Below are 144,179 nucleotides of genomic sequence, written 5' to 3'. Positions count from 1 at the left end.
GCTGTGTCTGGGTTGTCGAGGTTGAAAGGGATGTTGAAATCCCCAAGAATGATGGTGGGTAGCTCAGAGGAGAGGAAGAAGGGTAGCCAGGAGGAAAAGTCATCCAGGAAGCGGGGTATGGATCCAGGAGGCCGGTATATCACAGCAATCTTCAGGGGGGTTGGGGAGAATAGTCGGACGCAGTGGGCCTCGAAGGAGGAGAAGGATAGGGAGGGGGGGTTTGGGAGGACTCGGAAGGTGCTCTGCGGTGACAGGAGCAGACCAACCCCACCACCTTTACGACCATTAGGTTTGGGTGAGTGGGTCCAGGTGAGACCTCCATAGGAGAGTGCAGCAGAGGAGGTAGAGTCAGTGGGCTGGATCCAGGTTTCCGTGATCGCTAGGAGGTTGAGGGAGCGGGAAACAAAGAGGTCGTGGATGGCAGTAAGCTTGTTGCACACCGATCGGGCGCTCAGGAGTGCACATGAAAACGGGGGGGGAGATTTTAGGGAGCAGGGGGACAGATACTAGGTTGCGGGGGTAGCGGTAGGACGTGGAGGCGGGAGGGTGTTGTGCGGGTGAGGGAGGTGGTGGAGGGCCAGGATTTGGGGAGATGTCCCCCGCGGCTAGGAGGAGGAGAAGGGTGGTGGCATGGGAGCGGGATGTGCAAGAGCGTGAGAAACTCCTAGTGGAGGTGTTCGGGTCAGAGGGAGAGTGGAGTAATAGGAGGAGGTGGTGGGTGCCATAGAGGGGCGAAGGAAGCAGTGAAGACACAATATACAAATGTTTAGGAGGAGCAGAGGGATATAGTGAATGGATTTTGGGAATGGAGGAGAGGAAAATGAGAAGGAGGAGTAGAAGAGGGATTTTGGGGGGGTGATGAGAGCAGTAGTAGGGAGATGATAGCAATGAGGGGGGAGATGTACAAGTTTTGGGGTGAAGCAGAGGGGTAAAGAAATGAGATTTGGGAACAGAGGATAGTAATATGAAGAGGAGAAGAGGGGCGTATTATATAAAAGGTACACCGAGTGGGACTCAGGTATGTAAGAGAGGTTTCCCAGGGTGTTTGCTTGCAGTCTGTCCAGCGTGCAGTAGAGTTTCTTGTCGTTGTGTCTTCCTGCTGCTTAAGTTCAACTGCTGTGTTTAACTGCATCGCACTCTTTCGAAGCCGCACTCAATCTGAAGCAGCACCCCCATCAGAGATCTCCCCCCATGAGCTGATCTAAATTTATAGGGAGATGCTCAAATGAGCATTCAACTCCACCCCAATTAGAAGTTGATAAGGCTCACATGAATAGTGGGGGATATTTCTTAGGAACCAGGCTACAGTCATAAACTGGGTGCAGCTAAAGGTGAGGACTGGTCAACATACATACAAATATAAATACACCATTTGTTCTGAATATAACAGGAGTGAGTGCGATTTTGAGTTAGGAGTGGAGGTAGGAGAGATGCATTTACCCAGGAGGAAAACAGCAGGAGTCAATGCGTTTGAGTTAGGAATGGAGGTAGGAGAGATGCGTTTACACAGGAGGAAAACAGCAGGAGTCAATGCGTTTGAGTTAGGAATGGAGGTAGGAGAGATGCATTTACCCAGGAGGAAAACAGCAGGAGTCAATTCGTTTGAGTTAGGAATGGAGGTAGGAGAGATGCATTTACCTGTGAAAGTAGAGAAGGCATAATTAGATTGCTGTGTTTAACTGCATCGCACTCTTTCGAAGCCGTAATAGCCATACACTAGATCAGTGGTTCCCACGACTGTGGCCCATGGGCTGGCTGCAGCCCTTTTCTTGCCTTTATCCAGGCCTTGGGGCACTATTCCTTCCACTGATATGAGGTACTATTCTTGTACTCTTTTGTTGAATTTAAGAATGTATCAGAACTGAATTTGTCCTGAAATAACAAATATGTAAACCTGCAGTCAAATTTGAGAAAACCCCATTATATATATTTTTTTATTTATTCCTGTTCACACAGCATGTCTTTTTTTTTTTTTAAATATTTCTTACCTTTCAGATGTTTCTCAGGAGGAGGTGTCATGGCTGGCTGCAAGTTTTTTTAACAATTTAAGAGTGAGTCTGTCCCAGGTTTGTCCTCTCTAAGGCTAGGTTCACACCTATGCAGGTTGCTTTTGATCTGTTTCTGGATTGCATTTTTGCACCTGCATTTTTACCATGTTTTTGATGCTTTTCATGTGGGGACGGGGGTTCATTTTTTTTCTTGTTGCTAGGCAGATTTAAAATGCAAAATGATTAAAAAACACAGCAAAAACACACTACATGCTTTTCTGCAGCATTTCCATTGAAGTCTATAGAACAAAATACACAACTTTTTGCATTCAAAAAAGTCCCTGATCCTTTCTAAAAAACGCGCCGGGTGAAAACACAGAGGTGTGAACATGTCCCATAGGAAATCATGTTAAATGGACTGTACTGCGTTTCTGCAAAACACTGAGGAAAATGCTTAACTGTGAACCTGGGGAAACATGCAGTTCAACAAGCCCAGTCACTACACCTTTAACCCATAGACAGTGTTCAAATCTAGTTACAATTGATCATGAAGATCTGCCTGCACAGTACAGACAGGGTTAATTAAAGCAAACACATCTACCCAGCCTCCACATAAAGAAAAATGGATTTGTTCCTTGCTGGAGGGTCCAGAATACAGCATTTAAAAAATGTAAGTTGTAATTTAAAATTTTTAATAATGCTATGCAAATGGGGACATGTGACAAAAATAAAGTAGGTTTTAAACCAAGTTGGCTGCAAAAAATGGAAAAACACCTTAAGGGCTTTTTCACACGGCCAGCAGAGGGGCAGTAAAAACAGCTGACTGAACTGCGGTTTTACTGCTCTCCATCCTCCCACCTAAATTCTTACATGACAAGTACAGCCAGACACTGATGTAGCATCTTGGCCCGCAGAGTTTGAAAGGTGGTACGTTCTATCAAATTCATCCATTGAGGTCAAAATTAAAAAGTCAATCAGGAGTTGGAAAGATGGCCTTCTGAGTGCTTGTCGGGTTCGTAAAAGAGAAGCAACTTACACACTGAAAACATTTAATTCCATTCTGCATGTAGTGAAGCCAGGGAACCATCTAAATAAATGATACTTCAAAAATGAAAGAGGCATTCGGGTATTAAACACCTTAAAGCAACGTAAAGCACAAAATTAATCCATCTAAATGAATCCATCCTGAGCCCCATGTCTGCACATGATTATTGCACGTTTATCCAGTTACAGCTAACTGCTCTGACATGCTGAGCTAATTCTGAAATAGCTGTAATTATGTGATCACCCAAATGTATTTGTTTGCAAGGAAAGTATCCAAGCAACAACTCATCACTTATTTGGAGAGAAAGCCAGCTTAGTGAAGAAGATTATCTTGGGACATTTCTGCCTCTTTCAGCCAGGGTCAGTGGCATATCTCCAAAGAGCAAAGATTGAGGATTCAGGTCAGCAGAGGCCACCTATGGTCTCCACTTCTCCACAGGGGCCCTGATGTAAGGGGAAATGTGATGAGACCCTGATATAAGGGGGAACTCTGATATTAAGGGGATTCTAATGGGGACCCTGGTGTAATGGGGACTCTGATGTAAAGGAGACTCTAATGGGGACCCTGATGTAAGGAGTGACTCTGATCTAAGGAAGAGAATTAGGGTGGAATATGGGTAGCCATTATATATATATATATATATATATATACATTGCTCAAGAAAATTAAAGGAACACTATGAAAACACATCAGATCTCAATGGAGAAAAAATCTCATGCTGGATATCTATACTGATATGGACAGGGTAATGTGTTAGGAACGTAAGGATGCCCCATCGTTTGATGGAAATGAAAACTATCAACTTCCAAGGACTGAATTCAAAGACACCCAAAAAATCAAAGTTAAAAAATGATGCAGCAGGCTAGTCCATGTTGCTGAAATTTCATTGCAGCAACTCAGAATGGTACTCTGTTTCCTCTTGTACCAAATTGTATTATAACTGTAATGTCTGCCTTCATTGTGTAAAGCGCTGCGCAAACTGTTGGCGCTATATAAATCCTGTATTATAATAATAATAGTAATACTCAGTAGTTTGTATGGCCCCCATGTGCTTGTATGCATGCCTGACAATGTCAGGGCATGCTACTAATGAGACAATGGATGGTGTCCTGGGGGATTTCCTCCGAGATCTGGACCAGGGCATCACTGAGCTCCTGGACAGCCTGAGGTGCAACCTGGGGACGTCAGATGGACCGAAACATGATATCCCAGAGCTATTCTATTAGATTTAGGTCAGGTGAGCATCGGGGCCATTCAATGGTATCAATTCCTTCATCCTTCAGGAACTGCCTGCATACTCTTGCCACATGAGGCCGGACATTGTCATGCATCAGGAGGAACCCAGGACCCCCTGCATCAGTGTAGGGTCTGACAATGGGTCCAAGGATTTCATCCCGATACATAATGCCAGTCAGGGTGCCATTTTCTAGCCTGTAGAGGTCTGTGCGTCCCTCCATGGATATGCCTCCCCAGACCATCACTGACCCACCACCAAAACAGTCATGCTGAATGATGTTACAGGCAGCATAACGTTCTCCGCGGCTTCTCCAGACCCTTTCATGTCTGTCACATGTGCTCAGGGTGAACCTGCTCTCATCTGTGAAAAGCACAGGGTGCCAGTAGCGGACCTGCCAATTCTGGAGTTCAATGGGCAATGCCAATCGAGCTCTATGGTGCCGGGCAGTGAGCACAGGGCCCACTAGAGAATGTCGGGCCCTCAGGCCACCCTCATGAAGTCTGTTTCTGATCATTGTCAGACATTCACACCAGTGGCCTGCTGGAGGTCATTTTGTAGGGCTCTGGCAATGCTCATCCTGTCCCTCCTTGCACAAAGGAGCAGATACCGGTCCTGCTGATGGGTTAAGGACCTTCTACAGCCCTGTCCAGCTCTCTTAGAGTAACTGCCTGTCTCCTGGAATCTCCTCCATGCTCTTGAGACTATGCAGGGAGACACAGCAACCCTTCTGGCAATGGCATGTATTGATGTGCCATCCTGGAGGAGGTGGACTGCCTGTGCAGCCTCTGTAGGGTTCAGGTATCTCCTCATGCTACCAGTAGTGACATCAACCCTAGCCAAATGCAAAACTAGTGAAAAACAGTCAGAAAAGATGTGTAGGGAAAAAAATGTCAGTGGCCTCCACCTGTAAAACCATTCCTGTTTTGGGGGTCATCTCATTGTTGCCCATCTAGTGCACCTGTTGTTAATTTCATTAACACCAAAGCAGCTGAAACTGATTAGCAACCCCCTCTGCTACTTAACTGACCAGATCAATATCCCAGGAGTTTAATTGACTTGATGCTATACTGTGATTAAAAAGTGTTCCTTTAATTTTTTTGAGCAGTATCTATAAACAAGAATGGGACTCTTTTAAGTCTACATCAACAACCAAAAAATTAAACAAATTTTTATTGGTACAAAAGTTTTAAAAAAGTTAAAACTCGCAATGGTACATTGTGGCTACAAAATAGATGTGCACATACATCTCTCCCCTTTTTGATGGTAACACTGATGTAGGAGGGACTGTGATGGAGACTCTGATGTAAGAGGAACTTTGATGAGGATCCAGATGTAAGGGAGATGCTGATGTAAGATGGACTCTGATGGGGATCCTGATGTAAGGAGGACTACAATGGAAACTCTGGTATTAGGAATGATGCTGATATAAGAGTGACTTTAATGGGGACCCTGATGTCAATGGGGACTCTAATGTAAGGAGATTCTGATGGAGACCCTGATGTAAGCGGGGACTGTGATGGGGGCCCTGATGTTAGGGGGGGACTGTGATGGGGGTCCTGATGCAAGGGGGGACTCTGATGCTACAGTTTTACTAAACCCAGGACCCTGCATTCACTATATCTTGTCTCCCACAGTACACAGAACATGGAAATGCAATTATTTTAGTAAATATAACCTGCTAAATACATTTTCTCATCAGCAGTTAGAGCAGTCTTGTGACTTCTATCAGTGTCCAGCTGAACACATGTTAAAGCTTGTAGGAGTTTTCATTTTACTCTAGGAAGATGCAGGACCTCTGACCTCTGTCTGGATAGTGCTGATTGGCCCTATGCTGATCAAATGCACCCTCCCAAGAAAACAAAAACCTCTCTAGCAATACACACCAAACTGAGCATGTGCAGAGTGACTCCACTCAATATGTCTTATCAGGAGATAAGGGGGGACTCTGATGTAAGGGTCTCTGCTCTGATGGGGACCTGATGTAAAGGGGACTATGATGGGGATTCTGATGTAAGGGGGACTATAATGAGGGCCCTGATGTAAGGGGGAACCATGATGTAAAGGGGTTCTGATGGGGACCCTGATGTAAGGGGGCTCTGATGTAAAGGAGACTCTAATGGTGACCTTGATGTAAGGGGGCTCTGATGGGGACTCTGATATAAGGGGGACCCTAATATAAGTAAAGGGGGCTCTGATGTGTTGGGGACTGTGATGGAGACCCTGATGTAAGAGGAACTTTGATAGGGATCCAGATGTAAGCTAGATGCTGATGTAAGATGGACTCTGATGGGGATCCTGATGTAAGGAGGACAACGATGGAGACCCTGGTATTAGGAATGATGCTGATGTTAAGAGGGACTTTAATGGGGACCCTGATGTCTATGGGGACTCTAATGTAAGGATATTCTCATGGAGACCCTGATGTAAAGGGGAACATTGATGTAAAGGAGACTGTCATGGGGACCCTGATGTAAAGAGAAACTCTGATGTAAGGAGACTTTGATGGGGACACTGATGTAAAGGGGATTCAAATGGGGACTGTGATGTAAGTAAGGGGGGGCTCTGATGTGTTGGGGACCATGTTGTAAGGAGGACTCTGATTGAGACACTAATGTTAAGGGGAAATTGTCTACTCTTTTAATCTTGTAATTATCAAGAAGCACCAGCAGTCAGGAAAAAATACAAATAATTATCAAGAGGTTGAGAAGGGTACTGGATATATTTACAGCTAAACTCAAAAACCCATTTAGCTGTTTTGTCTGTGATAGAAATACCAATCGGCATTATTATTTCCTTTTGTCCTTCTATCTGGCCCGAAATAATACAGCGTACATTTTGGACAATTTGTGTGGTGCCGGCTGGATACAATGGAGAAATTGTTAGATAACACATTATTCCCACAGCAATAAAAGGCGAGTTACAGCACAGATTGTACCCGAAAATGACCTTTTCAGTAATAATTGGCGTAAAGATCTGTTCAGATAAAGGGAAACCATTCCTCCAACACTTGTCTGTATGTACTCTTTCAGATCGTACTTGATGTTTTTGATCTGAAACCTAAAGTGGCACTGTCACGGGTAATCTGAATCTCCCATGAATACAGCCATGTTACAGCTACAGACTAGGTAAAAGCAGAACTGCAAGGTGTAATTACTGTCACAGTGACACAGCTGATGACATGCATAGCAAAGGATTTTAGAACACCTTTTACCTGCTTTGGTTTTATTAGAGATTAGCCCTGCTAGTGTACTTGCTTCAAGTGAGTGCCAAGTGACAGGTTCTGCCATGACTACATCCTGTGATCAGTCCCAGTCAGGGGCGGACTGACTATTTGGAAACTCGGGCACTGACCGAGGGCCCGGGGTCAGTAGGGGACCCCATGAGATACCCCTGGTACCTTTTTCATAGGCTTTTTTGAGTTTGGGCAAGGACACATGGGCCCCATGATCCCCTATTGCTTGGGGGCCCCATGAGTTGTCAGTCCGCCTCAGTGTTGTAAAAATAAAGACTTGACCTCCGTAAGATTTACCCTCTTCATTTTTTGCAATACGGCACTGAGTTATTTTAACTGACAATTGCGCGGTCATGCAACGCTGTACATAAATGAAACTTACTGTATGTTATTCTTTCCCTCAATTAGAGCTTTTTTTTGCTGGTATTTGATCACCCCTGGGTTGTTAATTTTTTGCACTATAAATGAAAAAGCACTGACTTAAAAAAAACAATATTTTTTTCATTCTGCTATAAAACATATCCAATGAAAAAATAAAAAACATAAAACAAATTTCTTCATATATTTAGGCCAAAATGTATTTTGCTACATATTTTTGGTTAAACAAAATCCCAGTAAGCGTATATAGATTGGTTTGAGCAAAGGTTATACCATCTACAAATAGTGGTGTATATACTGGATTTTTTTTTTTCAATATACTAGTAATGTCAGCAATCAGCGACTTATAGTGGGATTGCGATATTGCAGCGGACAGTCTGACACTAACTGACACTTTGTGGGAACCAGTGACACTAATACAGTGATCAGTGCTAAAAAATATACACTGTCACTGTATTAATGACACTGGCAGGGAAGGGGTTAAACTTCCAGGGTGATCAAAGGGTTAATTGTGTGCCTAGCCAGTGTTTTTGTATGTACAGTGTGCTGTTTTTACTAGGCAATCTGCTAGATTTTATTCCCTGAATAAAATGTAGCAGATCGCCGCAGTCAGAACACTTGTTTACATAGGCAGAGCTGTGTTCTGTCAGTCTCCTCCGTGATCAATGGGTGCCGGCACTCATCCATTGGCTGGCACCTGTTGATTGGCTTCTGCTCATGCACCCCCCACCCCCCCCCTCCGTGGTGGAAGTGCAAAATCATGTTTATACACGTGATTTTGCACAGAACATCCGCCCTACAGCAGTGAATCTGCTATAGGGTGGATGGAAAAAGGATAAACATTGCACCCTTGTGGTCGGAACCTACTTTGTCTGTGCACATGGGGCCACCGTTCGCAGGAGCACATTCATCAATGCCTGGGACCAGGCGAAGACTGCGGTCATGTGAACAACCTAACATTAAGGCAGTTCCTCGACTTAGAGATGAGCCTTCACTGTAAGCAGTAAAGTTACATACAGAGTTTCTCTGTGAAGTGTCTTCTCCCATGTCACTACACACTGTATGTTAGTAGATATTGCATTAAGAGGGACGTGCTGATCCTGTGCCCACTCCACCAGTCCAGCGTCCCTCTGTTATCTCACTCCCAGTAACAAAATCAGGTCTGGCCATGCTCATAGCCTCATGCCTGCACTTCCTTCCCTCTTGTACACATGTGAGCAGGCCATGAATCCGTAACGCATATTCAATTCCGGTTGCTATTGGAAACCGACCACTAGGGAGGCAGCCAGACGTCGACCCCCTCGCAAACAGAGGACCTGTCACCTATACCAAGTACTACACTTAACGATTGGCTTCTTTGTGTCTTCAATTGTGCTTGGTTACTCTTAACAACTATGCTCCTCCTTGTCTTGCCGAGTTGACCCTTGTAGTGGTGTTACCTCATACCGCTTTGTGCTTTACAGACCCAGGTTCTTTTAGATATGCCAGAACCAACATGCACTTCTTTGAATAACGTCAGACCATGCTCAGAACAGTTAATGTAACTTTACTGAGAGACATCAACATTACAGTCCAATACGAACCAGTCCAGTGCTTAATCATGAGTTCAGTGTTGTGGCTGCCCAGGCATACCTCTATGAGGTGGTAGTCCATGCTGGTATTCTCCATAGCCTGGATGTCCTCCAGATACCTGGTGCCTTCGTCAGACTGCAAGGCGCAGGAGTCCCAACACACAAGTTGAGCCATGAGCGGGAACCCTCCCGGATTTCAGCCTTCACCCATCTTATATCACATATTCTTATATATGGACTGGATGGGACTAAAAAGCCAGCAAACTGAGCACAGATAGCCTAACCCTTTCCCCAGCCTGGGCCAACTGCTAATTTACGAAATTAGCGTTTAAACGACTTGCCTACACCCTGGCATCCCTGTGGTTGTGCAGAATCCTCAATAAAGATAACCATTCATGGATCGAATTTATAATGTTCCATGGGTGGCCCTATCGGTACCACCTGGCTCAACACAAGTTGGATTTTTCAATAAACTCTCAGCCAAACACGTCTGCATCCAATCATATGCAGGCACTGTTCATGTATTCTGGCAGACACAGTGGCCGTTATTTCTCCAATTCAGCACAAACCTGTACATGTATGGCCACATCTATGCATTTTTAGTGCATTTGCTGAACTGCAGAAATGCCTGACTATCCATTTAACATTGTGTCCTATGGGTCCAGTTCACATCTATGCAGTTTACCTGCAGTGCGTTTTACACAAAGGCAGCTAACCAACTCCTACCTAACCATTAGGATCTAGCTCCCCCTAACTAAACTAGGAGGGTGCCAATTTAGATATGGGAGGCCGATTTATTTTTGTAGTATTTGTATATTTTTTTTGTACACTATAATGTTAATCTTTGCCATGCTGATTCATTAACTTGATCTGTTATAGAGATTGTCATTGTACATAGTGGTTTCCTTTACCAGGACTGCTCATGATGGCAAGGGTGGTGTAAGAAGGATATAAGGCAGCCCCAGTATTGTGAGAGCTAGAGAGATATTCTTTCAAATGCAAGTTTTGTAGAACAGTCCATAGTAGTCCATGTGATTATCACATTGTAGGCAGGGCGACTCACTTCCAGTACATGTGACCAGCATGTGCAGCTGTGTCCCCTCCTATGGACAGAGTTTCTAGGGCACCATTGGTTCCAATGCCAAGCTCACTCCTCCATGTGTACAAATGCAGGCCAATAGCCACGTGTCCATGGACTTATTAACCCACTATTACCAAGAGCACCTCTGTACACAAGCCTCCGTTTTCTGTGGTCCAGCTTAAGGCTCAGGGGATCCATCTGAATACCCAAGGCCAGTCAGAGCCTGACACCAACCAATCCCCTTCAGAATACAGGAAAATCCACAGGAGTTCAGCGAAATAGATTCTCAGTCTCCGGATAGTCTGTGCTTGTTCAGAGCTGTGAACCACTCCACACTACCTATAGAAACCTGCTGATTCTTTCCTGCTGCTTTTCAAGACTCCCTTGCAGGTGGGTTAACCCTTTTGTGACCAAAGTCCCTGTAATTAGGATGTGAAGGCTCTTTCACGCCTAAATGTTTCTCAGAGCCTCCAAATTCCAGGACCTAAATGAGGGCTACCAATCCAGAGAGTACTAAAATCAGTCATCTCCTATTCAGCTAAATCACCCCCTGAAACTCCTCATACTGCATAGGTGAGAACCACAAGTACTAAAAATGTCTACTGAACTCTCCCTTAAAGGGGCCACAACCCAAATAGTGGGGAAATATACCTTCCATCCAGGACCCATCCCTGACGTCCTGTACACCACATACACATTAGTCCAAAATACTGTCAATAAGGTGCAATAACAATGCTTCCCAAATCCTGGTTTACTGGTCAACTGTCCCACTATCAGCAGGAGAGGTGCTGTGGTGCTACTTACAATGCAGGCTTGCTGTTTTATCTATTCAGGTCTTAGGCCTCCACTGGTCTCTATAGCTTCCCCCAGGCTCCTGACAGAGCTCTCCTGCTAAGAGACTTGACCTTCTCCTCACGTTGACGGCATCCCGAGAACCAGATTGGCTACTCCCTTCACAATATAAAGTCCTGAGCCAATTCTAAAAGCACACCTCCAAAGGGGAGTGGCCACTGTTAAGGGGGACACCCTTACTCAGGGTTGCTGATAAGGGGGTACCACCAGTCCTCCCCTTGTCCCCCCCCCCCCGTCCCCAACAGCTGCTGCAAGGCAAGGGTATCATTTCAGAATGGTGAGTGGGGCGGGCAGGTAAATATTTGTATTTACCGGACCCTTCCTTTTTTCAATGAACACAGTGAGTGATCGATACCAATCACTGACTATGTTCATGCATAACGGAAGCACAGTAAACTGTGTTTACTATGCCTCAGTTTGTGAATGAACAGGAAGCTCTGTACAAAGCTATTCCTGTTCATTCATTTTGTGCAGCTGAGGCTGCAGAGATAGAGATTCATATAACAAGCATTTTTTTCTGTCTCAAAAGTGAGACATCAGGAGTCTGTTCAGATCCCTAATATTTTACTAAAGCCTCCAACAGGGTTGTTAAAAAAAAAAGTAAAACATAATTAAAAAATACAATTGTAAAAAAAAATCAAAAACGAAAAATTAAAAAAAAATAATACAAATAAAAAATGAACAATTAAGGGCTTATTCATATGGGTTGTTGTGAATGTTTGGACAGGTGTGCAGGTGCGGTTGAGTGGCCCGAATTCATATTGTCTGTGTTTGGGGCAGTGCACCCACACGCCTGTCAATATAGGATCTGTAAGCGGCTGTGCTCATACAGCTGCTGTATCCTCGTAGTGCACGCAGCTCCAGCCATGTAAAAAAAAATGCTGATTCACACTATACAGGCCATAGGGCCCATGTGAATGAGCCTTAAGACCTCATCTACACACAGAGCTTTTTTAACACAGTAGAATTTTATCTATTAGATTTAGCAGGAATTTTGCAAGTTAAGTTGTGTTTGTGTCCGCTAATAATGATTTTAGAGTATTTTTTTTTTACGAAAATATAGTTTTGACATTTTCAGGGGGGGCCCTGTCGGTTAGTCTGTGATCTCTAATAGCGGCCCAGCCCAAGCTTAACCTCTTCCTACAATATGGAATAATAATTTATAGGTTTGCTTATCTGCATTTGGATGCATGTACTATGTGGGATTCCATTTGAGCAAAAGTATAGTTATGTATGACGCCTCTTTTCTCAATCAGTTACATGACTGATTTAGATCATGCAGGTACCAGACATTTCCCAAAATAGCTACCTAGCTGCTCTCCTGACTCCTATCCTAATTTTTGTTTGATTTGAATTATTGGCATACTTGACATTGGATTGGTTTACTAAAGACAAATAGACTGTGCACTTTGCTCCAGAGCTGTACTGACTTTCATCATTCAATCATTTTTTTTAAATTGTTCTTGCATGTAATTGGGTATTCATTGTAAACTGAAGCTTCATCTCATTTACTAAACACTGGAGCAGTGCCATGTGAAAAATGCACAGTTTATTTGCCTTTAGTAAATCCAATTCAATTTATCTGTTTTTAATTAACTTTGATTGCATATACAGGTGAAACTCGAAAAATTAGAATATTGTGCAAAAGTACATTTATTTCAGTAATGCAACTTAAAAGGTGAAACTAATATATGAGATAGACTCATTACATGCAAAGCAAGATAGTTCAAGCCGTGATTTGTCATAATTGTGATGATTATGGCTTACAGCTCATGAAAACCCCAAATCCACAATCTCAGAAAATTAGAATATTACATGCAATCAATAAAACAAGGATCGTACATAGAACAATATCGGACCTCTGAAAAGTATAATCATGCATATGTACTCAGTACTTGGTTTGGGCCCCTTTTGCAGCAATTACTGCCTCAATGTGGCGTGGCATGGAAGCTATCAGCCTGTGGCACTGCTGAGGTGTTATGGAAGACCAGGATGCTTCAATAGCGGCCTTCAGCTCTTCTGCATTGTTCGGTCTCATGTCTCTCATCTTTCTCTTGGCAATGCCCCATAGATTCTCTATGGGGTTGAGGTCAGGCGAGTTTGCTGGCCAATCAAGCACAGTAATCCCACGGTCATTGAACCAGGTTTTGGTGCTTTTGGCAGTGTGGGCAGGTGCCAAGTCATGCTGGAAAATGAAGTCAGCATCCCCATAAAGCTCATCTGTGGAAGGCAGCATGAAGTGCTCCAAAATCTCCTGATAGACAGCTGCGTTGACCCTGGACTTAATGAAGCACAGTGGACCAACACCAGCAGATGACATGACACAGACTGTGGAAACTTCACACTGGACTTCAAGCATCTTGCAGTGTGTGCCTCTCCATTCTTCCTCCATACTCTGGGTCCTTGGTTTCCAAATGAGATGCAAAAGTTGCTCTCATCAGCAAAGAGGACTTTGGACCACTGAGCAACAGACCAGGTCTGTTTTTCTTTAGCCTAGGTAAGACACTTCTGACGTTGTTTGTTGTTCAGCTTGACAAGAGGAATATGACATTTGAAGCCCATGTCCAGGATCCATCTGTGTGTGGTGGCTCTTGATGCACTGACTCCAGCCTCAGTCCACTCCTTGTGAAAGTCCCCAACAATTTTGAATGGCCTTTTCCTGACAATCCTCTCCAGGCTGCAGTCATCCCTGCTGCTTGTGCACCTTTTTCTTCCACACTTTTCCCTTCCACATAACCTTCTATTAATGTGCTTTGATACAGCACTTTGGTGTCAGGAATGGACTGGCCAGCAATAGTGGGACTCACCTGCCTTATGAGCTGCAGTACCAGGGCTGGCCAGCGGGTGCTCCCAGCAATCAGAGACTCAACCTTGCAGCCAGTCAAACACCTGGAACTGATTATACTGGTGTATTTAAGGGATGGCCAGACCTGCAGACTCTGCCTTGGTGTGTGTTTTTCCTGGGCCCTGTATCCTGTTCCTGCATCCTGCATCCTGTTCCTGTTCCTGTCTTGTCGCTGACCCTGCCTGATCTGATCTCTGCTGACTTCTCCTGCTCTGACCCCGGCTCGTTCCTGACCATCCCTCTGCCTGACCCTCTGTACCACTCTGCCCGCTACCTGCTGAACCTGGCTTGTGACCCTGACCATTCTCCGCTTGCTCCCCCTGTACCTACCTGCCCGATTGATATTGACCCGGCCTGCCTGACGACGCTTGCATTGTATGTACTGTTATCTGTGGGTGGTTGGTTTGGTTCGTTTGCACTGTGTTATGTTTTAGTATTGCACTGCGTTTATGTTTGTATTGTTAGTGTTAATAAATTATATTGTTTATAACATATCTGAAGTCTGCGTTTCCCTGCGTCAGTCACACACCTCTGGTCATACCCGGGAGCCCTGACATTTGGGAACATCCAACTTCTTTTGCAATTACCTTTTGAGGCTTTCCCTCCTTATGGAGAGTGTCAATGATGGTTTTCTGCACAACTGTCAGGTCAGCAGTCTTTCCCATGATTGTGATTCCTACTGAACCAGACTGAGAGACCATTTAAAGGCTCAGGAACCCTTTGCAGGTGTTATGGCTTAATTAGCTGATTAGAGTGGGACACTTTGAGCCGAGAATATTGCACCTTTTCACAATATTCTAATTTTCTGAGATTGTGGATTTGGGGTTATCATGAGCTGTAAGCCATAATCATCACAATTATGACCAATCACGGCTTGAACTATCTTGCTTTGCATGTAATGAGTCTATCTCATATATTAGTTTCACCTTTTAAGTTGCATTACTGAAATAAATGAACTTTTGCACAATATTCTAATTTTTCGAGTTTCACCTGTATACTGAATGCAGAAGTACTCAAGACTGAGCACTTCCAGGTTCATTAATGTAATACAGGATATACACTTTATTTATATATACATACATACACATAATTAGAAAGTGTATTAAGAAACTAAATGTTGATCTTTTGTTAAACAAAATAGATATTGTGTAATGAATGTGTTATTGTCTTGTTCTGCTTGCATAATTCTCCACATTAGCATTTTTAAGGTGTGTCAGCCAACTTTGACCTATTGATGACGCTTCTCTTGCGTCTTCTTTGTGGCCTTATCTATGGAATACACAAGTGTTATGATATTTTACAGCCTGGAGAATATCACCTGAAAATCTCACCTGAACACTAATGGTGTGTGTTTTTTAACTCCTCTTTCAAGCAATGAGTTGAATATTTGCTGAGGACACAGATCTCATTGAACAATCTGTACTCTTCTTGCAATTTAACCACTTGCCTACTGGGCACTTTTACCCCCTTCCTGCCCAGGCCAATTTTCAGCTTTCAGTGCTGTTGCACTTTGAATGACAATTGCACGGTCATGCAACACTGTACCCAAACAAAATTTTTATATTTTTTTGAGACAGTTAAAGCTTTCTTTTGGTGGTATTTAATCACCACTGGGATTTTTATTTTTTGCTAAACAAACTAAAAAAAACTGAAAATTTTTTGGGAAAAAAAGTTTTTTCTTAGTTTCTGTTATAAAATTTTGTAAATTAAGTATTTTTTCTCCTTTACTGATGTACGCTAATGAGGCTGCAGTGATGGGCATGGATAGGCTGCACTTTTTGGCACTGATAGGTGGCACTGATGGGCATTGACAGGCATCACTTGTGGGCATTGACAGGCATCACTGATAGGCACTGATAGGTGGCACTGATTGGAACTGTGAGGGGGCACTGATTGGAACTGTTAGGGGGCACTGATAGGCCGCACTAATGGGCACTGATAGGCGGCACTGACTGGCACTGATAGGCAACACTGAAAGGCACTGATAGGCGGCACTGACTAGCACTGATAGTTGGCACTGAAAGGCAGCTCTGATGAGCACTGATATGTGGCATTGATGTGCACTGGTAGGCACTGATGTGGTGTGGCATTGATGTGCACTGGTATGTGGCATTGATGGGCAATTACAGTTGGCATTGATGGGCACTGACAGGTGGCATTGATGGGGCTACACTGGTCATCAGGGCACTGATCATTAGTGCCCTGATGATCAGTGTAGATGTCCCCTCTGAGCAATGCCAATTACCGGCTCTCCTCTTCTCATGCGCTGTCAGCGTGAGGAGAGGACTGCTGATAACCGGCTTTTCCTATTTAGATGTGATCAGCTGTGATTGGACACAGCTGATCACATGACAGAGCTGATGTCATCAGCTCTTTACTCTGATTGGTGATCCACTGTGTCCCAGGGACACGGCGCACCACCAATCGCCAAGGCGCGCGTCCCCGGGGTCACACATGCGCAGTTAGAATGGGAGGACATCATATGACAACCTCCCAGAACGAGAGAACCACCGCCCACCCGTCATCTCCTTATATGGTGGGTGGGAGGAGGTTAAAGTATAACTAAAAGCAAAACTTTTTTTTTAGTTTTGGATGGAGTGCAGAGGGATTAGAATACCTGTCAGTTTTTATTGCTGTCTGTGCCCCTGTTAAAGTGTTGCTAAAGGCAATTTGTTAAATTGAATTAAAATAACAAACATGTTATGCTCACCTGCTCTGTGCACTGGTATTGCATAGAGTGGCACCGATCCTCCTCTTTTCGGGTCCCTCACCTACAATCCTGGTTCCTCCTTTTCTTTATGTGTGCCCATAGCAAGCCATCTGCTATGGGGACAAACGCTGTGTGCTCGCTCCCAATCTGTGTGTCTACGGAGTCGTGCTCCTTAGACACACAGCAGGACTTAGCCCCACCCCCCTACTTCCTCTTCACTGCACTTGATTGACAGCAGCAAGAGTCAATGGCTCCTGCTGCTGTTCGAATCCCTGTGTGAAGAGGAAGCAAGGGGAGAAGAGATGCAGCCGTGCACAGCGCTGATCTCTTCTCCCCTCTCTTCCCCTTCACACAGGGAAGAGGGAGCACAGGGAACTCAAAAACATTTTTATCGTAACGCAAGCAATGCACTAAGGTAAAAAAACATTTTTAGGTTTAGTATCACTTTAGGGAGACTCACCCTCTCTATTTGTCCTATTTGCCATTATCATTGAAAGTGAAGGTAAAAGAAAATCCCAAATTTTGGGTTGTCCCCAGAAAAGTAATAGGGGGAAAATTTTCCAATGGGGACACTAGTTCTGGTGACCTGGGGGTCCCAAAGGAAATCCCTTAATTTGCAGGGATTTCCTCCCACTTCCTGTTTGGCTATGGGACAGGAAGTGAAGGGTAATCACAATGGGACACAGATGGAGAAAACAAATCCGACAGGGGTTATAACCTTCCCTTACGTTATCCAAAAAGAAAGAAAAAGTTTTGCCTATAGTTCTACAGTTGAAATGTGAGCCCAAACAAAAATGACATTCAGTATAGGATGCAGTCTGGGGCTAGCATTAACACAAAAGTCTTTGTTTTCAAGGGTTCCCATTGTAACATAGTAGGATTACCTGTTAATCCTGCCAGTAGACCTTTACACTTTACAAGGTGACAACACTGTTCATTCTGCAGTGATTTTCCCACAGTAGCAATGTCACCCTGTGAATATGGTAGTCTTAGATGGATGTGTAGTTTAAAACAGGTTTTATATTTCAAACTGTCTGATTAGTTAATCGCCTGATGTTTGATTAATATGTATCTGGGAATCAGGCCACCCAAGAGTTAACATCAAAATGTTCTTTCCGGGATGGGCAACTCTTTAGGCATTGCCACCAGGCCTCTGTGTTTACTAGAATAGGGGACTGGTTTCACCACCACTCTTTCAAGTTCTATGTTAAAATTGAGCATTCTGTTCTCCTCTCAAGCTACAATCCTTACCATGGATTGCACCTCATCAGAGAAGAGCCATACTAGCTGTTCCTGCTCTAATGAAACATCTTCTCTCCATATAAGATACAGCCACTCCCTCTCTTAATGTATTAACCTATCTATGTACTATGACCCTGCTGTATAATAACTCGGCTTTTCCCCAGCTCTGCACATGTCCACGTTTGGCACAAAGTCTAGCAGTAGCCATGCAACAAGTTCACCAAACTACTTCATCTGCCTAGCAATATCATTCTTTTCATAGACCACAATCTCAATAGCTAGTACATCAGCAATGCACATTCTTTGATAATTCTATCCCAGATAAGCATAACCTGATATCCTCCCCCACCCCTTTTGAGAATTTGCTTCTTCAGAAGTTCCCCCCAACCCATTTCATGTATCAAATTTATACTATTTGGTCACATCTCTTATCAAACCCTACCCAATAAACTTAGGTTGAAGAGTTGGTAACAGCACTTACTGAGAAAGGACTTTACGCTCTTCCATAAATTATCAATTGCCAGTAAAGCCAAGGAAAAACATTTCCCAGTTTTAACCTGCTGTTACAGATGCCAAGATATAATCCACTGCTTGTACCCATTTCCATCCAACTGTTGCTGTAGATGCCAGGTCTCCATTGGTATCAGCACTTACACCCAATTACTGGGAAAGGCCTTTATCCTCTTCCATAAATTATCAATTGCCAGTAAAGCCAAGGAGAAAAATTTCACAAGTTTAACCTACTGGTACAGATGGCAAGATATAATCCACTGCTTGTAGCCATCTCTACCCAACTGTTGCTGTAGATGCCAGGTCTCCTTTGGTATCAGCACTTGCACCCAGTTACTGGGAAAGGCCTTTATCCTCTCCCATAAATTATCAATTGCCAGTAAAGCCAAGGAGAAAATTTTCACAATTTTTACCCACTTTTATAGATGCCAAGATGTAATCCACTGCTTGTACCTGTCTCCACCCAACCTTTGCTGTAGATGCCAGGTCTCCCTTGGTATGGAGCCCACATATGGTGGGAATGTCCTGCTATTGACAACTTCTAGAAAAGTATTTTGTCAATCTATACAAGAGTGCGGGCACTAAATGCTGAAAACTCCCAATATAACAATACTCTTTATAATCCCAGGCTCAGTCAAGTCCAGTAAGAGGGATATCCTAATCCACTTCCTTACTGCAGCCAGAGCCATCATCTCCTGATATTGATGTTCCCCATGAATGTGCACTATTGCAAAATGTGCAGCAGAATTTATTGTGAACTTTGAATACTTAACTGCAGTAGGACATAATAAGATTGATCATGGCTGCCTGGATAGTATATTCTCAGGAGTTTTGGGATATTGTATGAAAAAAAGGAAATAATTTTCCTTAATCAGGACATGAAAGAGCTGAGGAAGGACTACCCTCTTACATTTCCTTAACCCTCTCTTCTCCCCAACCCCCATCTTTTTTTGCTGTCTTTATTCATTTCACCCTAATACCCCAAACACCTTAATCTAAGAATCAGTACATTCTGTATTGAGCTTCATTCTATTTATGATCATATTGTAATGGGACCAGGGGTGGACTGACAACTCATGGGGCCCCCGGGCAATAGGGGATCATGGGGCCCCTGTGTCCTTGCCCAAACTCAAAAAAGCCTAGGAAAAAGGTACCAGGGGCATCTCATGGGGCCCCCTACTGACCATGGGCCCGAGTTTCCAAATGGTCAGTCCGCCCCTGAATGGGACTCTGCCCATTATACTGGTTCTAAACAGGCAAATATACCCTCATCCATATCATATTTGGTGTACTGCTGAATCAATATTATTATATGAATTGTGACTGTATGCCTCAATGTACTTTAAACACTACAAACTTGAGTTTGTTCAAAACTTATAATTACTATGCTTTGTTTACAAAGATAAAATTCAAGAAAATCAGATAGAACTGAAATGAACTTGAAACAAGTTACAAACAATTTTTTAAAAGTTTAAGTATAGTTATAATTAAAAATAGCAACATCAGCACAAGGGACATAACTTAGTCTTCGGTCACACCAATCTGACTTTGAAATCGTGCGACTTCCAGTGAAGTTGCACGATTTCAAAGTCAGATGTCAGTGCGACTTCAGGTGCAACTTGCAAGACATCTGCGACTCGTGTCACAGATGTCTATGCAAGTCACACCTGAACTTGCAAAAAGTAGTGCATTCACTACTTTCAAAATTGGTGCGACTCCGCCGAAGTTGGAATCGCACTGATATGACCGCTACAATTGCGGATAGGGTGTGATTTGTCATGTGATTTGAAACTATCAAATCGCATGGCAAGTCGCACCGGTATGACTTGGCACTTACACTCAGTAGGATGTGTACCTTGAGCTGATTCCTTTTCTTTCATTTGAAATTCTCCTCCATCCCTTCCCCCCACCCCTGTCACTGTAGCCTTTCAGTGGAGTGGGGGTTAATACAACTACAGTGCTGTCACAGACTCCCATCAAGAGACCCCGACTAAGCTTGCCCTATCTGTCTAGCTACTCCATTCATAGAAGCCCTTCTACAGCTTCTATGAATAAAACAGGATCTATGAATGGAGGGGGAGGATCTTCCAATCATGTGCCCATCCTCCATTCTTAGACTGTGTTTCACTGATAGATGTTGTAGTATGGCTTCTATGAATGGAGCAGCTAGGTGGAAAGGAAGCATAGCTGGCTTCTCTTGATGAAAGCCGGGGACAACCCTTTAGTTATTTTAACCTCCACTGCACTACAGCAGAAGGGGGTGCGGGTCAGAGCAGAGGAGGATTCAACTAAAAGAGGAGAAAAGAAGTACAAGGGACACATGCTACTGACTGTAGGTTATGTCCCTTGTGCTGATTTTTCTTTTTTTAATTTTAGTGTTATATTGTCTTTCGCAAGCCCTATAGCTATCATTTTTCACAACAGCTTGACCTACATGTAAATGTTGACAAAAATATGTTCAGACTGTCCACGGTAACATTCACATGTGATGTTGAGCATTCATGATTAAAAGAACTACAATCCAATGAATGAAAGGGGTTGGCAAGTTACAGTAAGCCTGGGGAGGAAGCTGGAAGTCCTGCAGCAAGGAAATAAGGCAGGCTCTGTCTGACATGCTACAATAGGTAATATATGGGCCTGGAGAGATGGGGTTTAATATTACAGTCCCATAGGTAGTAGGGAGGTATTCAGTTATTTGGCTAGCACAGTCATGAGGCAGCACCCTATAGAGTTAAGCTGGACTCTGTAGTGGAAGATGAAAGGAGAGAGAGGGGCAACAAACTAAGTGCAGTATTTGACAATCATTGATTGCACACAATGGTATGTAACTCACAAGAGGTAAGTAGTTAGCAGGATACATAGGGACGTCATCCAGATGGGGTTCCAGAGGCAGAGAAGAGAGGGAGGATGGACATCTGGGGGCCACAGCTGTGGTGGAAGCCAGGTCTCCTGACTCACATCGAGTCCTCTGCAGCGTGTACAGGATGTGAGTACATATGTACAAAAAATGTTTTTTTTTTTGCCTTGACATACGCTTTAAGAACACGGAAGTTTTTCCCAGCCACTAATCAGGGTTAATTCGGAATTTGTTTCAGGAAGAACACTCTCAGGGACCGTACAAATTATGTGCGCTATGGCTGCACTGAATTACAGAGAGATTAGGTGAACTGAGGGAACTTCAGAATAGTAGCGGTATCTCCAGGATGGCAATATTAGCTCGCTGATTGCTCTCACCTGTAGTCTGAAATTGCTTTTTAAAGAGAATGAAGATGTTGCTTAGAAACAAAAGCACTGTCTACATAACCCCATGTGGAGGACCTATCTTTGTAATACAATGCTTGGCTTCTAAACACACAAGAAGTGAAAAAATGCCGTTACTATAAGATACTCATCAGCCTGTGTTGGGATCATCCAAATAAAAGAGATGATCTTAAAGCTGAACTCTGGGATTTTTGTAAAAAAACAGACCCTTGCTGTAAGGGGAACTGTCAAGCCGTTACTCAAAGAAGGAAAGCAATCCCCACTGGTGTTTATTTTGTAACTGCTGTCAAATGGCAGGCTGGCAGAGGGGAAGATGTATCCTGGTACCAGGTTACGACCCAGAAGTTGAGAGACACTCAACTCTAGGAGTAGAGGAGTAATCTGTAAAACTTACCTTATTCCTTGCTCTGGCAGGCTTTCAGCCCTCACTTCTTCTCTCTGACATGCCAGGTTGAGTTGTGGGCCCTCGCTGTCCTCACATACAATGCATGTAGGCAGGTTTCCTATATAAGTTATGTAGAATGTGGCTGGCCAAGGCATGGGAAGGGGTTACCATTTTGCACTTTTTCACAGGTTTTCAGACTCTACCTTCCCACCTTGTGGTGCATATATAGGAGGGGAAGGCTAGGTACTGAGGTTTCCGATCCTCTTGGCCAAAATGTTGTGATGCTGTGAGCTGTGAAGGGGAAATGCTGTGTCCTGCAGTCTGCCCGAGGACACCGGTTGCCAGAGAATCACCATGTGCTGGATTGTCGCCAGTCATGGACCTTCTTAAGGTATGCCTGGACAGTCACAAGAGTAGTTAGTTAGGGATGAATACACTGAACTTATGCTTGTATCATTTGAAATGTTCTCAGTAAAGCTCATTCAACTGTTTTCTAAGCCTGGTCTGAAGTTACTTTAAAGGGGTACTTGAAGGTTCCTGGCGTATAAAAGAACATGGACTGGTAAAGCACACATGGGATATGAAGCAGTGCACTACCTAAGGGGTTAACTTGGCAAGACAAGAATTAGAGGAATGCAGTTGCCATGTGTAACCATGTAATGGTGTCAAGTGTACAGCAGCCTGTCATGAGGTGTGGTACCTGGTAGGGCGTAGGGTCCTCCAGTAGCAAAAGGGTCAGTGATCTGGCTTCCTCCCCGGCAGTCAGTTTCCCAGAGCAACCCGGACTAAACCCTCGTTATGGAGACCTGCAGCTTAACCATAGGGTACGGGAAAGCTGAAGGAGTTAAAGTGGAACATGGACTATTTTTAATCCCCATGCTGCTAACATTAGTAAATAGATAGTAAAGTATATAATATTTACTTGTTTTAAACTTTTTTTTACGCTTCTCCAGTTAATTCCTGGTTTCCATACCTAGGCAAATGGTGTCAAACATCCAAGGGGTCTTCAGAAGGGGAGGGTTCTCAGCTCAACCAATGCCTGAGCTATGGGCAGATGGACTCCAGGAAGTAAATGCTACATGAATCATCTGCACTTACTCAAGATGACCACTGCCAGCAATACCAGGGGGTGTTTTTCAAAATTAATTCTCAGCAAAATAAAGCAAGGAGACATGGATAGGTAAGTTGGCTTTGAAAATGAACAATTAATTAAACAGCATTTTTGGTCTGTGGTGCTTCGATGCAGTGTGGTTCCACTTTAAGTGAGAGCATGCATGGGGTCTGTGATAGTGCTCTGCGGGGCCCCATTCTATCAGTGGGAGTGAGGTGGCAGAGGTTCGCTTGACAGGTGGAAAGGGCATGGGTTCAGCAGTGTCCCTCCTGCAGCATGTTACAGAAAGGTGTGCAGTGACATGGGATGGAAGACTTTACACAATGCACGACTCATCTCTAAGTCAGGGTGCCGCCTTAAAGTTGTTTTCACCTGAACGCACCTCTGTCTGGTCCCAGGTATTGGTGCGCATGTGCAAGGCGAAAGGTACCCCCACATGTGCAGGGCAGGCACCACTGCACACATTCAAGGCTACCAGTCCTGCATTGCAAAGCACAACGTCAGAGCAGAGAAAAGGAAAGGGCTGGTAAATAGCATATTTACCAGCCCCTTGTCCTGCTCTCCATCCCAAGTAGATCCCCCCAGCAGTTGGCGAGAGAGGAGAGGTGGGAAACCAGCAGCGCTGTGGGGGGAAGGAGGGCCAGGGGAGCACACAGGGGGCCCAGGCGGCACAAAGAAGAGGAATAGGAGGGGCAAGTGGGGTGGAATTTACTGCTACTGATCCCCTGCATATTCCTCCTGCAGCAGTTGAATGACGGCAGAAGGGAGAGGAGAAGAAGTCGACTTTCAGCTGGTGCAGTAGGCAAATACAGGGGGTCGGAAATGACACCCTGGCTGTCTCTCCTATCCAGGTTCAAGGTCAGTAAGGAAAGATCGCTGTCTACCCGTCACCTGGCCACTATCGACAGATTGCCAAACCCAGCTGTAACTGATAGCTTACTAGGCAGTCAACCACAAAGCTAGCCTGCTCCTCTGGGTCCACAGTCTATCCACCTCCATGATGTTTCATAGAGGTCCACCAGACATTCAGGGCTCACTTACTCTACCTCCTCCGCTCCTATTCCTTTTTCCTTTCGGATACCCCAAGGTTCTGTCCTTGGACCTCTTTTATTCTAAAAATGCAACTCCTCCCTCCCATTTCTATTCTGATCACACCCAAATCTACCTTTCAACCCCTCAGCTAACACCATCAGTTTCCTCGTGTATTACTGTTTTTCTAACAGACATATCAATATGGATGTCACACCACTCCCTCAAACGCAATCTATTCAAAACAGAGCTCTTAATATTTCCTCCACCACATACCCCTTCCCCTCACTCCTCTGTCATGATTGATGGCACAACTATCAGTCCGTCCTCGCATGCAAAAGTGCTAGGGGTTACCCTGGACTCTGAACTCTCCTTTCAGCCCCACATCCAATAGCTGTCCAAATCATGCTGTCTCAACCTTTCCAATATCTCCAAAATACGCCTCTTTTTAACCAACGACACCACAAAGCTTCTATCACGTACCTAATGATGGAGGCCAATGGAGAGAGGGCTTCCCTTGCGGCTAAGTTCCAGACTCCCCTGAGAGTAGGACAGCAGGAGTCAGGCCCAAAGTGGCACAGGTCGCCTATAGGAGTGCTGGTTGGTGGTCCACCCAGAAGCACAGTTGATGTACGGAGATAGGTCTGCAGACAGGTGGCGCCTGTGTGAGGTATGCAAGCCCTTCTGGGATTTAGAAATTTACTGGAGAGCTGGTTCAAGCTGAGGTCAGGTACCAGGTGGGAATCAGAGCAGACGTGGTAAGATGGGATAGCCGAGGTCATACGCAGAGGAGAGAGAGAGAGTATCCGTAAGCCAAGTCGAGATCAGATCAGGGGTTAAGCAGAGTAGACAGGTCCAAGAGCAAGCCGAGTCGGTATCAGGAAATCACAATAACACAGGAAACAGGAACAAGGCACGGGGAGCTAGAGATCATCTAGCAACTTGAAGAAGTGATGAGCCTCCTTATAAAGGCCATCTGGCACCAAACTGAGGCTAATGTGTGCTTCTGCGGCCATGCAGGGTACTGGCAGAAATGCCAAATCTTCCAGAACTACTGCTGTGGACAGGACCCTGATACTGTAGCTTCTAATTCACTCCCTAGTTATCTTTCACCTTGACTACTGCAATTCCCTCCTTATTGGTTTACCTTTACATTGGCTATCCTCCATTCAGTCAATCATGAATGCTTCTGCCATACTCATCCACCTTGCCAACCATTCAGTGTCTGCCACCCCTCTCTGCCAATCCCTCCACTGGCTTTCGCTCACCCAACTAATAAAATTCAAAATTCTCACAATAACTTAGAAAGCCATCCACAACCAGCTACATCACTAACCTGGTCTCAAAATACCAACCATATTGTTCTCTTTGGGTTCTCTCAAGACCTCCTGGTCTCTAGCTCCTTCGTCACCTCCTCCCATACTTGCCTCCAGGACTTCTTTAGGGCCTCTCCCATTCTCTGGAACTCCTTACCCCAATCTGTCCAACTATCTCCTAATCTACCCATCTTTAGGCGATCCCTGAAACCCCATCTCTTTAACCATTAGCTGCCCTGGCCAATGGCCGTTTGGCGGCTTCAAATGTGTCTCTGCACTCCGGGTGCACGCCATTTGGCGTGCTCCCGCACATGCGCAGTTTGCGCTAATGCAGAGCGGCGCAGCAGTGCGATCTGTCACCGCCGTGCACCTCGGACACGGCCGATGACAGATCCGAGTACCGGCTCCCGTTGCTGGTACCATGTGACCTGCTGTGACCAATCACATCAGGTCACATGACAGTTGTATACAATGGATGGCTTCATTCATGATGCCATCCATTGTATACTAGTGCCTAGCTGTGAATGGTCACAGCTAATCACATGCACATGTCATGTGATTAGCTGTGACCAAATCACAGCTAAGCACAAAAAAAAAAAAGCTGAATGAATTGATTTCATTCAGGTAAATGCTTGCTTATAGCAAAGTAATTCTTTGCTATAAGCAAATTGTGTAAAAAAAAAAAAATACTGATCACTTCCCCAAAGTAGTACAATGTTACTATGATAACATTGTACTACTTTGGTCATAGTAAAATATGAAAAATAAATCTTTAAAAAAATAAAAAAAAATGTAATAAAAAATTAAATATAATAAAAAAATAAAAAAAATTTAAAAAATATATATATTTTTTTTTTTCATACTGTCACCAGTCAGTGTCCCTGTTCACCGCCATGCCAGTTATATGATGATGCTGTACTGCACTGGTGACAGTATGTAAAAAAAAAAATAGTGAAAATAATTTTTTTAATTTTTTAATTTTCCGAAAAATTATGACAAAAAAAATACAACTTCAAAAAACTCGCCATGCCTCTTATGAAGTACGTCGGACTGTCTACTCTGCAAAAAGGGGTCATTTGGGGGATATCTGTACTGTTCTGACATTCTTAGACCTCAAGAAACTAGATTGGCTGTCAGTACTTCAGGATTGATCAATATTCAGATCTATACCATAGTTTGTGAACTCTATAACTTTCCTACAAACTAAAAAATACATCCTAATTTGGGTTATTTTCACCAAAGACATGTAGCAGAATACATCTCGGCCTAAATTTATGAAGAACAATTATTTATTTGTAAACTTTTATAACAGAAACAAAGAAAAATTTGTTTTTTTTTCAAAATTTTGGGTCTTTTTTTGTTAATTTAGCAAAAAATAAAAACCCCAGCGGTGATTAAATACCACCAAAAGAAAGCTCTAGTTGTGTGAAAAAAATGATAAAATTTTAGTTTGGGTACAGTGTTGTATGACCGCGCAATTGTCATTCAAAGTGTGAGAGCGCTGAAACCTGAAAAATGGCCTGGGCAGGAAGGTGTAAAATTGCACGGTATTGAAACGGTTAAAGAAGCATATCCTGCTTCTAACTAATACAGTGTTTTTACTTTCTCCATCAGCTCATCCCCCACAGTTATTATCTTTTGTATCACGTGACCCTCCTTGATTGAAATCTCTAACGAGCAGGGCCCTCTGATTCCTGTTTCAAATTGTATTGTAACTGTAATGTCTGCCTTCATTTGTAAAGTGCTGCGCAGACTGTTTTTACTGTATAAATCCTGCACAATATCAATAATAGGGTTTAGATATGCTTTAAGAACAGTTTTCAGGAGAGAAGCCAGAGACAACAAAGTTTAGCTGCAGAACCAAGGTGGCTATGATATTTCATTTCCATGTGTTTCTATAAACATGGAGCTGGTGCTACAACTCTGACTCACCCTTGGGCCATATATAGCCTGCCCTGGACTAAAGAGTCAAACAAACTGTCGTTATTGATGGCAATGCTGCAATTATGGTTCAAAAGGTGACTGAAAGATATATGATACAATGCAAATCTTCCTGAGCAGCAGCATTATACGAATAACCTGATATCCTAGACCTTCAAATAGAGCCTGTGTATACACAGGACACTGCGGGACATGGACAGGGGAAATGCATTTGCTGGGGATTTTCCAAAAAAATGGAATGGCTTCTTAATTTGAAGCCTTGGAGATTAGAAGTTATAATATGATTCAGCCAACCAGTTCTAGCAAAAACATCACTTTTGGTGGAGTGGCCATTTAATTATTGTTTCATTGTGCTCAGACACTGACCCCTCTGACAGCAGGAAAAATTTTGTTAGAGTACTGAGAGGTCAAACAGGACATCTCCCAATGTAATTTTACCTCCACATGGCAATGCTGCAAATTAAACAGTTTCAACAGCATTAGTTGTATACATTTCTAAATGTACATAAAGCCACACCAGTACCAGGACAGGCTCATCCATTGCCCAGGGTGAAGGTGTAGAACTGTGCTCCCCTTCCCCGCTAATAATGCATTACATAGAATGGGCTACCGCCCCACACTAACTCTCTGAATACATGATCCAGCTGCCCATGGTTCGCACTGAATATGTACTGTGCATGTGCAGCCATTTGTGTGCTTTATAACAGCTAGGAGCTGGTTGCACATGTGCAGTGTGCTTTTTTCTGTCAGCAAGGGGCAGCTAGGGTGTGAGTGATGGAGCATGGTGTAATAACAGTAGCTGTTACTGCAGACCTAAAGCTGCAGTCCATTGACTGCCAGCCACTGATTTGGAGTAGGTGTGTGGAAAAGATAGCATTGGTCCCCAAGTGGTGCTCCTGCATAACAGCGTTGCACTGGGCGGCAGCACCTCCTGCCCCTTCTGTCCTGGCCATGAGCCACACTACCACATCAGGGCAATTCTGTAAAGTGTAAATTCTAAGCTCCTAGACTAGGACATATACATTCATTGGCCACTTCATTAGGTACACCTTGAGAGTACCAAGAAAATATCTCCCACACCATTACACCACCACCAGCCTGAACTATTCATACAACGCAGGATGGATCCAAGCTTTCATGTTGTTTATGCCAAATTCTGACCCTACCATCTGAATTTTTCAGCTGAAATCGAGACTCATCAGACCCAGGCAACGTTTTTCCAATCTTCTGTTGTCCAATTTTGGTGAGCCTGTGCTAAATGTAGCCTCCGTTTCCTGTTCTTAGCTGACACGAGCGGCACCTCCTGTGGTCTTCTGCTGTTGTAGCCCATCTGCTCCAAGGTTCGATCTGTTGTGCATTCAGAGATGGTATTCTGCATATCTTGGTTGTAATGAGTGGTTATTTCAGATACTGTTGCCTTTCTATAATTTCAAACCAGTCTGCCCATTCTCCTCTGACCTGTGACATCAACAAGGCATTTTTGTCCATACAACTGCCACTCACTGGATATTTTCTCTTTTTTGGACCATTCTCTGTAAACCCTAGAGATGGTTTGTGTATGAAAATCCCAGTAGGTCAGCAGTTTTTGAGATACTCAGACCAGTCCATCTGGCACCAAGAACCATGCCATGTTCAAAGTCACTTAAATCCTCTTTCTTCCCCATTCTGATGCTCAGTTTGAACTTCAGCAAGTTGTCTTCACCACGTCTACATGCCTAAATGCATTGAGTTGCTGCCATGTGATTGGCTGATTAGCAGTTTGTGTTACCAAGCAATTGAACATGTGTACCTAATAAAGTGGCCAATGAGTGTATATGGCAATGAATAAATTGAGAGCAGGCATGCCTTGAGGTAGCCCCACACACCAATCATCTAGACTTGCTCAAGGCAACTAAAGACTTCCAATGTTTTTGCACCAAATCCAACATAACAGTTGCTTGGATCACATTATAACTTGCTTAGCGAAAAGTGCACATTGGTGGGATAATACATTGAACAGTGTTTTATACTGACCTGGAATTCAGCTTTAGGTCCATTAGAAGAGTGTGTCTCTGCCAGCATTTTAATTTATCCAGGAAAGACAGGTACAGCATCCACCCCCAGAGCAGACAGCCTGTCAAAGTCCATGGCAGGTTGTAGCTGGATGTGCCCTGTTTGTTCAAGGACGAAGGTCCGAATTGCACTAAAATGCCGGGACACTCTGCAGCTAGATGGCCCCATGTGCATGGAACCTTAAAGTGTACAGTATGTCAAGGCTATAAAAAACAACCTCCCTCTGTCCCTCTAGGACAGGGGTGTCAAACTAGTGGCCCTCTAGCTGATGCAAAACTGCAAGTCCCATCATGCCTCTGCCTTTCGGAGTCATGCTTGTAACTGTCCATCTTGCAATACCTCATGGGACTTGTAGTTTGGCAACAGCTGGAGCGCCGCCAGTTTGACACCCGTGCACTAGGGCATGTTCCATCAATTTTTTTTCTTTGATTGCCTTGCTCCTGCAGCAACAAACAGCTTTTATTGCTCACTTTGACATCATCATCAGACTTGCAAAATTCTTGCAGGAGAGTAGCTGTTGGGAGGTCCTACAAACAAGGGAACACACTCATTTCCCAAGAGCTCTTTTCTTACACACAGTGTGTCTGCAGGCTTTTTGGGAAACAAGGCAGCAAGCAGTATTGTTTAGCTGGGGGAAAAACTGTTGTATGAATGTGGAGAGGTACAAAGAGGGTAGAGGTAGGTAGAGTTCTGCAGTCCAGCAGGCCGGGCTGACAACACTGATTGTAATTTCAGAGCAGAAAAGGCATGTGTTGTCAGCCCAAACAGGAAGTATGAAGAACATTTTAGTTCTAGCAGATCACCAGGTATTTTTGTTTTTACAGTGATAAAAAATGTGCAAAGTGTATGAATTACAGAGGTGTACCAAATAGTATGTCTTTTTATTGTAACCTACCCTAACATTTGGCTTTAAGTTTGTTTAATTTCATTATGTTGCTACTGCCTTTAATCTTGGAATAATCAGTTAAACAAAGCCTTTCTTTTGAACCTCTAGTAAGTATTTTTCTAGAAAGTGAACTACAAGCTATAACAAAAATGTTTATGTACATTTAATGATCCTGCAGAACATTGGATTTCATGTCGGAACAATGCAAGATTACATTCAGATTAAAATAATGTTATGACATGCCGCAAATTACCAAACAACATAAAAGATTCATCTCTGTCTGTTGGAATTTTTTTCAAAGATTACAACAGCAATTATGCCTGAAAGACTGTGCTTAACCCTTGGAGCAAGTCCCATAATTGGATAAATTGAATAAAGATTTCATAACAGGAACAAAGCAAACGTTGTGTTTTTTTTCATCGCTTCATAATCGTAATTTTGTTCAAGCAGCACAGTGGATTCTAAAGCGAACAGTAGTAGATTTCCTGTAACTGATAGGCCCATAATATTTCATCACTGCACTCAACAAACGATTTGAAGTTCAACCATCCACTGATACAAGTTGAATCAAGCTGAGGATTCTGTTCCCTACACACCGGGCAAACTAGTTTGTGGGTGGGGCCTAACTTTGCCCATGCACATGGGAAATCGTTATGTGTGACGCGCGCTTACCAGTGCCCAGGACCAGGTGGAGATTGCAATCATGTGAAAAATCTAACATTAAGGCAGTTCTCTGACTTTGAGATAAGCCTTCACTGTGTGCAAAAGTACAGTCAGGTCCATAAATATTGGGACATCGACACAATTCTAACATGTTTGGCTCTATACACCACCACAATGGATTTGAAATGAAACGAACAAGATGTGCTTTAACTGCAGACTGTCAGCTTTAATTTGAGGGTATTTACATCCAAATCAGGTGAACGGTGTAGGAATTGCAACAGTTTGCATATGTGCCTCCCAATTGTTAAGGGACCAAATGTAATGGGACAATTGGCTTCTCAGCTGTTCCATGGCCAGGTGTGTGTTATTCCCTCATTATCCCAATTACAATGAGCAGATAAAAGGTCCAGAGTTCATTTCAAGTGTGCTATTTGCATTTGGAATCTGTTGCTGTCAACTCTCAAGATGAGATCCAAAGAGCTGTCACTATCAGTGAAGCAAGCCATCATTAGGCTGAAAAAAACAAAACAAACCCAACAGAGAGATAGCAAACACATTAGGCATGGCCAAAACAACTGTTTGGAACATTCTTAAAAAGAAGGAATGCACCGGTGAGTTCAGCAACACCAAAAGACCTGGAAGACCACGGAAAAACAACTGTGGTGGATGACTGAAGAATTCTTTCTCTGGTGAAGAAAACACCCTTCACAACAGTTGGCCAGATCAAGAACACTCTCCAGGAGGTAGGTGTATGTGTGTCAAAGTCAACAATCAAGAGAAGACTTCACCAGAGTGAATACAGAGGGTTCACCACAAGATGTAAACCATTGGTGAGCCTCAAAAACAGGAAGGCCAGATTAGAGTTTGCCAAACGACATCTAAAAAAGCCTTCACAGTTCTGGAACAACATCCTATGGACAGATGAGACCAAGATCAACTTGTACCAGAGTGATGGGAAGAGAAGAGTATGGAGAAGGAAAGGGATTGCTCATGATCCTAAGCATACTACCTCATCAGTGAAGCATGGTGGTGGTAGTGTCATGGCGTGGGCATGTATGGCTGCCAATGGAACTGGTTCTCTTGTATTTATTGATGATGTGAATGCTGACAAAAGCAGCAGGATGAATTCTGAAGTGTTTCGGGCAATATTATCTGCTCATATTCAGCCAAATGCTTCTAGAACTCATTGGACGCCGCTTCACAGTGCAGATGGACAATGACCCAAAGCATACTGCAAAAGCAACCAAAGAGTTTTTTAAGGGAAAGAAGTGGAATGTTATGCAATGGCTAAGTCAATCACCTGACTTGAATCCGATTGAGCATGCATTTCACTTGCTAAAGACAAAACTGAAAGGAAAATGCCCCAAGAACAAGCAGGAACTGAAGACAGTTGCAGTAGAGGCCTGGCAGAGCATCACCAGGGATGAAAACCAGCGTCTCGTGATGTCTATGCGTTCCAAACTTCAGGCTGTAATTGACTGCAAAGGATTTGCAACCAAATATTAAAAAGTGAAAGTTTGATTTATGATTATTATTCTGTCCCATTACTTTTGGTCCCTTAACAAGTGGGAGGCACATACTGTATGCAAACTGTTGTAATTCCTACAACGTTCACCTGATTTGGATGTAAATACCCTCAAATTAAAGCTGACAGTCTGCAGTTAAAGCACATCTTGTTCGTTTCATTTCAAATCCATTGTGGTGGTGTATAGAGCCAAAAATGTTAGAATTGTGTCGATGTCGCAATATTTATGGACCTGACTGTAGATACAGAGTTCTTTTGAAGCATTGTGTCCCATGTCACTTGCACACTGGAACTTTAATAGTATCTGCATTAAGAGGGACGCACTGAGCCTGCGCCCACTCCACCAGTCTAGCGTACTTCTGTAACCTAACTCCCAGTAACAGATTGGGGTCCCACCGAGCACATAGTGTGACCTCAAGTGTGCTCTGTGTTGACCATTTCCTTCCCATACCTTGTAACCAGGTCATGGATTTCCATAACGCAGGCCTGCAACTGGTTGCTATGGTGGACTTTTTTGACCCAAAAAATCCAAGGAAAAGGTTGGGAAACTTCTGCCAAACAGACAATAAATTGAAAGGTTAATGTGTTTCTCCTCGTGTAAAAATTTAACTGTTTTTACTGCGCATAAACAAAACTCTCACGATTGAGTGTTCGTTATTCTAAAACAAGTTCAAATTATTTTTCGACTAGCTTATGGCCAACATTAGGCTCCAGGGGACTGCATGGCGAGATGACATCATGACAAGATGACTGGTTATTGTAGACACAGAATACACAGCTGGATCACCGGCTCCTCACAAGTGGGAGAGGACAGCAAAGTACATGTGACATAATACTTTCTTTTTAAAAATGATTTGTCAATGGGTGGGGTGCCGGGGGGGGTGATTGAGGGGATTTTATATTTGCCTGGAGATGGGATTTAAGACCAGTTCACCTTTGATAAACTCTATACTCTATTAGTCCACCCTTCCTTGTACTCTAATGTAAAGTACCCTACAAACCTCCCACCCAGATGCTTACTTGCCTATGAATGACAGTTGCAATTAGAGATGAGCGAATCGAACATGGCAAAGTGGAATTCGTTTCGAAGATCAGGAAAAATTCGATTCGCGCCGAATCCGAAAATTAGCAAACTTCGGATGCGCGAATCGAATTTTCCCAAAAATGGCGGCGACATGTGTGGCGACGGAGCGGGGATCTCTGGGAAGGCGCGCAGACAAGGCGCGCTGACCCATAATGCATTCATTCATGACATGTGATCGCATTAGCCAATCAGCAGCCAGCCAGCCAGCACTGTGTAATGGTGGAGCTATAAATCGCGGCCATCTTAGAATTCTCCATTAGCCTCCGGTCATTCAAGAGAGACAGACCTCTGTGTATTAGGGACAGAGTTAGGGCCACAGAGACTTTAGGGCCACAGAATCGTTACTTAGGGACACAGAATCGTTACTTAGGGACACAGAATCGTTACTCAGGGACACAGAATTGTTACTCAGGGACACAGAATCGTTACTCAGGGACAGACACAGAATTGTTACTCAGGGACACAGAATTGTTACTGAGGGACACAGAATCGTTACTCAGGGACACAGAATTGTTACTCAGGGACACAGAATCGTTACTCAGGGACACAGAATTGTTACTCAGGGACACAGAATTGTTACTCAGGGACAGACACAGAATTGTTACTCAGGGACACAGAATTGTTACTCAGGGACACAGAATTGTTACTGAGGGACAGAGAATCGTTACTCAGGGACACAGAATCGTTACTCAGGGACACAGAATTGTTACTCAAGGACACAGAATTGTTACTCAGGGACACAGAATTGTTACTCAGGGACAGACACAGAATTGTTACTCAGGGACACAGAATTGTTACTCAGGGACACAGAATTGTTACTGAGGGACACAGAATCGTTACTCAAGGACACAGAATCGTTACTCAGGGACACAGGATTGTTACTCAGGGACACAGAATTGTTACTCAGGGACACAGAATTGTTACTGAGGGACACAGAATCGTTACTCAGGGACACAGAATCGTTACTCAGGGACACAGAATTGTTACTCAGGGACACAGAATTGTTACTGAGGGACACAGAATCGTTACTGAGGGACACAGAATCGTTACTGAGGGACACAGAATTGTTACTCAGGGACACAGAATTGTTACTCAGGGACAGACACAGAATTGTTACTCAGGGACACAGAATTGTTACTCAGGGACACAGAATTGTTACTCAGGGACACAGAATTGTTACTCAGGGACAGACACAGAATTCTTACTCAGGGACACAGAATTTTTACTCAGGGACACAGAATCGTTACTGAGGGACACAGAATCGTTACTGAGGGACACAGAATCGTTACTCAGGGACACAGAATTGTTACTCAGGGACACAGAATTGTTACTCAGGGACACAGAATCGTTACTGAGGGACACAGAATTGTTACTGAGGGACACAGAATTGTTACTCAGGGACACAGAATTGTTACTCAGGGACAGACACAGAATTGTTACTCAGGGACACAGAATCGTTACTCAGGGACACAGAATCGTTACTGAGGGACACAGAATCGTTACTCAGGGACACAGAATCGTTACTCAGGGACACAGAATCGTTACTGAGGGACACAGAATCGTTACTCAGGGACACAGAATCGTTACTCAGGGACACAGAATCGTTACTCAGGGACACAGAATCGTTACTGAGGTACACAGAATCGTTACTGAGGGACACAGAATCGTTACTGAGGGACACAGAATCGTTACTCCGGGACACAGAATCGTTACTCAGGGACACAGAATTGTTACTCAGGGACACAGAATCGTTACTGAGGGACACAGAATCGTTACTGAGGGACACAGAATCGTTACTCAGGGACACAGAATCGTTACTCAGGGACACAGAATCGTTACTCAGGGACACAGAATTGTTACTCAGGGACACAGAATTGTTACTCAGGGACACAGAATCGTTACTCAGGGACACAGAATTGTTACTCAGGGACACAGAATCGTTACTCAGGGACACAGAATCGTTGAATTAAAGAGTATGTCAGACAACACGCAGAGGAGTGGCAGAGGAGGCAATGTTTCAGGAGCGAGCAGACGTGGCAGCAGAGGAAGGGGTCGAGGCAGCACTAGTCGCAGCCAGAGGCCAGTGCTCCCGGTGTCATCCAGCGGTCGTGTCTCCACCGACAACCCTGCCGTCATTGATTGGTTGGCTCGGTCGTCTTCCTCTTCCCAGGTCAGCTCTGACACCTACAGCCAACGGTCGGTGGGTACGTCAGACACAACCGTTAGTTGGCATGGCCCGGGAGCAAGCCCACTGAAATCACATGTCCTCGACCTGCCCCTGTCCTTTGGTGTTCCCTCACCAAGCGAAGTATCGCATGCTGTGGGCTCAGCCCCACTGTACAGTGAGGAAGAGCTAACAGAGGGCAGTCAGGAACGGGGGGAGACATCCGCCTCTTCAGCAGCCAGGCGAAGAAGTACTGGCGAGGAGAGTGGCTCGGTAGCCGGTGTAGAGACAGGTCTGTCTCCTGACCCACACGCAGCCGAGGGGGCTAGTAGTGAGGCGGAGACCCTAATTGATGATGATGAGGCTGATCGCACTTGGCAGCCTCGTCGTCATCAAGCTATTGCTTCCGCATCATCAGGAGAAGAGGGTGCCAGCTTGGCAGCGAGCAAAACAGTCGGTGGGTTGCCCAGGAGGCAGCAGGGTCGCAGCAGTGTCAGTGGAGGCAAACGGCCACGGAGTAGAGCACCAGCTCCACTGCAGCCTACCACCACGGCCAGTAGTGGTGCCGGTGTGCACGGAGGAAGTAGCAGTCAGCCAGTGAGGAGTAGCGGGGGCAAAGTTTCCTACTCGGCGGTGTGGCAATTTTTCGTCAAGCCGCCCGAGGAAGAAAACGTAGCCGTATGTCGACTATGTGGCCAGAAAGTCAAGCGTGGCCAGGGGGCCCATGTTGGGACTACAGCGTTGCGTCAGCATATGCAGCGTCGCCATTCGGTGGCCTGGGAAAAACGTGATAAAGATACGGCGGTTCTGCCTGCCCCAGCCCCCGCTCCATCACCCGCTCCGTTACTTGCTCCGTCACCCGACGTCAATCGCCCTCTATCAGCCAGTCAAGGCTCCAACACCTCTGCTGAGGGGAGTTGTCGCTCGTTGGCATCTTCCGCTCGTTCAGATGCTCCTTCTCCTGCTACTCCTCTTCACGGATTCCGTCAGCAGTCTTTCTTGGAATCCGTTTCCAAGAGACAACAGTTTGCGAGCACGCACCCGACGGTGCAGAAGCTGAACGTCCTCCTGTCCAAGTTGCTGGTGCTGCAGTCCCTCCCTTTCCAAGTGGTGGACTCAGCACCTTTCCGAGAAATGATGGCTTGTGCCGCGCCGCGGTGGAGAGTGCCAAGCCGGCATTTCTTCGCCAAAAAGGCAGTGCCAGCCCTGCATTCACATGTAGAAGAGATGGTGGGCCAGTCTTTGAGCATGTCGGTCTCTGCCAAAGTGCACGGCAGCGCCGACGTGTGGAGCTGTAACTACGGTCAGGGACAGTACATGTCATTTACGGCCCACTGGGTGAACGTGGTGCCGGCACAGCCGCACCAGCAACTTGGACAGGTCACGCCGCTTTTGCCTCCACGTTTGCACGTCCTTGGTCCAGAAAAGATGTCCGCCTCTACCACCTCCTCTTCCGCCGTGTCCTCAGCCGCCACCCCCGTGCCAAGTCCCATTACCCAACCGGCATATCACATGTGCAGGGCGCAACGGTGTCACGCTGTGCTGCACCTGGTATGCCTTGGCGAACGTAGTCACACAGGGGAGGAACTTCTGAGTGTAATGAACAGAGAAATCGACAGATGGCTGTCTCCGCGCAAACTGAAAATCGGAACCATGTTGCCGACAACGGAAAGAACATGGTGTCTGCTCTGCGTCAAGGAAGGTTGTGCCATGCGCCATGCATGGCTCACGTGTTCAATCTGGTTGTCAAGCGGTTCCTAAAATCCACCATCCCACTGCAAGACATCCTTAAAATGTCACGTAAACTTTGCATGCATTTCAGCCATTCCTACACCGCAAAGCACACCCTCCTTGAGCTGCAGCGGCAGAACGGAATTCCACAGCATCGCCTGATCTGCGACGTTGCAACAAGGTGGAATTCAACCCTACATATGTTAGACCGCCTTTACGAACAGCGAAAGGACATCACCGATTTCCTGATGTTACAAGCGGATAAAGGTACTCCCCTATGTAACTTAGATGTCAGCCATTGGCAGCTCATGCGTGACATCTGCCGCTTGCTCAGGCCCTTTGAGGAGGCCACGCTATTCGTGAGTCGGCAGGACTATGGGATGAACGACGTCATTCCTCTGTTGCACGTCCTGGAACAAATGCTGTTAACAATGGCTGGTCAGGGTGCGGTAGACGTGGCGCACAGATCTCAACGCCACATGACCCCTGTGGGGGCAGGACAGGAAGAAGAGGAGGAGGTAGAGGAGGACATTGGTGCTCAGGAATTATTGAGTGAAATGGGTGGTTTTTCCACTCAGCGGACAGGAGTGGAGGAGCAGGAGCATCTGGTAGAGGAGGAGGAGGAGACAGAGGACCCAGACGCACCGTGGCAGTATGCTGTGGAGATGGAGGCAGGGAGTCCCTCACATTCCTTGGCACAAATGGCCCATAGCATGCTCGGTTGCTTGCGTAGCGACAGCCGAATAATAACCATCAGACAGAGGGATGACTTTTGGCTGTCCACCTTGTTGGACCCTCGCTACCGTTCAAAAATGGTGGCCTTTTTCACACCTGCTGAGAGGGAGGCCAAAATAACGTACTATAAAAACCACCTATGTAGTCAGTTGGTCTCTGCCTTTCTGCGCCAACGTCCATCCTCAGACACTGTGGGCCCTGTGCGCTCGCGTTCCGCTGCCATGGCAGCAGGGGAGGGGTGGGGTGGTAGGAGCAGTGGCAGCTCCACCAGCAGCGGCTGCCTCAGTCTGCAGTCAATGATGAGTAGCTTTCTTCACCAGCGCAGTGAGGAAACTACTAACCAGCCGCAGCAGCAGCAGCATCAGGTGGACCTGGAGCAGGACCTCAAACAACAGGCTTGGGCCTACTTGGACAGCACCCTGCCAACCGAGGTAGACAATCCCCTTGACTACTGGGCAACGAAACTTGACCTTTGGCCCCAACTAGCTGAATTTGCCCTTGAAAGGCTGTCATGCCCGGCCAGTAGCGTGGCATCGGAGCGCGTGTTTAGTGCGGCAGGAGGTATTGTAACTCCGCGGAGGACACGACTGTCCACCCAAAGTGTGGAGAGACTCACGTTTGTGAAAATGAATCAGGCGTGGATTAGTCTGGATTTCAAACCACCAGTTCCTGACACAACTGACTAAATCCGCCATGAATCATGCCCCAAACATGTTATTATTTTTAACATAGGCCTCTGTATGGCCTTCAATTTAAGCTGCTTACGCTTCGCCACTCTGCCATGGGCCCCTGTACCGCCTCCTCTTGCTGCTGCCAGGTCCAGAGTGTGTCATGGGTCCCTGTACGGCCTCCCATTGCTGCTGTCTCCATCGCCACACTCTGCCATGTGCCACTTTCAGGTCTCCTCACACTGCTGGTGGGTTCCATTTTGTCATAGGGTGCTGGCAGATTACGGGCCTCCCATTGCTGCTGCCAGGCCCGTAATCTGCCATGGGCCCCCGTACCGACTCCTCATGCTGCTGCCAGGCCCGTAATCTGTCATGGGCCCCTGTACCGCCTCCTCATGCTGCTGCCAGGTCCAGAGTGTGTCATGGGTCCCTGTACGGCCTCCCATTGCTGCTGTCTCCATCGCCACACTCTGCCATGTGCCACTTTCAGGTCTCCTCACACTGCTGGTGGGTTCCATTTTTTCATAGGGTGCTGTATGGCCTCCCATTGCTGCTGCCTCCACCGCCACACTGTGGCTCCACACTCTGGTTTTGGCCCCGTGACTGCCCAAATGAGTGAAGTGTGCAGTGATTCTAAGATCGACGGCACTCATCTGCATGTCATACTGACTGACAGTATTATTTCTCTTCCCCAGCAGACTCCAAGGGCATTTAAATTAAAGGTACAGTGTTCTGCACTAATATAAAGGCTCTCTGAAGCCTAGAAACACCCTTTTTATAAGTTAAATTTGCAGCGAATATATTCGACTCAAATCGAATTTATTCCGCGAATTCGCCGAATCAGCCGAATCGAATTTTTGAATAATTCGCTCATCTCTAGTTGCAATCTATTTCAGTGTTTACCTCCACCAGGCCAGATTTTCCTTTAGCACTGGCCAAGCTTTCATGGTGAGACCCCAGATACTAAATGCAAAACTTTTTAGTTTTGTATGGAGTGGAGAGGAATTAAAACCCCTGTCAGGTTTTTAATTATGTCCGTTCCCCTGTTTAGGAGAATTATCCTCTTTGTTCAGGTTTACCATTATTACCAAGAGTGAAAGTGAAAGAAAATCCCAAATATTTTATTGACACCAGAACAGAAACAGAGGGAAAATCAATGGGGACATTGATACTTCAAATGGTGTCTGGGGGTCATAGGTCATCTACATCTAACAGTAGGTGCCATGCCAGCTGGCTGATCTCACAAACGGCATGCATTTCTTCCTATATGGTCACCAGGGTAGGAGATAAGGGACGTCTTTCCAGCCCCAGACACCAGCTTTAGTGTCAGGCTTCTAAAGTATGTAAAGCTAAATAAGGTGGCAAATGTAAATCTTTCACAAGAGTAGACAATTAAATATATTTAAGACTGAATATTTCAGTTCTTGCATAAACCCAAATGTGACCAAATACACTGCTCAAAAAAATTAAAGGAACACTTTGAAAACACATCAGATCTCAATGGGGAAAAATATCATGCTGCATATCTATACTGATATGGACTGAGTAATGTGTTAGGAACGTAATGATGCCCCATCGTTTGATGGAAATTAAAATTATCAACCTACAGAGGACTGAATTCAAAGACAACCCGAAAATCAAAGTGAAAAAATGATGCAGCATGCTAGTCCATTTTGCTGAAATTTCATTGCAGCAACTCAAAATGGTACTCAATAGTTTTTATGGCCCCCACGTGCTTGTATGCATGCCTGACAATTATTATTATTATTATTATACAGTATTTATAAAGCGCCAATAGTTCACTCAGCGCTGTACATTACAAAGGGGGACAGAACATGTGACAGAACAATACCAATACAATGCAAAACATGAGGGGATCGAGGGCCCTGCTCTTTCGAGCTTACAATCTAGAAGGGATGGGATAGTGGTACAGGAGGAGATAGCTGTGGGGGATGGAGTGGTAGGAAGAGTGGAGGAGGTCAGCAAGTTAGCAGGGGGTGAGGTAGGCTTCCCTGAAGAGATGGGTTTTCAGGGTGCGCCTAAAGGAGAGGAGAGTAGGTGATAATCTGATGGGTTGGGGCAGGGAGTTCCAGAGGATGGGTGACACCCTGGAGAAGTCCTGGAGGCGGGCATGGGAGGAGGAGAACAGGGAACTAGAGAGAAGGAGGTCTTGTGAGGAGCGGAGTGTGCGTGTTGGGCGGTACTTGGATATTAGGTCAGTGATGTAGTTCGGGGCAGTATGGTGGACAGCTTTGTACGTCAGTGTTAGGATTTTAAATTTGATCCGTTGCGCAATCGGAAGCCAGTGGAGGGATTGGCAGAGGGGGGTGGCGGAAATGGAGCGATTGGAAAGGTGAATGAGTCTGGCAGCCGTATTCAGGATCGACTGAAGCGGGGATAGCCAGCGGCGAGGCAGGCCAGTGAGGAGGGAGTTGCAGTAGTCGAGTCGTGATATGATGAGGGAGTGGATGAGCTGTTTAGTGGTTTCTGGGGTTAGGAACGTGCGGATTTTGGCGATGTTGCGGAGGTGGAGTCTGCACGAGTTTGTTAAAGATTGGACTTGGGGCTGGAAGGATAGGTTGGAGTCCAGAATGACACCAAGTACTCTGGCCTGCAGAGCGGGTTTGATATTGGCGTTGTTGGATGTGATGTAGAAGTCAATGGGGGGTGGGGTTCGGGCTGGGGGGAAGACAAGGAGCTCGGTTTTGGAGAGATTCAGTTTAAGGAAGTGGAGCGACATCCAATCTGATATGTCGCTCAGTAGGTGTGTGATTTGGGCAGAGACCGAAGGGGTGAGGTGGGGGGTTGAGAGATAGATTTGTGTGTCGTCGGCATAGAGGTGGTAGTTGAAGCCGTGAGAGTGAATGAGTTGGCCAAGGGAGGAGGTGTAGATGGAGAAGAGAAGGGGCCCAAGGACAGAGCCTTGAGGGACCCCAACAGAGAGGGGGAGTGAGGGGGAGGTGGTAGCATTATAGGTAACGCTGAAAGAGCGTTGTGACAGGTAGGATGAGAGCCAGGAGAGAGCAGAATCTCTGAGGCCGAGGGAGTGTAGTATTTTGAGGAGGAGGGGGTGGTCAACTGTGTCGAAGGCCGCAGAGAGGTCAAGGAGTAGGAGCACTGAATAGTGGCCATTAGCTTTGGCGGTTAGAAGGTCGTTGGAGAGTTTGAGTAAGGCGGTTTCGGTGGAGTGTAGGGGGCGGAAGCCAGACTGTAGGGGATCGAGGAGGTTGTTGTCGTTGAGGTGAGAGCATAGGCGGGTGTAGACGAGACGCTCGAGGAGTTTAGATGTAAGTGGGAGCAGGGAGATGGGTCTGAGGTTGTTCGGGTCATTGGGGTCCAGGGAGGGCTTTTTAAGTATGGGGGTGATGTGTGCATGCTTCAGTGGGGAGGGGAAAGTGCCGGAGGAGAGGGAGAGATTAAAGATGTGGGTGAGGGAGCGTAGGATGGAGGGGGAGGGAGGTCGTAGGAATTGTGAGGGGATAGGGTCGAGGGGGCAGGTGGTGAGGCGGGCATCAGAGAGGATCTTGGAGACTTCCTCAATGGTAGTAAGGTCAAAGGTGTGGAGTGTTGGGGGAGCTTCAGTATGAGGAATGTAGGGTGGGGTGGGAGTGGAGGTCAGAGCAGTGGTGGGGCCGTGGGAGAGGGGTGATGAGGGGGTAGCTGAGTGAGGGGGAACGGGGTCGGAGGGAGTTTGAGCAGTGACGAAGTCCCTGCGGGTAATGTCGAGGGGGAGGGGGGATGAGGGGGTAGCTGTGTGAGAGGGGACGGGTTGAGAGGGCGTGTGAGTTGCGGCAATGTCCTTGCGAATTGTGTCAATCTTGTTTTTGAAGTGATTGGCAATCTCAAGGGCGGTGAGTGAGGTGCTGGGTGGAGGTGGGGGTGGAGAGAGTAGAGAGTTGAAGGTGGAGAAGAGTCGGCGAGGATTGGAGGAGAGGGCCTTGATGAGGGTCAGGAAGTAGGCTTGTTTGGCTGCGTGGAGGGAGGAGGTGTAGGTGCGGAAGGCAGATTTGTAGCAGGTGAAAGCTTGTTGGGATTTTGTTTTGCGCCATAGTCGCTCCAGGGCACGACTGCGTCGTTTGAGGGTTTTGGTGTGATCAGTCTGCCAGGGCTGGAGCGGTCGGAGTCTGATGTTGCGTGTGGTTAAAGGCGCTAGTGAGTCAAGGGCTGCTGACAGCGCGTTGTTGTAGGCAGTCATAGCCAAGTCGGGGCAGGACAGGGGGAGGATGCGGTCGTGGAGTTGATCAGCTGCAGAGTGGAGGGGGGCAGGGTTAAGGTTGCGGAGGTTACGGCTGGTAGTAGTGTGACATTTGGAGGGGTAGGGGTTGGAGGACGAGGAGATAGAGAAGGTGATCAGGTTGTGGTCAGAGAGAGGGAAGGGGGTGTTAGTGAGGTTGTGGGGAGCGCAGCGGTTGGAGAAGACAAGATCAAGGATATTACCGTCGGAGTGGGTGGTGGATTGTATGCACTGTGCAAGTGCAAAGGAGGAGGTTAAGTGGAGGAGACGGGCTGTGTCCGGGTTGTCAAGGTTGACAGGGATGTTGAAATCCCCAAGAATGATGGTGGGTAGCTCAGAGGAGAGGAAGAAGGGTGGCCAGGAGGAGAAGTCTTCCAGGAAGCGGGGTATGGATCCAGGAGGCCGGTATATCACAGCAATCTTCAGGGGGGTTGGGGAGAATAGTCGGACGCAGTGGGCCTCGAAGGAGGAGAAGGATAGGGAGGGGGGGTTTGGGAGGACTCGGAAGGTGCTCCGCGGTGACAGGAGCAGACCAACCCCACCACCTTTACGACCGTTAGGTCTGGGTGAGTGGGTCCAGGTGAGACCTCCATAGGAGAGTGCAGCAGGGGAGGTAGAGTCAGTGGGCTGGATCCAGGTTTCCGTGATCGCCAGGAGGTTGAGGGAGCGGGAAACAAAGAGGTCGTGGATGGCGGTAAGCTTGTTGCACACCGATCGGGCATTCAGGAGTGCACATGAAAACGGGGGGGAGATTTTAGGGAGCAGGGGGACAGATAATAGGTTGCGGTAGGACATGGCGGCGGGAGGGTGTTGTGCGGGTGAGGGAGGTGGTGGAGGGCCAGGATTCGGGGAGATGTCTCCCGCGGCTAGGAGGAGGAGAAGGGTGAGAAAGGTGGCATGGGAACGGGATGTGCAGGAGCGTGAGAAACTCCTAGTGGAGGTGTTCGGGTCAGTGGGAGAGTGGAATAATAGGAGGAGGTGGTGGGTGCCATAGAGGGGCGAAGGAAGCAGTGAGGACACAATATACAAATGTTTAGGAGGAGCAGAGGGATATAGTGAATGGATTTTGGGAATGGAGGAGAGGAAAATGAGGAGTAGAAGAGGCATTTTGGGGGTGATGAGGGCAGTAGTAGGGAGATGAAAGCAATGAGGGGGAGATGTGCAAGTTTTGGGGTGGAGCAGAGGGGTAAAGAAGTGAGATCTTGGGAACAGAGGATAGTCGTATGAAGAGGAGTGTATTATATAAAGGTACACAGAGTGGGACTCAGGCATGTAAGAGATGTTTCCCAGGGTGTTTGCTTGCAGTCTGTCCAGCATGCAGTAGAGTTTCTTGCTGTTGTTGTGTCTTTCTCCTGCTTTAGTTCAACTGCTGTGTTTAACTGCTTCGCACTCTTTCGAAGCCGCACTCCGTCAGAAGCAGCACCCCCGTCAGAGACTGTGCCCCCCATCAGAGATCTCCCCCATGAGCTGATCTGAATTTATAGGGAGATGCTCAAATGAGCATTCAACTCCACCCCAATTAGAAGCTGATAAGGCTCACATGAAGGTTGGGGGATGTCTCATAGGAACCAGGCTACAGTCGTAAACTGGGTGCAACTGAAGGTGAGGACTGCTCAACATACACACAAATATAAAATACACCATTTGTTCTGAATATAACAGGAGTGAAAGCGATTTTGAGTTAGGAGCAGAGGCAGGAGAGGTGCATTTACCCAGGGGGAAAACAGCAGGAGTCAATGCGTTTGAGTTAGGAGCAGAGGCAGGAGAGGTGCATTTACCCAGGGGGAAAACAGCAGGAGTCAATGCGTTTGAGTTAGGAGCAGAGGCAGGAGAGGTGCATTTACCCAGGGGGAAAACAGCAGGAGTCAATGCGTTTGAGTTAGGAGCAGAGGCAGGAGAGGTGCATTTACCCAGGGGGAAAACAGCAGGAGTCAATGCGTTTGAGTTAGGAGCAGAGGCAGGAGAGGTGCATTTACCCACAATGTCAGGGCATGCTCCTAATGAGACGACGGATGGTGTCCTGGGGTATTTCCTCCCAGATCTGGACCAGGCGATCACTGAGCTCCTGGACAGTCTGAGGTGCAACCTGGTGGAGGGACCGAAACTTGAAATCCCAGAGGTTTTCTATTGGAGTTAGGTCAGGCGAGCGTGTGGGCCATCCATTGCTATCAATTCCTTCATCCTCCAGGAACTGCCTGCATATTCTCGCCACATGAGGCCGGGAATTGTCATGCACCAGGAGGAATTCAGGACCCACTGCACCAGCATAGGGTCTGACAATGGGTCCAAGGATTTCATCCCCATACCTAATGGCAGTCAGGGTGCCATTGTCTAGCTTGTAGAAGTCTGTGCATCCCTCCATGGATAGGCCTCCCCAGACCATCACTGAACCACCACCAAAACGGTCATGCTGAAAGATGTTACAGGCAGCATAATGCCCTCCATGGCTTCTCCAGACCCTTTCACGTCTGTCACATGTGCTCAGGGTGAACCTGCTCTCATCTGCGAAAATCACAGAGCTCCAGGGGCAGACCTGCCAATTTTGGTGTTCAATGGCAAATGCCAATCAAGCTCTATGGTGCTGGGCAATGAGCACAGGGCCAACTAGAGGACGTTGGGCCCTCAGGCCACCTTCATGAAGTCTGTTTCTGATTGTTTGGTCAGAGACATTCACACCAGTGGCCGGCTGGAGGTAGGACTCTGGTAGTGCTCCCCCTGTTCCTCCTTGCACAAAGGAGCAGATACCGGTCCTGCTGATGGGTTAAGGCCCTGTCCAGCTCTCCTAGAGTAACTTCCTTTCTTCTGGAATCTCCTCCATGCTCTTGAGACTGTGCTAGGAGACACAGAAAACCTTCTGCCAATGGCATGTATTGATGTGCCATCCTGGAGGATTTGGGCCTGCCTGTGCAACCTCTGTAGGGTCCAGGTATCACCTCATGCTACCAGTAGTGACTCTGACCCTAGCCAAATGCAAAACTAGTGAAAAATAGTCAGAAAAGATGAGTAGAGGAAAAAAATGTCAATGGCTTCCACCTGTAAAACCATTCCTGTTTTGGGGGTTGTTTCATTGTTGCCCATCTAGTGCACCTGTTGCTAATTTCATTAACACTAAAGCAGCTGAAACTGATTAACAACCCCTTCTGCTACTTAACTGACCAGATCAATATTCCAGGAGTTTAATTGACTTGATGTTAAACTCTGATTAAAAAGTGTTCCTTTAATTTTTTTGAGCATTGTATATTTAGCAACACATCTGGTAGGTATAAATCTCTGTGCCTGCAGATACCCAATGAATGAAACCAGCAAGATGCGCATGTGGGATTGTATCCACAGTTCAGTTGATGTTGGACGAGCTATTTAAGGGGTGCTCTTGCTCACTGTCAGTGCTGATTGGTTTTCAGCTTTTCCTGTGTCCTGAGTGTATCCTGTACAGAGCTTGGCTGCCTCTGTGACCTCATTGCTGTCTCTGACTTGGCTTCATACTACTTCTGAGTGCCTTTTTTAGCTGTCCTTCATATCAGCTACAATCATTGCAGCACGTTCCTGCCTAAAGCCTGCTGAGAGTTTCAACATGCCACGAATCCAGAACCTGCGATACATGCAAAGTGCCCTTTTAACCTCGGCTGTTCCATCTTGCGTCACCTCTGCTCCTGGTCTGATGTCCTGCCTGACCTCTCTAGCCTGCATCTCCTGATGCAAGTTCTGCTATCAACACCTGCCAGCAACCATGTTCCTACTGTCCCTCGGCACAATCTGTTCCACCTTCAGTAGGGCCTGGACTGGAGATATGAAAGAGGCCAACCTCGTCAATTCAGTCTCTTACCAGGTACATGGCAGGTGAGCTCAGTCATGTTCGAATCCTAGTCCAAACCCACATGAGCGAGCCCACCAGAAAGCTTCCCCTATCCTTGTGAGAAGGCCAGGAGTGATGAGTGGTAAAACGTGTCAAGGAAATCAAGGCAGTCAATGCACTGATTATTAAAAATACTGCAAGAAGAGCTAATTGGAGAGCAGCTAATTTTTTTCCTATTTTCCCACCAGGAAGCTGTAACCTGTACTTGGCCATTCATTGGCCTGCAGATGCACGTGTATAAGAAGAGGCATAGACTAGGATCTGGACATGCCCAAGCTCATGCCTAATCTTTACCAATTCCTTATCTGTTGCAGCCTAGTATCTTCTGCTTATATGGTGTCTTTAAGTGTGTGTTCAGCATTTGATCCTAGATGCTGAAAATGCATACGTAGGTAAGTTGATGCTTTCTGGGTGGGTGGTGACCATCCAGGAATATTCTGGAGAAAGATCTTCACAGCTCAGAGATTCCCCTTTGATGAACAGAACAAAAGTTCTTCATGCAGGACATACCCCTGTAACAAGAGCTGATGAAGCCTGAGCTTTTACTAGACATCTGCTGTTATGTAAGCCTGGAATGAGTGACCAGCCAACACTGACAAGTATAGCCATATCCTTTGTACTATTTAAAGGCTAATACTAATACATCTAGCGTATGGGTGGAATTCTATTTTTTATAGCTGTATAAATCAACAGCCATACATATTTTTATTTATTAATTTTCCTGAGTAAGCCTTCATTAATCCTAGATGCCAAATCACAGTCAGCTGATGAATGTGTTCTCTGTATGCCAGGTTTTTATTTTCTAAATAAGTGCCAGAAGGGAGATCTCCTCTGTGATGTACTAAAAGCCTACAGAGAAGAATGTCTCGACACACATGAGCAATAAAGCCTCATTCACATGGGTGCTGATGCCTGAAGTCCATGAATTGGTCATGTATTTGCATTCAGGGCTTCTTATCGGCACCCACATGGTTGTCAGATTAGGACGAATGACTATGTCTGTACAGCATGTGTGTCTCCAATTAGCCCACTCATGAACTATGGGTATCAGCACCCATGTGAATGAGGCCTAAGAGCAAATGTTGACTGCAGGATCAGGCAGTTTTGAGGCAGCTGCCCTTGTTGCTCTAAAGTATGGCCAACTGGTCTCAGGAGACCACTAAGGAAAGGATTGCTTTTTTATTTTAAGCAGATCTAAGCTGTACCCGGATAATAATGTGCTTGGCAAAACATTGTAGTGTTGATTTACTAAGACAAATAGGATGTTCACTTAGCAAAGTGAATTTTCCCTTTGCAAGGTGATTTTCTCTTGAGGTGAATGAGGCTTTGCAAACTTCCATAATCCAATCATATGCAAGTAAATATACTGTTTTTTGTAAGTTTCCTTGCTTGTGATTGGGTATTCTTTGCAAAGTAAATTTCCACCACAGTCACTAAGCTAAATTTCCCTTGCAAAGTGAACATGATCTAATCATTTAGTAAATCAATGCAAATGTATCAAAAATATTTGAGGTTTTCTTCTTAAAACAATGTTTTCATTCTCTTTTCATCTCAGTGCTACTAATTTCCACCAGTCTATTTTCTGCACTTCCTATTTACATGCAGACATTCCACTATTGGCTACACAACATTGCTTCCTGCTAGTGGCAACAGTGGATTATGCCTGTGCAACGTATGGTGGCATGATCACTTGTATTCTGCGCCTGAGATGCATGTGACAGGGTTAAAGGCAAGAGCACAATTGGGAAACAAGTGTCACGTCATAACAGAAAATGCCTGAACAAGGACCCTAATGACAGGATCAGCAGGCATTCCCTTAGTGACAGCTGCAAATTGAAGAAGACAGAAAATTAAAACCCAACTCCAGGAAGTAGACAAAATCTAACTGCCTCCCCCTACTGCAAGGGTTAACAGCTTGTTTAGTCTAGGGGTACAGGAATAAAGAGTAATACCCTATAGTTCACTCCAGCAGGGTCCTTCCAGCCTCCTCTCTAAAGGGCTCAGTCACACTCCTGCCTCCTCTATGTACAATGGAGGGTTAATAATCCTACATTGTATGTGATGACACCGAGGAACCCACAGCCCAGAGTGCCAGAGAGAGAAGAGGAGAGCGCTGGAGTTGGCTGAAAAGGTGGTAAGTGATACAATTTCTTCAGCTCACATTAGACCTAAGAGGCATTAAACCCTTGAATCTAATTCCTGATTTGGGTTTTAAATTAAAATGGAAGCCCGGGATAACACGAATAATCTAAGCTTAAACCTGCTCCCACTCCCATTTTAAACCCTATACTATCTGCCCTGTAAAGGAAAGATGTGTATGTAGCACTACCCCCTTAGGAGTCACTTAAATTTGGGTCCCCCTATAGTCCTGAACTGCCAGGCAACACGCATCTTCTTCCTCCACGCTTGCACATTGAGACGGTAACCAGTCCTTAGGCTTGTTTTTTTGTGCTTTTATTAAAGGGTATTGAACTTGGATGGGTTTGAGGGATACATAGGATGCCCAAGGAACTGTGAACTGCAAGGACAAACTATGTACAAGTCTATGGAGAGGAAGCAAAATCTGTCTTTTCTTTGAGAGCTCTCCAGCTTTCCAGTGTACCTCCTCAGACACCAGATGAATCCTCCTCTTCATTCAGCAGTACTAAGGGTATTCCCTGGGTAAGAGGATCCAGAATCTTCCAAGGATTAAGTCCTGGCCGAGGAGCTAGTTGAGTTCTAAAACTGACTGCACTCTCCCCTTTCCAGCCCAGGGGGTGTAAGGTTACTAACACTGTCCTTCAAGATAGCTTTATGGGTTGGTGGCTGCCTTCTGGCCTCCTGCTGGGCTGGCTCCTTCTCTGCTGCTCAGGGTGTCCCTCTTAGTAGACGTGGCACAGTGGAGGTCCCTTATTCCAGAACCAGCCTGTAGGCAAGCCCAGGGGCGGACTGACAACTCATGGGGCCCCCGGGCAATAGGGGATCATGGGGCCCCTATGTCCTTGCCCAAACTCAAAAAAGCCTATGAAAAAGGTACCAGGGGCATCTCATGGGGCCCCCTACTCACCCCGGGCCCTCGGGCAGTGCCCGAGTTTCCAAATGGTCAGCCCGCCCCTGGGCAAGCCCCTTCCCTGGGCCCTCTCCCAGGCTCCACACTCCAGCCTCCTACTCCATCTTCCACCAAACACACACTGACTACTTCCTGTTAATCAGGCACTATCATATCTAAGGGCTGTCCTGACCCATGCCAAGTCTCCTGCTTGAGGATTGGTCAAGATCCCTCAGACATGCAGATCAGCTCTTCCTCATCCCCACCCACTGCCTTCTAGAAACTTCTCAAGTCACCAGAGCAGGGAGAGGTATCAGGGAACTGATCTGTAGAGCCCTCAGCCCTGATCCAATATGACCTTGCTGACTCACACCCAGGCTGACTCATGCCCAGTCTGCTATTCAGCCTCTGCCTTAAAAAACCTAGCTAGTTCCTCCTGACTAACTAGAGGGCGCTATAGGTATACTTACCTAATCTAAGGGCGTTCTGGTCCGGTCATGTTATCTCCCCAGCAACCGCGTTAAGGAGAGTAAAAAGATCGCTGACAACGGGTGAAATGACTGGACAGTGACATTACCCATAGACTTATTATGGAGCGTCCATAGTCCGCTGTCCCTCAGCTCCTATGAAGCCAGGGCTGGGAGCTAATCACGTGGCTGGACTGGTGCGCCCTTAGATTAAGTAAGTAAATACATCTTTCCTTCTACAGGATAGTTATTATAGGGCTTAGAATGTCAGTGGGAGCAGGTTTAAGCTTAGATAGTATAAGTCCAGACTTATACTTTAACATCTTAAATCTTTTATAATAGATTTTAGTCATTGGGTTTAGATCTATTTTTAACTTTTAACTTGCAATGTGAACAGGTGGCAGTTACTGTATTTCTGAATTTCACCGGAGAAGTGCTTGTTGAGCGAATTGTATACCTAGCTATTTTATAATGACCTCAGTTATAAAGCCTATACAGAAAAGACAAGATGTGTTTCCTGTCTCATTGTGTTGTGAGTTGCAAATTAAAAACCCAGCACACATAGGTAATGTGACTTGGGAAGTAACAGTCACTGAGGCAACCTACCCTATTGGGATTTAGGAAGCATTATGATCCTTTAGGTTTTTGAACAGCCCATTTACTGGTATGTAGTGCGTTCATTGAACATATCAGAAGCAAGTCTAGAATTGGAAATTTTTCCTAACATGCTGCACAGACCCTGGATTGGTTCTTAATTGTCATACACGGCTCCATATAATAAGTGACGCCGAGGTATTTCATATTAGGCTAAGAGGAGAGTATTTTATAGGTAATATTTTTTCACTAAAGAAGTTTATGAGAGTAACTATGCAACAAAGTTTACTATTCCTTTTCTTTAAACACACAAAACTAGATTCATGCTTAATGAACATGTTGGGTGCAGTGTGAATGACTTCTGCGGCTCAGCAGTAAAACTTCCTTGGCTTTTGTGTACTGGCAACACTGTCAAAATGTTCTATTGCTCTGACCCCAACTTGTTTGAAGGTTTGACTGAAAGTGTACAAGTCATCGAAAGCTGCATCCTGAAAAACCAGTTGAGCTTGCACTGAGCTGCAATAACATGTCACATTACATAATTAGTGCACTCTTTATTACTTTTCTTTTAAGCTAATCAAATGAACATGAGAAACACTGGACTCAAAGCTGTAAACACATCTGAGAGTAAAGATATATTCAGGCATTAGTTCATTTGTCATATTGAGAAGGATCACAAAGTACTCAGGAAGACTGATTGCCACATAGGTTACTGTTTAGAATACATAAAAGTATTCATCATTGGTCTTTGATGGAGCTTACAAAAGGCAGACTGGAGAACCTAGAGAAAACCCATACAAGCATACTGTAACATAAAAGCTCCATACAGACTTGGAAGAGCTATGAAATCCCCTGCTACAACTTTGCTCATCTGCTTTGAAAGAATCCACATTGGTTAAAGACAATAGCCTATTATTCCCTTAAGAGTGGTCAAGGCGTGTATGCTGGACATATTAATGTGTATTCTCATAGCAGTCTGGGATGTATATTTATGAACTTGGTAGATGAGCTAGACTTTATTCGGGGGTTAGAACACTTTGCAATATCTGATCACTTTCTGATTTCTATGCATGGAATAATTACCATCTAATGTCCTGATAATTTATTTCTCCATAAGGAAAAATCATTCTTTCCTCCTAGTAATCAGGAACAACTTAATACTAACCATGGTCCTTGCTGATGGAGCAGTCAGCTTAGAAGTCAACCATATGTGTAATGCCAGTGAGCCAAGGTCAGTCAGGTCCAACTTCCCGCTCTGCACAGAATTAAAAGCAGCCCATAAATTTAACTAAATTAGGTCAAGGTGTAGCCCTAAGTAGTAAATAGAACATCAGGTAAATAGCTCTACGCGCCAGCAGAGGATAAGTATGCAGAATTGTCTCCATAACCACAGACATAGTAGTCATACCTGTTACTGGAATTTTCTGAATGAAGAAACTAGGCTTTGGAAAAAAGTTCAGGGCCCTGACAAGCATTCCTAGGCCTTTGTAATCAGATGTAGCAGGATCTGCAGAAACAGTGAAACTATGAATTAAAATTGTAACATTTTGGAAAACCTTTACTCTTCCCAGACATTACAGTGAACTTAAAATCTATAGAAGGAAAAATATGAGTGATCTGAAAACAAAGCCAAGAATGTAAAAGAATGTGCAGAAAAATCTTACAATGCAAAGACAACTAGATAAAATGTGTTTGCCAGCAAAATCCTGGTAGACGTTTGGTAAATCTTCCAAATGCATCTTGTGAAATTGATGTAATCAGGTTTCCTCCCTCTAATCTGTTCAACTCTTGGATTATCTGAACAAAATAGGAGGAGAAAGCATGATTACATCATTGTCCAAAAATGTATCCTGAAGACCTATGCAATGTCTACTGGGGATCCAATATACTATATTGATCTTCATACAAGGTTTTTCAGCAAATATATTTCAGTTCTCACATTTTAAAGGATAAACCAGTCCAAAATAACATTTTAGCCAAACATTTAAAAAATACCTTTTTATGTAGAAGCTTTATTAGCAGTCACATGACTGCTATCTTGCAGTGTGACAGACTGTGTAAAGGATCTCCACTGTCACAAAGGGAGGAAGGAAAGCTGCATGTTCCACTACACTTTGGAGAGGAAACAGGTGATTACAAAGTAAGAACTGTCTTGGCCGGTAGAAGAGTGGTGGGAGAGCGTTGGAAGGTCTCCTAAGCAATGCTCTCTCACCATAACAATCCACTGTGTCAATCAGATTAGACACTTTGTCACAGCTATCATGTAGAATAAAGATCTAACCACTAAACTAGCTACTTTTGAACATATCTGTCAATATACACCACTTTCGCATAAACGTATATAAATCAATTACCACTATCCTAATAATTTACCCAATCAAACCACACATGCATATGTGGCTGTGACGGGAGTGACTTTTGGGTGTCGGGGGACCGCTGTATTATCTTCCCAAATCATTATGTTTAAGTGACCCTGTGCCTGTTAGGGTACAGGGTGTACATGTGAATGTCCCAGTCCTGTGTATAGTGTGTGTTCCTTTGTTCTCGGCCACATGGTTGCCCATTGTCTACTGCCATGTGGCTATTCCTTTGTTCTATTGTGTCTTGCTGGCCAGCAAACTATTATGGGATGTACTGTTTGTGTATTGGTGTGGGGGTTGGTCAATGTCCTTTGCCGCATGGCTGCATCCCATTGTTCTGTGTCTTGGTTGGATGGGGAGGGCTGATGAGGTGTTTCCTGTCCCTGGTTGTCTTTCCCCACCCTCTGTATAAAACATGTTGTTTGTGGAAAATAAAGTGGAGTTGGCTTCCTGTTTAAGAAGGGCTGGGTGCTGTCTTTTTCCTGGGGGATTTCAAGGGTATGGTCCGTGGATGGTGTTTGGACAGGGGAAGCTGTGGTATAACGGAAAAACTCAGTGCGGTCTGGGTTCCGGTTCCGTTACAGTGGCTAATTGGGAAAGGGACCTAATGGGTACCAAAACAGAGCAAGGCTGGCAACAAGCTTGGTCCCGCGATGGTCTAGTGCATAATAATTATCACTACTCTTGGCCTTTAGGATCCCACTGGTACATGGTACCATCAAAACATGCACACCTCCACCCTGATCAATGGAATAAATGTTTCAGATGTTATCAGATTGTGGGAGATGTCCTATATATCTGGAGGAATTACACAATGCTTAGTAGATTTTGGACCAGGGTCTCTATACTACTATTTAAACCTGTTTAAAATTCACATTCCAAATTCAGATTCCAAAAGACCCATGGTTGGCACTTCCTCTTAGCTGCAACCTACCCCATGACCTGCACACCTGTTGTTTTTCAACTTCTTTTACAGACCACGCTGTCCAGCAAAAGTGTCAATTAAAGGGTTGAGACAAACCATTTAACACTGACAATTGGCTTTAATTCATGTATGTAAAACCTTTATCCAAAAGGAAAAAATAAACTGTTGCTGTAACTACTTAAAAATGTTTAGCTGGAGGTCGGCTTTAATTGTTTAGATGAGTCCATTTAATCTGCTATTGCATCTAACACTACCCTTTCCCCAGATTGACAATGTTGCTGTCCATGGGTGGCTCCATGCACCTCCATCCAGAGTGGGGACACCCTAAGACAGGAAGTGTCTCAGCCCATGGGCATCACATGAGCATGGGGGGCGGCACTATTTGGCAGGATTACCATGGCACAGAGGACATTTAAGAGGATGGGCTCCCTAGGAATTCAACAAACTTTGCTGTGTAAATTGGACTGAAACTGAGTTTTTTGTGATAAGGCACAGTGTGATGATATTACCGTCTCCATACCAACCCTCCTCTTCATGAAGCATTGTGTTTTTTGTGTCTACTTCTGTATTGGAATCTGATCTTATTGGAATAGGTGTTGCCAATGTGGACTCCCACAAAGACATTTTATTTGATCAACAACTGCTCCACAAGTGTGACACCTCCCAGGGGCGGACTGACCATTTGGAAACTCGGGCACTGCCCGAGGGCCCAGGGTCAGTAGGGGGCCCCATGAGATGCCCCTGGTACCTTTTTCATAGGCTTTTTTGAGTTTGGGCAAGGACACAGGGGCCCCATGATCCCCTATTGCCCGGGGGGCCCCATGAGTTGTCAGTCCGCCCCTGACAACTCCTCCGTTTTTTTTCTATTTCTCTCCTCCTCTTTTGCTTAGCTCATCAGGATGGGTTGGATTCCGGAACATAGTATGGCATTTGCTATTTTAAATTGACTGAACTCCGTTTTAGATCCACACTTTTTAACAGTATCCTCCTGTAAAAATGAACGTTATTCACAAAATGCATTGTGGAAAATCAAGAGTTTATGGATCATGAGATTTACTGTAATACTATTTCATTGCAATATGAAGTTAGACTTGATTAATGTCACTAGTGATAATATACCAGTCTGCAAACAAGCCTGTATAGGTCAAAATGGAGAATATGAAGCCTAACCTTCAGTCTAAATTCAATACTTTTTAGGAATGAATGGTGTTGTACATAAAGCATACGAGATTCTATTAAATTAAACACATATTTTTCTTTAATGTCTACATTGATAGTCTGTACCAGTTAAAGTCCCAGTAACATTGGACACTTTGGAGGGATTTCCCCTCACTTTGTCAAGACTGGGGTCTGAACCTACAATCTCTGCTGAGACTGGAGATGTCTCTTCTTGCTCAACCACCTGGGATTCTAGACTGTTCCCTGGACAATTCCTTAAATAATACTACTGGGAACCTTGCTTCTGGTGAAACTTGAACCCTTTGCTCCTCCTATGAACTTCCTATTTAAGCCATGGCTCTGCACTTCTCGTTTGCCAGATTATTTTGCCCTCTCCAGCCAATATCTTGCTATTGTCATTCCTACTGCTATCCGTATCTTTGCTACCACTTGTTACCAACCTTTTGCTTGTTCTTTGCCTACGCTTTTGCTTGATTCCAACCTGCAACCACTTGTTAACAATCTTTGACTTGTTTACTGATTATGTTTCTGTTTGATCCCTGCCTGCAATATCGGCTACTGGACCTTGGCTTGATTACCTCCTGGTGGGGCAATCCTGAGGACCACAACCTGGTACTAACACAAAGCAAAACCCATCTCCACCAACAGGAGTTCTGGTGAATGCTGGTTAGTACTTACTCTCTGCACCTTGGGTGAACCCGTGTCATCCGCCAGGGTCAGTGTCACAGCTGGTCAGTGGGAGCCTCTCTACTGCTATAGCTTCTGGCCTCTGAGCCTGATTCCATGCATGAAATGGGAAAGGAAAGGAAATCTCCCCAATGGGACACTAATTGGGAAAATCTAATTGAATGTTTCCTATAGACAACACAAGGACTGTACATGCTCATATACAGTCAGGTCCATAAATATTGGGACATCGACACAATTCTAAAATTTTTGGCTCTATACACCACCACAATGGATTTGAAATGAAACAAACAAGATGTGCTTTAACTGCAGACTGTCAGCTTTAATTGGAGGGTATTTACATCCAAATCAGGTGAACGGTGTAGGAATTACAACAGTTTGCATATGTGCCTCCCACTTGTTAAGGGACCAAAAGTAATGGGACAGAATAATAATCATAAATCAAACTTTCACTTTTTAATACTTGGTTGCAAATCCTTTGCAGTCAATTACAGCCTGAAGTCTGGAACGCATAGACATCACCAGACGCTGGGTTTCATCCCTGGTGATGCTCTACCAGGCCTCTACTGCAACTGTCTTCAGTTCCTGCTTGTTCTTGGGGCATTTTCCCTTCAGTTTTGTCTTCAGCAAGTGAAATGCATGCTCAATCGGATTCAGGTCAGGTGACTGACTTGGCCATTGCATAACATTCCACTTCTTTCTCTTAAAAAACTCTTTGGTTGCTTTTGCAGTATGCTTTGGGTCATTGTCCATCTGCACTGTGAAGCGGCGTCCAATGAGTTGTGAAGCATTTGGCTGAATATGAGCAGATAATATTGCCCAAAACACTTCAGAATCCATCCTGCTGCTTTTGTCAGCAGTCACATCATCAATAAATACAAGAGAACCAGTTCCATTGGCAGCCATACATGCCCACGCCATGACACTACCACCACCATGCTTCACTGATGAGGTGGTATGCTTAGGATCATGAGCAGTTCCTTTCCTTCTCCATACTCTTCTCTTCCCATTACTCTGGTACAAGTTGATCTTGGTCTCATCTGGCCATAGGATGTTGTTCCAGAACTGTGAAGGCTTTTTTACATGTCGTTTGGCAAACTCTAATCTGGCCTTCCTGTTTTTGAGGCTCACCAATAGTTTACATCTTGTGGTGAACCCTCTGTATTCACTCTGGTGAAGTCTTCTCTTGATTGTTGACTTTGACACACATACACCTACCTCCTGGAGAGTGTTCTTGATCTGGCCAACTGTTGTGAAGGGTGTTTTCTTCACCAGGGAAAGAATTCTTCGGTCATCCACCACAGTTGTTTTCCGTGGTCTTCCGGGTCTTTTGGTGTTGCTGAGCTCACCGATGCGTTCCTTCTTTTTAAGAATGTTCCAAACAATTGTTTTGGCCATGCCTAATGTTTTTGCTATCTCTCTGATGGGTTTGTTTTGTTTTTTCAGCCTAATGATGGCTTGCTTCACTGATAGTGACAGCTCTTTGGATCTCATCTTGAGAGTTGACAGCAACAGATTCCAAATGCAAATAGCACACTTGAAATTAACTCTGGACCTTTTATCTGCTCATTGTAATTGGGATAATGAGGGAATAACACACCTGGCCATGGAACAGCTGAGAAGCCAATTGTCCCATTACTTTTGGTCCCTTAACAAGTGTGAGGCACATATGCAAACTGTTGTAATTCCTACACCGTTCACCTAATTTGGATGTAAATACCCTCAAGTTAAAGCTGACAGTCTGCAGTTAAAGCAGATCTTGTTTGTTTCATTTCAAATCCATTGTGGTGGTGTATAGAGCCAAAAATGTTAGAATTGTGTCGCTGTCCCAATATTTATGGACCTGACTGTATTTAAAAGAGATGTCAGAAATACAAGAACTATTCTTCCCTCTTAGCAGTCACAGCAATAATCAGCAACCGCCAACGTTACCACATTTTTCTTCTGTTTGTTAGATATGTAAATGACGTTGTTCATTAAACAGTTTTAGCACTAATGAATAAGAGATGTTAATTGGAAGTTGTGTTTCCTGTTCTGTAATTCAAAATTCTTCACCTTGCTGCCTAAAGAAGTGACGACTGGTTCAGTTCAGCAGTTAAATGTCACAGCTCGTTCTCCCTGAAAGGTCCATGTTATGTAAGAGATTGCAAACATATTTTTGCTCGCTCCAGACCGATTCCTTTGCAAGCACAGCTGTACAGTAGTGCCGTGAGACAGTCACCTGTTTTTTTTTCCCCAAGAGATAAAAAAACTTCAACTTCCAAGGGGAGGTCTGCAGAAGATTGTTTCTTTAATATTCTGCTCTCTTTGTTGTCTGAATATTAAATAGCAAATTCAGCTGAACATACCGGGATTAAAGGACAGAACACGATTTGTAAGTAAACGGACAGGACAAAATGTTTTTTGGATGCTCTGTGACAAAGACATGCCAGGAAACTCACATTTATTTAAACTGGAAACAAAATGATGGTACAAATGTTTATAACGCCCCCCACCCATCCTAACACCTACAATAAATTAAAAATGAAAAATTTCAAATCTGACGGGTAACTTCAGCAACCCGGAGCTATTTATTAGTTTACAATGTCTCTCTGATCAGGCGGAGGGTGATGCTGCCCCCTGTACTAGTAAGCTGCATAGACTTCTATGGGCTGTATGTATTTTGGTTCCTGAGCTGTCTCCCAGCCTCTGAATATGCATAACAGTGTGACATAGCAGAGCCCTGTAACTAGGAGGGAAAAATAATGACAAGGCTCTGTTATTTGCTACTATTATGCAAATTTAGAGGCTGAGAGACAGTGTGTGAGGTCAGGCAGTAAAAGCGGAACTAATCCCTCCTATCCTTTACAGCCAAAAAAAGCTGCTATCTTAGGTTCTTTTTTATCTGCATTTACCATGGTGCTGCACGTGATCAGTTATGACACCAGTCATTTGATAGCTTGACAGTTTGTTTGTGAGCACAAGGAACTGTGAAAGGTATCATTCACTGGCATGCCTTGAATGTAACCATTTTGGGAAACAGTTAAAGGCCAACTCTGGGAAACTTAAAGCGGAACTAAACCCTCCTATCCTTTTCAGCCAAGGAAGCTTCCATCTTAGCCTCTGGTTGATCTGCAACTGCCAAGGTGCTGCACATGTGACCAGTTATGACATTTGATGGCATAACAGACAGTTCAGTTCACAGCAATGTGACAATTAGTATTCCTGGCATGTTGGAAATGCAACTGTCTTTCAAAACTGTTAAATCAATGTGTTTAGTTTGGCTTTAAAATTTGTTTCTTGCATTGGGGCTGCAAGAAAAAAAAAAACTAAGGCAGCTAGCGCTTTTAAAGAGGAACCCCCACCCACCCATTTTTTTTTTCTCCCCTGCTTACCTGATGCTGGGACACCCATAGTTCAGATACTCACCCACAGAGCAGATACAGCATTTTCCTAGTTAGATCCCCTTATCTGTAGGGTCCTGTGCTGCCATGTTCCCTTGTGACATCATCAGGAGGCTGCACCACCTCTTTCAGGATATGGTGCAGCCTCCTGATGACGCGTCACTAGGCCTGCCCCCCTCCGCCGTTAGTGGCTGGGGTGACATGCAGGGCTCCTGTAGGTCACATATCCCAGTAGGCCCCAGGGGTACTGATGTAATTTGCCTAGGTAAATGATGAAGGGTGGGAGAAGATTGAAACTTATTGTGTAAAAAGAAAGCAAGTAACTTAAAGCAAAACCATATATACGCAGCAGAGGGGGTGGGATGAAGGCAATCCAAGTCCACTGAAAGGGTGAAGATCCGCTTTAAGGACTGAAAGCAGCAATAAATTGCATTTTTGCTTGGGTTTAGTTATCCTTTAAGCCAGTGGTCTCCAAACTGTGGCCCACAGGCCAAATGTGGCCCTTTGTTTGCCTTCATCCAGCCCTTAGGGCACTGTTCCTCCCACTGATACAAGGCACTATTCAATCCACTGACATCAATGCTGGGTCAAAATTCCTTCTATTGATTCCAAAGATGGGTCACTGCTCCTTCCACTGACACCAACAAAGGGGAATTGTTCCTTCCACTAACACCAACAATGGAACACCATTTCTCCTACTGACCACCAATTCTGAGACATTGTCTTCTCCACTAATGCTGGGGGCTTTTCTACTCCCACTGGCCGCAGTCCGGCCCACATAAAGTCTAAAGGACTTTAAACTCTTCCTTTGTTTAGAAAGTTTGGAGACCCTTACTTTAAACATTTACAGTATCTAACATATATGGACCATCTAAGTTCACAGTTTTTTTTAGGGGACAAAGGTAAAAATTTGCAAACCATCCTCCAGCTGCTGAGCGTAAGCAGATTAAAGAAAGCTCACATCTGAACAGTTGGCATGGAGCAATGTACATCCTTGTTCTTTGCAAGTTATTAAATAACCTCTTTTAGTCTACAGGCTTACTTATGATGTGACTAGTGTTTCAGCGAGATACTTGAAGAGTTGACTTTGACGTTTCTTGGATCAGGTCAGCCACACCTACTAAAGGACAGGAGTGTAGAAAATCATAAGAACACAACTCCATAAAGCGTTAGTACAGAGATCATGTTATGAATGCCGGAACTGCTGGAGTACACAGTGTGCTATCTGCCCTGTCAATATAACAAACGCAAATTAACAGTCACAAGGTATTTCACATGCGTTTGTTCATTTATCTCCTGTTAATTTTCACATCAAAATGTTTAATTTTCAAAAATAAATATAACAAAACAATAATCCATGTCTTTGTTATCAATATTTCACAATTTAAAGCTGAACTCCGGGCACTAAAATTTTCCTTTAAATATATTCCCTAACAACCACAAAGGATATTAATTCGCTTTGTGTGCATCAAATGCTTTTAGAAACCCAGTTGTTACCTTGTAAAATTAGCAGTGACATGATCACCGTGCCTGTACAGAAAGCAGAGCTGTGAGAGAGACCCATCAGGCTCCACCCACTACAGATCACCTTCAGAAAATTGCAAGAGGGGTGGAGACAAGACCAGTCACCTTGCACAAGCAAAGAGAGCAGCAGTGAGCAGTCTTTATTACAGGAAGCTCCTGAACAGAGGTAAAGTCTCACACTGGATTACTGCACAGAGCTGGAAGAAATACACAAAGCACACCAAGATTCAAGGAAAAATACACAGAACTGAGTCTCCTCTATGTGCAGGCTTCTGCCTGGTACTACAACTGTACATGCAGCTGATCAGAACACACAGGCAGGTGTGTGTGGCCTTTTTAATTCAATGAATTTAATCAGAACAGATACTGCTGCTGAAATATCTTCAACATAACCTATTCTTTCAGGAGTGTCAAATTCCTGATCCACCGCCGTACGCTATGAGTTCCTTCACCAGCCTCTATGGCACTACTGTGTCCTGTAGCAGGCAAATGGAGCTACTGCATGCAGATGGGGGCCAGAGATACACCAGGCTGAATTCACACTTGGTGATTTGGAATCGCTGGCAGAATCACTGTGATCATTCACGCCATTCCAAATAAACCAAAATATGTGATATGCTTTTGGGTGCCATTATTCTTAATGGCACCCCCAAACACGGTGAGATTCTGCTGTGATTGTGGTACGACAGAAATGCATGGCAATTGTAGCAACACACAAATTATATTATGTTTGTATTCCTTCCCCCTCACAGCCCCTCCTGCTATATTAGGGTGTGCTCTGATCACTACTGCTAATGGTTCAAGACATGACACAAATAGGAGTAGGGACAGAGGGCAACCTTGTCTAGTTCCGTTGAGCATGGGAAAAATATTGAATGTGGCATAGGGGAGCTTGATCTGCGTGGTAGGCTGTGAATACAGCGCCGAAATAGCATTAAAAAAAGGCCCTTGCATACCCACATGTTGTACAGTATAAGGCTATCCCAAATGCCTTCTGGGCATCTAAACATATCGAAAGTGCCGGCGTTCGTGAGCCATGAAGTTACATAGTTAGTCTGGCTGAAAAAAAGACAAAAGTCCATCCAGTTCAAAAAAAAAAAAAAGTTGATGGTATGTCTAGTGTTGTCCCCTGCCTGTCTCGCTAAGACAAATCGCACTTGATTGTTATGGATAATTCTGGGAAGCAAAGGAGCCAAACGATTTGCTAAGAGTTTCGTAAAAATGTTATAATCCGTGTGTAATAATGCTGTGTGCCTGTAGTTAGCTGAGGTGTTAAGCTAAATTTGATAGAATATGGGCTGGGTGGGTGGAGGCACGGAGCCTTTCGGTATAATACTTGGTGGTTTTTTCCTTGCGGGCATGTCAAATTTGTATTATTTGTCTGACTGGCTAATATTTGTGATCTGCCTTCCTTTTCACCCCTTCCCAACCATCTTCCCCACTTCCCCCTTCCCCATCTTGTCCTATCCACTTTTTTTCTTTTTATGCTCCAGTTCACGCCCTGAGATCTTTTTCTCAACTCCTATCTGGTGGGTAATGACCATCTAAATTGTAATATGTATGCTTTTCCTTACTTGGCTCAGGATAACAGGTTGAATCTGTACAATTTTCAGCATTGGAAGTTTATGTGTATTGTGCTTCTACTCTATGCCACAAGCTTGATTGTTCTCATGTAGCTTGGTTTGTTTATATTTTTGTACAATTTCAATAAACACAACTGTTAAATTAAAAAAAAAGTGTTAACTGGAATTCAGCTTCAATTTGTCGAGTCCATAAATCTACTAATCCAACACTACCCTCTTTCCAAACTGACGATGCTGCTGCCCAAAAGTATGTCCATTGCTCCTTCATCCAAAGTAAAGACACCCTAAGACAGGATTTATCTCAGCCCACGGGTCACAAGATTGTTTCTTGCCCTCCTGAGGATTTACCCCCCTTCCTGACCAGGCCAATTTTTGCATTACTGCGCTGAGTTCCTTTAACTGACAATTGCGCGGTCATGTAATGCTGCACACAAATGAAATTTACGTCTTTTTTTCCCCATTAATTGAGCTTTCTTTTGGTAGTATTTGATCGCCTGTGCGGTTTTTATTTTTTGTGCTATAAAAAAGAAGACTGACAATTTTGAGAAAAAAAACATTTTTTACACTTTGCTATTAAACATACCCAGTAAAAAAATTAAATTTTGTCATAAATTTAGGCCAAAATGTATTCTGCTACATGTCTTTGCTAAAAAAAATCCCAATTGGTTTACGTGAAAGTTATATCGTTTAGAAATGGCGGTGTATATATACTTGGATTTTTTATTTTATTTTTTATTTTTACTAGTAATGGCGGCGATCAGCGACTTATGGCGGGACTTCGTCAGACAATATGACACTGGGGGGAACTAACTTGATGTCACTGACATCCCCAGTGACACCAATACAGTGATCAGTGCTAAAAAAAAGCACTGACAATGTACTAATGCCACTGGGCAGGAAGGGGTTAACATGAGGGGCGATCAAAGGGTTTACTGTGTGCAGAGAGTGTGGTGTTTTACTAGGGGGTGGTGTCTGTGTGCTTCACTGTAATCACACTGCTGTAGATGGCCATCTAGAGCAGTGTGCCCGAGCTGACAGGGAGGAGAACTGTTAGTAAACAAAACAGTTCTCCCCATCAGAGATCTTCAGAATTCACTAGGTGCCAGTGAATAATTACTGGCCGGGACCAGAAGATTGAGAGCCACGGCCATGCCCCCTACCTGGGAATGCAAAATCACATATATATATGTGATTTTGCGCACCCGTGCTGCCCTGTAGCAGTATTTAAAATTCTGTTCTCTTTGTTGTCTGAATATTAAATAGCAAATTCAGCTGAACATACCGGGATTAAAGGACAGAACCCGATTTTTAAGTAAAAAACGGTCAGGACGAAATGTTTTTGGATGCTCTGTGGCAAAGATGTGCCAGGAAACGTGGATATATTTAAACTGGAAATAAAATGATGGTACAAACGTTTATAAAACCTCCTCACCCTTCCAAACACCTACAATAAATTAAAGTGTTACTAAACCCAGGACCCTGCATTCACTATATCTGGTCTCCCACAGTACACACAACATGAAGTGTAATTATTATAGTAAATATAAACTGCTAAATACCTTTTCTCATCAGCAGGATATAGAAGTCTTGTGGCTTCAGCAGAGCACTGCTTAAAGCTTGTAGGAGTAGTTCTCTTTCTGCTCTAGGAGAATGCAAAACCCCTGACCTCTGTCTGGAGAGTGCTGATTGGCCCTTTGCTGATCACATGCACTCTCCCAAGAAAAAAAAAAAAAGCTCTCTAGCAATGCACACTAAACTGAGCATGTGCAGAAGGGTTACGGGTTCAGTCTGTCTTATCAGTGTGCACATTTGAACAAAAGGAGGGGCAGAGAAGTCAGGATCAAACAGCCTTTTTACACAATGCAGAGGATTAACCCCTTAGATTCCACAGTGAGTATAACAAGCATGTTGTACTGCATATACAGACTGATTTTACTATAGTGGGTTTAGTAACACTGTAAAATGTAAAAATCTCACATCTGACGGGTCACATCAGCAGTCCAGAGCTCTGGACTAGTTTACAATGTCTCTCAGATCTGGCTGAGGGCAGTACTGCACCCTGTACTGGTAAACTGCATAGACTTCTATGGGCTGCATGTATTTTAGTCCCTGAGCTGTCTCGCAGCCTCTGAAAAATAAAGAAAAACAGTGTTGAAAAAAAAAGAAAACAAATGCAGCCACCATATCTAAGGACCGGCAAGCTGCAATACCCTCGTCAATTTTTATTCTCGGGTTCAGGTATACTTTACAGATTGGTAAACTGTGATATCATACATAATACAGAGCTCCCGTATAAGGGCATTTAAAGTGGTATTAAATCCAACCCCAAAATTTAATAAATTGCAGTTTATCAATCCTTATATGTGGTAGCTGCATTCGTTTTTCTTTAGGTTTTTTTTCCCATTTTCACCTGGTGATCTGCCTAGTAGCTCTTGTATTAGAGTGGCTCCACTCTGGATGAAGGAGCACAGGGGACACCTTTGGACTGCAACATTGTCAGTCTGGCAGGAGGGGGGGGGGGTGTTAGATGGACTAGCAGATTTAAATACAATAATGAATTGAAGCTGTACTCCAGCTCACACTCTAAGCATTTTCTTTTAGGATAAAGGTTTTAAAAAAATATAGGAGGGAGTGTTCAAGTCAAACCGGAACTTTTGAAATTATTTGATAAAAGAACAAATGTAAAGGAGTAGAAACTGCATTTATTTTCACCATACTCCCTTGCTACATGTATACACTTATCCCAGCATTTAACCAATGCCTGGAAAGCTTCGGCAGAGAAAGATTTGTCAGTACACCTGAACCATCCTAGGACGGCCTGCTTAACGTCATCATCATTCCCACAGAAAGAGTCGTCTCTTGTGCAATTTCATGACAGGTTGTTTGTTGATTATCCAGGATCAGGCGTTCCACGTGCTGATGTTCGCAGGAATGACTGCTGTGGGCTGGGAACCACCATGGCCGGGATCCTCACTGATGGACATACGGCCATCTGTGAAACCTTTACACCGTGCGTTTGAGCGTCTCATCACTGTACTGTGCTTGAAGTCTTCTGTAGATATCCGCGGGTTTTAGGGCACGTTCATACTTGACTGTTTTACCAACGCTTGCCAAACGCCCCTATAGCGTTTGGCAAGCGTTGGTCCGGCGTTTGCGGAGCGTTTTTTAACACTCGGCAAACGCTCCGCAAACACTGCATGCGCGGTTCAGCGGAGGTTGCTAGGCGTTTGCCGAGTGTTAAAAACGCTCCGTAAACGCCTATAATCAAGTTTAAATGGCGTTACCGCTCCGCAAACGCCCTGCAACCGCGCTACAAACGCCAGCCGGGCGTTTGGGAGCGGCACCATAGACTAGAATAGGAGGCTTTAACGCCTCCTGACTCGACCAAAGGCGTCCGTTTTGCCACGACACGACGCTAACGCTCCCGTTAGAACAACACCATGTGCTGCAATGTGCAGAATTGTCAGAGGCGTTTGGGAAGCGGTAAAAACGCTTCCCAAACGCCTCTCTGCCGCCTGCACACAATGCTAGTGTGAACATAGCCTTCATTCACAAGAAACTTCATCACCACACGCTGTGCACACACTAACACTGCTGTCTGCCATCTTGATTAACGGTCTCTGGACTGGTCCGTGACATGTGGGCCGCCTATCAGTAATAGGACACACTTGCCATTTACTACTGCGTGTAGTACCACCACGCTAGCATCCCTTTTATACCTGTAAATGGATCCATGGAACCCTAGGGTTTCTCCAGAGGTTGCTAGAGGTTCCTTGAGCAATCAGCAATATCCACCTTTCAGTTAGGTTCCCACTTACACCATTGATCTTTTTAGCTATCTGTAAGAGGGTAATTCTTCCCAATGTCCACCAGTGTAAGGAGCATTCCAAAGCCCTGGAATCTTTTGACGTACCACCTACCCTTCAGAGGGAAGTTACCCCATCACCTGGCCCATCCTGATGACATCTGGATATATGTTTACATGAGCATTTAAATTGTGCGTCTGAGCGTCTAGGAGGAGCCCTTGCACGCCTTGACGCCACGCTGCCGGATCAGGAGGTCCGGCAGTCACCCTTTGATTTTTACTGGTCAGTGATTTTTAGGTGCTTTTATCATTATCTACAAGCAGCTTCCTACCACTACCCACAGTCATTGTCGTGTATATTCTGCTTAATTTGATTTAATAAACTTTTTAATCAATACTACACTATTAGCACCTTTATTCTCTATACCTGGCACTGAGCCTCCACACCTCAGCCCCAGCATTCCAGGCATCTGTGCAGACTTGAAGAGTAAGTACGTTATGACCAGAAAGGTATCCTTTTTACATGCCACTGAGTGACCACCAGAAGATTGCATTACCAGGCAGTATCCACCCAGGACCCCAGGCTACATGTGATCTTGACATGTGCATTGAGATTGCGCTTCTGGGGAGTAGGCAATCTATCTATATCTCTACATCAGGATACTAGGATCATACCGGCATTGATCGAAGTCACCCACAATTTTTGGACTATGCACCTTACCTGATATTGCTTATTGGACATTTATTGCTATTTATTTATTTATCTGCTGAAGATAGGTTCAACCTGTTTATCACTTTTTGTAGCGCTGCACTCCCTATTTTATTGAGTTTTTTAAGTGATTTGCTGTGTGGTCACATTTGTCACATTTATTATATCCTGTTTATAGGGGTCATTTGATATATTATAGGTTGTTTATTTATATGAGTGATTTCACATATTTCATTTATATATTTTACTTATATATTTCATTATTATATTTCACTGATAATAGGGCACCAGGGTGACCATTGGTCACTTTTGTTTGGGCACTTCTATATATATAATTATGTTTATTCAGTGTATTTGTTATTCATATGATTTTGAGCTCTATTTAGGTTAAGCGCGGTGCTACTTTTAAGAATTATTTTACATTGTTGAGGTATCAGTTTTAAGTGTTGGCTGCTATCTTTCAGATCACTTCCTTTAAGCGCAGGAGGATTTTGTGTATATATCACACTGATGTATCATGAATCGTAGATAAAAGTCCTTTTTAGCAGGGGTTCCGAGACTGGAAAGTTACGTCAAGGGTTCCTTTGCATTAAAAACGTTGGGAAAGGCTGCCTGTACATTTAAAGGTCCCTGTTTGACTTATATGCCCCTTCGTAAATAAAAGCTGATCATTGTAAACACCTCTGCCAGTGGTAAATGGTTTATTTCAACCTTCTGTTACATCTGCAGGACAACTTGTTCTGTTTAATAACAGACTTAATGGCTTGATCACCAGGTGAAAATAAAGAAAAGGCAGCCCAAACAACAGAAGATTAATGCAGCCGTCACATCTAATGATTGGTAAGCTGCAATATAATAAATGTTTGCTTGTGGGTTCAGATCTGGTATGTAAGGGCATTTGAGGAGGAATGATCCGAGCGGCTGGTCACCAGGAAGTGTCACCCTGTGACTGAGGGACAGTTGGGAAATATGGAAGTTCAGAAGTCAGCCATCTGCAAGCACCCAGCATGATTCAGATGATCTGTCTGAGCTCACAGGGCATCCAGCAGATGTGTGTACTGTAATGAACTCTCTCCCTGTAGGAATCTTCTTTCTAGGAGAAGCCGAGTTTCCAGCGGAAAGAGTGACTGTTGTCCATGAAGAGAGCTGCTCTCACACTTTCCATCGCTATCCTGCTCGGCAACACGCTGTGCTCACAGGAACCTTGCCCTCTTTACTGCCCACTCCAAAAATGGCCATTTCTCGCCTTCTGCGGCAACGTCAGTAAACCCGGCAGCCTATGAGAATCCCCGGGGCTGGCTCCAATAGGCTAACGTCCAGGCGATGAATCCCCGCCCTCCTGCCGATTCTATATAAGGAGCCCTGTTCACAGCCGGCCCTGGCTGGCTCAATCCTGTCTGACTTCACCTCCATTTCCACGCAGGCAGCGCGCACAGGCAGAAGACGTTCCCCGGGCTCTGATTTCTCTGTTTTTTTGTACGGACGGATTACACAGCGACGCTGCGCCCATTCCCGCCCGTGTCGCCACTCGGGCTTATGGCAAAAGTCGCCTCGGCCATTTCTACCTTGTGTTCCCACACCACTCTTTAAAAATTCCGCCAAAAAAGAGAAGACGATTCCCCAAATCCTTTGGGCCGTTGCCTCACGTAAGTACCGGGGGAGAGGAGGGTGGGTGGTATGGGGCGGACATGGCGGGGCCCCGGATGTGGGGTTGCCCTGTGTAGGTGGTGTATTGTAGTGGCGCCCTCTGGCGGCGGCCGGCCGTTGCCTCGCTCTGTGTGGGGGGCTGCGCGTGACCGGGGCTTTTCTGCGGCCACGCGCCTGTGGCTGAGGGACGGGGGTCACGTGACTGTCGGCCAGCTGCTGCAGGTTAGCTAGGGCGGGGCATGGATGACAGCGCGGGAGATTCAAATCTGTCAAGGCTGCAGGCTGCCTGTGCATTGCGGGGCTATGCCAGTGGCAGTCTATAGAGGGCAGTGGTGAAGGGGCTGACATGGCAGGACAGTGACTAATGCTCCAGGGCATGCAGCTGGCGGATCATCCCTTGAATGAATCACATGAGTGCTGTGTGGGGTGTACTGGTCAGCCAATGTCCGATATACAGGGGGACTTCTTAGTCCAGGGGTGCTCAACCTGTCAGAGGGAGGGCCTCAAGTGATTTTGTAGGTAGTCCTGGGCCACAATTGGATGAAATGGTTTTGAATGGCATAATAAACATTTTCCTCCTGCAGCCGCTGAATGTTGGTGGGAGAGGAGGAGAAGCCGACTTTCAGTGGTTGCAGGAGGAAAAAGGAGAGGATCGGTTCCTGTATAAGCCACTCCTGCTATCCAGATGTAAAACCGTATGGCAGGGAGGCCGTATGGGCATCCTGGGGCATGGGGCAGGGTCACCATTGCAGCTCTTGGTTGCTTACCAACATTTAAAAGGGTTGGTGGGGTTGTGGTTAAATAATGGTGATTTACCATCCCCCAAAACTGCAAATGTAGGTGAGCCCTTCCTGTCCCCCTATAAGGCTGCTTTCACACTGATGTGCCGAGGTTTAGCCACACCATAGGTGCGCACAGTGCATTGGCATGTTAGCTGCACTTTGCCATATACCTCTGTGGCAAAAGCGCACAATACCCACAGAATATTATACAAGTGCCCTGCTGTGAGGCCACATCTAGAGAAGACAGATGGTCTGCATTCAGGATGACATCCATAAAATCTTGATCCTTTATTATTTATTTCAGGTACTTATATACTGCTGTCAATTTACACAGCGCTTTACATATATATTGTACATTCACATCAGTCCCTAACCCTCAAGGGGTGTACAATCTAAGGTCCCTAACTTACATTCATACATACACATACTAGGGCCAATTTAGACAGCAGCCAATTAACCTACCAGCATGTTTTTGGAGTGTAGAAGGAAACTGGAGTACCCAGAGGAAGCCCACGCAGTCACAGGGAGAACATGCAAACTCCAGGTAGGTGGTGCCATGGTTGGGATTCGAACTAGCGACCTTCGTACTGCCAGGCAGAAGTGCTAACCATTTAGCCACTGTGCTGCCTTTATTGAAAAGACATATACACGTCATGGCCATGTCTAAGGATTAGTGTTCGAAATGCGTAGGCTGTTTTAGAAGTGTGTACATGTTTTTTCAATAAAGAATCAAGTTTTTATGGATGTCATCCTGGGTGCCGACTATCTTTCTTACCTCCTGGTCTGAGCACCCGGCAGAGCACGCAAGGTAGCAGAACGCACACACTTTTTTTTTTTTTTTTTTGAGGGCCACATCAGAGGGCTCCAAGTGCCGCCTGTGTTAGACCAGGGCCAAACCTATTCGAAGGCTCAGTAGTTGGTGTTAGAAGTTTCTTTTGAAAGGATTAAAGTGGTATTCTACACACAACCAAAAATGTAGCATATTGCAGCTTACCAGTCCTTAGATCTGGTGTCTGCGTTAGTTTTTGTGTTAGGCTTCTTTCTTCTGTTTTCACCTGGTGATCTGGTCAGTAACATACCTCCTTTATTATCTCCACTCTGGATGAAGGAGCACTTTTGAACAGCAGCGTTGTCAGTGTTAGATGTACTAGCAGATTTAGATACACCAACAAATTAAAGCCAAACTCAAGCTTACACTTTAGAAGCAGCTAAAGTGACCATTTTTTCCCCTTTGGGATAAAGGTTTTACATAAATCTGATCACTGTAAGCACCCCTGTCAGTGGTAAATGGTTTGACTCAACCCTCTGCTACATCTGCAGGAGAGGTTGTTCTGTTGAACAGTAACACTGGCTGGATCACCAGGTGAAAATAGCGTAAAAGGAAACTAATGAAGAGCTCACTTCTAGGAACTGAATTGATGTGCTGAATTATATACGCAATGTTTGCTTTTTAGGTTGGTACTGCTTTCAGTCTACCTTGTTCAAGTGCTAATAAACTCCCGCATGCTAAAATCTGCTGATAGGCAAGGTTCTTATAACAGAAGCGACCCTAGAGGTCTCTTTGGTCATGAATGTCCCTGCTGCCTTTCAGTGGTAATGCGATCTAAGCCACGCATGCGCAGCTCAGACCGTATGTACTGCATGCTGTGGCAAAGTGACTCGCATGCGCTGGAGTGACATCATCACAGCCCAGCCAATCAAGATTCAGAACCCCAAAAATACCGGGTTAATGTGGAAGCTGCTGGGGACCAGGAGCTGTGATGGCCCAGTGCTGGAGGGCTCTGCTTGTAGGCAAGTTTCTCATAATGTTCTAGTATGTGGTGCATACAAGTAGGTTATGATTTAACCTGTAGGGGGGGATGTTTTTGTACTTTCTCAAGGAGATTTTACTACGGCTTTAAAACGAAGTTCCATCTCTAATTGCCCACTTATAATAAAACTTTCTAGCCTGTGGAATGCAGCATGGTCTTTCTTGCAGGTGATATTCTCCTTGTGCCAGTGGGCTGCTACACCACTTTGCACTCACTACTGGCAGCCTCTCCTCACTGGATCCTAATGATGGGAGGCATAGTGGATTTCCCGATCAGTGATTGGTTGCCACAGTGGTCACATAAGCTCATCCTGCACCTACTCTGGGCGCCCTCAGTGATAGCGCAGTCACTGTGCCGGGAGTGTACTCTCAGCATGGAAAAACTAGCCACCATGGATGCATGTGGGCACTAAAGCCCACCCTCCCTGCTGCTGCAAATATGTGTTTGGTGCTCAAGAGGGTCTGTGCTGCCATCTTGAAATGCTTGGTGTTCACAGGTGCGCAGACCTTCTGCAGGTCTCTTATATGTATTTTTCACTTGGTAGAGGTCTGTCATGTGTTAGCGAATTTGCAGCATCCCGCTGGTCTCTACCGGTTATTTGGGACTGTGGATGGCAGACATGGGGCAAGCCTTTTCCAGGTGGAGACCAGCTGCATGTCTGGGTACATGTGGAATCTCACGTGTGCCCCCTTCACTGAAACACTGCTTCTGGTATGTGAGACATGGACACCTCAGGAGGCAGTGGGGGCGATCCCTACATCCTTCTCACCTAGACAAGGAATCTGGAAGAGGAGGAACAATCGTTTAAGTAGTATTCACAAAAATGTATAAACTCTAAAATGAAGGGGGGGTGCAGATGAGAGCGCATTTAAGGGTGAAAGTTCACTTTAACACTCTTTTGTAAGGAGATTTCCTTTTAATTCCTGTTCTGGTGAAACAAAGCGGAGGTCCCCTTTTGAACGGTTGTCATCAAAGAGGGCGATGGCTTGATTCTTAGGTTAGAGGAGGAATTAACGGTCTTGCTGACATATCGCTGGAAAGACATGGCTTAGGTATAGGGTGGACAGCAATACTCCATCGGTAGAAGGGGTGGTGTATTTTTACAATCAGAACTGTATAATTTCAGATCACCCATTTTGTGGTCCAACAGTAATGGCCTTCAGGATATAGTGGGGCAGAACTACCCGGGGGAGGCATGGGCAGCAATGGAAACCTTGGAAGGCTTGTACAGTAGCCAACTGGATTTTCAGTGATCTGCTTTCATTGATTACTTTAGCTTTTATACATTAGTCCAGCCATGATGGACACTTTTTTTTTTTCCTCTCAGCCCGCAGGCTATGTGATAGTCACTTGTTTTCCCATTCTCTGCTTACAGCATGAATGGTGGGATCTCTGCTGCTGGCTGTTGTATTTAGGCAGCTGCACTGCCCTTTGAACACCTGAACCGTGACTGCACCTGATTGGATGCAGTTGCTGTTTGGCAGTTGTCAAACCGGGTGGTGCCAGCAGGACTGCCCAAGGCTCAAATTTTGGCAAATTCAGCAGGAATTGGATGATCCAGCCATGTATTGCTAGCCTAAGCATGTTTGACATTAGCACCTGTTAAGGTTAGGGAGTTCATTTAGTAAGATGGCTTCTATTACATTTGTTCCTATGAAAGTTCACTCGTCTACGTGTGGGAGATTCCATGTCAGAATTTGGTGAATCGGGGAGTAGCATTCTGTTAGCAATGTGTTTTCAGAACTGATGCAGATAGTTTTACAGCACGTGTTTTATCAACAACCGTTAGCCATGGTTCACAAGTACGACTTGTCATGCGACGTGACAGATCAAAGTCACATGACAAGTCGCACCCCATTTGCAGCAATTTAACTGTTCACAGCGACTTTGAGCAAGGTTTCTGCACTATTTTTGTGCAATTTTACTGTGACTTGCATTAACATCTGTTTAATGAAGTCGCAAGATGCAGTCACATCGCACAGGTTGTCGGCTTTACAATTGAACTGTAGTAGTGGTGTGAACCAGGGCTTATGTGATCATTAATAATAATAATAATAATAATAATAATAATAAACAATAAGTGACCATTGAGTTAATTCTAGGGAACCTCACAAATTCTTGCTTTTCTGTCTCCTGTTCCTGACACTGCCACCATCCAGCTTCGTTAAGTAGTGCATGTTTTGTGGGGAGATAGATGGCTGTTTACAGAGGCTTCTGGCTAGCAGCAATATCCTGCCTAGAAATTGGTCTGTACTGCATTTCATCTGACATTTCATTTCAGACATAAATGTGCTAATGTGTACTGCATTCTGTGCATGAACCACTAGTGCCTACACATTACATCTCGCCCCGAATTAGGTGGCACAGATGCAGAATGATCTGTAACTTCATTCAGAATGTTTGAAGGCTGACGTCTTTCTGTGCCGTCACTGACTACACATTTACATCACAGTTATGCATGTACATTTTTGCACAAATATTTACCTGCATACAATGTGGAATATGGTCAGAACTGGACCAAAAACACAATTTTCATTTGGTTGTTTGTTAAAACAGTCTGGCTAAAAAAACAGTCCATGCAGTTCAGCCATAGGAAAAAAAAGTTATAATCCTACACCCACAATTGATCCAGAGGAAGGCAAAAAAAAACCCAGCAAAGCATGATCCAATTTGCTCCTGCAGGGAAATAAATTCCTTCCAGATCCCCCGAGAGGCAATCGGATATTCCCTGGATCAACTTTACCTATAAATGTTAATATCCAGTTATATTCTGTGTATCTAGGAAAGAATCCTTTTTTTGAAGCAATCCACTGAGCTGGCCAGAACCAACTCTTGAGGGAGTCTATTCCACATTTTCACAGCTCTTACTGTGGAGAAACGTTTCTGTTTGTAGATTACATTTCTTTTCTTCCAGACATAGAGTGCCCCCTTGTCCTCTGTGATGACCTCAGGGTGAATAGCTCTATTATTATACAGGATTTATATAGCGCCAACAGTTTGCTCAGCGCTCTACACAGAGTTCACTATATGAACCACTGATGTATTTATACATGTTGATCATATCCCCCTTAATCTCCTCTTCTCAAGAGAATGAATTCAGTTCCTCTAATCTTTCCTCATAGCTGAGCTCCTCCATGCCTCTTATCAGTTTGGTTGCCCTTCTCTGTACTTTCTCCAGTTCCCCAATGTTTTTTGTGAATTGGTGCCCAAAACTGAACTGCATATTCCAGACGAGGTCTTACTAATGATTTGTCCCGGGGTAATATGATATCTCTCTGGAGTCTATACCGCTTTTAATACTTTAGATTTTGCTCGCTTTAGAAACCGCAGCTTGGCATTGCATGCCACTAAATGCTACATACTAAAACAGTTGTGTGAATGGGCCCATAGTATACAATACTTCTGCAGTTAGATACAGATAAATTATGGAACTGAATGCAGCTTATTGTATACGTGTGCTTGAGCTCCTACAGTGACATGCTCATCCTGGTATTGGCACCCATACCTGGGATCAGAAGTCTGTTTGTGGCTAATTGAAGGGCTCCCTAATGTTAAGTGTAGTGAGAGCCAGCTTGTAACCGAAGTGTTTGCCTATTGTCTGGTGGGCTGTAAGTGAAGTATTTTCCAGTACCACTGCCATCTGGCACTGGACAGGTAATAGGGTAGTGGCTGCCAGGAGGAACCGCAGGGAGGGACAATATCAGACACCCTGAAGTGGTGGACATGAGCAGCACCTGAAGTTCTGCAAAAAAATGTACTTGCCTCCTGCAAGACAGGTAAGTATACAGGGTTTTTTTTTTTTTTGATAGGCTGTCTATCAAAGCAGTAGGGCCACTTTAGAGTGCTTGTAAACTGTTTTTTTAACCACTTGCCCTCCAGAGGATTTACCCCCTTCCTGACCAGGCCATTTTTTGCGTTACTTTAACTGACAATTGCGCAGTCATGCAACACTACACTCGACTTAAATTTACATCTTTTTGTTTTCCCCCCATGAATAGCTTTCTTTCGATGGTATTTGATTGCCTGTGCGGTTCTAAATTTTTTGCGCTATAAAAAACTGACAATTTTGAGAAACAATATTTTTGACTTTTTGCTATTAAACATGTTCAGTAAAAAATTTTAAATCAAATTTTGTCATAAATTTAGGCCAAAATGTATTCTGCTAGATGTCTTTGCTAAAAAAAAGTGTAAATTTACGTGAAAGTTAGCGTTTACAAATGCCAGTATAGATGCTGGAATTTTTTTTTACTATTAATGGCAGCAATCAGCGACTTATAGTGGGACTGTGGCGGTCATTCTGACACTGGGGGGGAACGGACTTTGTATTCGGTGCTAAAAAGTACTGACACTGTACTAATGGCACTGGGCAGGCAGAGGTTAACATCTGAGGCAATCAAAGCTTTACCTGTGTGCTGTGTTTCACTATGGGGCTGTATGTGTGCTTTCCACTGTAAGCACACTGCTTTGTATGGCTCTGCTGTACAGAGCCATACAAACCAGTGTGCTGGAGCTGACAGGGGAGAGATCTGTATTGTTTACATACAGTTCTCTCCCCCTGTCAGTATTACTCGGCGATCACTGGGTGCTGGCGAGTAATCAGTAGCCGGGACCCGGTGATTGACAGCCGAGGCTGTGAATGACAGCGCTGGCAGGGCGTGTGCGGCTTGTGCACGCCCTCTACCTGGAAATGCAAAATCACATATATATACATGTGATTTTGCACACCCCTGCCGCCATGTAGCAGTATTTCTGCTATAGGGCAGCGGTGAAGTGGTTAAAGAACAGGTTTATACTTACCTGCTCTGTGCAATGCTGTTGCACAGAGTGGCCCTGGATCGCCTCTTAGCTCCCCTGTCAGTGCTCTTGGCTGCTCTTTATGCTGTAAGAAGCTGCTTCCTATTGTGGTGTACCTGCGGTCTCAGTCATGAGCTATGCTGCCTGTGTTCATAGACAGTGCGGCTTGGCCTTGCCCATGCTCCCTTGTCCCAAGATTTGACTGACAGAAGCCAGAGCCAATGGCTCCTGCCTTGTCTTAGCCTGTGTGAGCTGGGAGAGCCGCTAGAGACGGGCAGTGCTGGAATAAGGCCTCAGGTAAGTATAAAGATGTGGGGAGGGGCAATACTGTCACCTAAATATATTGTACCTTAATGTAAAGATCGCATTGGTGTAAAATGTTGAGGCTTTGAGTCCCTAAACTGTAAGTAAAGATCTGACAGATTGTGGATGTGTCCTTTGCCCCTTGGAGAACAGACTGATTTATACTGCTTATACTTGTCTTCATTTTTTTTTCCTCGGCAGTGTGAATGAGAAGCCTTGTTCAAGTCCCAGGTGTGTCTGGAGTATACTCCAAGCTAACCACTTCTCTGTTCTCATGTGACTGGCTGCTCAGGCACACAGTGCTGCATTGTGGGAGGAAGGGAACCGAGTCGTGAATTCATACAAGTCCAGGTTATCGCTCTACTCTCACTCCAGAGGGGGGAATCGTATATGTAGGGGTTGGCCATTAAATGTACCTGTTGCTTTGCTATGTTGGAAATGCACTGGTTTAAGTGAATGGCAAAGCAACAGGTTTATCCTGCCCATCAACTACCTTTCAATCTGCTAAGCTGTTGCAAGTAAAGGAAAGCTCCTCTGGAAGCTGCTAGTTGCAGTTCATACAGGGCTAAGGCCCAGCATCACAAGTAGTCAAATGCTTCTCTATACCCATAATGGTGTATACTACATCTCCCAGCAGGGAACTCATGGGGAGGGAGAGTAGTGAAATGTGATACGTGTGTTCTGATGACAGGGTCTTACTGGATTCCAGCACTATGGCCAGCCATGGGCGGTGTATGGGAGTCAGCAGTGTGCACAGTAGTTGAATGTCAAAGTCTAAGCAGCGTGCAAATGTTTTTGCCAGCCCTATGTAAGTGATGGTTGATTAAAGTTGGTCATTTCCCTTCCTGGAGTCGGGTATACAAAGAATGTGATCTGATTGTAGACTCCTTGTGAGAATTCTAGCTTTTGGTGTGCCTTAGGCTGGGTTAATGCTGTTGCACTGCACTATTGTGTATGGCAGTACTAGGGTCGCTGGTTCCATGCGTATGGCAGTACTAGGGTCGCTGGATCGATGCATATGGCAGTACTAGGGTCGCTGGATCGATGCATATGGCAGTACTAGGGGTCGCTGGTTCCATGCGTATGGCAGTTCTAGGGTCGCTGGTTCGATGCGTATGGCAGTAGTAGGGTCGCTGGTTTGATGCGTATGGCAGTAGTAGGGTCGCTGGTTCGATGCGTATGGCAGTAGTAGGGTCGCTGGTTCGATGCGTATGGCAGTAGTAGGGTCGCTGGTTCGATGCGTATGGCAGTTCTAGGGTTGCTGGTTCCATGCGTATGGCAGTAGTAGGGTCGCTGGTTCGATGTGTATGGCAGTAGTAGGGTCGCTGGTTCGATGCGTATGGCAGTAGTAGGGTCGCTGGTTCGATGCGTATGGCAGTAGTAGGGTCGCTGGTTCGATGCGTATGGCAGTTCTAGGGTCGCTGGTTCGATGCGTATGGCAGTAGTAGGGTCGCTGGTTCGATGCGTATGGCAGTAGTAGGGTCGCTGGTTCGGTGCGTATGGCAGTTCTAGGGTCGCTGGTTCCGTGCGTATGGCAGTACTAGGGTCGCTGGTTCCGTGCGTATGGCAGTACTAGGGTCGCTGGTTCCATGCGTATGGCAGTAGTAGGGTCGCTGGATCGATGCGTATGGCAGTAGTAGGGTCGCTGGTTCCGTGCGTATGGCAGTACTAGGGTCGCTGGTTCCGTGCGTATGGCAGTACTAGGGTCGCTGGTTCTGTGCGTATGGCAGTACTAGGGTCGCTGGTTCCGTGCGTATGGCAGTACTAGGGTCGCTGGTTCCGTGCGTATGGCAGTACTAGGGTCGCTGGTTCCGTGCGTATGGCAGTACTAGGGTCGCTGGTTCCGTGCGTATGGCAGTACTAGGGTCGCTGGTTCCGTGCGTATGGCAGTACTAGGGGTCGCTGGTTCCGTGCGTATGGCAGTACTAGGGGTCGCTGGTTCCGTGCGTATGGCAGTACTAGGGGTCGCTGGTTCCGTGCGTATGGCAGTACTAGGGGTCGCTGGTTCCGTGCGTATGGCAGTACTAGGGGTCGCCGGTTCGGTGCGTATGGCAGTACTAGGGGTCGCCGGTTCGGTGCGTATGGCAGTACTAGGGGTCGCCGGTTCGGTGCGTATGGCAGTACTAGGGGTCGCCGGTTCGGTGCGTATGGCAGTACTAGGGGTCGCCGGTTCGGTGCGTATGGCAGTACTAGGGGTCGCCGGTTCGGTGCGTATGGCAGTACTAGGGGTCGCCGGTTCGGTGCGTATGGCAGTACTAGGGGTCGCCGGTTCGGTGCGTATGGCAGTACTAGGGGTCGCCGGTTCGGTGCGTATGGCAGTACTAGGGGTCGCCGGTTCGGTGCGTATGGCAGTACTAGGGGTCGCCGGTTCGGTGCGTATGGCAGTACTAGGGGTCGCCGGTTCGGTGCGTATGGCAGTACTAGGGGTCGCCGGTTCGGTGCGTATGGCAGTACTAGGGGTCGCCGGTTCGGTGCGTATGGCAGTACTAGGGGTCGCCGGTTCGGTGCGTATGGCAGTACTAGGGGTCGCCGGTTCGGTGCGTATGGCAGTACTAGGGGTCGCCGGTTCGGTGCGTATGGCAGTACTAGGGGTCGCCGGTTCGGTGCGTATGGCAGTACTAGGGGTCGCCGGTTCGGTGCGTATGGCAGTACTAGGGGTCGCCGGTTCGGTGCGTATGGCAGTACTAGGGGTCGCCGGTTCGGTGCGTATGGCAGTACTAGGGGTCGCCGGTTCGGTGCGTATGGCAGTACTAGGGGTCGCCGGTTCGGTGCGTATGGCAGTACTAGGGGTCGCCGGTTCGGTGCGTATGGCAGTAGTAGGGGTCGCCGGTTCCGTGCGTATGGCAGTACTAGGGGTCGCTGGTTCGAATCAGATCCACAGCACCACCTGCCTGGCGTTTGCATGTTCTCCCTGTGTTTTTGTGGCTTTCCTCCAGGTATTCTGGTTTCTCCAAAGACATACTGGTAGGTTAACTGGCTCCTGTCTGAATTGGCCCTAGTATGTGTATGTATGAATGTGAGTTAGGGACCTTAGATTGCACCCCTTGTGGGTTAGGGACTGATGTGAATGTACAATATATGTATGTATAGTGCTGCATAAATTGACATCGCTTTATAAGTACATGAAATACATAAAATGTGTGCATTGACTGTGTGCTATGGTGCTATTCATTCCTATATTGCAGCACAGCACTCTGTAACGCATATCATGTATTGTGGGTCACTATTACAAGAATGCAGCATGCCTCTGTTTTGGTGCTTTAGGCCGCCCATTCAAAAAATGATGTATAAAGTGCACTGCTTTCTGGACTGGCACGCTGAATCTAGCCATAGAGCAGAAGTTAATCCAGTCTTTGGAGTTCATAAAGTATTGAAAAACCCAAATCTACAACGCGCAGCTGTAACTTTTTTAGACCCTCGGATGTGTTGAGCACCTCGTAGATGTCCACGCTAGGTGACATTGCTTAGTCAGTGCACCAGTCAATGGCTTTCATGAATGTAACTTGAGAAAAGCTATTTGGCCTTTCAGGTGTTTGAGGCATATCATGACTTCTGTGCTGAGCTCTGTGACATGATGCTGGACAGCTCAGCAAAATCTATTTCACATCCCAGCTAGAGCTGTGTGTTCTGTTCATTGGCTTCAAGCCTGTGTGTGCCTCATCTGTGCGATTATAGGTTGGATCGGTTTTCCCCTGACTGTTTCTGTAGCCTATCACAGTTTTCATTTGCCATGATTATAAGCTGGACACGTGTAGCACAGCCATGGTTTTGTGGACTTGCAGTTTGAACTGATCTCCCAGCAGCAGTTGGGTGGTGTGTGCCTGAGACTATTGGCTCCATTAACTTCTCTTTAATTGAACCGTTAACCATGACAGCTGCTCATTGTAGCCTGTTAGCCTTGTCTATTTTTACCACCGTTCATGATGTCTGTCACATGGTGACCATGGAAGGGTGTTTAGATTTTAACTTGTGATTTCTGGTTGCTGTACTCTGCATATCGGTGACATGCTTTTAATCAGCATGTCTGTACTAATAGATTGCTGTGGTACATTAGGTTAGTGAGTGGTCTAGACAGTGTGGTAATTGCTTTACCAACAGGTAGCATGTATGTTGCTGCAATATATTGAGCTGTGAACACGATCAAAGAACTTTTAGGTACAGAAAACTGTTCTATGTATACTAAAGCACAAGAAATTGGGCAGGGTTATGTGCATTTTATTGTGTTGTAATAGTTGGCACATTTTAAACTATTATACATGCAGTAGAATGCTAATCAAGACGTGTTGAATCAAATTTTGTATCAAAGCAAAACAAATGATGTGCTATAGCCTTAGGCCTCCTTTACATGGCTGTCTGCTGTATCCACTGGATCCCAGTGGCAATCGGCGGATTCCTGCAACTGAAGTCACAGGTGCATGCAAATATATATATATAAACGGACAGGCTGACAGCGGCCACTGCTGTTCACATGTAGCCGCATGCCACAAAGGTTACCTGTGATTAGGGATGGACGGCTGAGCCTGGAATTGGTAATCTGTCCAAGTTCAGACATCTGTAACTACAGGTAACCGCTTGTGTACATGTGAACAGCGGCAGCCCCGGTCAGCCTGTCTTTTATAGGCTCTCCTATTTGCATGCGCCTATGATTCCAGCCACAAGAATCTGGTAGATGCAGCTAAATGGCCATGTCCACACAAGACCTCCTTCTCTCTAGTTCCCTGGTCTCCTCCTCCCATGCCCGCCTCCAGGACTTCTCCAGGGTGTCACCCATCCTCTGGAACTCCCTACCCCAATCCATCAGATTATCACCTACTCTCCTCCTTTAGGCGCACCCTGAAAACCCATCTCTTCAGGGAAGCCTACCCCACCCCCTGCTAACTTGCCGACCTCCTCCACTCTTCCTACCACTCCATCCCCCACAGCTATCTTCTCCTGTGCCACCATCCCCTCCCTCCTAGATTGTAAGCTCCAAAGAGCAGGGCCCTCAATCCCCTCATGTTTTGCATTGTATTTGTATTCTGTCACATGTTCCGTCCCCCTTTATAATGTACAGCGCTGAGCGAACTATTGGCGCTATATAAATACTGTATAATAATAATAATAATGTTCCCTTAGGCCTCCACAGGACTACATTGAAGGACACTGACAGCACCTGTGTAGGAAGCTGCCTGCAAAAACATTGTTTAAGGCACAGTTTACACCATTGCAGATTGTTAGCACACGTAGCTAAAAGGCACTGCTCTGTACAGATGCACCAGGCTACCATTCATTCTTCCACCCTATGTATCTGAAACCACAGCACGTTTGTGGGGACCACTGGGAAATCGCATGGTGCTTTTCTGTCTGCTGCGATCATTCAATAGAATGGGTTGTTGTGCCTGAGCAAGCATGGCTAGCAGAGCTGCCATAGTGTGAACTTAGTCTTGTGCTGATCTAAAGCATGAGTGCCATTTATTGTAGATGCAGCATCTTAATGAAATAAAAATCCTAACTGAGTTGTGGATGTATCGGGTTTAGCCACTTTCTGCTTGGCAGTTAAAGGGTTCATTTTGGTTTTTGAGAGCTGGAGATACCACCCAAGTCATGCCCTTTGGCGCCGGCTTTCCCTTTTAACATTCTCTATTATCATTTTTGGGGTGGTGCGGTGGCAACAGTGCAAATGGAGGGAATGTAGGGTGGGGTGAGGGATTTCTTTCCGGTCTGGGCCAGCCCAAGCTAGTTTTCTCCTTCCTGTCATTAAATGAACAATAATAGTTGCTGGTGTCTGGTCTCACTCTGTCTGATGGGCCGGCTGAGCACACCATCAAGTGACTCCACTCTGCTGTGAGCCTATGGAAGATGGCTTGTTTAAATGTCTCAGGTAAATGCAATCGTTTGCAGCTTTGACGTTAATTACTGGGGGCATTGTGGAGAGGAAAATATAGGAAGCTGAAGTTTGATGTTTCTTGAGCTTCTGCAGCAGATACAGGCACTTTATGGTGGGATTCCTTATGTGAGCGGGGCACTGGGGAAATGACCAATATTTGGGCTCTTGTAGATGTGACATTGGTGTTGAAGAGCAGTGTCCATGCAGAACGTCAGGTCATTGGCTATAGAAAACCACATTGCAGCAAATCCCACTGTAGTTTTGGCATGTAGATGTTGGCATTGCTCTGATCCAGGCAGGACTAGATCATTTAGTGTTAGTATCCACAAGTCACTTTTCTATTTCACACTAACAGATTCCTTCATTAACAGATTACCTGTGCTCTCTAACTGGAGATTAGAGCAAATTGAAATGTTGAGCATGAAAAAGTATAAATGTGATGCCTTGGATGGTTTCTAATGCTTAATGTGTTTATATGGTTTCTTAGTTGCATCTGACAACAGTTCTAGTGAATGCTACTTGTGTTAGTAATGAATTGACCTGTGTTGTCCTGGGTTCTTAAGTGATCTTGACACTTTAGATGGATAATCATCTGATTAGCTTGGAACAGTTGTGTTGCAGAACACATCCATGAATGAATAATTTGCTTTTATTTATTTCAGGTACTTGTATAGCGCTGGCAATTTGCGCAGCGCTTTACATATATATATTGTACATTCACATCAGTCCCTAACCCTCAAGGGGTGTACAATCTAATGTATTTCTAAGATACATTTGTACCTGTGCTTGCTGCATTGTTCTCCCAAATCTGAAATTTCATATTTTAAATATACAAAAACACATTTGAATGCAATACCTCCTGTTCATGATACATTGTAAGATATAGACTGGTACACGGGTGGAAAGCTGATTACTCCCTATTGACATGGAGATTAAATTCTTACACCAAATATAATGGTGAATTGCACAACGGTTGCACACTCGGCTTTTGAGGTCAGAAGACATACTAGGGTTATGATTGCCTGCCTACTAAAACTACAGAAGTGCTGCCATCCAAACCAGCAATAAGTACTCAATAGTAAAGCTAATCACTTGGGTTGGTAATGACAATATATTGAACTGATGTTTCTTCTGTATTTTAATTGACAATTGTAGTGTAATCCCATTTCCATAATGTTGCATTTTTTAAAAGGTTATGCTCACAACCTGGCATCAAGCTAGGAAATATTGGTTTTAATGTGTGCTATAAAATGTGCTGGTCAGAGTAATCAACTGTCACAAAGTAAAGCAGCGCAGAAGGGTAAACAATGTTTTTGAGACAGATGTACAATAAGATTGAATTTTGATTCCTGAATCCCCATCTGCTGCTAAGCAGTAGCATTGTGCCAATATGACCCATGCGCACTGGTTACTTGTGTTAAGAACCAAACGCAATGCTTGTGTGCAGGACTGGTGTAGGTGGGCTGGGATTTTAGGTACCGTCACTACAAAACATGAATGATAGCTTGCTGGATCTTCACTAGACAAATGCCTCATTCTGTTGCTTTGCTTGATAAATCCTCCAAGACATCAGTCTTCAGCTGTCAGCTGAACATGGTTTTCACTAAAACATTGCAGTGATTTGTCAGTCATCCTTTAAAGTCCTGAAGTACAGCAGAGCTGACACACTTCATGGCTGACTTGAACACTTTGGAAGTTATATTGTAGAATATAGCAATTGATTGAAAAATATTACTGGTCTGACTAAAGAAAACATCTAGATGGAACTTAAAATGTTTATATTTGATCAGGAATCGTACTATACAGGTTAGGTATAAAATAAAAAATGTAGCGCTACTCACATAATAAATAAGTGCATATAAATATATATACCAAGTATATCAATTAGTGTAAAAATATCAAATCAACTGTTAACCAAGTGATCTCATGCAGAAATCCAAACAATTGTATATGAACACAAAAATACACTCAAACTGTGATGATTGAAAACAATTAGTGCTGATTAATCACAACCTTCAAACTTGATTATAACCTAAGACATGTGAAAAACATGTATGTCTTTCTATATAAATCCATTCAGTGTTAATCATATATAAAATCACGCGTGCATATAGTGTAGTGAAACCACAATATAAAGACAACTTAAACAGTGCTCTTAAAGTCCAAAAAAATGCTGATGGTAACATTTAGATGACACACACTTATGCAGGTATTTGTGTGCAAGTGGATATGACAATCCGACCACCGTCTGGATAAGCCTCTCACCTCATCACTTCGACTCTTGCGGGTCAAAGCGCTTTAATGGATCCTTCTCACGGATCCTCCAAGCCTGCTATCACTCCAAATGGTCGCTCCTTGTCGCACTCAAATGCCTCAGGGGTCAGCACTCCACTAATGGCTCCTCTCCAGGTAAGATCAAGTGCAGCACCAATCTCTCAAATGAGACATAAAATAGATCCTCCCATAGTGTAGTAAGTTTATTTGTAAAGTAGGGACAATAACAAAGCTCATTAACTCACATAGCAGCAGTATCCAGTTCAAAACCCCATGCTTTCGGATGAGGGAACGAATGTATGGGTGTACAACAGGGTGTACAGGTGTACCAAAATGACCGCTACGCCGGAAGTCCGTCACTACGTCAGGCCGATACCATGTGACTTCCTCAGGGCTTGAGTGCAGGAAGTTCACACCATTAGTAGTAATATACAGGTTGCTTAGTGATACTAAACTGTTACATTATCTTTCAGTTTTTGGATGACACTATTTTAATAAAATCTAAGTAAACTTTTTCCCTAATTGATATACAGCTGTCATATGACCCAGCTCTTTCCCATCCTGTGTGCAGGGAAACATAGGCAGGAGGAGCTTCTAGCTCTCTGCTGCTGGTCACATGTTAAAAAAGCATTTGGAATAGAGTAAAAATAAATGGCAATAAACGGATTTAAATTGTTGTACAAATATATATTTGGAATCAAATCTTATTTTTGGCAATAACATGGTGGGCAGATTTGGCATTCACATGCTGCATCATTCCCCTCCCGCCAGTGTCTTAGAATGACGGGGAGGTGAAGCCTCCATCAGTCAAGATGTAATATCCCATCCCCATTGTTTTTAGCTGGTTAGTGGGCATGGAGAAGGGAAGCAGTGGGCTGTCATTTACCTTTGTGTATACTCCCACATGTGTGACTATAGTCACATTGGCTGCTTGGTTGTGATCAGGGAAGCAATGCTCAGCATAGAAACTCACTGAAAACTGAGCATGTACCCTTGCTGCCAACACTGTTCTTCAAAATCCCCAACTGCAGTGGGGACATGGGCAGGAGAGGGAGATAAACAGCAGGATCGACCTGTTTTTTTTTTTTTTTTTCTTTGCAGAATACAGAAAACTAATCCTATAGTGACTTAGTATGTACAGTATGTAACACAGCAGTTATTGATAGTTTGTAATGTGGGTTTAATGACATTTTAAAGTCAATTTTTGACCTATTAAACTTACCAGAGATCCTGCCAGTAACAGTACTTGTTGTTCACTAACATTGTAAGTGACTGCCCAACTAGCCATGTTGTCTGCCTGCAGCGTGTGCTTCTGCTGTCAGGGCATCATATTAGGCAGGCTGACAACACTGAGGCAGTGGCTTGCGGTCGGCTTGCCACAAGAAATGTTAGTGGCAGGATCACCAGGTGAGTTTGCATCAGTTTAAAAAGTGGTTTGCTTAAAAACTGATTTCAAACATAGTAAAAATAGATTTCAGGAAAATACTTTAATGAGCTCAGTCAGCCCCTGGCTACTTTGTCTTGGATCATCTTCAACAGCAAAATTCCCTGTACATAATTCCTGCCCCTGTTCTGTCTGCTTGAAGTTTGGGAGTTTTCTACTCCTGCATTTGCATTCACCATAATATTGAGTAATCTTGGGTGTATATATCACGGTGGTTGACACAAGAATTTCCTAGGGCTCATTCACACCAGTGGGCATGTGCTGTGCATTTTGCACACATGGTGCTGCGTCCTGCATTGGTAGTTTTTGCATCGCAGTGGGTTTTTGGTTTTTTTTTGCCCTTTTGACTTTGATGTCTGTGTGGCAGCCTGTAGTGATAACTTTGTACAGTGCACATAAGGCAAATTGCCTCGTCTGTGGATTGGGACTGTCGGGCAACACAGCCCAATTCATATGGCGTGAACCAGTCCCTAAGTGGTATAACGTCAACATCTGCCAAAAGCCAAAATTCATTTCGTGGAGCGGACTCTTTAAATTTGAAAAGTGCTGATGTCATTGTCTGACACCGTAGCAACATGTCAAAAGACCAAAGTACACAGTTCTGTACAGTTCTGTAAATTTTACAGATAAGAGACAGCAAAACAAGATCTCCAGTGGGCTGGTTTTCAGTTATCTTGTGGAGAAGAAAGATTCCTTCTCCATTCAGGATACTATGAAGGAATCATTCTATGAAGTACAGCTGGAAATGCCTTTGTAGCTGAAAGTAAATAAACATATTGGTCAGCCCATAACATTATGACCACCCACCTAATAAGTAGGTCCCCCTTTTTATTTTTATTTCTTTCAAGTACTTATATAGCGCCGTCAATTTTATGCAGCGCTTTACATATATATTGTACATTCACATCAGTCCCTAACCCTCAAGGGGTGTACAATCTAAGGTCCCTAACGCACATTCATATTTACATACTAGGGCCAATTTAGACAGGAGCCAATTCACCTACCAGCATGTCTTTGCAGTGTGGGAGGAAACCGGAGTACCCGGAGGAAACCCACGCAGGCACAGGGAGAACATGCAAACTCCAGGCAGGAGGTGCCATGGCTGGGATTCGAACCAATGACACTAGTACTGCCAGCCGAAAGTGCTAACCATTTAGCCGAGAGTGCTAACCATTTAGCCGAGAGTGCTAACCATTTAGCCGAGAGTGCTAACCATTTAGCCGAGAGTGCTAACCATTTAGCCGAGAGTGCTAACCATTTAGCCGAGAGTGCTAACCATTTAGCCGAGAGTGCTAACCATTTAGCCGAGAGTGCTAACCATTTAGCCGAGAGTGCTAACCATTTAGCCGAGAGTGCTAACCATTTAGCCGAGAGTGCTAACCATTTAGCCGAGAGTGCTAACCATTTAGCCGAGAGTGCTAACCATTTAGCCGAGAGTGCTAACCATTTAGCCGAGAGTGCTAACCATTTAGCCGAGAGTGCCAACCATTTAGCCGAGAGTGCCAACCATTTAGCCGAGAGTGCCAACCATTTAGCCGAGAGTGCCAACCATTTAGCCGAGAGTGCCAACCATTTAGCCGAGAGTGCCAACCATTTAGCCGAGAGTGCCAACCATTTAGCCGAGAGTGCCAACCATTTAGCCGAGAGTGCCAACCATTTAGCCGAGAGTGCCAACCATTTAGCCGAGAGTGCCAACCATTTAGCCGAGAGTGCCAACCATTTAGCCGAGAGTGCCAACCATTTAGCCGAGAGTGCCAACCATTTAGCCGAGAGTGCCAACCATTTTCGCCAGTTTTGCTATCATAATATCCACATGAATGGCAGGGTCCAAGGTTTCCCAGCAGACTATTGCCCAATACATCGCACTGCCTCTGCCAGCTTGCTTTCTTCCCCTACTGCATCCTGGTGCCATCTTGTAAGGGATGCACAGCCATCCTGAAGAATGTTAAGTAGTTAACAGGTTTTTCTCATGCCATTTGATTAAAGCTGGCCACTGTAAATTATGGTGTTATACAGTTTATCCCAGCCCTGTAACCTTTGGCTTGGCCTGATAAAGGATGTGGAAGACTAAGGGATCTACAGGTGGTATCGGATACACGGTTATGCCAGCCATAAACTGCTTGAATTTCGGATGATTCCTGCTGAATTGGCTGAAATTTGAGCTGCGGAGAGCCTTGTCCACAAAAGTTGATTGAAAAGTCATCTGAGCCGGGTGGAAAATTTTTGACGGAATAGTGGCTATCCTTTCAGACATGGTTGCTGTTCAGTTATTCAGATAGCTGTGGATGCTGCGTCTATTTGAATACAGTGGTTGGCAGTGAAGATTTCCTCCATTCATGTGGTTTAGTGTAAATGGGGGTGATCCCAGTGGTTTTTTTTTTTTCTTTCTCAGTCTGAGGAATATCTAATCTGGTATGGTAAGCGTTCCAGGGGGTACTCAAACTACTATTAATGCTATTGACAGACTGCATTATGTATGTAGCATTTGATTATGTACATGGTTTAATCTTGTATTGTAGGTATTTGTAATTCCATTTTTGTCTGGATTGACCTCTCAAATATGCTCTTGGTAAAAGTTGTCAGTGCTATCCTTACACAATTGTAATTTAAAAATGACTAGTATTAGAGGTCATCGATCTAAAATGTTCCACTTTAAGGTTGTCACACTAGCAATTCTTGTCAGTGGTAGAATCGCCAAAGTACAGCTCCACTTTACCTCTTGGACATCAATCTGTCCTTGGCTGCAATGCTGCAGATGGCCAGTGAGGGAGCTGTGACAGAAACATCTAGTTAGATTGATCTGCAAGGGAGCAGTGCTTTGGGAGAAGGTAGGTTGGCTTAAAGTGAATAAGACACAGTCCCTCCCCTTCCTGTCTATCCTGAATATCCTGTATAAAAAAAAAAATCTGTGTACTTACCGAATTTTAGCCAGGTCATGTGATCAACAGCTCTGGCTTCCCGTATCAGAAGCTAGCTGCTACAGTTAAGAGGAAGGGAGCGCCAATGACTGGCCATGGGAGGTATTACCATTCCGCCGGAAATTGTCGCACACTCCCCTACCCAGAAAGCTCAGCTGCTGAATCATGAAGCCTGATCCTAAAGATAAGTAAGCAGATCTCTTTATACAGGGCATACAATACAGGTAGGAGGGGGGAACTGATGTTTTAGGAATAGTGATGAAGCCTTTACTAACACTTTAAAGTGGTTGCAAAGGCTCATGGTTTTTACCTTCATGCATTCTTTGCATGAAGGGAAAAAAAGTGTGCAGCAGCCTCCATAAACTCAGCTAAGCCCCCTCCTCGTGCACTAGAGTCTCGGCTATCCCAAGACTCTTCTAATTGGCTGAGACAGAAGCGTGGGCCATTGGCTCCCATTGCTGTTAATGACAGCCAATGAGGATAGGGGGCAGGCCAAGCTGCCGTTTTCATGTGTGAAGAGACACATGGAGCTGCGGGTGCCCCTATAGCAATCTGCTTGCTGTGGGGGCACCTGACAGGAGGGAGGGGACAGGAGCACCGGTGGGGGACTCGAGAAGAGGATCAAGTCTGCTTTTTGCAAAACCACTGCGCACAGCAGATAAGTATTCTTTGACAAAATAATAAGCTTTTAGAATCACTTTAATGATTCTATGGCTGACAATATCCCTTCTTGCCCTAACACTGAACTACATCTTTATCGGTTAAGTATGTGTCGGCCTGAATATTTCACTCTTGTCATTTTACCTAGTTTAGGGTACCTGTTTTAACTATAATGCACGATTTAAAACTTTTTCTTGTAAGTGACCTACTCATAAACATGCTCACAGAATGACAGGAGGATGTCCTGGATACAAACTTATGTAGGCTTCTCTGCAGTAAATGTATTTCATTGTATAGAGTACCTAAAAATGCAAATAGACCATTTGTGTACTGAACTGTTTTAGAGGTCTTTTAAAATAGTTTAGTGCTCATGCTAACTTCTAAATGTTGGGTTTTTCCTGTGGTAGAGTGTAACCATTTTTCCAGCTAATAAGATTTTTTTCTTTATAGGGCGGATTTTCTGCATACAACTATCCAGCGGGGCTAGGAAAGGCGCTCTATAGAGAACAGTTCGACTTCAACGCAGAGCCACCTTGGCATCCTAGCTGATGATAGGAGGTTCCATCTCCTAACTTGTCCATGTAAGTGTCCATTTGTTTTCATTGTCACCTGAAAGTGAAACAATCTTTTTACATTCTAAATTTTTGCCTTGCTAAATTACAGTTCCCTTATAGAGAACAGCTTAATTTGTAGTCGGTTTGGTGCATAATTTGATCTTTTCCTGAGTTATTGTGTGGGTGACAATGCCATGTTTTCTATGCTGGTACTCTTCTTTGTCTTGAAATGAAGACCTCCATAGACCCCCGATCTCTTTTCAGGCTTCCTCTACTGTTCATTTAAAATAACATTGTTCACCTAACGTGTAAGTTGAGATTGGCTCAAGGAATTTTGTAAAATGTGTACAAGCCCTTAAGCTGACGAGAAATATGTGAAAAACATTACTTCTGTGATTTGCAAATATATGAAACCTCTAAACCTGTAATGTACTTGGCTATTTACTTTAGAAACCAGTTTCTTGGGTTTAAAAGCTCCAGAAATGAGTCCTGTTTTTAATAGCACATTCCCCCTTCTAAAATGACTCGACTATTTGTAGCAATTTGCTGAAATATGTGGCGATTGGCTCTCTGTGGCATAAGCTACTGTCAGGGCTGGATCTGTAGAAAGGCCACATAGACCTAGGTCAGTAGTGTAGGCAGGGTACGCAAACCTCTAACTGCTTCGTTCAAAATGCCAATATTTCGGTTGCAGTTGCACAGAGCATACTGGGCTATGTGTTACTATAGCATAAGACGCTGAATGGACCCAAAGCAATTGCTACTCTCACAGATTTTAATAGAGCAGTAAAGCTTATTGTCCATATCTAGAAGTAAACCTGTCATGATATGAGTTCATGGAAAGTTATTGCTGACCACCTTTTAAGTGTTTTTAAATAGAATTAATATAAACTCTTGCCGCATGCTAAGTTTCTGACATCAGCCACTGTGCCGGAGCTCTGAAAAGCTTGTAATGCCAAACAGTTTATATACTTTCTAGAATCTGATGTTTATACATTTGTCCTCAGTGAATGCCAGATATAGCTCCATTATACATTGGAATAAGTCCGCTATTTATAGCCCAAATGTAAACGGGCTATTTTGGTCCACCAGGTCATTTTCCAGTTTGAGCACGTATGGGGCTTTCTTTAGACATGAATTGTTCAAGTTTTTAAACAGCCTAGTCACAATATAGTCTGATTGTTAATTATGTGCTTGTCGTAATTGCTGATGTGTCCTGCATGCTTTTCCAGGGCCACTGGGAATAATGAAAGCTGTGACATGTTTAAAATAGAACACCCTGGGTGTGCCTATCATCCATTGTGTTGGGGAGACGTGCAGACATTTTGGACTTGATAGCATCAGGCAACTGAAACTTTCTTTGTGTCGATGTCCCGAAAGCTAGCAATTAAGGGATATGCAAGAAATAGCTTATTGTGTCAAGACGGCACTAGTGGACTGCATGCCAATTTCGTGATGAACCATTAGTAAGCGGGAGAAATCTTCTCTTGGAAAACTGTACAGGTGAACTTAGATGGGCAGTCATGTAAAGCAGCATTGACCAGAGACTTGCTTTAGGGAAGGGTCATGTTCATGCGAAGGAAACCTGAACTAAAATACTGGAGTTCTGTGCTGTGACCACCTGAAAATTGTGACTTTGGTTTCAGCTGACCCAAAACATATATGCGGCAAGTAAGATAATCTATGATTCTTGATCCTTGAAGGCAATTCTACCACAGTCACAATCAACATACTGCTTTATATTTGGCAGATTCACATTGATTTTGAACAAGTTTCAACCATAGCCATTTAGGGTTCGGATTTGACCCCTTATGAGATCGTCCAACCCCTGTTTCTGGCTTCCAGACTAGAAACAAACCTGGGTGGATCTCTTCCATGAAAATACACTCAGCACATGTCATAGTGTCAGATATTGAGGTATTGCAGTGTTTGCGTCAAAGTAATTTGATGTGATTTTAAAGAATAGGTATGGTTTCATTAAATGTCCCTTAAAGCAGTTCTTCACTCGTTCACACTAGGCTGTTTTGCCAACGCTTGCCAAACGCCCCTATAGCGTTTGGCAAGCGTTGGTCCGGTGTTTGCGGAGCGTTTTTAACGCTCGGCAAACGCTCCGCAAATGCCGCATGCGCGGTTTAGCGGCGGTTGCTAGGCGTTTGCCGAGCGTTAATAACGCCCCACAAACGCCTATAATGCAGTTTGAGTGGTGTTACCGCTCCGCAAACGCCCCGCAACCGCGTCGCATCCGCACCGCAAACGCTGGCCGGGCGTTTGCGGAGCGGCACCATAGACGAGAATAGGAGGCTTCAAAGCCTCCTGACTCGTCCAGAGGCGGCCGTTTTGCCGCGACGCAAACGCTCCCGTTAGAACAGCACCATGTGCTGTAATGTGCAGAATTGGCAGAGGCGTTTGGGAAGCGGTAAAAACGCTTCCCAAACGCCTCTCTGCCGCCTGCACACAAGGCTAGTGTGAACGTAGCCTAAAGGTTTGAAGTGGCTGACTTTTACTAGAAGGACACTTACCTGTCCAGGGTTCCAGCACCATCCTCACCCGGGCTAGTTCTTCACTAGTCTTCAGGTTTCTCGCTCCAGCATCTTTAGTGTGGGAAGCAGACGGGGACATCTTGTGGCTTCACAGCTGGCTTTCTACTGCACATGCTCAAGCTGAGCTGTGCTTTTTAATGGTCCTGCAGCCTTCTGAGACCTGTGACATGTCCCAAAAACCAGCGTGTGAAGAAAGGGGGGCCCAAACTTCTGCTCGGATTGCCTAGGTAAATCAAGCGCAAAAGGGTGTAGAGTACCGATTTAAACTAGGTCCCCCCCCCCCCCCACAGCCCTGTCCCGGAGGACTCTAAGCAGAACTTCCTCTTTTGGGTGACCTTCCACTTTAACCAACCCTACCTAGCCCCTTGACCAAAAGTACTACTTTAAGTTCCTGATGGTTATTTACATGAGTAGGACAAGACCCAGCTTTCAATATTTCCATCTAAAATCTTCCTCACTGCTGGCTGTGGCTGCAGTGAGCCATCATGGAATTGTATAGGCCTGTCTTTGGGCAATGGAAACTCTCAGAAGATGGCCCTGTGCAAAGCATAGGGCTCTCACACTGCTGGTGTGGCCAGTGGCAAGCAGTATTTGGCTGGAGGATGCAAACATTGGAACTGGCTGTTATTACCTTAACAAGCTTTACCTTAAGCTTTTTTGAGATTGATGGACTGACTGCAGAATTTTTGTAACGTTTGGAGTATAGGAGCCAGGGTAGACCACAATTTTGAATGCCATATTTTGTAGTAGTGAGCAGACCTCTAAACTTAGGATGTATGGGGTTCATACTTTTAAGTGGCTCTCCACCCTGACACATTTGTTCAGAATAGTGAATGACAAGTCAAATAACATTGGCTCAAAGCTTATCTAAAGCCAAAACAATTCATTTTGGAGAGATATGGAGAGGGTCTCGGATGTTACCGGAGCAATTGTCCCCATTGGAATTTTTTTCCCCTCTTCCTGTACTGGTGGCAACTTCACATTTTGGAATTATTTTTTCATTCCCCATGATCAGGACAAATGGAGAGTGAATCTCTCTAATGGGGACAGAAGAAAGAACCTGACATTGGATCTAACCCCTCACCGCTCTAGACACAAAAGCAATCCTTTAGGTATACTTTGTTTCTTGGAGACTCCATTTGTGATAGAACCTACCAGCTGCATCAGTTATGAATCTGCTGCAAAGCCCCCTAGTATGGTAGAAGCAAATTGCTTTGAGTTTTTTTACTTTTGTGGGAGGGAGCAGATGTGAAATACTGCATGAAAATCTCACACCTGCAATTTCCAGAGTAAGAAGTTGGCAGGTGATTCTAATACTCCTGACAATCCTGAAATAACTTTACTGATTCTAGAGCCCTTGTGACTTGCCACTCTCTAGACTGCAGTGTTTGTAAAGCCCTCTATACCCATGATTGGTTGCTACCCAAGTTTTTTTTTTTTTTTTTCACAACCCCCCTTGCCCCTCTAACAGTACACTATAGTCTATTGTGCGTATGGTTTTATTTCCTAATACTTTTCACTGACTACTTGTGAGAAGTACCACTTGAGCCTGCTAATGTGCCCCTCGAGTATGTGTACCACAGGATCCTCAGGCAGGGAAACCGGAGTGATCAGCATTGGAAATGGTGTTTCTTTCTATTTTGGCTGTACAGGCTCTTAATGCTTCAATGTGGGCAAATAACTATACTAATGCAGCTCTCCATTCAGTACACATACATTTTTTTAAAAATACTTCTGAATATCTTTACCTGTGCAGCAATCAGGCAGCATGCAAATGAGCTGACAGAGGGATGACCTAGTCCTCTTCTGCTGCTCCTTTTGTCAATTAGACAGGCCAGTGTCAGTGTATTTCCTAACCGTTACAGAAAGCGTTGTCATCCTGGCTGTGCTGTCTCAGGCATATGTAAACCTCTAGACTGGATGGACAAATAGATGTTTAGCAGGTAACACTGCTCTGATGTGTTAATCTGTTTGCCTGGATTTCAGCTTTCAAGTATACAGAACTGAAAGGGCGGGCTGTGATGAGTATGGAATGTTAAAGAATTCTCAGTACGCAGACAGTTTCTTTAAGTCATTCATTCTGCTTGCAGGTTCAGATAATCACTGTCCATACAAGAGGGTATGTTCATAAACATTTACAGAAGCCTAAATCACTTTTTAGCTGTGTAGCTATACATTTTCAAATTCTATTGAACTCTATTAAACTAACTATGAAATATCCCTTACTAAGCTAAATGGAACTTGTGCAGCAAGTATCCACACTTTATTTTATATTTTTATGAGCAGAAACATATATGCTTTATGATTGTTTTGTTTTTATTTTAGTTTGTTGCATATTTAGGACCCAAAAAGACTTGTAGACCCTTTATTTGACGTTTCTTGGTTTATGATTGTCGGCTTTGCGGAATACGGCTGAGATGAAAGGATTTAGCGAAGATGCAAATTACTCCATTGGCCTACTGGATGATACAGCAACTCCAAAAGATGTCATTAATAATTACATTTATGAGCATACTCTGGTGAGTCTCTCCTTTGTATGTCCTGGTATGTTGGTTCTCACTAAACATCCCCAGCAATGAGCCAGTTACATTTTAACTTCCTGGTCACATTAAAAACTTAGCATTTTTGTCCCATAGTCATTGCATAAACTTTTATATAGTCAGCATTGCAATAGACCATAGTTATTTTTGCCAATCCAATATGTTTTACTTGAACAATCTCCTTTCATGTTGAGTGCTGCCTGTCTGCTGGCCATCTTTAATTTTTGTTTCCTTGCAATTTCTAAGGACTGCATATCACATGGTACCTTGCTGCTTGCCAGCAGTGATGTCACAAGTGGTATGTATTCCTATGTGGCTTGGTTTTAGTGCCTTGCACTACTTTCCATTAGGCTTCATTAGGGGTTTGTCATTGTGAAGGTCCAGTTTGAGGTGAAGTTTTCAGTGAATGCAGTGACCTTGGTTGTAAATGCTTTAGTCTGGCCTCGTATCACAAAGGAGGCGCTCTACATTTAAATAGAAATGGGGGGTACTGCTTCTGTAGCTGCACTGGATTTGCCGTTCTATACCAAGGACCATCACTTATTTTTCTAATGCAATATTTTTTTCCCTGACAGACCGGAAAGAATGCATTTTTTGTTGCCGACCTTGGGAAAATTGTCAGAAAGCACATCGAATGGCAAAATACCATGGGACGCATCAAATCATTTTATCCACTGAAGTGCAACTCCTCTCCAGCTGTGCTAGAGATACTCTCCGCTCTTGGCGTGGGATTTGTATGTGCCAATAAAGTGAGTACACTGACTAAGAGGACTTCTGTTTTTAGAATAGTAAGACTACAGCCCAGGGGAAAATCAGGGTGTTTGCTATAAAATAAGGGCCCATTGAAAAACAAAATAAAGCAAATTGCTCTAAAATAAGGACCCATTTAAAAAAAAAAAAGCACCAAACACCCTTGTGAAAGGGTGCATCAGATGTACAGACTTACAGCATAGCTTTACGGGTCTGTGTGCCCTGCTTTTATGCACAGGTCCTGCACTAGGGGCCATGTACCCATCCCTGCCTATCTGTCAGATTTGGGTGTGTACGTCTGTGTAGCCAATGCGTATCCATTCACTCAGTGCCTGCATGAAGCAACACAATCTCCAAAAGATAAAAAAAAAAAAAAAAAAAAAAATGGTTATTCACATTGTTCAGGGCTCTGTGTCCATATGAATAATTCCTTTTAATGGTAGGGAAGTTTAGTCCTGGGCCTGACAGGGTGGATAAAAATCAATTATTTTTTTGATTTAAATGGGATTTTTTTGAATAAAATGCTTTTTGAGGAAAATATATTACCATCCAAAGGTTATTCCATCATGAAATAAAGATTAGTTTTTTAATTATGTAGAATAAGGCTGTATATGTTTAATTTTTTTGGTAAATAAATTCCATGAATCCATTCACAATGTCATGCTCTTCCAGAGGTTTCTGTAAGATTATTGGGCAGTTTCTCTGCCTACAAGATATTATCACAGATGCTCGGTTTACGTTTGCAGTTCTCAAAACTGAATTTGACTCAGCGGAGATCACATGCCTCTTCTTCACAGCAAAAATGTTATAACATGAACAGAGTTAAGAAAAAGACCTTAATCCTAACTTCTACAAACCTATGAATACAGAATCAACCCCTTCAGTGCTAAGTTTCAAGAAGTTCAGTGAATAGAATAGAAACAATATTTTTCTGATTGTTTGGAGTGGAATAGATCTGCACAAGAAGAAAGTGAAACTAAGTGTGAGGAGGAAGGGGCTGACAGTCTACGTTTCTTAAAATATATATATTTTGTTTAGCCAAATTAGTTAACAAACATGGATGTTTAAGCGAATAACATATGCTGGAATGTTATTGTTTCAGTTGAATAAATCTATTTAAATTGTTATTAAGGTAATGATTATTTTTCTCCTTCCTAAGTACAACAGAAAAGTTGTCCAAATATGAATGATTAACCTATTAAACTGGGGATAAAAAACTAATATGAAATGTTGTTCTAAAAATCTTCATCTACTTACATATTAAAGTTATACCAGCAAGAATTAGTCTTTATGTAAAAAAGTAGGATTTAAATCAAGCCTTACTGACTAGTGATTTAAATCGTGATTTAAATCAGTTTGATTTAAATCAAATCCACCCTGGGGCCTGACACCCTGGATTTCTATGCCTATTTGCATTAATGTGCAGACTGACAACATAGAAGCCTCTGTTGTATTTTGGGAGCAGAGTAGTTCTACTTGTCAGACCTTAAAAGAACTAAGCTATTGACCACACAGGGATTTTGCTGCATGCGCCTGACAGTCAAGAACAATCCTGTAGAGGGGGAATTCACTTAAAACTGCGTCAGATGTGCATAGTAGCCAATCTGCTTCAATCTTCAGCTTGTTCAAGGGACAACTCTGGTTTATTGAAAAAATTCTGTTCACATACATAATCATGAAAATACCTTGTATTGCTCTTAGCCTCACCAAACCTTCAGATTCCTTAGTTTTTGCTGCTGTGGGCTGACATCTGTTAGAGGGTGACTTTGTTCATTCTCCACGGTCACGATGTAAGTAGAACATTACATGGAAGCGGAAAACCACAGTAAGATGTATGAAAACAGATTAGTGCCATTTAGTAGGTGTGTATATTTTTGTGTAAGGATATATTTTAGTGTCACTTTAAGCTTTGAAAATAAAATAGAAGCTGATTGGTTGCCATTCATAGTTGCTCCAGATTCTGGCTGTTCCACCCGTGCTATGGGTACCCCTCATATGGTGCTTCCAGATTTTCTGAAATTTATATAGTGATCAGTTATAGCTGAACTATTACTTGTATTTAGTTGATGGGAAGTTTTCTCAATTACAAAAGGTTAAAAACTGGTTTCCTTTGCAGAATGAAATGACAATGGTGTATGACTTGGGCATCTCTATGGAGAATGTAATTTATACCAGTCCATGCAAGCAGGTTGCACAGATCAAGCATGCAGCCAAACTGGGAGTAAACATTATGACTTGTGATAATGAATCGGAACTGAAGAAAATTGCACGAAATCATCCTAATGCCAAGTAAGTGTGCTGCTCACGAAATGTTCATCTGATATTTTGTGATGGAAGTGCATGGGTTGTAGGATACAAATCATCTAGGTGTAATTCAGTAGACAAACAGCTTGATTCAGTAGGTTTGCTGTGTCACTCGTTACACATCTGTTTCCTTTTCCTTTTCTGGCATTCCTGCTGTAGGGATAGTGTGAAGTCATCTGGCAATTAAACAATGTATGAGGTGCCAGGGTATCTATTTCTGGTTGCACCTGTTTCCCCTATTCATTCAACAGAGTAGCTGTATGTAGTGAGATGAGAATGTACTCCGTACTCATTGGAGGAAAAAAGCCACTGACAGCTATGACTGAAATGTGTGCCATTGTTTCAACTACGTGTATAGAGCTAAAGCCAACAGGTCGAAAGCGGTTAGATTTGGTCTTTAAAGCTAACCTCTGGACACAAAGTTAAAGATGTCAATAGAAACCTGTATGGTTTTGGTTCCAATGTCCAAGTGCTTGTCCAAGAGCCCTCAGTAAGCCTTTGGTAAGGTCCTATAAGAGAGCTGTACTTCATTCTTGCCTCTCCCACACAGCTTGCATGAGCAGTTTGCTAGCCACCTTATAAACCTGGCTGCTTGTCACTCTTTAAGGGGAAACTAAATGGTGTGGGCAAATTTTATTAAGTTTTCACATGACCATTTATTTCCAGAACACTAAGGGATAGCTGGAGGCTACACAGAGTTGCTTGCTTTGAGGCAGTTTGCCTGAATGAACCATCAAGTGGGCCAATAGAGGGGATGAGTGGATAAGTGTTTAATTGGCTTACTTATCCTTTGAAACATTAAGTGGAGTATAAAACTTCTCCTTTTTAAAGAAAGTAGTTATTGTATTAAATGTATGAATGGTATTAATATCCTTATTTATCTGACCCAAAACGTAAAAACCATCACCTGCTTACAGAATATTGGTGTTTTCTTGTCAGCAGGCTGAGGTGGGTCTCTGACCAAACTGTAATTGAGGGGATTGTAGATCTGGTTGTGTGGTTGGGCAGCTGTTTAGCGCACAGTTCTGCTGCACCCCCACTGCTAGACCAGTTGTCACTCATGTGGCAGATTCAAACCACTGTGCTGCGGTGGTGTGCGCTGACAAGTACTGCATGCAGAACATTTTTTTTTTTTTTTCAGCGCAGCATAGTTGGCACTGCCTGCCGATAGAACTTTTTGAAATGTCACCTTGTGAAATTGTAAAGTATAGTCAAAGCCTGGTCCTGATCCACCCAGATGCCTGGACCGGCAACTGGCTCAACCTTTCAGCATGCCGATGAGAGCCTGAGCCAGCTGCTCCCTCCCCCTCCAAAGCCCAGCACACCAGTGAGTGCTGAAAACGAGCCGGTGACTGAGTCACAGCTCAGCCTGTGGGGAGGACAGAGCGATCTTTGATTTTCTTTTCTTTTTTTTTTTTTTTTGTAGTTCCACTTTTAATAAAGTTCATTTAAAAAAGTGAACCATGCGATGTGCCAGAATCGGCACATCAGTATACCTGCACCACAGCACACACCAGTAGCTGCATTGTAAAGCAGCAGCTGGTGAGAATGGACCCTCAGGTATTAGTAGCTGGGTAAAATAGCTGAACATCACAAGTCCTTGGAAAGGTAAATCTGTTCAAATGTATTTCATCTTTGTATTTAGGCCTTGGTCTGAAGTTCAGCATTAAACTGATAATGAACAAAAGAAATTCACACTTGCTCTGTAGCAGACTTTTCTTTGGTTGTCTGAAATCTAGCAAAATGTAAGCAATAGGCTGCTAGTTGCCCAATCTTGGGTGGATGGGTTGAGGGCAAAAAGGCAGTGTTGCAGTTGGTTTGGTAATGCAGTTTCTTTGCTTAGTCACTGAGTGGTCTTTAAAAAGTGTGTATTTGGGATGATTTAGAATGTTTAGTGGGTTTAACAATGTTTTTTCCCATTAGCTTTAGCCTACTATCCAAATAGCCCCAGCATGCTGGAAATAGTTTTTTTTTTTTTTTCATGACTTGTAGGAGAAAGTGGGACTAACTATTACTGACATTTTATTTACAGCAACCACCTGTGGTTAAATTCTAGAACTAAATATGGCTCGCTATAATTCCGCTATGTCCCACTCGCAGCTCCCAGTTTTGGGGCCTAATTGCTAGTTTTCTTTCTATACAGGAATGTTTCTCACTAAGTTCTTGACTCTTCCAAGGATGGCACTCAAGCTGTGACAACATACTTCTACAAAACAACATGTGCTGATGTAAACCAACCTGTGCCCCAATCATCTTCCCCTTCTCTTAGGCTATTGCTACATATTGCAACAGAAGGCATCACCGGTGATGGAGAAATGAACATGGTGTTTGGCAGCACACTGAAGAACTGCAGACACCTCCTGGAATGTGCTAAGGAGTGCGGTGTGCAAGTCATTGGTGTGACGTAAGTTTTTAGCGGAAGCCTAGACTCTCATGTTAAACTATTTAATTCTTCCTTTCCCGTTGCGCCAGCAACCTGTGGAGTATGTCTTAAACTAACATTAAATCTTGTTGCTGGTCCATTTGTAATTCTTTCTCACGTTGGGAGCACCTTGTGTTGCCCTTTTTGTGTCTACTGCTCCAAGCAGACCTTGCATGAACACACAAGGTTCCTTTAATTCACCATGTCCCATAACCCATTTAAGTTGGTGAAGAAAGTGTCGAATACTCTGCTTATCCCCAACTTCTAGATTGCTGGCAAGAAGGTCAAACTTCCAGTGAGATCCTGGGTAATGCTGATTATATCCTGTCTTAGACACTCCAGCACAATGCAAGGAACAAATCTGTCACTCTTTATCTTTAAGTGTTGGGACCTGTTTTTACTTTGTAGAAGTGACTGGGAAGCTGCAAGGCCACCCTGATCATTTTTGCTGAAACCACGTAGTAAGTTTGATGCTATCCATGGGCTCTTTTTAACCTTTTGATTATCAAGGCATAGCATATTGTATTGGCAAAGGGTAAAGATTATAAATTCCCATTGTGACTTTGGATTTATTTGCAGGTTGAGCTTATAGTTTTGCAATCCTTGGTCAGTTCTATACATCTACTACTTTAGCTTGAAACTGCCATTAGTACTGTTAAATGCTGACTTGTTTGCAATCCATGTAAACTGTTAGTTTTTGCCTCTTAAAGTGGTTGTAAAGGCTCAAGGTTTTTTACCTTCATGCATTCTATGCATGAAGGTAAAAAAAAACCCCCCCGTGTGCAGCAGCCCCCTCGTTACCTGAGCCCCATTGTGATCCCGAGATGTCAACGAGAGCCTTGGCTCTCTGAGGACTCTCCTTCCTTGAGACAGCAGCAGGAGCCATTGGCAATGAGGGATGAGAAGGGGATTGAGACAGCAGCAGGAGCCATTGGCAATGAGGGATGAGAAGGGGTGGGTTTGAGCCGCAGGAGCGAGTCTGCTTGGGTGCCCCCATAGCAAGGGGCATTCAGCAGGAGGGAAGGACCAGGAGCCCTGGGGAGGGACCTGAGAAGAGGAGGAATCGGGGCTGCTGTGTGCACAACCACTGCACAAAGCAGGTAAGTGGGGGTTTTTTTTTTTTTTTTGTGGCTTTAATATTTTAATGCTAGATTCTGCTGCAGGCTTGGCTAAAAGCCATTCAATAAATCTCCACGAAGAGCTTTTAGAGAGCTTTGTGATGTATATCTTTAACTCTAGATAGTATTTAAATTGTACTTTCCAAGCTTGATTAGCTGGGCAACATGTGATTAACACTGTCCAGTTACTAGACATGACTTATGCAACTTACTATGTAATGATACTTGAGCTGATCAGAAATACACAGCTAGGTAATTCATAAAAATTGGAGGCTTGGAATTTGGAAATTTAGTAATCAAAGGTAATTTGTGCATAGTGTTAACATTTAATTGAAAGGTGCCCATGACGTCCCTTGCATTGTGGTTAATGTCATACTTGCTGCAATTTTAATGCATAATGTAAGTTAATGCATTCTCTAAATAGCAATATTATCACCCACAGGTTCCATATTTCAAGCTCCACCAGAGACCCCCAAGCATACACTCATGCTTTATCTGATGCTCGTTGTGTCTTTGATATGGCAGTAAGTGATTTTCTTGGGATTCCTTCAGTGCAGTGAAAGTTAGAGGTTAGCCATGATTGGAGTTCTCTCGTTCAGCCCCGTGGGCTGAATGCGTGAACATCAGTGATTTCTCCATCTTAGGCAGCCGTAATTACCTGAATACCCAAATAGTGACTGCGTCTGAAAGGAGGCAGTCACTTGTCGGCTGATAATTTGAGCCGGGTGGTGTGGACAGGGCTTGAATTTTGGCAGTCAGCAGGAAATTTGTGCCATGTTACGGCTACCCTAGTCTGGCAGTCTGAATTTGCATGTCAAGTGCAGGATCCCTCTTCATGTCCGTTTTGGGGGCTGTACATTGGGAGGCATGCGCACTATAAAAGGACTAGTTGAGCAAGAATCTGCCTTGTGCTGATGTAGTTGTCATTGGCTGTGGACCTGATTGTATTCCGTTTAACAGCCCTGGAAGCATTTTGAGGCAGATACATGCATCGCCCTTAATTTATACAGTTGACCTGGGATTCCTGTCCACTCCTGGGCAATGTGGGTACATTAGGAGATCCGCTGCATCCATGAACACTATATACTGTATGTAGGTTACTGGGAATCGGCAGGCTCTTACACCAACAGTCTGTAGTAGGGCACATCTTATGCTAACATGAGATTGTTTTCTGCACTGCATCTTGGGGAAACCAGTCATGATCAGGCTTTAAATAGCGTTTTGTGGCATTCGATGTAAATATGAAAGTTATACAGCTCAGAAATTTTAATTTTACAATTGGTAGAGAAAAATAAATTTTTTTTTTTTTTTTCTAGGCTGAATTTGGCTTTAAGATGAATTTACTGAACATTGGAGGATTATCAGGGAATGAGTTTCAGTTGGAAGAGGTGAGTTGTGTAAGATGTAGAGGTCGAGCTTCTTATCTTTGGGTTGGGTGTAGTCTAGTATGAGCTAAGTGTCTGGAAACCTCTTGTCTTGCAGCTTTTTCATGCTGTCAGTCCTCTGCTGAGTGCATACTTTCCTGAGGAATCTGGGATCGGAGTTATTGCCGAGCCTGGAAGTTATTACGTGTCATCTGCGTTTACCCTGGCTGTAAACATCATTGCAAAGAAAGTAGAGAATGAGCAGCATCTTTCTGGAGGTACGTTCTCACCTGTGACCACCATCTGTAATAACCAGACCCTGTCACTACAAGGAAACCGTTTTATCTATGAATAGCACAAAAGTGATTAAACGGAACTCCCAATATTTAACTTTGGGTTCCTTTTCCCCCAGTAGTACACTCCCATAGTACTTAGTTCCATGGCTATCTGCATATTTCTTTGCCTGGCAGTGTGGTCCTTTTGGGTGCAGAGAGCCCAAATTACCAGTTTCCTCTGAGCCCAGCCTGTCAAGACACCCCCCTGGGTGGTACTCCTATGTAGTACGTGCCAGGAGCAGCGCTGCATCTCTCCTATAAGAAAATACACCTTCCTGTCTGTGATTTCCCAAATGTGAATGTGAAAGATGGCCAAAAACTGGCACACAAGATGCAGGCAAGGGGCAGGACCATTGGAGGAAAGGAGTATAGGAACCCTTTAGTTCTGCCTTTACATTGTGTTACATTACTGACAAATCTGTACAGAGCCCAAAATATTCTTGTTTTTCTATTTTCTACACTTGTTTTTTGAAATGCTTTCATCTAACCTGCCAGTATCTCGTATACTATTCCAAAATGATTGAGAGTGGTTGGAAGTGCTGTTTGTGTTCAGATGACCTGCCTGAACTCCTATAGAAAATGTACAGAGCCTAATGATACAGCATTGGTTAAGTTCAGTTGCTTGATTTCATTTAAAGCCTAAGTTATAATAATCAGCACAAAGAATGTTACTTGCTTTCAGTGAGATGTGTCCCTTGTGTTGCTCTTTCCTTTTGCAGAAATCATCCTCCAATGTTAGAACTAAGGGAGCTCTCACAGGCACTCATCGAGTACCCAACTATGCCTTACCTTTCCACCCAGTTTTTCCATTCATAGATGTTGGTACTACTATTCATACAGTGTTTCAATCATACAAGCTGTAGTATGGTAGTAAGGACCTGGGTGGAAGAAACAGCCATAGCCAGGTACTCTTGATGAATGCTGTCACAGATCCTAGAGTTCTAGTATTCCCTGTTGTGTGGGTGGAGGGGGGGGCATTGGAGGAAGATATTTTCCAAGGGACACATCTTACTGAAGGTAATGTCCTTTGTGTTCTGTAAGCCAAGGCCTAATTGTAAATGGTCAAGATTGTTAGCTGTTCCCTGATTCTTTTGCCAAGTGTCTCAGTAGTATGTTCCCAGTATCTAGTGGGTTTGTTGTGAACTCACAGGTACAAGCATCTGTACACGCATATCCTAGCAGCTCCTATGAAGAGAGATGAAAATGACTTCACACAGCCTTTTTCATGAGGAAACCTGTTCCCTAATGGACAACTGCAGGATTACCCCTTCCTGAAAATAGATATGCTCTGTGCAGGGACACTCATTAGAATTAAACTCGGCTGCTGCATGCCATCTGAAACTCCTGGAGTGAACACTGGAGACATCATTAACTTGGTGAATGCGTACTGCTGGTAATCATTTCCCTTCTCTCCAACTTGCAGAGAAAGGGAAATCCATTTCTTGGAGCTGCCATGCCTATACACAAGGTTGAAGAAATCCCCAGTGTTGACTCTAGGGGTTATTCTTTAAGTGCTAAACAAAAAACAAAAACCACCATAGCAGCTGATGGTAGTGGGATGGCTGCTGTTCTCTGCAGCGCACACATCTATTCTCTCAGCTGGGGTCAGCTGTTGCTCTGGTATCAAGATATGGAGAACTGGGAAGGCTTTTTATCTGAACACATCCTTCTGTAGCAATAAGTGTGATAGCTTGTCATTACTGCTGTTCTTGCTGCTATGTCTAGGGGTTACTGAGGTTTGGAAAGGGTGATGAGATGCAAGCTATTGAAAAGCAATCTTCAATACATTTGAAATGCTAAATTCTTTGCTGAAGACTTAACACAAATTTCTATACTGTTTTTCTTTCAGGAAAGTACACCAGTACCAAGCCAGCTTTTATTTATTGCTTGAATGATGGAGTTTATGGATCTTTTTCACGTAAATTATCAGAGAGCTTAAATACTGCTCCAGTGGTGCACAAGGTAAGCAGCTGTGTCTGGCCTAGCTCAGTAGCTTTGGTTTGTAAATCTTAGTCTGAAAATATCTTGCAGCAAGTCTTTACAAAGGTTTCAAGCCCTTAAACTACATTTTTATCTCCAGTCTGGTATTGGGTGTAACCGTAAAGCTGAACGCCAAGCAAACTGAAAAATACAGATGAAATGCACATATGGCCGGTTGACTAGAGAGATTACAATTTTACTGTTGCCAAAAGTACACCTAATAGAAATATGAGCGCTGCCAGGCTTGCAGTCTGAAAATGCTGGTTGCCTGGCTGTTTTGGCTTCAGTGCTTCCTAGACAGACATGAACCAAAAATGTCAAAATTCCTCATCTCTTGTGCTTTTATAGGTCAATGATTCAGAAAGTACTGAAACCAAAGTATCAGCGTGTTAAGTAAGCAACATTTTCCAAAAGATTGGTTAGAAATGGGAGCCTTCCTTTTTTGTCAAGTCATATGTACTTTTTTCTGTGGGTGCGGGGGGGGGGGGGGGGAAGTAAGCAGCTACAAATCTGTAGTTGCGTACTTTAAAAAAAAAAAAACAGCAGCTGACCTGTCTCTCGATCCAGTGATTGTGCTTTCCCCAGCCAAGTTCACTGGTCATCCTCAGTGCTGGCTACTTAACTATGGGCACCCTGCTGTGACCGCTTGCAGCTTCACAGCCAGGTGCCCACTGTGCATGCATGAGCAGTGCCGCACATTGGTCCCAGTCTTCTGAGACCTGTCATGTCCCAGGAGACTGGGAGGTCGGGGAAAGCTTCCGATCGCGTAGGTGGAGCAGAAGTGGGAGCGGGTACCTGTCAAAATCAGGTACTCCCCAAAGGTGTCAATGGGGAGCAAGGGACCAGTCTTTAGAGGAACCTCTCCTCTTTTGGGTGGAGTTCCACTTTAATTGAAGCTAGGTAATTTCCCAGCTTGTGATTGGATTGTGAAAGAGCAGAATTGGTTCACCCCTGCACTCTGTCCTCCTGTCAGCACATATTGAATACCTGATGGTTCCTAGGGCTTTCCCCCTCTTCCTTCCTAGTCTGCAATAACGAAGATTATAAGAGGTTGATACAAAGTCAAATTGCATTTAGAATTACATGGTATATATTGAATCTGAAGTTCTGCTGTGACAGTGAGCAGGCAGGCTCTTTTTGCAGATAAATGTCTCTTCTGCATTTAAGTGACCCTACCTGCTTGCTCGCTGTGCTCCCGCATTGAACACGAGCAGCGCATGCAAGGGAGCATTGGAAAGGAGCATTAACACTTTAGTTCTCCTTTAAACAGGATACTTGGTCTAAAAAAATTTGCAGCTAAAAATACTGTAGCTGTTGACGGTTAATAAAACACACCAGTACAGGGATTCAGCACTGTCCTCCGGCAGAATTGTAAATTTGCAGCCAAGGAAACACTAGAGGAATTTACTAAAACTGGAGCTGAAAAAATCTGGAGCTGCTGTGCAATAATCAGGTTCTAGCTTCAGATTGTTCAATTATGTGTTGAGAATGAAAGCTAGAGCCTGATTGGCTGCCATGCATAGCTGCTCCAGAGTCTGTTCCAGTCAAAGTAGTACACGATTTCTGGCATATAAACAAGTATACCTGCTATACAACATACCCAAAAGTGACAGGGTCACTTCAAAGCTACAGATATCATTCAGATCTTTAAAAATTCTGACAAGCTGAAGTATGCTTAATGCTGAAGTTTAGTTTTTAAATCTGTACCAGGGATGATCACCTAAATGACACATGCTGGTGGCACCTCGTTTCCTTGAAAATGTTTTTCCAATGGATAACCTGCAGCTGTTATCTTCTGGAGCTGTGGGGTAAATATGAGCGGCTTCACCTGTCACAGGCACTCTTCAGAAGTGCTCACTATGCCTACCCTTTCCACCCCCTTCGCCATTCATAGCTGTACTATCAGTTCTACAAGGAAAGTGCTCTATGAAAGGATGGGAGAATTAATAAAAGGTCCATGTCTTTTCATAGAGCGCTTTTCATTGGGGAAAATACAGCTTCTGTGGAGGGGGGGGGGGGGGGGGCGGAAAGAGCAGGCATAGTCTGCAATTTTGATTGTGAAGCCACTCGTAGCAACCCTGCCAGCACAAGATTACAGCTGCAGGGGGTTTCCAGGGGGCATTGGTTGGAAGCTTTCAACTAGCACACGGGGACACTCATCACTCAAGCACATTCCATGGTGCTGGTTTCAAAACAATATTCACTAAACTCCAGCTTTAAAACTATTATTGAATCTTAAATACTTGCCTTGCTAATACTTGTGAAGCAAGTCTTATGGGCTGTCCTGTTGCAGTTTTTAGTAGCATCATCCTGTCATGTAGAAGTGGCACTGATGACTTTTGTTTTTGTATTTTAGAAATACAACGAAGATGAGCAGCTTTTTGCTAGCACCCTTCTGGGTCCATCTTATGACGAGTTAGATATAATTGTGGACCACTGTCTTCTGCCAGAACTGAATGTTGGAGACTGGCTTGTGTTTGAGAACATGGGCTCTGGTACAGTGAGCGAACAGTCTGCATTTGCAGATTTTGAACGACCGTCCCTGTATAACTTCATGTCATTCAGTGACTGGTAAGTTTGTTCGGACTCTTCTGCTTTTGGTTTACATGGTTACAGATCAGTTTATACATTACACAGAAAAGTTATCGGTACACATGACTTTGTAGTATATTTAGACCTCTCTTCCGTGTGCCCTTCTTTCCAATTAATATCTAGAAGAAACGAGCGAGTGTAGTGGAGCAGCTAGCAAAAAAAAGGTAAAACCTCTTAGGATAACATATATGTATAAAACATGCAGCGCTCCTATCAATGATATAAAACAGATACAAATGAAGACATATGTATATTACTCCAAAATGACAGGCTTATATGTGTGCAAGATTGTGTATAACGCACACAACTATGAATCACCGTGCATAGATAAGTTCATGAATTCATTTCCAAAATTGAAACGTGAAGATGGGTGACAGTCTATATGTAGCCAACGAACAATATTCGTGACATCAGTGGTGCGGAAATGATAATAGTTTGCACTAACCAGATAGCGCTATATAAAACGCATGTAGATGATGAGATCATCTAGGTGTGAGCATCTGGACCCAGGTGTTCTGACTAGTGGCAGCATCTATCACAGCATTTCAATGGTTTCCAAATAGCAGAGCTCTGATTGTAGACCACCAGAGGGAGCCAGCAACCAGGATCTCTTCAGACCAGGTATCCCAAAGAGTATGATGTGTTCACCGACCACCAGAGGGAGATAGAGCTATGATATGCAAAAGGCCTGTTGGCCAGACAGAGGAGGTCCACGTGGATAGAAAGTCACTGAGGGCAGCTTTCTGACATGTTTCGTGCCATGCAAGTTCTCAAAGAAAGCTGGCCCCCTCAGTGATTGCTCAAGCATATATATGGGAACACATTCCCTTCAATTCATAATTGCGTTCGCGCATGCGCAGATGGCGCTTGCCCGTTCGCGCATGTGCAGTTCGCGGTGGCCATTTTGTTGAAGCTCAATGTATATAGTGGCTTCTTATTGAAGACATAGGAAGTAATCAGAAGGAGTGTATGGATAGTCACTCTACTTCTGCTTCTCTCCCATACTGAAAATGTTACATTGGAGTGCCATTAAGCTTTACAATATACAGATTTTGGGACAAAAGACGGTATACAAATCCTGAAATGAGTGATTAAGAAAATATGGGCTTATAACAGGGATCTTGTTATGAATAATCTCCTGTTTGTTCGATATAAGGATCTATTTGTTTAGCAATCCTGTAGAACTACAGGTGCCAGAATCGTCTTCCCAGACATGTGTATACCCCTACATATAATCAATATTAAACACCACAATAATATAAAACTTGTTAAACAATTGCTGGTGATTCTTGGCCCTGAAAATGAGTTGCTGTGTACTAAAGCAGCTTTTGGTAAACCTTTTGTGTTCATCAATATTTAGACAGAGAGATACCAAGTAACATTGTTACCTTTGCATGTGTTCATCTGCAGATCATAGTTGTGAACTTTGATCTGCAGAGGGTGTCAGTAAAGGCAACCTGACAAGTAAATGTTTTCTTTATAAAATGTGCCTAACCCCCGTAATATCCCTTAGTAAAAGGGTAAAGATGTCCCTAAGGTAAAGATGTTTAAGTATCTGTCTCCCTTCAACAATTTTTTTTTTTTTTCCTGGATTTTTTTTTTCCTTTCCATTAATATTTAAACTTTATTTTTATTACATTTTGTCAACTATTCAGTTTGTAAATAACTTTACTATGATTTGAACCAGAATAAAAATGTTAGTATTTTGAACAGGACAAAGAATAAAATGTATACTTTTCTACAGTAACACTATACACTGGTCAGTGTTTTTAGTTTTAAGGACTGCAAAAAAGATTTACTTCAACACAATACCACAAAATATTCTGGTCTGTCTTTAGGTATTCCTTAGTGTAAGTAAAGGCTAACTAGAACTATTTTTAAGTTCCCTCCCCACCTATCCTGCATACCTTGTATAAAAATCTGTGTACCTATCTCTTTATCCTGGTTATTTGATTAGCAACAATGGTTCCCCTGTGTAAGGGAGCACTTGGATCAGGGCTGTGAATTTCCAGAGCACTGGTGTTGCCTATAGGCTCCCATGGCCCATCTGACACTTCCTCTACCCTGCAGCAGCCACTGACTGACACAGGGGAGCCAGAGCTGCTGGATCATGTGACCAGACTGGATTAAACAAAAGTACACATCACTTGTTCCAGGTAAAAATGCACTTCAAATGTTACTATGAGTTTGCGAGGCCCAGAATGCAGGGATGATTTGTTTCAAAATGAAGTTCCTCTGCGTTGTAAATTGCCATTTAATTTTTAGTGCAAATGGTGCTAAAATGGTACCTCCTACACAAATGGGTGATGGGCAGCACTAAAGCAAAAAATAAATCGTGCTTGGAGAACATATAAAGCAGCTGACACATCAACGCAAATTGATAAATATAAACAAAAGTGCAGCACTAATAAAATTAGTGAGTAAAAATAGTGACAGTCCCGAAATGGTGAACTGAGTTTTTCAATTATGCTTCATATAGCGCTCCACCAGCAATGAGAGCATTGTGATCCACCATGTGCCACACAGATACGTTTACTGGAGCACATTTACTCTTAGTTAAGAGTCTAAATGCACTTTCTTTCCAAATGATCACTACCTGATATTGTGCACTTAATCCCAAAAGTGGATATCATGTAGCAGCTAAAACCTCAGATTTGTATCTCTCAAGCAAAGCATAAAAGGGCCAGAGAGGCCACATAGTGTAGGACCATAATATAGTGCCTTTTTAAAAAAGGTGAAACCCAATGATAAATTGCATGTGCACTAAATAGAATCCACCTGGTTTCAGTAGTCACAGGCCATTTCCGGGCATCGATGTACGCGATGACGTCATGAGCATTGGCTCCATCCGTGACATGCAGCACTGTCTTTTACATGCTAAGGTTATAAAAAACGACTTGATGGGAGAGATTCCTCCATGGAATCTGCAGATGAAAAGGCTGAGGTTGCTTGTTCTTGATCTAAACATTTGCATCAGTTAGCAAAGATGTGAATGTGATGGAAAAGCAGTTCAGTCTCCCATACTGTAACATAAACTGTTTAATATGAAGTCTGAGTAAAGGGCCTGTGTTGATGGGCTTTGGGCTTCTCTTCTGAGGAGCATTCAGAATTTAACAGATAAATTTGGTTTTTGAATAGATTTTGCATTCCCATAGACTTGTATGGGAAAGCAAAACCAGCTTTTGAAGAGGAACAGAAGCCTGTGAACGCTCTGCTTGAAATTTGACTTTTGACTGCCCTGGTCTGATTATAGCTGTACGTTCATATTCACAATTACTTTCACAATCCGTTTGTTTGAATTGTTTTTCTTAATCACTTATTTGGTTGTCTCCCCTAGGTATGAGATTCAAGATGCTGGGCTTACATCAGACACCTTGATGAGAAGCCTCTGTGTGCCTTGTTTTCAGTTTGGTGACGACAGTTTCTCCACTGTAGCTTAGTCATAAAACTTCAAATAAAATCTCTACAGGTACAAGTCTTCAGCTTGCCTGGTCAACATTCCAGACTGGAAGAACCGGTGTTCACCTCATTTCAAAACTTGAAGTTCAGTGTGTAGAAATAAAATGGGACCAGGCAAAAGCAGCTAGAAGTAATCCACTGGGGCGAGAATTAGATATGTCTGCATTTTCTGTGTGCCAGCTTTCTCCATCCCCTGCACAGTTTCAAGTCCAATATGCAACAAAATGGATGACTTAGTTGAGATGGAAACCATTACCTGGGTTCCTTGTAAGAGTTTACATAAGTACACAGTTTTTATACTAAGGATTCCTGTTAGTCTTGTAAATTTATTGTCTCCTCCAGTATAACATGTCTTTGAAAGACCAGTGTGTAACTTAGATATATATGTCTAGTGTGTGTGTAGATTGTGTAAATTTGTGCTTCGACCAGTAGTTTAATAAATGTAAATTGCATCATATTTTTATTTTTCCTTATTTGTCCCCAGACTGATCGTAACATGATTGCAATAAACTTTTGTGTAGAACCTATGGCTTTATTTCTACATTTGTTTCAAATGGGGGCTGTTGATTAGGCTGCGTGGTGTATGTATTTTATTTATTTTTTTCCCAAATTCTTCATTTATATGGACTTCACCATACTCACAGAACAGTGTAAAGCATTGCCAATATAAAAGTCAAAAGTAAAGGGGTAACATCCCCCGTATACAAAGATCTTGACATAATAGCCATTCAGGGATAAGGCACAAAGAGAGTAATCAACAGGTTAGACCATATACTCTATGCCGTAAATGAAAGGTTAACTGGAGGTGTACTGCGACGAGGAATACTCCCTGCCCCTATGAGCATTGGGATCCGTCTTTTTATATATATATATATATATATTATATATATATATATATATATATATATATATATATATATATATATATATATATATATATATATACACACACAGTGGGGATCGAAAGTTTGGGTACCCCAGCTAAAAATTTGTATTAATGTGCATAAAGAAGCCAAGGAAAGATGGAAAAATCTCCAAAAGGCATCAAATTGCAGATTAGACATTCTTATAATATGTCAACAAAAGTTAGATTTTTATCTCCATCATTTACACTTTCAAAATAACAGAAAACAAAAAAATGGCGTCTGCAAAAGTTTGGGAACCCTGCAGAGTTATTATCTTGTACTGCCCCCTTTGGTAAGTATCACAGCTTGTAAACGCTTTTTGTAGCCAGCCAAGAGTCTTTCAATTCTTGTTTGAGGTATCTTTGCCCATTCTTCCTTACAAAAGTCTTCCAGTTCTTTGAGATTTCTGGGCTGTCTGTCACGCACTGCTCTTTTAAGGTCTATCCATAGATTTTCAATTATGTTGAGGTCAGGAGATTGTGAAGGCCATGGCAAAACCTTCAGTTTACGCCTCTTGATGTAATCCCCCGTGGATTTCGAGGTGTGTTTAGGATCATTATCCATTTGTAGAAGCCATCCTCTCTTTAACTTCAGCTTTTTCACAGATGGCATCAAGTTACAATCCAAAATTTGCTGAAATTTTATTGAATCCATTTTTCCTTCTACGCGTGTGATGTTCCCTGTGCCACTGGCTGCAACACAACCCCAAAGCATGATTGATCCAACCCCATGCTTAACAGTTGGACAAAGGTTCTTTTCATTAAATTCTGTGCCCCTTCTCCAAACGTACCTTTCCTCATTCCGGCCAAAAAGTTCAATTGTAACCTCATCGGTCCACAGAACTTGTTTCCAAAATGCATCAGGCTTGTCTATATGTTCATTTGCAAAGTTCAAACGATGATTTTTGGGGTGAGGACATAGAAGAGGTTTTCTTCTGATGACTCTTCCATATTTGGAAGACCATATTTGTACAAGTATCTCTTTATAGTGGAATAGTGTACCACAACTCCATTGTCTGCCAGATCTTTCTGGAGGGATTGTGCAGTCAAATGTGGGTTTTGAATTGTTTTTCTCACAATCCTGCGAGCTGTTGTCTGATATTTTTCTTGGTCTTCCAGATCTTGCTTTAACTTCCACTGTTCCTGATGACTGCCATTTCTTAATTACATTCCGAACAGAGGATATTGACATCTGAAAATGCTTTGCTATCTTCTTATAGCCTTCTCCAGCTTTGTGAGCGTCAACTATTTTCAGTTTCAGTTTTCTAGACAACTGCTTAGAAGAACCCATGGTGCTGATTGTTGGGGCAAGGTCAGATGAGTCTGGGCATTTAAAACCTTTGAGACTGACATCACCTGGTCTTCCCAGACGATGATTGAGAACAATCCATGACACTGGCAGGTCTCAGCTTGGCAAAGGGGGCAGTGCATGCTATAAATTCTGCAGGGTGCCCAAACTTTTGCAGATGCCATTTTTTTGTTTTCTGTTATTTTGAAAGTGTAAATGATGGAAATAAAATCTAACTTTTGTTGACATATTATAAGAATGTCTAATCTGTAATTTGATGCCTTTTGGAGATTTTTCCATCTTTCCTTGGCTTCTTTATGCACATTAATACAAATTTTTAGCTGGGGTGCCCAAACTTTCGATCCCCACTGTATATATATATATATATCAGTATGGAAGGGAAAACAAATAGCATGAAAGAAGAAAAAAGGGGGGGGGGGTAAGAAAAGGGGAGTGGTTGCCAGAGGAGGAAAGGAAGCTCTGTCTCCAAGGGAGAGAGAATTCAGTCAGGAGCGGAGGGTACAAAGGATTTCCCCTTGTCAAAGAAAAGAAACATTCCAGAGAATCCTGGGCTTCGAATAGTCTCATCTATTTTGTGACGACAGAATCAGATCTTCCATTTTGTTGACGTCTTCTACTCTAGACAACCAGAGCGAGACAGAAGGACGATGGTCTCTCCATCTCAAGGCAATGCAGGATCTGGTGCAGTTAAATAGGGGTGTAAAATCGATTTGCCGTACGCTTTTCCAGGAATGTCCGAGACTTGTAGAAGAAAAAGACCTGGGTCTTCAGGAAGGACATAATTTGTAAATTTCTGAGATACGATGTATCTCCTTCCAGAAAAGTTCCAGTTTCAGACATGTCCAGAAAATATGCAGTAGAGAGAACCCCCCCGTCTCCCTGACATCTCCAACAGCCGTCTGTGAGTGTAGGACAGCATTTATTAAGTACCGACTGAGTGCAGTACCATCTGGTGAGAATTTTGAATTGTTTCCTGTATACGCATACAGATAGAAAATTTACAGACAAGTGGATGATTCTCCTTTGTTGGGCAGAAGAGAAAGATCTATTCAATGTCAGTTCCCATTTCTGTAGGAAAGGGGGGGGAATAATCCTCCGGCGGAGCTATCAGTTGCATGTACATTTGAGAGAGGGAGTGTGGCAGGGGAACCTCTTCCACACAGAATTGTTCAAAAGCGGTCAGTCGATGGTGGAATCTCTCAGGAGGAGGTAGTGCCATCAAAAAATGTTGTAGTTGGAGAGCACTCCAAAAGTTCAAGCGGAAACGGCCTGTTTCAGAAGTAAGCATCGCAAGGGACGGCCAATGTGCAGAGTTCAGAAAATGGGACACCTGGTAGTATGAGGAGCCCAATAAGGCATAGAGATCCGCCCGGCATACCTGGTGAAAAACGCAGGTTCCCCAGGATCTGAAAAAGAGAACAAGCCGAGGATAGGGAAGCGTAACGGCATACTCTGTAACCAATAAGCAAGGTAGTCCCCAAGATCGGGTGTTTCTTAATATTTATTTCAGGTACTTGTATAGCGCCGTCAATTTACGCAGCGCTTTACATATATATTGTACATTCACATCAGTCCGTAACCCTCAATATTAGAAGGAAGTTCTCGAACACCACACCGCTTGGTGTAAAAGGATGACACATTGCATTGAGCTTGTTCAATCCGGGGCCACAGCTTAATGTCAGTATGTCTACAGTCTCAGGCATCCGAAATGATTCACCTGGTAATATTTGTATAGATCCGGGACCGCGAGACCCCTGTGTTTAGGGAGAGTAAGCAACCGTCTCTACAATCTGGGTCGTTTGTGAGCCTAAATGAACTCCATAAACAGGGCAGTAGCCTGTCGAAAGAATTCCCTTGGTATATGAATCAGCAAAGCTTGGAAAAGAAGTGAATTTTGGCAGAATAGATATTTTAATAATATTGCATCTTCAGAACCATGAGAATAGGCCTTGGTGCCACGTGAACAGCTGAGTACGAACTTTACTGAGTAGGGGGAATGTAGGTAGCAAGATAACTGAGCGCTGAAGTTGTCCATTTGAAATTAAAATATTTTGTAAAATCGCCAGGTGGTTATGGGGCAAAGACACCCCCATCGCCTCTGATTTGGATACGTTAATTTCCAGGTTGGAAAAAGCACCATAGGCCTTCAGTTCCTTGAGGTGATTAGGAACAGAGATGGTCGGGTTGGTCAGCGAAAAAGCATGTCATCCGCATATGCAGAAACTTTATATTGGGAATCCCCCATCTGGACTCCGTTAATATCTGGATTACCTCTAATCTTGCAGAGAAATGGTTCCAGGGAGAGGGCAAAGAGGAGAGGTGATAAAGGGCAGCCCTGGCGAGTACCATTCGAGATGGAAAAGGGCTCCAAAAGGAAGCCATTCGCCTTTACTTGAGCTATCGGCACTGAGTAAAAGGAGATCCATTTGAGCATCTTCTCATCCAGCCCCACATGGCGCAGCACCATAAACATGAAAGGCCAAGCCACCCGATCAAATGCCTTTTCCGCGTCTGTACTCAAGAACACAGCAGGAATTTTAGGCTCGACAGGTGCACTAGGTTAAGAACTTTGGTATTGTCAGGAGCTTCTCTGGTGGGTATGAAACCCACTTGGTCAAGGTGTACCAGATCTGGTAGGTGTGGTTGGATTCAGGTGGCCAAGACCTTCGTAAAGATTTTCAGATCCATATTCAAAAAAGAGATTGGGCGGTAACTGCCACAGGAGGAAGGGTCTTTCCCCTCCTTGGGGATGACTGAAATATGAGTGTGTAGTGAGTCAATAGGAAAAAGGTCACCTTATGACACAAGCCGTTAAACAATTGTAACATGAGGTCCCAACGGGGAGAAAAAGCCGATAGTATCTAGGTGTGTAGCTGTCTGCATTGGGAGCCTTACCTGCGTTCGTAATGCCCAACACCATTTGCAGTTCTTTCAAGGTAATAGGTTGTTCAAGCTCCGTACGCGTCTGATCCGATAACGTGGGGAGACTGGAAGAGGAAACATATGCTGTTAAAATTCAAAGCGATCTGATCACATGGCAAATTATATCAGTCTTGGTAAAACTCGTGAAAAGCTGCTGTGATCTTGGAGGGTAAAGAAATTACATTTTCCTACCAGTACGTCCCATAAGGCGAGGAATATAGGACTGAGCGTGTTGTTCCTGCAAGACTAGTAAACGACCACATTTGTCTCCAGATTCACAATATTTTCTGCAGGCTTGTAACGCTGCTTTTGGCTTTGTAGTGGTATGCACTTTTTTAATGGAGGTGAACAAATTGGCAGCAGGACAATACTCCAAAGTGTCAGACTGAACTGGATATTGTCTGGGTTTAATATTGGAAGAAATTCCTCACTGGGGATTCAGGTAGTGCCAATAAATTTGCCTAATCATCCATGCAGGAATGCAAAAATGAAGGTGATGTATAAAAATGTACTCATGTACTTTTTGATCTCCATTTACTTTAAAGGCAACCATACACATCAGATGAATCACTTGATATGACAATTTTAAAAGGATTGCATGACCATCTACACCTACAGCCAAAAGATCTGTCTAGCTCATTTTCTGTTATGTAGCTGCCTTTCCCCTTTCACAAGTTTATCTTTGCCCAAAAAGTTGGTTTTGTTAATATGTAGCTTTTTATAGCAATCTTGTGCTCCAAACATGTCCAAGCCTATGCAGCTCCATTTTTATTTTGCATGACTAGCCACTGCTGCTGTCCTTATGGAACACTGCTCCTAATTTTGTTCGTTCTTCCTTGTAGTTCGAGAGTGGGTTCAATCGGCACCACATCTGGTGGTGACCTGCCCTAAGGCATTGATAGTTCATGCAAATAGCCTGTCTACCTCTGAAAAGAAAACTCCTGCCAACACCCAAAATAATCACCCCTCTACACCAGCATGTAGGGGCATTGTATTTTTATAACTGCAAACAGTAACTCTGTACAAACAAGTAAAAACTTCCTGTGGTTTACCAATGCTGAAAAGGTAGAAATACTAAAGTGTGCTGGGAGAAACCTTGATCCTGTGGAAATCTTCACTGCAAGGATGCCTGTACTCTTCCTCTCTCTCAACTTCTGGCATTGTAGTTGTTAACGGCTCCAGGTCTACAGGAAGAATGGCAGTACAGATGGCCTGACAGGGACATACACGCATTTTGCTCCTTCTTTAAGAATTTATTAATTACACTACTTGTAACTTTTGAATGGGGGAGAGATTCTGATAACTGGTCAGATTCTCCCCTATTCACAAGCGGTGTAATAGGGAAGACAACTCAATGGAGGAAGAGGAAAGAGGGTGTCCCTGTCAGACAATCTGTACTGCTGAAGACCCGAAGCTGCTAACCATTGCTGTGCTGGAAGATTAGAGCCAAGAGAAGTTGGGCATCCCTGCAGTGAAGATTTCTCCAGCTGCCAGCACAATGGTGGGATATCTTTTGCCACAATCACTTACCTGTGATGACGTCCCATGTGCTGGCCTTTCATCAGTCCGGTCTCCTGTAGAGCTGCACTCTGCTTCCCACAGAATCTGCCAGACTATTATACACGAAGCTGACACACCACCTATGTCATCTGATGCATTTCAATTCCTGCTGGTCTTTGTGGTAGTGGCAGCTGTGTGGATAATGGTTCTATGGGACGTGGACTGCAGCGCCATGCTTGTTTGCATCAAGTCACACATCTATTGCACTAAACCCCAAAGTATATGAAATCCAAAGAACAAAAACTAGGATATTACAGTTTACCAGCCAGTAGATGTGGCAGCTGCATTTTTTTTGTTTTTCTAGGCAAAAATACATTTTTGCCAAGTCTAGAAATACCTGGTGATTTTCCAGAAGTCCCTGTGACTGCACTGAACAGAAATCTGTTATCAGCTGCATTCCCAGTTCTCTTTAAGGTGTCCTTTTATGACACAGTGAATAGCTGTGATTCAGAAGATTGTGGCTATTCTCTGGTCATTCACAGTTTATGACACTCAGGAGATCAGCAGAGAACATGTTCAGCCCTTCACTGGAGATCTGTGTTCTCCCTCCAGATTCTCCAGCCCAGAGCTGGAGAATCGGAGGGACCGCAAACTAAGCAGAGATAATTTACCTCTGTTTAGTAAACTTATCTTTTACTGTAATCTCGTGAGATTATAGTAAAATCAGCCGTTTTCCAGCGTTTGGAGACCTGATCTACATATACTTCATAAACGGCATTCACAGGAGAACTGTGTTCTCTGAGAATGCCGGAGAACTGAGCAGTGATCTATTACTGCTGGTTCATAAACAGACACCTAAACTAGAGAAAACCTTTTCTCTTTCATGGAAATGAGTAGAGGGGACAGTTTCTGTACTCCAAATCTAGGGCTGTAAACAGGGTGACAACATTGTTCCTCTATAGGTACAATGAGGGTTGTCATTCTAGGACAGAAAAGTATTACTGGCAGGATAATCAGGTGAAAAAGTGGTGCAATAGCCTGAAAAAACTGCCACTAATTACTGGTAAACTGCAATATTATATTTTTGTTCTGGGGTTTATGCTTTAAAGGAAATGGCCCTTTTGAGATTTCATCCGGCAAATGCTAGTTTCCAGGCTGTCATACTGGAACGCTTTTAGTATTCTATAAATCCCATACCCAGAACAAGTATGCACAAGATTTGAAGGTAGAAGCACTGATCTTCCTTTCTTGGTGCATTGAGTGAAACCTTGATATATAGCAGCGGTCCCTAAATGGTGGACCATGGTCTGAGAATGGCCCCAGCAGCGATCCCTTCCGGACTGCCAGCCTGAAATGATAGAGCCGCCGCTGAGCAGGATGGTCGTCACGGCAACATGACATCAGTGAAGCAGGGGTGTAGATAAGGGGGAAGTTAGGGCAGGGGGGTCTGACCTCCCCACCCCCCCATCTCTAAGAGGAGAGTTGCCAACCATCCCTGCAGCCCTTGAAATTTCCACTCGCCTGTGAGTGGGGGGGGGGGCAAGTTTAACTCGATCTAAAAGCATTAATGAAATTATGTTGTGTTAAATTAAAAGAAAAGTAAACAAAAGTAAAATAGATGTACAAACAAAATGAAGGAAAAAAAACCCACTGTACTGACACCTATGCATTGCCTTAAGGTACAAGCGCCATACATGTGCCAGTGTAATGTGAAGCCATTCATTTGCACTGTAGCAAAGCACAACATTCGGTGATGCAGTACCATGTATCGTGGTGCACTGGGGTTTATTTACTAAAGCTGGAGAGTGCAAAATCAGGCTCACTTCTTCATAGAAACCAATCAGCTTCTAACCTCAGTTTGTTCATAGTTACATAGTTAGTCTGGCTGAAAAAAGAAAAAAGTCCATTCAGTTCAACCATAAAAAAAAGTTATAATCCTATACCCACAGTTGATCCAGAGGAAGGCAAAAAAAAACCCAGCAAGGCATAATCCAATTTGCTCCTGCAGGGGAAATAAATCCTTCATGATCCCCCGAGAGGCAATCGGATACTCCCTGGATCAACTTTACCTATAAATGTTAATATCCAGTTATATTCTGTGTATCTGTGTTCAATTAAGCTTTGACAATAAAACCTGGAAGCTGATTGGTTTCTCTGCAGATGTGAGGCTGATTTTGCACTCTCTAGCTTTAGTAAATAAGCCCCACTGTGTTTCCAAAAATGCAGATTGTAGCCTATTCAAATGAATGAGCTGCAGTAATCCAATGCGCAACATAACACACCAGGATGGAGAGGTGTGAACGTGGCCATAAGGAGCACAGGGCCTTGTGTTTGCTCCATTTCTGTTATTTTAATCAAACCTGTTTATCCAGCCAGTGCATTTCTAAAGGTCCATGTGAGGGGTCAGTGACAGCACCATCCATGTTACAATCAGACAAAGCCAGGATTGGTAAAAAGTGCTAACAGGTAGGCTTCCTGATAGAGAAGACTGTGTATGTCTCGCCTGTCATAGATTCTATCTGCCTGTCAGCATGGGTTTCTGTTTGTGTACACTGAACCGTGCATGTGCAGCTCAGTGTACAATTCTGTGCTGGGATGGAATGACATAATTGGCCAAGCAAGATGCACAAAGAATATGAACCCAGAAGAAGATGGAAGCGCCAGCGATGGAGGGGAGGATGGACATCTCAGCACTTGAGGAATTGCTTTGTTTAGTAAATACCTGCAAATATGCAGTGCATACCTGCACATTATACCAAAAACCACCTGAGGGCCCAAAACTGGTCATTTTGTTTTGTGGTGTACTTATGCTTTCAATCAGTTTAGATCAGGAGTTTCCAAACTTTTCAGTAAGAGGGCCATGTCAAATATCTTACAAACATTTGCAGATGAAAAAAAAAATCAGTTTTACAAATAAATAAATAAAATTTAAATGAATTAGTACATTTTACTTGGAGCTTTTTTTTTTTAGTAATCAGCCTGATATAGTTCAGAACAGAGAAAGCAATTCAAGGCCAGTTCACACCAGAGTGCTGTGCGCATTTCTTAGACCGCGATCATAATGCACTGCACTTGTGATCTACAGAGGGTGTCAGTGTCAATGACAATCCAAATGCAGGTTGCAAATGCAGTGCGTTTCGTCACCCGGCGTCTTCACGAAGCGGAAGGATTAAGACGTGAAGACGTCAGGTGACAAAACGCGTAGGGTGGAGCTTTGGACTAACGTCACTACGTTCTGTAAGAGGCTGGTGTGCCCAGCTTTGTGTGATTTTAACAAAATTCGTTGCTAGTGTCGGCTATGACACTGTTCCATGTGAGTGGATTATGATGAGTTTTTACAAATAAACGTGTCGTATGGTATCACCTGATCGTTTGCTTTGTTTTTTCTTGCTTTTCTGAGCCTGTGCATGACGTTCTTGGAATTCGGTTTGGAAGATTTCGCTGCTGAGTTTAAAGATCTGCAGAGTATTGCTCCCAAAGAGGATAAATAAGTGTCTGGATATCTGGGTCTCCCTGACCTGCAGAATATTACATCAACAAGCTGAGACAGGAATAGTTTGAAAAGCTGGTCACCGCTGAGTCTGCCTGCAGAGTATTGCTCACAGAGCAAAAAAGTGCAATTGCTGGTTTATAATTTACCTGGCAATTTGCGCTGGTGAGTTTATTCATTTCTGTTGGTGGTGGATTTGCACAAATCTGTTCTTATGGTGATGGACATTGTTCACTGTTGATGAAAAGAAAAAATTCTTAAAGACAATTATTGGTCACATAAAACAATTGGAAAAAACAGGTGAACGAGCGCAACTTGATGCTATTAGTTGTAGTTTAGATAGAAAAGATTTTGATAGTGTGGAGCTGCTAGCAAAAAAGGTATACCTTGGCACCTCAGTAATAAATAAAGTCTAAGAAATGCAGCGCTAAAATTGAAATAGTAGTAAATGACCATAAAATACAGAAAAAATGTTCATATAAACTGTTCATTCATATTATGAATATATAAAATGTCCTGAAGACGAGAAATACTCCAATATAATCGAGGTTAAAGTGATGTGATATACTCTTGGGTGCTCCGTGAGGTAGTAGTACTTACCAGAAGTACATACAAACTGAGCGTTGTATATAAATAATCCGTGAAGACATCAGGGTCTGGTCACCGGGATGGCATCATCTAGGGCTGCAGCAGACTCCCAGGGATGGTGTCACTCACACTTGGGGGTCATCACAGGCTCACCAAAGGGTCCAACGCCGTCCAGACTCCTGGTACCTCTCCACCTAGTCCCTCTTAGTTGGAGGCTTAGCCACACAGGCTTTTGTCTCACTCCACACAGATAATATGTTGCTCCCCAGTCAGTTCAGGCACAGATCTGGTGCAGCCAGGAAGCAGATCTGTGCCTGAACTGACTGGGGAGCAACATATTATCTGTGTGTAGCTCTAACTTAAATATGCTTGTGGTGTAGACATCTCCTTAGAGCGGTCCTGTTTTACCCAGGCTGACTGCAGTCATTTCTAGAAGAAATATGTGTCATGCACACCAATGTGCACTAGATGTCGCTGTTGCAGTTTAAAATGCAGGAGATGGAGTTTTGTAATGAGAGGTGAAGTGACATTTATTTTGTCCCATCAGCAGATGCAGAACACTTTCCACTAAACATGTCCAGACATTAACACTTATGTACAGGGATTTTTTTCAGCAGGAACTCGGGGGAACACAGTTCCAGCACCTCCAGCAATGAATGTATGTAATGGCAAGGGGTGTTGGGGTGTGCTGGAAGGTCTATTGATGCTGGCTGCTGGGGGATCTATTGTTACTGGAGAGGATCTCTTTTTGCATGGTGGTCTGCTCTTGCTGGGGAGGTTTGTGGTTCCTGCTCGGGGATCTGTTGTTACTGGAGAGGATCTATTTTTGCACGGTGGTCTGCTCTTGCTGGGGAGGTTTGTTGTTGCTGCTGGTGGATCTATTGTTACTGGAGAGGATCTATTTTTGCACGGTGGTCTGCTCTTGCTGGGGAGGTTTGTTGATGCTGCTGGGGGATCTGTTGTTACTGGAGAGGATCTCTTTTTGCACGGTGGTTTGCTCTTGCTGGGAAGGTTTGTTGTTGCTGCTGGGCGATCTATTGTTACTGGGGAGGATCTATTTTTGCATGGTGGTCTGCTCTTGCTGGGGAGGTTTGCTGTTGCTGGTTGGGGATCTATTGTTACTGGAGAGGATCTATTTTTGCATGGAGGTCTACTCTTGCTGGGGAGGTATGCTGTTGCTGCTGGGGGATCTATTGTTACTGGAGAGGACCTCTTTTTGCATGGTGGTCTGCTCTTGCTGGGGAGGTTTGTTGCTGCTGCTGGGCGATCTATTGTTACTGATGAGGATCTATTTTTGCATGGTGGTCTGATCTTGCTGCGGAGGTTTGCTGTTGCTGATGGGGGATCTATTGTTACTGGAGAGGATCTATTTTTGCATGGTGGTCTGCTCTTGCTGGGGAGGTATGTTGTTGCTGGTGGGGGATCTATTGTTACTGGAGAGGATCTATTTTTGCATGGTGGTCTGCTCTTCTTGGGGAGGTTTGTTGCTGGTGGGGGTTCTATTGTAGTTGGAAAGGATCTACTGTTGAGGGATTGATTGATCTACTGTTGATTGTTGTTGGCTGCTGAAGAGTCCATTGATACTGGCTGCTGGGAGAATTGTTGTTGCTGCTGGGGGTATATTGTTGCTGGGGTGGTATTTTGTTGCCAGGGTCCATTGTTGCTGAGGGAATCTATTGTTGCTGGAGGGGGGTATATTGTTTCTGGCTGCAGGGAGTCTATTTTACTGCTTTTCTTGTTATCATTAACATCTTCCATACAAATTACTTAGCAGCACAAAATGCCAATTGGCTCTGTATTCTCTATAAGGATCTGTATTAGGAGGTGGGTAGGGGGTTGAACTAAGGTACTGTGCTTGAAGGTGGGTAGGGGGCAGAGACAAGAAGTGATTCAGAAGGGGGGAGTTCCTGCACCTATTCTCTGAAAAAAAAAAAAGGCCATGCTTATGGACCTGGTTTTCTTTCCAGTCAACTTACATTAAAGTATATAGACACTCAATCACTAAACTGTCATGTTAATGTCATTTCAGAAGTCAATATATTTAAAAATGCAGCTTTCATTAAAATAATACCCGGTGATCAGTTCATCCAATCGGCTGAGACTAGGCCTTTGATCAACAAATGTTTTACAAAATCTGTGTCCCATTATGGAGATTTCCCCTCACTTCCTGTCCCATAGCCAAAACAGGAAGTGAGAGGAAATCCCTCCAAAGTATAGGGAATCCTGGGAGATCACCAGGGTCATCAGAACAGTGTCCCCGTTGGAAGATTTCCATTTTATTACTGTTCAGAATCCCCAGGTAAAACAACGCAGATGTGCTGATTGTGCAGAAAGCCCAGTAAACAGGAGCACATACAGTATCATGAGCAGAACTGTAAAAAGAGCTGGCTGGCTGGTACTTCTGGTGCACCGCTGTAGATGTATGTGAGACTGGTAACACTGAAGGGTCCGGCAAAAGCCGGGTCACACACGTGTAGATCAGAGTTCAAACAGTACTGAATCAGCAGCAAGGAATAGCAGTCAGAACAAGCCGGCTCATACACAAGTAGATCAGAGAAGATATCAGCTGGGTCAAGCAGGAGCACGAAAAGGTACTGATGCTACCACAAGCACTGGTGGTTTTGACAGAAGTGTTTTAAAACCAGCCAATCACCATCACTTCCCAGGCAAGGGCTGTCTCCGGTGAGTTTTTCTCATTTTTAGGGGGACAGCCCGAATCCTGGTACTGACACCACTGTTCAATATTTGTGGCTGTTGCTTCTCAGATACTGCACTCTAATTTATATTTGAAGATAAAGCCTGCCTCATTCCTCCCTCCTATATTTCAGCCTAAAGCCTGGTACACACGATCATAAATCATACAAAAAATACAGCTTTCGCTGCAATCGTACGATAATCTGATCGTTAGTACACAGCTTTCATATGAAATTTCATATAATTATGATTAAGTCGATGACAAAACGCGTCAAGGGAAAGTGACGTCAAGACGTTTACCGGAACCGGAAGTTTACTGGCGGCCATTTTGGAGAAGGGAAAAGATCGTGGAGGCACACCTGGACGTTTCCCTGGATGGCTGTGAGATTCCTTTCATTCCCTAACAAGCGATTTTAAAAGCTTTACAATGTGAGCAGTTTAAATAAAGTACATTTTGTATATTTGTTTGGCGGTATTACACTATGTTCTGTATGTTTTCTTGGAGACACTTAAAACAGAGTGTCTGAGGAGTTCAGAGAGTGTCCTGACAACAGGAGAGATCTGAGGAAAGATCCATGAGAGGGCTAGCCTGTGGAGTTCCTTGAGTATTTGAAGCATACTTTATTGGGATGGTTGGTAAGGGTACCCTTACTACAAATAGAAGTGTGCACTAAATTTTTGCTTTGGTTTTGATGTAGCACTGATGAGTGTTATATACACTTATTTGATTCTCACTGATTCACGTTTTTCACTATTTTTCACGAATATTCACTATACTAATTATATGAAATTTTATAAAAAAATAATTTTATTTATTTATAAAAGGTAATGCACTATGTGAATTTTCTTTTTTTGAGGTGGATATTTTTTGAATATCGTTGGAAGAATTGTTTGGATTTTTATCTGGTGGACTGTAAAGAAATTTCAGTGGACTTTATTTTGTAGTGGACTTTATAAAAATATATTTTTATTTTTTATTTGGGGATGAAGGCGAATAGTGGATGGATGGTGTAGAGATTATATTGCACAGTTATTATGTTATAGGATGAATTTGTAAAAACACTATCACTTGTATGATTTCATATGAAATTATTTGAAGGGACAAGCATGAAAATTTTTATCATATGATACCAGATTGTACGATTTTCATTTAATCAGCACAGTTTTTGTCCGAAAATACAACCCAAATACAGTATGTAATTTTAATAACCTCTTCACCTTCGATATGAGACTAGCATGCAAAAACAAAAAAAGGACAATCATTTGTCCAATATTCTCATCATGTATATGAAGGTTAACCACTTCCTGTCCGGACACTTTTACCCCCTTCCTGTCCAGGCCAATTTTCAGCTTTCGGCGCTCTCACATTGTGAATGACAATTACTCAGGCATACAACACTGTATCTAAATGAAATTATTATCATTTTTTTAAAACAAATAGAGCTTTAATTTGGTGGTATTTAATCATCACTGGGGTTTTTATTTTTTGCTAGAAAAATGAAAAAAGACTGAAAATTTTGAAAAAAAACATGTTTTTCTTAGTATTTGATACTAAATTTTGCAAATAAATATACTTTCTTCATAAATTTAGGCCAAAATCCATTGTGCTACATTTTGTTGGTAGACATAACCCAAATCAGTGTGTATTATTTAGTCTTTGTGAAAGTTATAGAGTCCACAGACCACGGTATATATATTTGATATATTTGAAAATGTATCAATCCTGATGCACGGACTACCTATATAATTTCTTGGGGCCCTAAAATGCCAGGACAGTACAAATACCCCCCAAACGACCCCTTTTAGGAAAGTAGACAGTCTGAGGTATTTAATGAGAGGCATGGGGAGTTTTTTGAAGTTGTCATTTTTTGCCAATTATTTAAGGAAATGATGAAAGTAAAAAAATTTTTTTTTTTTTTCCCACAAAGTTGTCATTTAACAAGTTCTTTCTCTCACACGGCATAGGCATACTTGCAATTACACCCCAAAACACATTCTGCTACTCATCCTGAGTATGGCGATACCACATGTGTAAAACTTTTTCACAGCCTAACCACATAGAAGGGCCCCACATCCAATAAGCACCCTTAGGCGTTCTAGGGGCAAAAATTACACATCTAATTTCTTGACTGTCTATCACAGTTTTGGAGGTCCTGGAGCACCAGGACAATTGAATTACCCACAAAATGACCCCATTTTCGAAAGAAAACACCTCAAGGTATGTTTTAAGAGGCATGGGGAGTCCTCTGAAGACTTCATTTTTTGCCACATGTTTTTGGAAAATGTGAAAAGAAAATGAAAATGTATTTTTTTTTACGCAAAGTTGTCAATCTATGAGATATTTCTATTACACAGCATAGGCATACTTAAAATGATACCTCAAAACGCATTCTTTAACTCCTGCTGAATATGGCGATACCAAATGTGTGAGACTTTTTCACAGTCTGGCCACATAGAGGGGTTCCACATCCAATAAGCACCTGTTAGCGTTCTAAGGGCAAAAATTACACATCTAATTTCTTGACTACCTATTGCCGTTTTGGAGGTCCTGGAGCATCAGGACAATGGAATTATCCACAAAATGACCCCATTTTGGAAAGCAAACACCCCAAGGTATGTTTTAAGTTCTCCGTCACTCTCATCTGTCATACTCAGAATTTGAAATGCCTCCTCGCTTGTATATGATCTTTTGGCCATATTTTTGACACTGATCAGGACCCACTGGTATGGCAGTGATCAGGATGGTGTTGCAGTGAGGGACAGATATCTGGCTGCAGTTGGTTCACACTAGTCACTGTTGGGCAAAAATCAGAGATACAGTGAGGTGGCTGGCAATGTTTTGTGAGTGTGTGTAAACTCTGTGCAAAGGCTGAAAATTACTCACAGTTAGCTGTACTGGATCTCTCTCCTCACAGACGATGGCAGTGAACAGGATCCACTGGTGTGGCAGAGATCAGGGACACTTTATGAACAGGCACACTGTAAGGTGATCAGGGACACTGATTGGGCCACTGTATGGTGAGCAGGGACACTGCTGGGCCACTGCGGTGATCAGGGACACTTTTGGGCCACTTGTGTGGCGATCAGGGACAGTGTGGCAATCAGGGACACTGTGGCGATCAGGGACACTGCTGGACCACTTGTGCGGCGACCATGGACACTGCTGGGCCACTGCGATGATCAGGACACTGCTGGGCCACTTGTGGGGCAATCAGAAACACTGCTGGGCAACTGCGGTGATCAGGGACACTGCGGTGATCAGGGGCACTGCTGGACCACTTGTCCGGCAATCAGGGACACTGCTGGCCACTTGTGTGGTGATCAGGGACACTGCTGGGCCACTTGTGTGGTGATCTGGGCCACTGCGGCAATCAGGGACACTGCGGTGATCAGGGACACTGCTGGACCACTTATGCAGCAATCGGGGACACTGCGGTGATCAGGGACACTGCTGGGACACTGCGGCGATCAGGGACACTGCTGGACCACTTCTGCGGCGATCAGGGACACTGCTGGGCCACTGCGATGATCAGGACACTGCTGGGCCACTTGTGTGGCAATCAGAAACACTGCTGGCATACTGCGGTGATCAGGGACACTGCGGTGATCAGGGGCACTGCTGGACCACTTGTCCGGCAATCAGGGACACTGCTGGCCACTTGTGTGGTGATCAGGGACACTGCTGGGCCACTTGTGTGGTGATCTGGGCCACTGCGGCAATCAGGGACACTGCGGTGATCAGGGACACTGCTGGACCACTTATGCAGCAATCGGGGACACTGCGGTGATCAGGGACACTGCTGGGACACTGCGGCGATCAGGGACACTGCTGGACCACTTCTGCGGTGATCAGGGACACTGCTGGGCCACTGCGATGATCAGGACACTGCTGGGCCACTTGTGTGGCAATCAGAAACACTGCTGGCATACTGCGGTGATCAGGGACACTTCGGTGATCAGGGGCACTGCTGGACCACTTATCCGGCGATCAGGGACACTGCTGGGCCACTTGTGTGGTGATCAGGAACACTGCTGGGCCAATGTGGGGATCAGGGACACTGCTGGGCCAATTGTGTGGTGATCAGGAACACTGCTGGGCCAATGCGGTGATCAGGGACACTGCTGGGCCACTTGTGTGGTGATCAGGAACACTGCTGGGCCACTGCGGCAATCAGGGCCACTGCGGCGATCAGGGACACTGCTGGACCACTTGTGCGGCAATCGGGGACAATGCTGGGTTACTTGTGCGGCGATCAGGGACACTGCTGGGCCACTTGTGTGGCGATCAGGGACACTGCTGGGCCACTGCGGCAATCAGGGACACTGCGGCAATCAGGGACACTGCTGGACCACTTGTGCGGCAATCAGGGACACTGTGGCGATCAGGAACACTGCTGGACCACTTGTACGGCAATCAGGGACACTGCGGTGATCAGGGACACTGCTGGGCCACTGCGGCGATCAGGGACACTGCTGGACCACTTGTGCGGCAATCAGGGACACTGCGGTGATCAGGGACACTGCTGGGCCACTGCGGCAATCAGGGACACTTCTGGGCCACTTGTGTGGCAATCAGGGACACTGCTTGGCCACTGCGGCGATACTGCTGGGACACTTGTGTGACGATCAGGGACACTGCTTGGCCACTGCGGCGATCAGGGACACTGTGACGATCAGGGACACTGTGGCGATCAGGAACACTGCTGGGCCACTATGTGGTGATCAGGGACACTGACAATCAGGGACACTGCTGGGCCACTTGTTGGGCGATCAGGGCCACTTGTGGGCAATCAGGGCCACTTGTGGGCGATCAGGACTTGTGGGCGATCAGGGCCACTTGGGGCAATCAGGGCCACTTGGGGCAATCAGGGATACTTGTGGGGGCAATCAGGGACACTTGTGGGGGCGATCAGGGCCACTTGTTGGGGCAATCAGGGCCACTTATTGGGGTGATCAGGGACACGTGGGGCAATCAGGGCCACTTTAGGGGCGATCAGGGCCACTTTAGGGGCGATCAGGGACACTTTAGGGGCGATCAGGTGTCACTGAGGTGGAGGGCAGTTAGCTACAGCCCTTTTCTTCGCTGTTTCTCCTCTCACAGACAACTCCGTGAGAGGAGAAGGAGGCGGAAGCCGCACCATGCGGCTTTTGTTTACACTTAAGCTGTGTCCTTATTGGACACAGCTGATCACATGGTATGGGACCGATTTCATTGGTCCCATACCATGTCACGTAATCCACCGTGTCCGTCGGACTCGGCGATCATCGGGCTCGCGGGTGCGCGCTCTAGGAGCCGCGCACGAGCCTCAGATGCAAGGTGCCGTTTAGAGACGGCAACCCGCTCCTGTAGGTGTCCCGTCCTGCCGTTTATAAACAGCGGCCGGACGGGAAGTGGTTAACCAATCTTCATGATGTTCTCCAGCCACTGTACAATATTTGTGGCTTTTGTCTCTCAGACTTCAGCAGAGCACTAGCTAAAGCTTGTAGGAGGAGGTTTCTTTCTGCTCTAGGAGGATATGAAACCCCTGACCTCTGTCTGGACAGTGCTGATTGGCCCTGTGCTGATCACATGCACCCTCCCAAGAAAAAAAAACAAAAACCTCTCTAGCAATACACACCAAACTGAGCATGTGCATGTGACCAAGATTCAGTCTGCATTAGGTGCTCATTTCAACAAGAGGAAGAGCAGAGAAGAAAGGATCAAACATCCTTTTTGCACAATGCAGAGGATTAACCCCTTAGGTTCCACAGTGAGTATAACAAGCATGTTTTACTGCATATACAGACTGATTTTACTGTTGTGGGTTTTTTTGAGCAAATTTGCAAATATTATATGTGTTTTTTCAGGCGTTTTTCATTTACAAGTTTTTGCTGTGGCCAATAGAAATAAAAATAGCTGCTGTTTGAGCTGAAAATGCCTGAAAAAAACACCTGAAAACGCACTCATTCCCACTGCTCAGGCATTTTCCATTCAAGTCTATGGGGACAAAACACTCAGATCTGCCTGAGCACTTTTTTGAGCGACAGGCGTTTTGCTACAGGCGACAGAACGCTCAAGTGTGAACAGGGGCTATTGGAAATAATGGGATTTTACTGTTGTGGGTTTAGTAACACTTTAATATGAAAGAAACAAAAAAGACAGATCATTTTTTCCAGAAATGGTGGCAACCCTTATTGGTTGCGATCACCAACTCAGCATCAAAATGCCCATGTACTATTGTTTTAGCCCTAATTTGGTAATAATGGACAGCACAGTGGCTAAATGGTTAGCACTTCCGCCTGGCAGTACTAGAGCCGCTGGTTCGAATCCCAACCATGGCACCACCTGCCTGGAGTTTGCATGTTCTCCCTGTGCCTGTGTGGGTTTCCTCCGGGTACTCCAGTTTCCTCCTACCCTCCAAACACATGCTGGTAGGTTAATTGGCTCCTGTCTAAATTGTCCCTAGTATGTGTATGTATGAATGTGAGTTGGGGACCTTAGATTGTACACCCCTTGAGGGTTAGGGACTGATGTGAATGTACAATATACATGTAAAGTGCTCTGTAAATTGACGGCGCTATATAAGTACCTGAAATAAATAATAATTGAGCTATATGTAGGACGCCGTCGGCATTCATAGACCGCAGATGTCCGCTGGAATGTGAAAAGGTCGAGAGGTCTGATATATGGAGATGAGCACCTATTTATTCCCCATATTAGTCGTGTGACTAGACATCAGTCTGCCTGACTGGATCAGGTGGCCCAACCTGTACATTCATGTCCAGACAGCTCTCTGTATTGACAGGCTACTCTCTTATGAGGACAGCTGGTTTGTAGAAATGGACGTCTCACAACGAGGGTCAGAGCAGGTTTTGGGGGGCTGCCAGTACATTTCTAGGTAGGAGTGGGTTCACGGTGGGATGCAGTTGGGCGAAAGTCTACAGAAACAGACCCACCAAGTCTTTACTATGTAAGATAGCAGATGGTTTATTTTCAGCACTGCAAACAGAGAGAAGCACGTGTAGTCATTCCTCAGATATAATGCCCTTTCACCCAGTTTTCAAACCTGTTTGTATGTCACATGGTGCGCGGCGGCTATAAGCTCAGACTTTGCCTGTTATTCTTGGCAGGGAACGTTTGTCTCTGTATTAGTTATGAAGGATCTGGAACAGGCATGATATCCTTAAAGCTGGGCTCCCGGAAATGTCAAGTCAGCAGTACAAGGGATAGCTGCTCTTCTAGGTCTCTTTGGGAGCATGCAAAAGTGGATTTACTTACCCTTATCCTCCACTCCTGCAGGCTCCTCCGCACTGCTAGACCAGCCCCTGCAGCCTCCTCTCCCCTGCACTCCAGCAGTCTAAGGTCCTGATGTTATCAAGACCAATGCAGGGTCCATAGCTTCGTATTAGATGTGAGGACGCTGAGGGACATCCAGCTGTTGGAGTTGAGGGGAGTGCCGTCTCAGTAAGCAGTAAACTTGCTATTTCCGTTCCCTAGACTAAACCAGCAGTTTCGCTTTAACACTTGATCAATAAAGTTTTACTAAACATTCACTATGTCTGGTCTCCCGAACCCTGCATTCACTATATCTAGTCTCACCAGACCCTGCATTCACTATATCCAGTCTTCCCGGACCTGCATTCACTATATCCGGTCTTCCCGGACCCTGCATTCATTGTATCTAGTCTCCCCGAACCCTGCATTCACTATATCCGGTCTCCCCGGACTCTGCATTCACTATATCTGGTCTCCCCGGACCCTGCATTCACTATATCTGGTCTCCATGGACTCTGCATTCACTATATCTGGTCTCCCCGAACCCTGCATTCACTATATCTTGTCTCCCCGGACCCTGCATTCACTATATCTGGTCTCCATGGACTCTGTATTCACTATATCTGGTCTCCCCGAACCCTGCATTCACTATATCTTGTCTCCCCGGACCCTGCATTCATTATATCTGGTCTCCACGATTCTGCATTCACTATATCTGGTCTCCACGATTCTGCATTCACTATAACTGGTCTCCCCGAACCCTGCATTCACTATATTTGGTCTCCACAGACCCTGCATTCACTATATCTGGTCTCCCCGGACCCTGCAGTCACTATATCTGGTCTCCCCGGACCCTGCATTCACTATATCTGGTCTCCCCGGACCCTGCACTCACTATATCTTGTCTCCCCGGACCCTGCATTCACTATATCTGGTCTCCCCGGACCCTGCATTCACTATATCTGGTCTCCCCGGACCCTGCATTCACTATATCTGGTCTCCCCGGACCCTGCACTCACTATATCTTGTCTCCCCGGACCCTGCATTCACTATATCTGGTCTCCCTGGACCCTGCACTCACTATATCTGGTCTCCCCGGACCCTGCATTCACTATATCTGGTCTCCCTGGACCCTGCAGTCACTATATCTGGTCTCCCACAGTACACACAACAGGGAGATGCAATTATTTTAGTAAATATAAACTGATAAATACCTGTCATCAGCGGTTAGAGCAGTCTTGTGACTTCAGCTGAGCACTGGTTAAAGCTTGAAGGAGGAGTTTCTTTCTGCTTTAGGCTCCATGCACACGGGACGTTTTGATAACACTGGTAACATTAGCTATTTAAAGTCACGTTAAAAACATGAGTTTTTCAGCTTTTTTTAGCGTTTTTGCATTAGAGATTAGTGGCTTTTTTTGCATTTGTGTTTTTTAGTGCTTTGTTTTTACCAAAAAAATAATTTTTTTGCGTCAAAAAAAGTCCAAAAACGCCGGTTTGTGGTGCATTACCATATTTTACCGCGTTTTTCTACATTAGAGTGTTTTTAGAGCTAAAAAAAACTCCTAGAAGCCCACTAGTCCTGGGTTTTTTTCCAGCCAAAAAACGTTGACTACAGTCTCTGTGTGCATGGACACAGGATAACATGCTGGGGGGTTTACTGGCTGTAGAAAAAAATGGCAAAAGCCAAAAACATCCAGTGTGCATGAGGACTTAGGAGAATGCAAAACCCCTGACCTCTGCCTGGTCAGTGCTGATTGGTCCTGTGCTGATCACATGCACTCTCCCAAGAAAAAAAACACCTCTCTAGCAACACACACTAAACTGAGCATGTGCAGAAGAGCTACGGGTTCAGTCTGTCCTATCAGTGTGGACATTTGAGAAGAAAGGATCAAACAGCCTTTTTACACAATGCAGAGGATTAACCCCTTAGCTTCCACAGTGAGTATAACAAGCATGCTTTACTGCATATACAGACTGATTATACTGTTGTGGGTTTAGTAACACTTTAAACTTGGTGAAATTATTATTTTTAACTGTTTTACTTTCCAAAGGATTTGTGGTTGACATTCACCTGCCACTCTACATACACAGCAAGGTGACACCACTGTTTACCAATTTAGCTCTGTAGCCTCTTCCATCCCCTGACTGCTCATTGGGCCTTGATAACCACCATTGCACTGTTAATTTAGCAGTAATACATGGGCAGCACAGTGGCTAAATGGTTAGCATTTCTGCCTGGCAGTACTAGGGTCGTTGGTTCAAATCCCAGCCACGGCACCAGCTGCCTGGAGTTTGCATGTTCTCCCTGTACCTGCGTGGGTTTCCTGTGGGTACTCTGGTTTCCTCCCACACTCCAAAGACATGCTGGTAGGTGAATTGGATCCTGTCTAAATTGTCCCTAGTATGTGTATGTATGAATGTGAGTTAGGGACCTTAGATTGTACACCCTTTGAGTGTTAGGGACTGATGTGAATGTACAATATATATGTAAAGTGCTGTGTAAATTGACAGCGCTATATAAGTACCTGAAATAAATAATAATAATAGATAACACAAGAATCTGCAAAGCTGTTGCAGGAAACTGCCTGGGCACTACAGGGGGAGCACTTAGAGTAGGGTACAGCCGAGCATGATAGCCAATCAGCTTCTAACTTCAGATTGTTCAATTAAACCCTATTCACACTTGAGTGTTTTTCAGCTCGGCGCTCAAAAACACTCAAGTAAAATCCCATTATTTCAAATGGCCCCTGTTTACACTGTCGCCTGTAGCAAAACGTCTGTCACTCAAAAAAGTGCTTGCGCTACTTTTCAGGCAGATCGGAGCGTTTTGTCCCCATAGATTTGAATGGAAAATTCCTGAACAGTGAGTGGGAATGAGTGCTTTTTCAAGTGTTTTTTTTAAGGCGTTTTCAGCTTAAACAGCAGCTATTTCTATTGGCCACAGCAAAAACACCTAAATGAAAAACGCCTGAAAAAACACCTATAAAATTTGCATATCTGCTCAAAAAAACAGATGCATGAAAAAAAAAAGCTTGAAAAAACACCTGAAAAATGCTCAGCTTAGTGTGAATGGAGCTTTAAAGTGTTACTAAACCCACAACAGTAAAATCAGTCTGTATATGCAGTAAAGCATGCTTGTTATACTCACTGTGGAACCTAAGGGGTTAATCCTGTGCATTGTGTAAAAAGACTGTATGATCCTGTTTTCTCTGCACCTCCTCTTGTTCAAATGTCCACGTCTTACCTCCTGATAAGACAGACTGAACCGTAGCCATTCTGCACATGCTCAGTTTAGTGTGTATTGTTAGGGGTTTTTTATCCTTGGCAGAGTGCATGTGATCAGCACAGGGCCAATCAGCACTGTCCAAACAGAGGGCAGGGATCCTGCATCCTCCTAGAGCAGAACAAAAACTCCTCCTGCAACATTTAACCAGTGCTCTGCTGAACACTGATAGAAGTCACAAGACTGCTCTAACTGCTGATGAGAAAAGATATTTAGCTGTTTATATTTACTAAAATAATTACACTTTCATGTTGTGTGTACTGTGGGAGACCAGATATAGTGAATGCAGGGTCCTGGGTTTAGTAACACTTTAAAGGATAAGTTCAGCAACTTCAATAACAACTCAGTCATGCGGGGCTCCGCCCACACAGCGGCGTCATTCATTCACAGATTTCTGTGAATGAATGAACTACAAGTCCCAGCAGCCTTAGCAGCTGTCAGCTTGTAGTTCTCAATGAACTACCATAGCACTGTGGAGCGCCGTGGTAATTCATTGATTCTTCCTGTCAGTGCATCTGCTTGCTCGTACACAGATGCACTGACAGATCTGCAGGAGACCTGCATGGTATAAATGATCTGCTGATCGCTGGTATAATGCTTCACAGGCTCGTGCAACAAAAAAAATAAAAATGCACATTTTCTTACCTGCAAAAAAAAAATATGCGCATTTATTATTTTTTTGTTAACCACTTACCGTCCGGCCAATGTACATAAACGGCTGGACGGGAGCAGTGCAGGAGCGGGTGGCCGTTTAGAAACGTCCTCCCGCATCCACTGCCTGGGAGCGCGCAGCACAGCAAACACCGATTGCTGTACGGAACCTCTGTGTGAGGTTCCGATCATGTGATCAATGATTGGCCAATCTGTGATCACATGAATAGTAGTAAGCAAGATGTCACTTCTGATATCATTGCTTACTACTAGTGAAATCTGTGAATGATCACAGAGGTCATATGGTACAAGGCTATTCACAACAGCCTTGTACCATGTAACAAGCTGTGACCAATCACAACTCTCACAGTATTTCTCAATGGCTGCAAGAATGCAGCCAGAGAGAAGAAGAAATTATTGCTTTTACAGCCTTTATGGCTGTAAAAGCAATCAGTGTAAAAGAAAAAAAAAATCAGCCCCCACAAGTAGTACTATGGTGACACTGTACTGCTAGGGTGACAGTATGTTTAAAAAAAAAACAAAAAAAAAACATAAATAATAATATAAAACAATAAAATAACGATGTAAAAAAAAGTTTGAAAAATTATAATTTTTCGTAATAAACTAATTTGGGTTATTTTTTTTTACTAAATAGATAGCTGAATACATTATGGCCAAGATTTATGAAGAAAGATTATTTATTTGCAAAATTGTATAAGAAAAATATTTTTTTTTCAAACTTTTTTGACTTTTATATTTACATTTGTATAGCAAAAAATAAAAATCCCAGTGGTGAATAAATACCACCAAAATAAAGGTTTATCTGTCTCAAAAAAATACTAAAAAATTCATATGGGTACAGTGTTGCATGACCACGCAATCGTCATTCAAAGTGTGATAGCACTGAAAACTGGCCTGGACAGGAAGGGGGTGAAAGTGTCCTGACTTTAAGTGGTTAAATGGTGAACTTAACCTTTAAGCTTTGACAATACAGGTGAGTGTGCAAATTGGACAGGGTGATCAGATCAGTTAAGAAGAGAATTATCAGAAGAATATTGAAGATATCACATATTATTGACATTGGTGATGGGCTATTACCACTTTATATGAAGGACATTTATTTAGTTTTTCCTTTTTTTGTTGTTTCATTGAGATTGGTGAACAACATTATGGATGTTTAGCAGCATTTTCTCTTTATGTATTGTTGGGTGGCACTTCGCTGATTGTTTATTTTTATATTTCTCTTCATATTCAAGTTTTCAATTTTCACATAATACATGCTGGGCTCAAGCAAAGGACATGGGTAAAAAGAGCGTGGGTGAAGGGAGATGGGTAAAGGGAACATGGGTGAAGAGAGCATGGGTAAAGGGAATGTGGGTGAAGAGAGCATGGGTAAAGAGAATGTGGGTGAAGAGAGCATGGGTAAAGGGAATGTGGGTGAAGAGAGCATGGGTAAAGAGAATGTGGGTGAAGAGAGCATGGGTAAAGAGAATGTGGGTGAAGAGAGCATGGGTAAAGGGAACGTGGGTGAAGAGAGCATGGGTAAAGGGAACGTGGGTGAAGAGAGCATGGGTAAAGGGAACGTGGGTGCAGAGAGCATGGGTAAAGGGAATGTGGGTGAAGAGAGCATGGGTAAAGGGAATGTGGGTGAAGAGAGCATGGGTAAAGGATGCATGGGAGAAGAGAGCATGGGTAAAGGCAACATGGGTGAAGAGAGCATGGGTAAGGGAAGCATGGGAGAAGAGAGCATGGGTAAAGGAAGCATGGGAGAAGAAAGCATGGGTAAAGGGAACATGGGTGAAGAGAGCATGGGTAAAGGAAGCATGGGAGAAGAGTGAGAGAGGGCATGGGAGAAGAGAGCATGGTTTAAGAGAGCATTGGTAAAAAGACCATGTGTGAAGAGAACCTGGGTAAAGAGAGTATGGGTGAAGAAAGCATTAATAAAGAGAACATAGGTCTGAAAAGCATAACCCATCACTCAGGAGATAAGCACATATTGCCACATCCCAAACTACAACACAGAATACAAAAAGGAATAACCTCCAAAAATAGCGACTTGTGAGGCACTGAGCTAAAAAACAGAACAAGAATAAGAAATATTTATGTCATGTGTATTAATGGTTGTAATATCTTCATGTATACATACAGTAAGGAACAGAAGTATTTGAACACCCTGCAATTTTGCAAGTTCTCCCACTTAGAAATCATGGAGGGGTCTGAAATATACATTGTAGGTGCATTCCCACTCTGAGAGACAGAATTAAAAAAAAAATTCAGGAAATCACATTGTATGATTTTTAGAGAATTTGTTTGTCTTGCACGGCTGAATATAAGTATTTGAACACTTAAGAAACAGCAAGAATTCTGGCTCTCAAAGACCTGTTACTGTACCTTTAAAAAGTCCACCTCTACTCCACTCATTAATCTAACTTAGTAGCACCTGTCTGAGCTCTTTAAAGACACCTGTCCACCCCACAGTCAGTCAGACGCCAACTACTACCATGGGCAAGACCAAAGAGCTTTCAAAAGACACCAGAGACAAAATTGTGGACCTCCACAAGGCTGGAAAGGACTACGGGGCAATTGCCAAGCAGCTTGGTGAAAATAGATCAACTGTCGGAGCAATTGTTAGAAAATGGAAGAGACTAAAGACGACTGTCAGTCTCCCTCGGACTGGGGCTCCATGCAAGATCTCACCTCGTGGGGTATCACTGATAAGAAAGGTGAGGAATCAGCCCAGAACTACAAGGGAGAAGCTGGTCAATGACATGAAGAGAGTTGGAACCACAGTTTCAAAGGTCACTGATGTTAGAACACTACGCCGTCATGGTTTCAAATCATGCATTGCACAGAAGGTTCCCCTGCTCAAGTCATCACATGTCCAGGCCTGTCTGAAGTTTGCCAATGACCATCTGGATGATCCAGAGGAGGCATGAGAGAAAGTCATGTGGTCAAATAAAACCAAAGTAGAACTTTTTGGTCTAAACTTCACTCGTCGTGTTTGGAGGAAAAAGAAGGATGAATTGCATCCCAAGAACACCATCCCTACTGTGAAGCATGGGGGTGGTAACATCATGCTTTGAGGGTGATTTTCTGCGAAGGGGACAGGACGACTGCACTGTATTAAGGAGAGGATGAATGGGGCCATTTATTGTGAGATTTTGAGCAACAACCTCCTTCCTTCAGTCAGAGCATTGAAGATGGGTCGTGGCTGGGTCTTCCAACATGACAACGACCCAAAGCACACAGCCAGGATAACCAAGGAGTGGCTCCGTAAGAAGCATATCAAGGTTCTGGAGTGGCCTAGCCAGTCTCCAGACCTAAATCCAATAGAACATCTTTGGAGGGAGCTGAAACTCCGTGTTGCTCAGCGACAGCCCCGAAACCTGACAGATCTAGAGCAGATCTGTGTGGAGGAGTGGGCCAAAATCCCTGTTGCAGTGTGTGCAAACCTGGTCAAGAACTACAGGAAATGTTTTACCTCTGTAATTGCAAACAAAGGCTTCTGTACCAAATATTAACACTGATTTTCTCAGATGTTCAAATACTTATGTTCAGCAGTGCAAGACAAATAAATTCTTTAAAAATCATACAATGTGATTTCCTGAATTTTTTTTTTAATTCTGTCTCTCAGAGTGGGAATGCACCTACAATGTGAATTTCAGACCCCTCTATGATTTCTAAGTGGGAGAGCTTGCAAATTCGCAGGGTGTTCAAATACTTCTGTTCCTCACTGTATATATATATATATATATATATATATATATATATATACGTTACTGTGACGTTGTTCACATGTTTTTGTAAATGACCCCCTTTGAAGAAGCAGATGTGGACTGCAAAACGCGTTGGCAATAACAGCGGGATATGGCATTGTCAAACCTTACTATGTGATTTGTTGGCCATGTGTTATAAATTATTAATTATTTACTAAGTGGTGGAATTGATGGTCCACCATTTTAATGGACTTTAATAAATTTAATTTTATAGCCAATTCTTGTTCTGTGTTTTAGCATAGTGCCTCAAAAGTCCCTATTTTTGGAGGTTACTCCTTTTTGGATTCTGTGAAGAGAACATGGGTAAAAAGGGCATGGGTGAAGGGGGCTCAATAAAGGGAGCATGGCTGCACAGAGCATGGGTAAAGGCAGCATGGATGAAGAGAGCATGGGATAAGGAAGCTGGGTAAAGGGAGTATGGGTGAAGAGAGCATGGGTTAAGGAAGCTAGGTAAAGACAGCATGGGTGAAGAAAGCTGGGTAAAGGGAGTATGGGTTAAGGGAACATGAGAAAGGGGAGCATGATTGAAGACAGCTTGGTAAAGGGAGCATGGGTAAGGGAAGCAGAGTGAAGAGAGTGAAGGAAGACCGAGGGCTGGGCCCACAGATTCAGAGGGTACACAATGCCACACAGACACAGACAGCGGTTCTTTTAAAACAATTACGTTTACTGAACAGTTATAGTGATCATGTAGTTGAGCATACGTAAACAGAATGATAACAGCGCGTAACCATACAGTAAGAATAATACTGTCTAACACTAACCCCGTACTTGCAAACTTTTCCCCAATGTCCAGAAAGCAGCCTGGCTGCGCCTGAATGTTCCTGAGCAAGATATAACGTTGGGGTGCACCCTAAGTATTGCGCAATACTACTTGTAATCCAAAGGAAAGTGGAGTGTGTCTCTTGTAACTTTCTGGTATATCCAAAATGTCACTGACCACGTGTGGTGCGATGTGCTGCGGCAAAGCCGCACTTACAGTTCCCTGGCAGGCTCTTGGTGCTTTTCCCTGATCCACTCCAGAGCCGGACCATACAGTCACTTGTTTCCTGGTCTCGTTGTGAATCTTCCCTAGGTGCCGTCGCCAGATTCCACTGTGAGCCGTAAATCCTCTTCCAGGCCCCACACAGATTGTCCAGACATCCTCAGCATCCATCAGCCAGACCCAGACTTCACTTCCTCCTCAGCACAGGAACTCCTCCTCTTCCCTTCTGAGGGTCCTACTCAACCCCTAAATTAGCATTCATTAAACTTTATAAGGTAAATAAGTATTGGTTCTGTCTTAGCAAATGTCTCTGCAAACCTGATTCTCATACTTTGCTGCCATCTACTGACCAAAGAGCATATTACAGGCACATTATAGTTTAACATTGGACATCAGGATTTATCCATGCGTCACACCCTTACAAGAGCATGGGTGAAGGGAGCTGGGTAAAGGGAGCATGGGTGAGACAGCAAAGGTAAAGAAAGCATGGGCAAAGAAATAATTCAGAAGGAGAACATGTGTAAAAAGAACATGGGTGAAGAGAGCATGGGTGAAAAAAGCTGGGTAAAGGGAGTATGGGTGAAGGGAACATGGGCAAGAGGAGCATGATTGAAGACAGCTGGGTAAAGGGATCGTGGGTAAGGGAAGCAGAGAGAAGAGAGCATGGGTGAAGGGAACATGGGCGAAGAGAGCATTCAGAAAGAGAACATGGGTAAACAGAACATTGGTGAACGGAGCATAGTTGCAGAGAGCACTTATGAAAAGAACATGGTTGAAGAGAACATGGGTAAAGAGAGCATGGTTGAAGAGAAAATGGGTAAAGAGTGTACGGTTGAATAGAACATGGGTAAAGAGTGTATGGTTGAATAGAACACGGGTAAAGAGTGTATGGTTGAATAGAACATGGGGAAAGAGAGCATGGTTGAAGAGAACATGGGTAAAGAGAGCATGGATGAAGAGAACATGTGTAAATAGAGTATGGTTAAAGAGAACATGGGTAAAGAGAGTATGGGTGAAGAAAGCATTGATAAAGGGAACATAGGTAAAAAGAGCTTAAATGAATGGAGCATGGATGATGAAAGGGTGGGCAAAGAGAGCTGGGAAAAGGGAGCATGGGTGAAGAAAGCATGGGAGAAAAGAACATTGATAATGAGAACATTGGTAGAGTGCATAGATGAATAGAGCTTGGGTGAAGAGGGCATTGATAAAGAGAGCATGGGAGAAGAGAGCATGGGTGAGACAGCAGGAACTGAGTGCTCAGCTAAGGTTGCTTTCCTTGCTCTGCTGTAACAATACTGACATCTTTACAAAAAAACACACATAACTCATTCCACTGTATCTATGGAGGGAACCATGGTTGTCGCCTAGATCAGGACAGCTAACACCACATATTGATCTCTATTCCATGGGGGTGGCAGGGCAATTTGTCATTTTCAGACGATAGCTTGGAAAGAAGATAACTTTGTTTCTGATTCTAGCTCAGTTCACAGGATTTCTGGCAAGATCAACAGGTATTTTTTATACTTGCTATATAATGTCAAATGTTCTTAGCCCTAAAACATTAAACTCATGCAGACATACCATCTAAGGGCTGATAAGATGCAATATATCACATTTTAGTTCTGGGATTTATTATCCATTAACTGTGATTGTTATATGCTGGTTCTATGACATAATTGTCACTTAAATATACTGATGACATTTCTTTTGTTAGTCATATCCCCCGACTCTCCTTAAAATCCAAGATGTTTATAACATTGCCAGGCAGCCGATCATAGGAGGATAGCTTTGCACTGAGTTACGGATGATTTCATCATATATGAGCCTGCAAGGACATCATACATAAGCAGTGCTGTTACAATGGTTGAAATTTACAGGTTTATCTCACTCTCTCCTTGTGACTGAGATGTGTATATTTAGCTGCAATCAGCACCATGCTTTACAGGGTAAATGGTAAAAAAACAAAACACTGAGGTCACACCATGTGTTCCCAGACTCCCAGATGGTGTATTTAACATTCCATGTTCAGAAGTCTTTAAAGTGCTCCTAACACCAAAACTTCCACTTTTTTTATATAGAAGTTTTATGTTAAAAACAAAATCTTTGCAGCTTTAGTTACATTACTCACCTGTAATGAAGTATGTACCATGATGTACAGTCTACTGGATTCTGTAGAAATCTTCATTGCAGGGCTGCCCTGTCCTCTTCCTGCTGCTGGGGGTTAACAGCTTCTGGTTTCCGGGCTCAGCTGCACTAAAGAGGATCCAGTGGTGACACGCCCCCTCCTCCCTCTCCTCCAATAAGAAAAGTCCTTTTGCAGATAACATAAACTGTGAACAGGGGAGAGTCTGATGACAGGGTTCTCTCCCCCATTCACGATCATGAATGACCGTATCCCCATAGAGTTACATATTATGCCTGGATGCAGCTCTAGGTGGCTCTAGCTGCATGAACATACAGCCCATTCATGTTGTACAGTTCACAGGGCCTGTGTGAATGGGCTTAAATCAGAAACAAATGTAAAGACTTCCAGTTGACTCAAAATGTAGCAAAATACAATATCAACAATTGATCAATGAGCAATTTTAAATGTTTAGAGTACCTTTTAGGGGGTATATGTTAATGAGATAGATCATGCCTCTTAAGAGTATGCTGCAACAAAGCTGAAACCTAGGCACACATGAGACAAAAATGAATCCAGGTTAATGCAGGATGTGTCTAGTACAACCTGGGCTCAGGGTAAGTGGGTTGAATGATGCTGGACATCAGATTGAGGACATCTAGTGGAAAAA

The 144,179-nt window shown here is 44.1% G+C and overlaps 1 protein-coding gene across 1 annotated transcript; it reads left to right on the top strand.

Annotated features, from left to right (window-relative positions):
- The first annotated feature begins 68,939 nt into the window (after nucleotides 1-68,939).
- On the top strand, nucleotides 68,940-112,557 carry AZIN1 (antizyme inhibitor 1). The gene is made up of 12 exons (XM_089658286.1): nucleotides 68,940-69,219; nucleotides 90,523-90,653; nucleotides 95,492-95,685; nucleotides 96,282-96,455; nucleotides 98,573-98,745; nucleotides 101,030-101,164; nucleotides 102,743-102,824; nucleotides 103,617-103,688; nucleotides 103,783-103,942; nucleotides 105,849-105,961; nucleotides 108,336-108,550; nucleotides 111,909-112,557. The coding sequence occupies exons 3-12, from the start codon at nucleotides 95,584-95,586 to the stop codon at nucleotides 112,009-112,011; spliced, it is 1,329 nt and encodes a 442-aa protein (XP_089514412.1). The 5' UTR covers nucleotides 68,940-69,219; nucleotides 90,523-90,653; nucleotides 95,492-95,583; the 3' UTR covers nucleotides 112,012-112,557.
- Nucleotides 112,558-144,179: the final 31,622 nt, after the last annotated feature.

This window comes from Staurois parvus, unplaced genomic scaffold (assembly GCF_062004578.1).
Source record: "Staurois parvus isolate SC_StPar_1 unplaced genomic scaffold, SC_StPar_1.0 ptg001062l, whole genome shotgun sequence".
NCBI classification, from domain to species: domain Eukaryota; kingdom Metazoa; phylum Chordata; class Amphibia; order Anura; family Ranidae; genus Staurois; species Staurois parvus.
Note: the sequence above shows the minus strand (reverse complement) of the source record. Positions and strands in the feature narration are given on the sequence as shown.

Coding starts and splice junctions, on each gene's coding strand:
- AZIN1 (XM_089658286.1), top strand. CDS start 95,584: ATGAAAGGATTTAGCGAAGATGCAAATTACTCCATTGGCCTACTGGAT. Junction 98,746..101,029: donor CGAAATCATCCTAATGCCAA/GTAAGTGTGCTG, acceptor CCCTTCTCTTAG/GCTATTGCTACATATTGCAA. Junction 103,943..105,848: donor TGAGCAGCATCTTTCTGGAG/GTACGTTCTCAC, acceptor TTTTTCTTTCAG/GAAAGTACACCAGTACCAAG.